At 45.6% G+C, this 144,179-nt stretch overlaps 2 protein-coding genes across 2 annotated transcripts; one reads left to right on the top strand and one right to left on the bottom strand.

The window, feature by feature from the left end:
- Window positions 1-44,983: 44,983 nt before the first annotated feature.
- Window positions 44,984-55,947, bottom strand: LOC138373241 (splicing factor 3A subunit 2-like). The gene is made up of 2 exons (XM_069339281.1): window positions 55,081-55,947; window positions 44,984-45,064 (listed from the first exon to the last, which is right to left on the bottom strand). The coding sequence occupies exons 1-2, from the start codon at window positions 55,945-55,947 to the stop codon at window positions 44,984-44,986; spliced, it is 948 nt and encodes a 315-aa protein (XP_069195382.1).
- Window positions 55,948-56,561: 614 nt separating this feature from the next.
- Window positions 56,562-118,777, top strand: LOC138373240 (mediator of DNA damage checkpoint protein 1-like). Its single transcript, XM_069339279.1, has 4 exons — window positions 56,562-56,668; window positions 92,127-92,924; window positions 96,894-97,929; window positions 118,736-118,777. Exons 1-4 carry the CDS (start codon window positions 56,562-56,564, stop codon window positions 118,775-118,777), a joined length of 1,983 nt encoding a protein of 660 aa, XP_069195380.1.
- Window positions 118,778-144,179: the final 25,402 nt, after the last annotated feature.

Genomic DNA, 144,179 nt, shown 5'->3' with positions numbered 1-144,179 from the left:
TGCCTTCTCCCAGCAGGTCCGTGCTCCTCCTCGACTTCTTGTAGGGTTGGAGTCGGTCTCCCGGCCGTCGACTTCTCCCAGCTACGGCTGCCCGCCTACGTCTCGGCTGCAGTCGTTCGGATTCCCAAATAGTTCTCTTTCTTCCTCTGCTACCCAGTGGCTCTGTTCAGCCACTACGCCCTCACGAATGGGTGAACTGCCTCAGACGTCGGCTACGTCACTGCACAGACTTCACTTCTTCTCGCACAGTACCTGTCCTGGAGCACTTGTTGCTCAATAACCGTCGATTCCCTCTCTGGTTCAACACATGAACGAAGGAAGACCTCACAGAGTACTGGCAGACTTCAGGTGACGCGTAAAATCCACGGGAGCGGGAAACAACTGTCAAACTGACAGGACCAATGTTTGCACGTCCAACCTCCTTGACGTGTCGTGTCTGACTGATGGCGCCAACGCGGCGTGCTGACCGGACCCCCCTTCCTTCTTGATGTCACATTCGCCACGGGAGGATTTCATTGGCTCCCTGTGCCACATTGCTGTCGGTGACCAATCCGGTGTCACTGACGTCACACAGTTTTGGCGGGGAAACAGGAGAGCCAGCGCCATCTTGGCTTCCTAAAGGGCCTAAACCACAGGCCAGAATACTATTGTTTTATAAATTTCTCGGCACTCCGAGAACACTCCACTCTCCCCCATATATCAAATTGATGCCTGCGACCTAGAGAACGCTTGGGTAAAGTGGACATGACTCTTACTGCAGGCGTGGGAGAAATATAAGGGGGGAACACCGTCACATACCCCTCCCCTTAAAATAAGAGTCATGTCTGGTTAGTGTATACGGGACAGGGCATCTGCTACTACGTTGTCCTTCCCCTTGATGTGCTTGATTTCCAGCCGGTACTCTTGCAGTAACAACGCCCACCTCGTCAGACGTTGGTTGGAGTTCTTCATTTTGTACAAAAAGGTGAGAGGGTTGTGATCTGTAAACACCAGAAAAGGTCTCGCCCCTCCTCCCACGTACACATCGAAATGTTTCAGGGCCATAACTAGCGCCAATGCCTCTTTCTCAACGGTACTATAGGCCCGCTGGTATTTCACAAACTTCTTCGAGTAGAACGCTACTGGCCTATGTACTCCACTCCTCTCTTGAGCCAACATGGCCCCTATCCCCACGTCGCTGGCGTCTACGTACAGGATGAATCCTGTCGAGAAATCTGGGGATATTAATACCGGGGCCTCCGTCAACAATTTCTTGGTCTTTTCAAAAGACTCTTGGCAGGCCTCTCCCCATCTCTATCGTACATTCTTGGAGAGTAGCTCGGTTAGGGGATGCGCTACCGTGGAGAAATTCCTGCAGAACCCACGATAGTACCCTATCATCCCTAGGTACCTTAGTAACTCTTTACGCGTTCTGGGCACGGGGTATTCCTGATATTCCAAAGTATCAGCCATACGGGGTATTAGTATGGCTGATACTTTGTGATCAACAGGGGTGACTTCACCTTGGCCGATGACGAAACCAAGGTACTCCAAGTGAGCCTTCCCAAACTCGCTCTTGGCCAAATTTACAGTCAAGTTAGCCTCCTCTAGCCTTCTAAACAATTCCTTAGGTCTCCCGAGATGCGTCTTCCAATCGTCGGCGTACACGACGATGTCATCGATGTACACTGTGCAGCCTGCGGCACCCCTTAATAACTCATTCATCATGCGCTGGAAACAGCTACCACTGTTTTTCATTCCAAAGGGTAACACCTTGTATTGGTCCAGCCCGTCAGGAGTTGCGAAAGCTGATATTTTCCTGGCCTCAGGAGTCAAAGAGATCTGGTAGTACCCCTTGAGCAGATCGACCTTGGATACGTACTTTGCACTGCCCACCTGGTCAATGCAATCGCTCACTCTTGGCATGGGGTGAGAATCTGCCACTGTGATGGAGTTCACCCTCCTGTAATCTGTACAAAAGCGGAAGGTGCCGTCGCTTTTCCTCACCAACAAGCATGGGGAACTCCACTCACTTTTACTGGGCTCCGCAAGGTCGTTCTCAAGGAGATACTCCACCTCCTTTCTCATCAGCTCTCGCTTCTCCGGGCTCACCCTATATGCACTCTGCTTGACGGGCCTGGCGTCCCTCACCTCTACTTCGCGCGTTACACTCTTGTGTCGTCGGGGCACGTCGGTAAAGAGGGAGACATTCTCCCTCAGTAGGTTCGTCAGGTCCGCGCTCTGTTGCCCTTCCAGATGTAGTAGTTTGTCCTCGATCTTCGCCAGACTCTCAGTGTTGGTGAGACGGGTGCCGTCCGCCCTGGACCACTTTCCTTCCTCCTCTGGGAGTTCTTGGTCCACCTGCACGCACAGAACCGTCTTCTGCTGGGGGTCTCGGGTCACTGTTCCGTCCTGCTTGGCGGCTCCTCCTTCCACAGGGAAGAAAGGTTTCAGGCGGTCTACGTGACACACCTGTTTCTTGCGGGGTCTATCCGGCTTCCCAATTTCATATGACACAGGACCCAACCGCCGCAGCACCTGGTATGGTCCCTCGAACCGTGACTCGGTCACCCAACCTTTACCCGGCAGCAAAACCATCACCTGGGACCCGACCTGGAACTCCCTCTGCGTAGCTCTCTTGTCGTACCACTCCGACATCTTACGCTGCGCCTCCTTCAGATGTTTCCCAGCTAGTTCCTTTGCTAGAGTGAGACGCTCTTTGAACTTTTGGACATATTCATTCACCGTTCCCACGGTCACTCCCGGTGTCCATTGTTCCTTCAGCATGGACAGAGGACTTCGCACCTCGTGTCCATACACCAGCTGGAAAGGTGAGAATCCTAACGATTCTACCACCGCGTTACGTATGGCAAACAACGCGGGGTATACAGCCTCATCCCACTCAGGCCCCCTGTTCTGTGCAGAACACTCTCAGAACGGTCTTCAAGGTGGAATGAAATCTTTCGATCGCCCCTTGCAACTGCGGTCGGTAGGGCGACGACCGAATCTGAGTCACTCCCCAACCTGTCACCGTCTGTCGGAACCACTTAGACTGGAATACACTTCCGCAGTCTGTTTGAATTTCTCTGGGCATCCCCACCCAAGAGAAAAATCGTTGTAGTTGCCCGGCTTCTCCTTTCGACGTCAAACGTCGCATCGGGACGGCTTCTGGAAATCTGGTGGATGCACACATTATCGTCATCAGGTAGGTATTCCCTCGCTTCGTCCTTGGCAACGAACCCACCCCGTCGACCAACAGACGCTCGAATGCAGGCCCAAACGCCGGAACAGGGATCAATGGGGCCTTCGGTATCGCGGATTGGCTCTTCCCTGCCCTCTGGCACGGTAAGCACGTCTTACAATAACGCCTCACCTCGGCGTCCATACCTGGCCAGTAAGAGTGTTCCCTGATTTTTCGCAGCGTCTTGGTCACCCCCAGGTGACCTGCAGAGTCCACGGAGTGCGATAGGTCCAACACAGCCGCTCTGCATTGGGCCGGCAACACTACCTGGTGCCTCGCACTTAGAGACTCTTCTCCGGCCTCCATCCTCACAGGCCTCCACTGTCTCATCAGCATGCCGTCCTGTATGTAAAAATGAGTAGCCTTCTCAGGACCAACACGTCCTCCTTTGGCCTCACAAATCAATTCGGGGAACTCCGTCTGCTGCAACTCTCCAAGACGAGTGCGGTCTACCCCTAGAGAACTGGTGAGGGTCACCTGCAACTCACCATTCAGGCTGCCTTCGCCCTCCGCTCGTTCTCCGGGTCCTATGAAGAGGTGATCGATTCCCAGGCTGTCGAACGTCTCCTCAGCCCCATCAGATCCACAACCTCCTTGTTCTTCGCGCTGTCTCGGCATCACAGCACAAACTGGGAACGCCACCGGGGCGATTCCCTTCTCGTCCCCACAGGCGTCTAACACTCCGCCCGTCTCCTTGTATTGCTCTAGGCACTCCTCGCCTTTCACGAGATTCGGGAGGACATATCCTCCACAAGCGTCATTTCCTAAGATGACCTGTGCCTCCATCTTGGGCATTGATGCACAGACCCCCCACCACAAGGGTCTGGCAGCCATAATCAGAATTCAAAGTCACCTGGTGTAGGGGCATCCTCACTGGGCCTCCCACAGTGGTCACACTTGCCACCCCCACACTGGCACTCTCGTAACCCTCGGGGAACAGGGTTCCACTCATCAGGGTACAATCGGCCCCAGTGTCTCTTAATATCTTCACCGGGATGGGGTCTGCGTCCCCCATCCTTACGGTTCCCTGACACACGAATGGGTGAACTCTCTTCTCCCCACTCAGTACGGGTTCATCCCGCACCCTCTCGGCCATCTGGTCCTCGAACCTCACTAAAGCAACGTTTCCCCGCTGCTTAGGGCGTCTGCATTCCCGCGCGACGTGTTATTCCGCAATTGTAACAGTGTATCTTCCTCGTCAGGGACCATCCGCCGCCGCTCGCCTTAGCACTGCCTCCAGAGGCCGTCGCTCCTTGTGTCTTTCTCGCACCGTTTGTCGACTCCTTTGTTGCAGCAACAGCTCCTGAGCTCTCAGCCTGGTACTTCTTTATCGGCTCCACAGCACCCTTCGCTCCTCTGTTGTCCCAACTTGAGAGGTGGGACTTGGGAGAACTCGCTCCTGTCCTCCATCTATCCGTCCTCCTATAAGTCCTACTGTTTCCGGAGTATATGGGTGGTCGGTGCTGTCCCTCTCGGCGTGGGCGCAAGGCTTCTTCTAGCATGTCGGCTCTGTCGGCTGCGGCCCTCAGGTCCTTTATGTCCGCCTCCTTCACTCTCACCCTGATCTCAGGAGAGAGCACGGACATAAACTTTTCCATGACCATTAGCCCCTTGACCTCTTCAACCGACCTCGCTCCTTCAGAGTCCAGCCACTTAAGGAACTTTCTCTCCATGTCCCTCGCCGTCTCCGCATAAGATTTTCCTGGCGAACGGGTACATTCCCTAAACCTCTTCCTGTAACATTCCGGCGTGAGCTTGAAAGAATGGAGCACAGCTCTCTTTACCGCATCGTAGTTGGTGCACTCATGGAAGTCGAGCATATTGTAGGCTTCACGAGCTTCACCGGTGAGCCTACCTTGAACTAGCTCCGCCCACTCCGCCCTCGGCCACCTCTTCAAAGCCGCAACCCTTTCGAAGTGGTCGAAGAAACCTTCGGCTTCGTCTGGTACAAAGACCGGCAGGTCTCGCTCCCTCACTCGACGGTCTTCTCGCTGTGGCGGAGCAGGGGGAGCTATCCCTAGTTCAGCTCGCCTCAGCTCCACATCCCTGTTAGCTTCTATCTCCTGCTGTCTCATTCTAGCTTCTAGCTCGTCTTTGCGCTGCTGTGCCTCTCGCTCTTCCCTGCGCAGCTGTGCTTCTCGCTCCTGACGCTTCAGCAGTGCTTCTGCTTCTCGCTCTTCACGCCTCAGCTGTGCTTCTCGCTCCTCACGCTTCAGCTGTGCTTCTGCTTCTCGCTCTTCACGCTTCAGCTGTGCTTCTGCTTCGCGCTCTTCTTTGCGCTGCTGTGCTTCCAGCTGCAGCTTCATTATCTCCAGCTTAATGCTGTGCCTGCTGCCACTGACTCCCCTGCTGCTCCCACCAATGCTCAGGTGTTCTCCCACACTGGCAGGTGTTTGTGGCCGTTCCTCCCCCGAAGCTTCGTCTCGTGCCCTGAGCTGTGCCATTATCTCCAGTCTTCTTTCTCCCACTCTGGCAGACCTCAGCTTTATCCCAAAATGGTCTGCTATTGCCTGTAACTGTGCCTTGGTGCACTCCTCCAGCACCTGTTCATCTCTAGTGTCAATGAACCTTGTTACTTTATCATCCTCCATCTTGTGCTATGAGTGATAACCTGATACCTGATACTTAATACCACTGCCAAGTACCACAACTGCATCCTTTATTTCGATCGTGATCCTGGCAAGGTCGCCAATGTTGGGGTTTTATTGTTATATTCTCGGTGAGCAACAGTTATACTCAAGGTCACTCACCGTAGCCCTGCGGGTCTTCACTCTATCCTCGCGGCGCCACTGTGCGCCAGGAGTGTATCCCAGTCAATCCCAACCGGCCTCTGATTGAGAAGGAGTGGGAACACAACTCGTTCACTTAACTGTTATGTGCCCGCCCAAACAATAGAGCTCTACTATTAACCACAAGGTCGCCAACTGGTGTTTTCGGTGTCCAGTAACACGTCAGTGGATTTGTTGAGTTGTGGTAACCGATGGCAAGGACACACTCAATAGATCAGGATATCAGGCAGGTATTTACTTCTATCACTCTCTGCTCTCAGGTATATATAGCCACAAGATAAATGGAGGGGATGATATAAACACAAGTGTATTTTGTATTTTACTTAAAACTCATTCAAAGGCATCACAAGGTCATATCAATAAACAATCAGCTGATCCAGGCGGGAGTCGTTCGTTCCCACGTATAATACACACTCACTAAGTCGGCAACACTCCCCCTCTCGTCACTGTCAGAATCAGCTGGGCGCCTTCCCCCGCGCGAATGTTTATTGCTTGTTTCTCTGGCGTCACGCGCGCTGTTTCTTTAAGTTCTCAAAGATCACTAGAAGTTCGAACACTCGATATTTGCGACAATAGCACGTATAACTTCGCTACACTGATCTTGGGCTCAAACAAATATTTATATTAAATGTGACAATAGTTCACTGCCATGGTATTACACACTGCCCTTCATTTAAATGATAACTTATGAAGTGTTTGACACTGTAGTTCTCAGTATTTCCTTTCGTGGGCTATAACACAATTAATCACTGCCCACATTAATTATCATTCAATGCACGAACATAGACATATATAATATATAGATAAATCAGACATCAATAAATGGTCATAAAATAGTTTCTGGGCATTTAGCCTAACTTCCAAATACTGGCATAATATTATATATTGTATCTCATTATATTTATCACACTAAAGTCTCCTGCAAGACATTCTCAACACGGAAATTTCATCAATTAATCCGGGTGCCTGTACACACCAATAATAATATATATATATGTATCTTGAGTACTCTTGATAGTACTACTTTGCACACTGGTGCCTCACTGTGACACAGGTGAGCCTTGCTCACGACATACAAAATCCTCAGGCTAAATAATATAGCTGAATAATATATATAGCTGACTAAAGGGGAATTGGGAGGGAAACTAGAACCACCTACTTCTACCTATCCTTCAATGAGAGTTGAGTTGTAGCTCCTGGTCCTGGCTCCTGCCTTGTGTCGGGAACACCCCCACACACACACTGTCGTGTCCTCCAGGAACTCAAACAATGTCCCACCGTAAGCGCGTCGTCTCCGTGCCTTCTCCCAGCAGGTCCGTGCTCCTCCTCGACTTCTTGTAGGGTTGGAGTCGGTCTCCCGGCCGTCGACTTCTCCCAGCTACGGCTGCCCGCCTACGTCTCGGCTGCAGTCGTTCGGATTCCCAAATAGTTCTCTTTCTTCCTCTGCTACCCAGTGGCTCTGTTCAGCCACTACGCCGTCACGAATGGGTGAACTGCCTCAGACGTCGGCTACGTCACTGCACAGACTTCACTTCTTCTCACACAGTACCTGTCCTGGAGCACTTGTTGCTCAATAACCGTCGATTCCCTCTCTGATTCAACACATGAACGAAGGAAGACCTCACAGAGTACTGGCAGACTTCAGGTGACGCGTAAAATCCACGGGAGCGGGAAACAACTGTCAAACTGACAGGACCAATGTTCGCACGTCCAACCTCCTTGACGTGTCGTGTCTGACTGATGGCGCCAACGCGGCGCGCTGACCGGACCCCCTTCCTTCGTGACGTCACATTCGCCACGGGAGGTTTTCATTGGCTCCCTGTGCCACATTGCTGTCGGTGACCAATCCGGTGTCACTGACGTCACACAGTTTTGGCGGGGAAACAGGAGAGCCAGCGCCATCTTGGCTTCCTAAAGGGCCTAAACCACAGGCCAGAATACTATTGTTTTATAAATTTCTCGGCACTCCGAGAACACTCCACTCTCCCCCATTTATCAAATTGATGCCTGCGACCTAGAGAACGCTTGGGTAAAGTGGACATGACTCTTACTGCAGGCGTGGGAGAAATATAAGGGGGGTCAACACCGTCACAATATATATATATATATATATATATATATATATATATATATATATATATATATATATATATATATATATATATATATATATATATATATATATATATACAGAAAATCCACAGAGAAATGTGAAAGGAAGATGAACGTTTCGGCCTGATTAAAGCTGGTGTCAACACCAGACTTACTAAAGGAAAGAGAGGGAGGATACAGGCCAACACCTGGAACATGGCCAACCTATCTCTAGGGAAAGAATTAACCAGAAACAGGTATAGCTTAGCTTAGAATAGCCAAAAAAAATTAAGCGGTCAGAGAATAGGGATGAAAGATTAAAGAAAAACCTCAAAAACACACAATATATGATTATAATATTGTAATGAGACATTGTAACCCTCCCTATCAGAGTTTTTTCTTAAACTTTTGTGCAATATTATAACTTAAAAACGGATCAGTTTGTACATACCAGTACTAATATTAAGAAGATGTGGACACTGACTGATTAGAGCAGATTCAACCAAATTCCGTTCCACGAAACCTCCACAATTGGTAATGCTTTTTGCCCCATTCCAGTTAATAGAGTGGTCACATAAACTCGTGTGCAGATACAATGCACTAGACGTTTGGGCAGTTCTAATACTATAAACATGTTGTGACAACCGCAATTGTAAGGACTTTCCAGTTTGTCCAAGGTGCACAGAATCACAATCATTGCAGGGAATCGAATACATGCTAAGCCCCGAAATCGTCTCAAGATAACCTCAAGATAGTTAATCAAGTAGTCCTATCGAGGAGTTTTAGGAAAAGGTGCTAAGGAGAAAAGGAGAAAAGGAAGTGGGAAGAGGTAGAACGGCTTACTGACAGAGCACGGGTGCATGGGGGTATTGTTTAAAATCCTGGTTTGTGTCTCAGTGAGGCTGCAGGAGCCAAGTAAGATCAGTAGAACTTCTGGTTGTAATTCTTTTAACCATGTCGTAGCTCAGTCGATTAAGGCAGCGTCTATGTTCCTCTCGGACATAGGTTCGAACCCTCGTCACGGTGCTTGTGGATATTGTTCATTTGATTCAGATTCAGATTCAGATTCAGATTCAGATGTTTATTCAGGTAAGGTATATACATACAAGTGATGTTACATTAATGGATTGATATATAGATAGAGCTAGTACATACAATGCCTAAAGCCACTATTACGCAATGCGTTTCGGGCAAAACGATTTATTGTGATTTCTGTGTGTAGTGTGCTAAGTGTAACCCATGATTCACAAATAGGCGGTCATCAGGGTATTACAAAAGCATATAATAAAATAAGCAAGTACTTTACCTGGCCTGGATTAAAGAAAGATGTCATCCAGTATTGTAATGAATGTCCAGTATGTATAAAAACTGGCAAACCAAACCAGATAATACCAAAAGCCCCTTTACAGTCAATTGTGGTGGCTGAGGAACCCTTTACCCATATTATTGTTGATGCAGTAGGCCCATTGCCTAGACCGTGCCATTGTATATCCCCACCATAATGTGTCAGACTACATGCTTTCCTGAGGCATTCAATGTGAGAAATGCTACAACGAAAGTGGTAGTAAGGCACAAAATGAAATTTTGCAAAAGTAATACAAACAGATATTGGGGCCTATTTCACTTTTAAAGGTTTTCAGCAATTATGTGGGGAGTTTGACATCCTCCATAAGATATCCACTACTTACCATCCTGAAAGCCAAGGTGCTTTGGAAAGGATGCATCAAACTCTTAAACAAATGCTGACAACCAGTTGAAACTGGCAGAGACTGGGATGATGGTCTTCCACTGAGGCTCATGGCACTGAGGAATACTTATCAGGAGTTCCCGGTGTATTCACCCAACTCATTAGATTTTAGGCATGATGTGAGAAGTCCACTATCCATCACCTGCCGTAATGCAGCACGCTGCATTACGGCAGGTGAGGCGACTGTGGTCCAAAATATGGCAAGCATAGCATCGAAACACAGACAAATTGTAGGGCTTGACCTGATACAGGGTCCTGTGTAGTACCACCCGGTCAGGGAGGGGCCCGTCGATCTTTACTAGAACCATGGATGTCGGCCCTGCTGCTCCGGGAATCCTGGTAACTTCCAATAATCCCGCTGATGCACCCCCTAACACCTGTAGAGCGGCCTGGATGTCATCCACTTCAACACTCATGTCAGTTGGGCCAATCTTCCCATACCGGGCCCGAGACTCCTCTTCCTGGGACAATACCTGTCGGCACCTGACAGGTCAGTCCCCCAACTTGATAATATCGGATAGCCAGACGTGCAACAGAGCCTCCTGCCTGATGTGTCACTTCAGTGCTGCACCTTTACCCAGGGTACGCATGGTCTCACGCAGGCAATATGACCACAATACCGAAGCCTCAATTGCTGCACTTAAGGTACTAGGATTCGCAAATACGCACTGACCTATTGTTGATTGGATTAGAACAACCACAAACGAGGAATGAGGTACCAAAGGAGGAAGGTCTTCTGAAGGCGAAGACATCCTCTTAGCATCTCGCTCTGGGGCAGCATTTGCCTCCTCATTCTCCAACAGACGTTTGCCTCTCTGGAACTTACTGTCATCGTCCATGGTGACCCCGCTCGGGGAGGCATCCATTAGGAAGGCTCCGGCCTCCCCCCGATGCCGTGAGTCCCTGGGTAGCTACAATGAGCACAAACTGGCCCAAAGAAGCCATCTGATTTCAAAGATGAGCTTCGGATGAGGTGAGGAAAGAAAGTCCAGAAAGGAGTGTTCAATCCGCGCGCCAAGATGGCCGACCCTCACGCAGGAACCCGAAATAAATCTGCAGCTGATAACTGGGAGGCTGCGAGTGACGATTATCACTTCGCAAGCAAAGTAGTGCCCTTCAGCTGCAGATTGTTTAGGAATAAAGTGTATTGGAATAGTTAAACTATGTGAGGGAAAAATGGATTCAATAAAAAAACCTGCATGGGGGAATGTGGAAAATGAAGTCAATAAAATGTTTGGTTGGTAATGTTGAAGAATAAAGTATTAAGGCACGATGACGCAAGAGCGGACGCCATCTTGACCTGGCACAGAGCACCAGCTATCTGACCATTGCTGTATTTTGAAGGATTTCTCCATCCATTCGAACAGATAAGTCTTTCTATAATCATAACAGGGTTGGATAAGCATTTGTATAATCGTAACAGTGTTGCATGAATGGTAGAGTACACTGACAGTCTTCTGAGCAGTATTTTTGAGAGTCCAGTACCACTATTACTCACAGGAATGGGTATGGTGACCACTATTACAGGAAATGATATGATGACCACTATTACTCACAGGATGGGTATAGTGACCACAATTACTCACAGGATGCGTATGGTATGGTGATACCTTCCTTTTCCCTTACCTTCCTCAACTCCCTTTCACCCTTATCTGCCCCTCCCTCTCTCCCATCTCCTACTTACCTCACCCATTCCCCATCTCATCCAAACCTCCCTCCCTTCCCAGAAATAAAAGTACAGCTATTATCCAATAATCTTACTGTATTTGTGTATTCTTTCTATGTTCTCTGTACAGCATTTATACTCATTATTCATGTTCTCTGCAAGTTCACATTCCCCGCATATTCACTGGGTTCATCTCATTCTCGTTCATGTTCTCTTTGTTCTTTGTCATGTTCCCCGAATGTTCACTGTTTTCACCGAATTTTCTTACATGTTCTTTAAAATCAAATGTACAATTGTTTTCTTCCATTCAGTACAAATTCTCCAAGACAAACTTTTAACTAAAATTACTTGTCAATTATAACAAAAATAGTCAAGTTCATAATTTTTAACAAAAAATTTTTATCAATCACCTAAAAATAGTCAGGATTAACCTCGTCCAACACTGTTCTTAACTAAAATAACCCTAATCTTAGCTAAAAATAGTCAAAGGAAACTTTCCAACACTGATCATAACTAACTTTACCTGTAATCATTCAACTAAAACGAGTCACATTCATCATTTCTTAACTAAAATAACACTTCTCTCAACTGAAAATAGACACATTCATTATATTTTCTCGTCATTTCTTAACTAAAATAACACTTCTCTCAACTAAAACCAGTTAAGTGTAGTTTTTTCAACACTTAACTGCTTTGTGGAGTAAGAAAAATAGTCAAAGATGCTTTTCGAGACATCAAGGACACACTTAGGGACATCAAACATATTCATCAAAATGTCAATAACACACTCAAAAGACATCAAAGACACACTCAAAGACATCAATAACACTAAATATCACTAAAAGACATCAATAACACACTCAAAGGCATTAATAACACACACTCAAAGACATCAAAGACGCACTCAAAGACATTAAAATACTACTCATAACCTCAAAGTTATTCTTAGAGTCATCAGAAGCTAGTCTCATTAAAGGAATTAAAGTCATTAAAGGAACTCTCCAAAACATTGTTATTCATCAAATGATACTGTGACAGGAAAAATAGATGGTATCGCAGTCTCTAGGCTGATGGAATGCCTGTCACATAAAACAAAAACAAAAGCAAAAAAAAAATAAAAAAAATTAGACTGCTGTGTAATCTTCACTGTGTGGCAGTTGTAGGATAAAGCATAAAAAATTTTTTAAAAATACTTTACTTTGATAGAAAAATGAAATTAAACAAATTACAAAACAAAATATCCAGGCTTGGCTCTAATACAAAGTGTGCAAAACAAACAAGATGATCAATCAAATTTATGTTACGTTAATGTGCAAATAAAATATTGTGCTAGAATACTGTGAGCCAAACTGAATAACTCTGTTACCACACCGGAGTATGTCAACAGGTCTACTCAACAGAGCACCCAGGAGTAATCTGAATCTTGGTGGGCTAGGTAGCCCAATATATGCACGATGACGGCCGTGCAGATGGCGCTGGTTTCTTCTTTAACTATTAACCAGCTCTCTTAAACTGCTTGTTTAAGATGTGAGCTCCCAGCAACCCAGGAGCGAGGTGGGGTGACGGGCAGTGGCGTAGGTAGACTGGTGGTATTGTCTAGATGTCTGGAAAGTAGTTGTTCTTGTGGCTGCAGTACTTGCATATAAAGACGTGATATGTGTAGAATAGGTGATGATGGAGCAGGCCGAATCTCTTCCTAGAGATTTTACCATGACAGCTTTCCCCGAAGCCTGCTCCTATTGCCTATTCGACTGCAGTTGAGTGTAGAATAGTAGAAGTGGATGAGTCCACCCCGTGGACTCGTGAAAGTGCGTCGGCGACGATGTTGTCCGATCCTTTGATGAAGTAGATAGTGATGTTGAAGTTCTACAGGTACAGGGTCCAGTGAAGCAGATGTTGGTTGGTCAACTGGGTCTACTGCAGAACCTGGAGTGGATGGTGCTTGAAGATGTTGAGGTAGCACTGCAGGACTCTGTGAAGTATGAATTTGCTGTAGAATCAAGCCTGCTGAATGAATCGACGAGAATGGTGATCCAAGTCGATGGTGAGATTGTTCCTCTGATGCAAGGCCCAGCATAGCAAGCGCTGATTGGAGAACAAGGAAGCAGTAGGAACTGAAGGAGATTGTGATACATGGTGTTCATATGGTGATGCAGGATTCAGCGAAGTTTGGAGAAATGATCCTGACGGAGGGACCGAAGAATGTTGAAGTTCAAGGTGAGGTTGAAATTGTAACCTAATAGATTGCATGGTACGTTGTGTTGCACGTCGAGCATGATGTTGAGTGCTTCTTCTCTGATGACTGTAGCTAGAATTCATAGTTCCATCTCGGGCCGTTTGATGGTGTTCCTATCGCCAGGCTGGAAGACTGAAGGTTTTCTAATACTTGGCACGGCGAGAATGGAGTTAGTACTAGACAAGGATCGTTCATCGTTCGATCGTGCCCACTTCATCATTTGGATTCTGTCTGAATGTGGAAAGACGAAACATGGTGAATGATAGCAAATATATGCAAGAGAATATATCCCCAATATATATATATATATATATACAACTTTAGAACACTTTCCCACCAGGAGACTCGAACCCTAGCCAGCACAGAAGCCTTCCAGCAACTGGCATAACAGGTACGCCTTAACCCGCTCCACCACCAGCTCAGACCCTTAAAAGAGATGGTAATTTCGGAGTATTTAAATACACCAAAGATCTCCACCTCCAAAGAGCACTAGAGCAAGTGAGGGGTCATTTAGACGTTAATTTCATCAAGTCCCTGTTAATATGGGAAGACACAGTGTCTATGCTTAAGGCACAACTCTCCTAAACACGAGAGTTAAGTATACAACTTTAGAACACTTTCCCACCAGGAGACTCGAACCCTAGCCAGCACAGAAGCCTTCCAGCAACTGGCATAACAGGTACGCCTTAACCCTCTCCACCACCAGCTCAGACCCTTAAATGAGATGGTAATTTCGGAGTATTTAAATACACCAAAGATCACCACCTCCCAAGAGCACTAGAGCAAGTGAGGGGTCATTTAGACGTTAATTTCATCAAGTCCCTGTTAATATGGGAAGACACAGTGTCTATGCTTAAGGCACAACTCTCCTAAACACGAGAGTTAAGTATACAACTTTAGAACACTTTCCCACCAGGAGACTCGAACCCTAGCCAGCACAGAAGCCTTCCAGCAACTGGCATAACAGGTACGCCTTAACCCGCTCCACCACCAGCTCAGACCCTTAAAAGAGATGGTAATTTCAGAGTATTTAAATACACCAAAGATCACCACCTCCCAAGAGCACTAGAGCAAGTGAGGGGTCATTTAGACGTTAATTTCATCAAGTCCCTGTTAATATGGGAAGACACAGTGTCTATGCTTAAGGCACAACTCTCCTAAACACGAGAGTTAAGTATGTAACTTTAGAACACTTTCCCACCAGGAGACTCGAACCCTAGCCAGCACAGAAGCCTTCCAGCAACTGGCATAACAGGTACGCCTTAACCCGCTCCACCACCAGCTCAGACCCTTAAAAGAGATGGTAATTTCGGAGTATTTAAATACACCAAAGATCTCCACCTCCAAAGAGCACTAGAGCAAGTGAGGGGTCATTTAGACGTTAATTTCATCAAGTCCCTGTTAATATGGGAAGACACAGTGTCTATGCTTAAGGCACAACTCTCCTAAACACGAGAGTTAAGTATACAACTTTAGAACACTTTCCCACCAGGAGACTCGAACCCTAGCCAGCACAGAAGCCTTCCAGCAACTGGCATAACAGGTACGCCTTAACCCTCTCCACCACCAGCTCAGACCCTTAAATGAGATGGTAATTTCGGAGTATTTAAATACACCAAAGATCACCACCTCCCAAGAGCACTAGAGCAAGTGAGGGGTCATTTAGACGTTAATTTCATCAAGTCCCTGTTAATATGGGAAGACACAGTGTCTATGCTTAAGGCACAACTCTCCTAAACACGAGAGTTAAGTATACAACTTTAGAACACTTTCCCACCAGGAGACTCGAACCCTAGCCAGCACAGAAGCCTTCCAGCAACTGGCATAACAGGTACGCCTTAACCCACTCCACCACCAGCTCAGACCCTTAAAAGAGATGGTAATTTCAGAGTATTTAAATACACCAAAGATCACCACCTCCCAAGAGCACTAGAGCAAGTGAGGGGTCATTTAGACGTTAATTTCATCAAGTCCCTGTTAATATGGGAAGACACAGTGTCTATGCTTAAGGCACAACTCTCCTAAACACGAGAGTTAAGTATGTAACTTTAGAACACTTTCCCACCAGGAGACTCGAACCCTAGCCAGCACAGAAGCCTTCCAGCAACTGGCATAACAGGTACGCCTTAACCCGCTCCACCACCAGCTCAGACCCTTAAAAGAGATGGTAATTTCGGAGTATTTAAATACACCAAAGATCACCACCTCCCAAGAGCACTAGAGCAAGTGAGGGGTCATTTAGACGTTAATTTCATCAAGTCCCTGTTAATATGGGAAGACACAGTGTCTATGCTTAAGGCACAACTCTCCTAAACACGAGAGTTAAGTATACAACTTTAGAACACTTTCCCACCAGGAGACTCGAACCCTAGCCAGCACAGAAGCCTTCCAGCAACTGGCATAACAGGTACGCCTTAACCCTCTCCACCACCAGCTCAGACCATTAAAAGAGATGGTAATTTCGGAGTATTTAAATACACCAAAGATCACCACCTCCCAAGAGCACTAGAGCAAGTGAGGGGTCATTTAGACGTTAATTTCATCAAGGTTAATTTATATATATATATATATATATATATATATATATATATATATATATATATATATATATATATATATATATATATATATATATATACATATTATATATATATATATATATATATATATATATATATATATATACATATTATATATATATATATATATATATATATATATATATATATATATATATATATATATATATATATATATATATATATATATATATATGTCGTACCTAGTAGCCAGAACTCACTTCTCAGCCTACTATTCAAGGCCCGATTTGCCTAATAAGCCAAGTTTTCATGAATTAATATATTTACTATAATTTTTTTCTTATGAAATGATAAAGCAACCCTTTTCTCTATGTATGAGGTCAATTTTTTTTTATTGGAGTTAAAATTAACGTAGATATATGACCGAACCTAACCAACCCTACCTAACCTAACCTAACCTATATTTATAGGTAAGGTTAGGTTAGGTAGCCAAAAAAAGCTACGTTAGGTTAGGTTAGGTAGGTTAGGTAGACGAAAAAACATTAATTCATGAAAACTTGGCTTATTAGGCAAATTGGGCCTTGAATAGTAGGCTGAGAAGTGCGTTCTGGCTATTAGGTACGACATATATATATATATATATATATATATATATATATATATATATATATGTCGTACCTAGTAGCCAGAACTCACTTCTCAGCCTACTATTCAAGGCCCGATTTGCCTAATAAGCCAAGTTTTCCTGAATTATTATATTTACTATAATTTTTTTCTAATGAAATGATAAAGCAACCCTTTTCTCTATGTATGAGGTCAATTTTTTTTTATTGGAGTTAAAATTAACGTAGATATATGACCGAACCTAACCAACCCTACCTAACCTAACCTAACCTATATTTATAGGTAAGGTTAGGTTAGGTAGCCAAAAAAAGCTAGGTTAGGTTAGGTTAGGTAGGTTAGGTAGACGAAAAAACATTAATTCATGAAAACTTGGCTTATTAGGCAAATCGGGCCTTGAATAGTAGGCTGAGAAGTGCGTTCTGGCTTTTAGGTACGACATATATATATATATATATATATATATATATATATATATATATATATATATATATATATATATATATGTCGTACCTAATAGCCAGAACGCACTTCTCAGCCTACTATTTAAGGCCTGATTTGCCTAATAAGCCAAGTTTTCATGAATTAATGTTTTTTCGTCTACCTAACCTACCTAACCTAACCTAACCTAGCTTTTTTTGGCTACCTAACCTAACCTTACCTATAAATATAGGTTAGGTTAGGTTAGGTAGGGTTGGTTAGGTTCGGTCATATATCTACGTTAATTTTAACTCCAATAAAAAAAAATTGACCTCATACATAGAGAAAAGGGTTGCTTTATCATTTCATAAGAAAAAAAATATAGTAAATATATTAATTCAGGAAAACTTGGCTTATTAGGCAAATCGGGCCTTGAATAGTAGGCTGAGAAGTGAGTTCTGGCTACTAGGTACGACATATATATATATATATATATATATATATATATATATATATATATATATATACATATTATATATTATATATATATATATATATACATATTATATATATATATATATATGTCGTACCTAGTAGCCAGAACTCACTTCTCAGCCTACTATGCAAGGCCCGATTTGCCTAATAAGCCAAGTTTCCCTGAATTAATATATTTTCTCTAATTTTTTTCTTATGAAATGATAAAGCTACCCATTTCATTATGTATGAGGTCAATTTTTTTTTATTGGAGTTAAAATTAACGTAGATATATGACCGAACCTAACCAACCCTACCTAACCTAACCTAACCTATCTCTATAGGTTAGGTTAGGTTAGGTAGCCGAAAAAGTTAGGTTAGGTTAGGTTAGGTAGGTTAGGTAGACGAAAAACAATTAATTCATGAAAACTTGGCTTATTAGGCAAATCGGGCCTTGCATAGTAGGCTGAGAAGTGCGTTCTGGCTATTAGGTACGACATATATATATATATATATATATATATATATATATGTCGTACCTAGTAGCCAGAACTCACTTCTCAGCCTACTATTCAAGGCCCGATTTGCCTAATAAGCCAAGTTTTCCTGAATTAATATATTTACTATAATTTTTTTCTTATGAAATGATAAAGCTACCCTTTTCACTATGTATGAGGTCAATTTTTTTTTATTGGAGTTAAAATTAACGTAGATATATGACCGAACCTAACCAACCCTACCTAACCTAACCTAACCTATATATATAGGTAAGGTTTGGTTAGGTAGCCAAAAAAAGCTAGGTTAGGTTAGGTTAGGTAGGTTAGGTAGACGAAAAAACATTAATTCATGAAAACTTGGCTTATTAGGCAAATCGGGCCTTGCATAGTAGGCATAGAAGTGCGTTCTGGCTACTAGGTACGACATATATATATATATATATATATATATATATATATATATATATATATGTCGTACCTAGTAGCCAGAACTCACTTCTCAGCCTACTATTCAAGGCCCGATTTGCCTAATAAGCCAAGTTTTCCTGAATTAATATATTTACTAGAATTTTTTTCTTATGAAATGATAAAGCTACCCTTTTCACTATGTATGAGGTCAATTTTTTTTTATTGGAGTTAAAATTAACGTAGATATATGACCGAACCTAACCAACCCTACCTAACCTAACCTAACCTATATATATAGGTAAGGTTAGGTTAGGTAGCCAAAAAAAGCTAGGTTAGGTTAGGTTAGGTAGGTTAGGTAGACGAAAAAACATTAATTCATGAAAACTTGGCTTATTAGGCAAATCGGGCCTTGCATAGTAGGCTGAGAAGTGAGTTCTGGCTATTAGGTACGACATATATATATATATATATATATATATATATATATATATATATATATATATATATATATATATATATATGTCGTACCTAGTAGCCAGAACTCACTTCTGTGCCTACTATGCAAGGCCCGATTTGCCTAATAAGCCAAGTTTTCATGAATTAATTGCTTTTCGACTACCTAACCTACCTAACCTAACCTAACCTAACTTTTTCGGCTACCTAACCTAACCTAACCTATAAAGATAGGTTAGGTTAGGTTAGGTAGGGTTGGTTAGGTTCGGTCATATATCTATGTTAATTTTAACTCCAATAATAAAAAATTGACCTCATACATAATGAAATGGGTAGCTTTATCATTTCATAAGAAAAAAATTAGAGAAAATATACTAATTCATGAAAACTTGGCTTTTAGGCAAATCGGGCCTTGCATTGTAGGCTGAAAAGTGAGTTCTGGCTACTAGGTACGACATATATATATATATATATATATATATATATATATATATATATATATATATATATATATATATATATATATATATATATATATATATATATACATATTATATATATATATACATATTATATATATATATATATATATATATATATATATATATATATATATATATATATATATATATATATATATAAATATATATATATATATATATATATATATATATATATATATATATATATATATATATATATATATATATATATATATATATATTTGGTACATCCCAGGTGGATGTACCAAAATATGAAATGTCAGAGCGACAGGATGACGTGGCAACGGTAAATTATCCTGTTTAAACTTAATAGTCAAGGTTACAATCAAGATAAAAAAAAATGAAACTGAGTGTTTGTTACGGACCCGAGCCCAGCGTCGTAGCACGGAGCAGTGACGACCACGCCATCAGTGGGTCAGCTCCCGAAACCCCCTCCAAATGGACGACGCCATCTAGTGAGGACGGGATATACCGGCCACAGGGGCTGGATTCCCGTCTTGATCAGCTCATAACATAGCCGCTACTGACCTCTGGTGAGGTGACGCTTAGACAGCAACGCCATCTATGGAGTAGATAGGTGGGCGTTTGTGTCTAAGCCTGTAAGTGAGGTGCCCTAGGGTGTCCCTAGTACTGATGACGTGTCTGATTACAGAGTCGACCTGGGACTGCTGGATTGGACGATGGGCAGTCTACCCAAGGCAGCCAAAGTCTCTCCACATGTTTGCTGCAGAAGCTGTGAGTTGCTCCCGGACGAACACTGCTGAGAGTGTTAGCCTGCCTGTGATGTGGCAGAGTTGAGGAATCGTCATACCTGGGGGTTGACTGGTGGAAGAGACAAGCCACTGTGGTGCTATAGAGAGGAGAGTGATCAGTGGAATCACACGAGGCTCCTGCCTAGGGCTCGCAACCCTAGTATCGGTCGTGGATTGGCCTACGCAGCGGAGCTTATTGGAACCTGCCAGCTACAGTCTGGATTTGTGGTTGAAGGCCTCCACGACGGTGCACCCAGTGGGACTGTGATTTGGCTGGCCTGTGGCCATGGTAGATTCGCCTAGAGAATCAAAGGATTCATCATGAGGCCACGAGAAGAGAACCAGGGCTACTCATCTTGAGCACCGTAGAGCATCCTGTGTCTTCTGAGGAAGACAAGATATTGTATATAGGTGTAGTTATAGCCCCAGCGAGTGACTGTGAGATATTTATTTATGGTGGTGGTTAATATATATATTTAATTTAGTGTATTAGTATCCCTTCCCCTTTAATTTACTTGCGTTACGAAACACATCCCTTGAAAGCCACTACTAACTTGGGGCCGGATACCCAAACTCTAATAAGTTCAGAGGAGAACCCAGTTGTGACCCAATAGGGTCGTAACAGTGTTTCAAGGACGTAAGGAATCTTGTACCCGGTACTCTATATGACGAGGATAAGGGCAAGAGGGATCCTACTTAATTGTGAGACAATTGTCTCGAAGGCTCTTGTAGGGACGAGAATAAGGTGGAAATTACAGGATATAGCAAAGATTATTGACGACCAATCACGAGTATAACTGTGGCCACAAGACACCACGTAATCCAAAGTCATCCAACAATTATATAATGCTACATCTGGAAAGCAAACAGTATGAAGCACCATTAAAATTAGTCAAAGAATAAGAGTTCTGAAAAATTAAATTTGTAATAAAGCCAAGTACAGTTACCACAACTTTAAGTGAAGAGTCTAGAAGCCTGTGCTCCTGCTGGGTGACTTCAATTGTCGTCATTCTCTTTGGGGTGACGTTCTGACGAATACCCGGGGTCGCCTCCTTGAGCCGTTTCTCCTCTCTTCTTCCCTGTCTCTTCTGAATTCTGGTGAGCCCACTCATTTGGACTCTCGGACTCGCACCCTTTCTTGTCTTTATCTTTCTCTCTGCTCTTCTTCTCTTTACTTAGATTTCACGTGGCAGGTTCTTGATGACCTCCATGGAAGTGATCATTTCCCCATCCTCGTTTCCTTTTTCTCTTTTCGCCCTTCCCTCTCTTTCCCTAGGTGGCAGTTTGCTAAGGCAGACTGGACCCTATTTACCCTCAGTGCTGCTCTCTCTGACATCTCCCTTCTGCCTCTCTCTCGCGCTCTCCTCCTTTTTCATGACACTGTCTTCAACGCTGCCCTCCGCTCTATCCCTCGCTCTTCCTCTCGGGGTCCACGGAAGTGCGTTCCCTTGTGGAATGCGGACTGTGCTCGGGCTGTCCGCTGTAAGCGTGCAGCCTGGAAGAGGCACCGCCGTAGGCAGACGACCGTTTCTTTTCTTTTCTTTCGGAAAGCGAGTGCGGTGGCCCGTAGGGCCATCCTTACGGCTAAACGTGAATGTTGGGCATCTTATGTCTCAACAATTACGTCCGAAACTCCTCTGGCCCAGATCTGAAAGCGTATCCGCATGATAGCGGGTAAATTCGTTCCCGATGTTTCACCGGTCCTTCACCTCCATGATACTCTTGTGGCGGACCCGTTGCAACTCGCTTCCGTACTGGGTTCCCACTTTTCTTCTGTTAGCTCTGGTCTTCATCTTCCCCAATCTTTTCTTCTTCGTGAACCTGTCCTTGAGTCTCGTCCTTTAGATTTCTGCACTCGTCTTCAACTTCCCTATAATGATCCCTTCTCTCTCTCTGAACTTCGTTCTGCTCTGGCCCTCTGCGGTTCTACGGCGGCGGGCTATTCATTATGAGATGCTTCGCCATCTCCCTCCGTGCACGTCTCAGTATTTACTGAGTCTGTATAATCGGATCTGGGAGTCGTCGTCAGTCCCTGAGGACTGGCTCGATGCCGTTGTCCTCCCTGTTCGCAAACCGGGGTCTCTGGGTACTTCCCCTAAGGACTTTCGCCCTATTGCTCTCACAAGTTGTGTCTGTAAACTCTTTGAATGTATGGTTAACGTTCGTCTGATGAGGTTCCTGGAACACCATCACCTCCTCTCCCCTTCTCAATTTGGTTTCCGCAAGTGCCGCAGCACGACAGATGTCCTGGTGAACTTGGAGGTCTATATTCGTACTGCTTTTGCTGCGAAGACCTCCGTTGTTGCTGTCCTTTTTGACCTGGAAAAGGTTTACGACACCACTTGGCGATATCATATTCTATCTCAACTTCATTCTTTTGGCCTTCGTGGTCATCTCCCTCTCTTTCTCCGCAGCTTCCTCTCCCGTCGTTCCTTTCGGGTGCGCCTTGGTACCGCGCTCTCTGCCTCTTTTCAGCAATACGAAGGTGTGCCCCAGGGTAGTGTTCTGAGCACTACTCTTTTTCTGGTTGCCCTCAATGGTCTTCTTTCCTCTCTTCCTTCTGGTGTCTTCTCCGCTCTCTATGTCGATGATCTTACCCTTTGCTGTCAGGGTGATGATTCGCCTCTCCTTCAACGCCGGCTTCAACTTGCAATTGATGCCGTGTCGTCTTGGGCCACCGATCATGGCTTCAAGTTCTCTACTTCTAAGACTTGTGCCATGACTTTTACGCGGAAACGGGTTGTTCTTCATCCCTCTTTGTCACTTTATGGTCATCCCGTTGAATACAAAGATTCCGCGAAGCTTTTGGGGTTATTCCTTGACACTCGTTTGTCTTGGTCTCCCCATATCTCTTACCTCCGTGTTGAGTGCTCTAAGGCCCTTACCCTCCTTCGGGTCTTGTCCCATACTTCTTGGGGGGCAGATAGGCGCACTCTCCTTGCTTCACATTCCTCTCTTATCCTGTCTAAGCTCGATTATGGTTGCCCTGCTTACTCGTCTGCTTCTCCTTCTACTCTTCGCCATCTTGATGCTTTGCACCATACTGGGTTGCGCCTCAGTTCTGGTGCCTTTCGTTCTACTCCCGTCCTTAGCTTGTATGTTGACACTGGCTTCCTGTCTCTCCAGGACCGCCGTGATCGCTACTGTCTTCGCTATCTTGCGCGGTCCTTACAACATCCTTCCTCTCGCCTCTGTCGTGCTTTAACTTTTACCCCTCCTGCGGTTCCTGTTCCTCTTCACCACCTCCCTCTTTCTGTCCGGTTATCTCGCCTCCAGGATTCTCTTTCCGTTCGTATTTCTAATGTTTCTCCTCGTGTTGTTCCTTCTATGCCCCCGTGGAGAATCCCTCTTCCGCGGTTTTGTACATCCTTGACCCGTATCACTAAAGCTTTTACCCCTCCTACGGTTCTAAAACGCCTTTTCCTTGAGCACTTTTCTTCTCACTCCCGCTCCGTTTCTGTCTTCACCGATGGGTCTAAGTCGGCGGACGGTGTTGGCTACTCTGTTGTTTTTCCTGATCGCACTTATATGTGTCGCATACCTCCGGAGACTAGCATCTTTACAGCGGAACTTTATGCTATTCTCTATGCTCTTTGTCTCCTGCTTTCTCGTTGTCATTCTTCCTTTGTAGTTATTGTTGACTCTCGTAGTGCCCTCATGGCTCTCGGGTCCTTTAATCCGGTTCATCCAGTAGTTGTCGAGATCCAGCATTGGCTGTTTCTTGTTCACAGTAAATTTAAGTCGGTTGAGTTTTGTTGGGTTCCCAGCCATATTGGTGTGTCTTTAAATGAGCGTGCGGATGCTGCCGCCAAGGAAGCTCTCCGCTCTTGTCCCATCTCTCGTAAAGGCATTCCGTATTCTGACTTTTACCCGGTTATCCATTCCTCAGTCCTTACCCGTTGGCAGGCTTCTTGGTTGTCTGTTACTGGTAACAAGCTACGTACTCTTAAATGTTGTGTTTCCTCGTGGCCGTCCTCCTTCCACCATAACCGTCGGTGGGAAACAGCTCTGGCTAGGTTCCGTATTGGCCATACTCGTTTAACCCATGGTCACTTGATGGAGCGCCGCCCTGCTCCTTCTTGTCCTAGTTGCATTGTCCCTCTTACGGTCGTGCATGTCCTTCTTGAATGTCCTGACTTCCAGGACGAGCGTGTGTCTTGCTTTCCGACTGCCCCTCGCGGTCACCTGTCCCTCAATAGAATTCTTGGTGACTCGGATACTTTTGATATCGTTCGCCTTATGCGTTTTTGTTCTCGTATTGGCATCTTTGGTGATATTTTGCGCCTTCTAATTATTTTGCTCATTTGATGGTGCTACATAGCCTTCCCGGTTTGGTGCCTTCTTTTGATAATTACTTTCTTACTTCTTCAATAATGTCACCCATATTTATTTAGACAAACCATCCAACATACTTATTGGTTCTAGCTTCAGTTATGTTAGGGACATGTGGGGGTTAGGTGAAGTCAGTAATTTATATGATAAATTTAAGCAAGTGTACTATATCCTATTAAAAATGCAACTAATTAGAACATAAATTCATCTAAATCTATCAAAAATTTAAGCTTATACCAGACAAATTTAACCAAATTCAACCTAACAAAAGCTAAACTAACTAAATATAAGCATCCCATATCCTCACATACAAGCCTATGTCACCTCTGTCCATACATTACATAAGTTAGCTACAGCTCGAACCCCCCAAATAAGTAAATTTACACTATTTTATGAACATGCTAGATCATTACCCCTAAGATATTATATACCTTGAGGTTACCTTGAGGTGCTTCCGGGGCTTAGCGTCCCCGCGGCCCGGTCGTCGACCAGGCCTCTTGGTTGCCGGACTGATCAACCAGGCTGTTGGATGCGGCTGCTCGCAGCCTGACGTATGAGTCACAGCCTGGTTGATCAGGTATCCTTTGGAGGTGCTTATCCAGTTCTCTCTTGAACACTGTGAGGGGTCGGCCAGTTATGCTCCTTATGTGTAGTGGAAGCGTGTTGAACAGTCTCGGGCCTCTGATGTTGATAGAGTTCTCTCTCAGAGTACCTGTTGCACCTCTGTTTTTCAACGGGGGTATTCTGCATATCCTGCCATGTCTTCTGGTCTCATGTGATATTATTTCTGTGTGCAGGTTTGGGACCAGCTCCTCTAATATTTTCCACGTGTAAATTATTATGTACCTCTCCCGCCTGCGCTCAAGGGAGTACAGTTTTAGGCTCTTTAGTTGGTCCCAATAGTTTAGATGTTTTACTGAGTGGATTCTAGCAGTAAAGGATCTCTGCACGCTCTTCAGGTCAGCAATTTCTCCAGCTTTGAAAGGTGCTGTCATTGTGCAGCAGTACTCTACTCTAGAGAGCACAAGCGTTTTGAAAAGATCCTACATATACAACCTCACCTAACATATCCAAAGCTAAATTTGATTAAAGTTGGCCAAATTTAAGCTATTCCCACCTAAATTCAACCTAATTCAATTCAATTTCTGACAAATATACCCAATGTTTTGTAACAGAGCACAGCCAATGCCCATTTATACACATATTTTCACCTATTCCAACCTAACCTACACAACCTTACCTAACCAGACCTAGTATATCCAAAGCTATATTTTATTAAAGTTGGCGGAATTTATGCTGTCCCACCTAAATTAAACCTAATTTAAGAAAATTCCCACCAAATATACCCAAATGTTTTGTATCATAGCGCAACCAATGTCCATTTTTACCCACATTTTTATCAATTCCATGTTACCCTACACTGCCTTACCCAACCTGACTTAGCATATCCAAAGCTAGATTTCATTAAAGTTTGCAAAATTTAAGTTATTTCCACCTAAATTCAGCCTAATCAATTTCTGCCAAATATACCCAATGTTTTGTAACATAGCACAACCAATGTCTATTTTTACCCACATTTTCACCTATTCCCACCTGCCCTACACAACCTTACCTAACCAGACCTAGTATATCCAAAGCTAGATTTGAATTAAAGTTGACAAAATTTATGCTGTCCCACCTAAATTAAATCTAATTTAAGAAAATTTCCAACAAATTTGCCCAAAATGTTTTGTATCATAGCACAGCCAAAGCCAATTTTATCCAAGTTTCACCTATTCCATCTAAACTTCCAATATCAAACATCCAGTATTGGCACAAAATCCCCCACTCCCAAGACCATTTCATAGAGCTAGTGCTGTTTCCGTCTGGCTATTTCTAATTTCAATATGTGTTTTCTATCATCAATTCTACCAAACCAGACCTAACCTAACCTATACTAACACAACATTGAGTAAATTTATTCAAATTATCCCAATTTGTAACAATTCTAGTAAATTTATCCTTTGATAAAATGGGCTTTGGCTGTGCTATGATATAAAACATTTTGGGTAAAGTTGATAGAAATTGACCTAAATTAGGTTTGAATTTAGGTGGGACAGTATAAATTTCACCTATTTTTATTAAAATCTAGCCTTGGATATGCTGGGTCAGGTTAGGTGAAGTTATATAGGGTAAGTTGGAATAGGTGAAAATGTGGGTAAAAATGTGCTTTTGCTGTTCTGTTACAAAACATTTGGGTATATTTGGTTGGAATTGCCTTAAAATAGGTTTAATTTAGGTGGGACAGCATAAATTTTACCAACTTTAATTCAAATCTAGCTTTGGATATACTAGGTCAGGTTAGGTAAGGTTGTGTAGGGCAGGTTGGAAAAGGTGAAAATGTGCGTAAAAATAGACATTGGCTGTGCTATGTTACAAAACATCGGGTACATTTGGTGGAAATTGAATTAAATTTCATTGAAATTAGGTGGGAAAAGCTCAAATTTTGCCAACTTTCATCAAATTTACCTTCGGATATGTTAGGTGAGGTTGTATAAGGTAGGATATTTAATATCTTAGGGATAATGAACTAGCATGTTCATAAAATAGTGTAATCTTACCTATTTGGGGTTTCAAGCTATAGTTGACTTATGTATGGTCAGAGGTGACATAGGCTTGAATGTGAGGATATGGGTTGCTCATGTTTAGTTATTTTAGCTTTTGTTGGGTTGAATTTGATTAAATTTGTGTAGCATATGTATAATTTTCAATAGATTTAGATGAATTTGGGTTCTAATTAGTTGAATTTTTTGATAGGATATAGTAAATTTGTTTAAATTATCATAGAAATTACTGACTTCACCAAACTTCCACCTGCCCTAACGTATTTTAGGCTATAACCATTAAGTCTGTTGGATGGTGTGCCTAAATAAATATGGGTGACATGAATGAGGAGAATCTAACAAGTATTAATAAGGCATTAAAAATAATGGACATATGTTAGATGAATAGTCCAGCACTAATAATGTTGAAACATTAATGGTAGATGTATGTGTTTTTATATTGAGCTCATAGGATGTCAGATGTATCGTTCATTCATGTGAAATTCTGACTTTTGGGGGAGTTGGTTAAACTCAGCATATTATTATTAATGTCCTAAACATACCTAGAAAAATATTATGCAAATTGTGTATTGTTTAGCCTAGTTGGCTGTGATTGTATTTGTACAAATAGCATAATAATTATAATTGTGCAGGTTGTGTATTAATTATGCAGGTATTTTGTATTTTGCATTATTTGTATGATAATTATACAAATACAAATACAAATATTTATTCAGGTAAAGTACATACATACAAGGTGAGATACAAAAAGTTGATGGATTTATAGATAGAACTAGTACATACAATGCCTAAAGCCACTATTAAGCAAAGCGTTTCAGGCAGGAGAAACACTACGACTAAAACTTAATACTAATTGAGATTAAAGTACAAATTGCGTTGAGAAAATAAAAATAATACAAAAAGGGGGGGGGGGAACATGGCAGAAAAAATTTAAAAAATACAATTGGTCAACAAACATCATTGTTTAAAATAGTAGACATGGGTTGACATTTTGGGGGTGAGGTAGATTACATGGAGTTAATTAGGAAGTACTTAGTTTGTATCTTAAACTGGTTGGGAGAGGTACAGTCTTTAACATAATTGGGAAGGTCATTCCACATTCTGGGTCCCTTTGATTTGTAAAGCATTTCTAGTTTGATTAAGTTGTACTCTTGGAATATCAAATAGGTATTAATTTCTGGTGTGGTGCTCATGGGATCTGTTACAACCTTCTAGGAAGCTTTTAAGGTTAGGACTGTGTAGGATAGTTCAGCGTTTCCTATATATGTAAAATACACATGAAAGGATGTGCAGTGACTTAATAATATCTAACATATTCAGAGATTTGAGTAAGGGTACCGAGTGATGTCTGGGGCCAGAGTTAGATATTGTCCTAATAGCAGCTTTGTGTTGGGTAATTAGAGGACGTAAATGATTTTGGGTAGTAGAACCCCAAGCACAAATACCATAGTTAAGATAAGTATAGATGAGAGAGTAATAGAGCGTCACCAGGGCAGGGCGAGGTACATAATATCTGATCTTAGAAAGAATGCCAACAGTTTTTGAAACTTTTTTTGATATATTTAGAATGTGTCCCTGGAAATTCAGCTTGAGGTCAATGAGAACGCCAAGGAATGTGCCATCTATTTTGTTACAAATTTGAGTATTGTTTATCCAGAGATTTATTTGATTTGAGGATTTATTGCCAAAAAAAATATAGAAAGTTTTGTCAATATTGAGGGTGAGTTTGTTAACAGTTAGTCAGTGATGAACTTTATTTAGCTCAGTATTCACTGTGACATTTAGAGCAAGAGGGTCAGGACTGGAGTAAATGAAGGTTGTGTCGTCAGCAAATAGAATTGGTTTGAGATGGTGGGAGGCATTTGGAAGGTCATTAATGTAGATGAGAAAGAGGAGAGGGCCAAGTATGCTGTCCTGGGGAACACCAATGTTGATGGATAGGGTGGGAGAAATTGAATTATTCACAGAAACATACTGGAGCCTGTCAGTAAGGTAAGATTTGAGGTATTGCAGGGAGTGTCCTCTGACTCCATAATGTTGTAATTTAAGAAGAAGGTTTTGGTGGTTGACAGTGTCAAAAGCCTTATGCAGGTCCACAAATAACCCAACAGGGAACTCGTTTTTATCAAGAGCTGCATGTATCATGTTAATATCATACTAATATTAACATGATACATGCTACACTTATTAGTATAATAAGTGCATCGTTAGTGTTTTTTTGGGGTCTGAAACCATATTGACAAGAGCTAAGTATATTGAGTTTGGCTAAATAAGAGTAAAGCTGCTTGTAGATTAGTTTTTCAAATATTTTTTGACAAGTTTGGCAGAACTGATATATGTCTGAAGTTGTTGACATCAGTGGGATCACCACATTTGTGGACAGGGGGTTACTCTCGCTTTTTTTTAGAATATCTGGAAAGGTTTGGAGTTCAAGTGACTTGTTGAAGAGCAATGCAATGGCAGGAGCTAAAGATCTGGAGGCTTTTTTGTAAATTAAAGTTGGTATCTCCTCAAGGACACTAGACTTGGTTTTAAGGGAAAGGATTATGTCAGTAAAATCAGTGGAATTAGTAGGCATTAGGTACAGAGACTGTGGATAGTTACCTGTAAGATAGTCCTGAATATTAGTACTGGAAGATGGAATATCATTTGCAAGGGATGACCCAATGGAAGAGAAGAACCTATTGAACTCAAAAGCAGTATCAGAGGCTGAAAGCAAACCATCGTTATTTGACAGTTTGACAGTATTGGTTTGTTATTTAAAATCTTCTTTGATCCCAATATTTGTGAAATTGTGCTCCATGTTTTTTTTAATGTTGCCCCTTTGAGTGTGTAAATTTATCTTCATAGTATTGAATTTTGGCTCTTCTAATTATTTTAGATACCCGTGATGAGTAATTCTTTGAAAATTCTTTGGAGATGATTCCTAACCTATACTTGTTCTCAAGGTCATGTTTTTTTATTAATGGAATTAAGTATCCCCTTTGTAAGCCAAGGATTGTTTAGCCTTTTAGTTGTGACTTGTTTCGTTAGCATAGGACAGTGGGTGTTATAAAGGCTGAGAGTTTTTTTGAAGAAATGATTGCACTGCTAGGTTGATGTCCCCTATGTTCCCTAATTCGGATTCCCAGTTGATATTAACAGCAGCAGCTATAAAATTGCCTATAGCAGTTTCATTATGCAGTCTAAAGCTTATCTCCCTTGTCTCTAGAGGTAGTTTGTTAATGTTGGTTAGGAGAAATGTGGGGTAATGATCTGTAGTGATATCAATAACTATCCCTGAAGTAAGCGGAGAGGTTATTCTGGTCCAGATGTGATCAAGAGCCGTGGCAGTACTATCAGTGATTCTAGTAGGTCTAGTGATTAAGAGTATGAGAAAGCAGGAATTCATACAGTTGACGAAACTAGCAGCAGGAGGGTTATCAAGCATGCAGAGGTCGACGTTAAAGTCCCCAGAAATAATTAAGTGGTTTTTGTTCAGTCTGTTCTCTAGTATAAGATTTTTATGGTTAGAGCTAAATTCAGTCACATCAGTGTTAGGAATTCTGTAGACTGCTTCCACAGTCAAGACTGCATTGTTACCCTTGACTCTGAAACAGGCAAATATATACTCTCCATAAGGGTCTTTAGATTTAATTACTTTTAAGCAAGTCAGTTCATGGTGGTAGTAAAGAGAAATACCACCACCACCTCTTTGTATAGGACGACAGTTGTGAATAGCTGAGTAGTTAGGTATGTTGTAGAGTTGAGTAGTGTCCTCTTTTAACCACGTTTCAGTAAACACAATAAAAGAGAATTTGTTGTCAACTGTTTGAATCAGGGCATTATCATCATCAGAGTGTTTGCTTAGACATCTTACACTCAAGTTAACTACAGAAACATTGTGATTACATGCTAAAACATTGTTTACATCATGTGCTGTATAATACTTGCAATTTTGATCACTAAAGTGATGACTGTCATAGATACTAGATAAGAGATTAAGGTCTGGGTCTATAATAGTTTACATATGAGGGCTGTTTTACAGAAAAACCAAAAAGACAATGATAAAAGAACTAGCTGTGAAAAAAAATATAAAACTATACACAAAAATGAGGTAGGTTGCTTAAAGGTACTTTCAGGTACACTGAAGGTAATAATTTGCACTAATGATCAAAATTGCACAGGCAAAGCCAAGAGCACAATGGAGCGATGGAGCAACCCAGGCTAGGCAACCTGGGTTACAAAGAAAAAGTAGAATAAAAATTCTAACATAATATAAACTTAATGGTAATTTAAGTAATAAAAACTTAATGGTAACTTAGGAATGTAAAAATGAACTAGAAATATTAATAACAATAGATGACCAATAAAAGTAAAAAAGCAATTATGAAATCTATAAAACGAAAAGCTTACTTGTCACTAAACCTAGGGCTTTGTATTACCCTGTTAATTAACCATTACTAAGCTAATTATCTTCAAGATCATTTTTTTTATGATTACTATTTTTCTTATTACTTTTTATTTTACATTTATATTGTCAGTCTCTACTGATTTTTTGTTTTTTATTTTATGTAACTTCTGTGTACTCCCTGGCTATCTATTGGATCTTTATTTTACTTCTAAATTGTTACTATTTTGTTGTATTTGCTTTTATTCTTGTGTTTTGCTTTATCGTGTATCTTGTATCGTGATCCCTCTGCATCTCTATGCACACTGATATTGATCCTGATCAAAATCTTCTGTCTCATATCTACACCAACCAGCACATTGATCATCATTATTGCAAGTATTTCACAGCACACCAGGCTAAAAACAAACTTCAAAATAGCACCTGTCTATCAGTTTATAACCAAAATGTTAGATCACTTGGTAATCATTTTGACGATTTAAATGCATTACTCACAGCAATAGGTACTAACCTATCGTTCATTATTTTAACAGAAACTTGGCTAAATAAAGACTATACCCAACTCTACAACTTAGCTGGTTATAAAGCCATTCATAACTGTAGGCCTAATAAAAAAGTTGGTGGCACAGCTATATATTACTGAGACACATTTATCTGCAACAGTGTTATTAGTGACAGAGATGACTACTGTGAATATACTTTTGCTCAGTTTACAATTAAATCCCTTAAATCCTCTTTGACTATTGGAGCCATCTATAGATTTCCCAATACTAACATAGCTTCTTTTTCAGACAACCTAAGGAATCTTATTATAAACAACAATCTCAACAAAAACCACATCATTCTGGGAAGAGATTTTAATATTGACCTGGGTCAACAAAATTGCTCTCAAGTTGACTATTTCCTTAACAGCATGAACTCCTGTATGCTAATCCCCACAATCACCAAACCTACCCGAGTCACTCAAACATCAGCCACTACCTTGGACCACATATGGACAAACATAACAACTCCCCTTGTATCTGGTATAATCTACGACAGAACAACTGACCACTATCCTACCTTTCTCATAGCGAACATGGACATAACACCACCAAAAAGCAAGAAACTTTCATTTAGGCTACACAGTGAATCAGCTTTAGACAATCTTATAGAGGCACTTTACAATATTAACTGGGATTCTGAATTCAATAATACCCATGATATAAATTCATTAGCTAACCTCTTCCTCTCCAAAACTCTAAGCCTCTACAACCTTCATTGTCCCCTTCTTACCAAGCAAGTAACTGACAAAAGATTAAACAATCCATGGCTCACAAGTGGCATTCTCAACTCAATCAACAAGAAACATGAATATGAAAAGAAAGTTAGGATTGGCCTAGTTTCGCAGGAAGTAGCTAAAAGGTACTCATCATTGCTTACCAGTATCATAAGAAAGGCAAAACTTGCATATTATGTGAATAGATTCAATGAAGCAAAAGGCAACATGAAAAGCACTTGGAAAACTATCTCTAGTATCCTAGGAACTAAACAACACTCACATAACCAAATAAAACTCTACAAGGATGGTGATATACCGTCAACTGATTTAGAAATGGCAAATGAATTTAATAGTTTCTTTTCATCGGTTGGTGCTAATCTTGCCAGTAAAATCCCACAGACTCAGACTCATATTAACACATATCTCTCAGGCAGCTATCCAAACTCTCTTCTCCTTTCACCAATCAGCCCGGCAGATGTTGTGTCCATCATACATTCTCTAAAAACCAAGGCAGGGAACACCAGTGAAATTCCGTCCATTGTGTACAAGAGAGCCTACCATGCCCTTGCCCCACCCATAGCACTACTGTTCAACAAATCTATAGAGTATCACACCTTCCCTGATATCCTCAAAAAAGCAAGAGTAACGCCAGTCCATAAAGGAGGCAATCCGGCGGACATAAACAATTATAGACCAATATCAAATCTACCCATTCTATCAAAAATATTTGAAAAAATTATTTACAAACAGCTCTATTCCTACCTCGTAAAATTCGATATACTCAGCCCCTGCCAGTTTGGCTTCCGGTCCCAAAAGAGCACCAACGATGCAATCATTAGTCTCCTTGACATTATCTACTCAGCCCTTGACAAAAATGAGTTTCCGATTGGACTCTTCATTGACCTAAGAAAAGCCTTTGATACTGTTAATCACAACTACCTCTTACTTAAACTCCAGCATTATGGAATCCAAGGCCTTGTCCTTGACTACATCCGATCCTATCTTAGTGACAGACACCAATATGTGACCATCAATGATACAACTTCTTCCACTCTACCAATTACCGTTGGAGTACCACAGGGCAGCATCTTAGGACCTCTTCTATTTCTTATATATATAAACGATCTGCCTAATGTCTCTAATATTCTCAAACCTATATTGTTTGCTGACGATACTACCCTTATCTACTCAAACCTCAACCCACATACACTAAATAATGTTGTGAATAATGAATTAAAAAAAGTCCTGTTACGAACCCGGATCCAGCGTCCGAGCCTGGAGCAGTGACAACCACGCCATCTGTGGGTCAGCTCCCGAAACCCCCGCCAAACGGACGACGACACCTGGTGAGGACAGCGTGTACTGGCCTCGAGGACCAGTTTCCAGTCTGGTTCAGCGCTCAACACCGCCGCCACTGACCTCTGGTGAGGTGGTGCTCCGACGACAGCGCCATCTATGGACTGGATACGTCAGGTGTTTGTGCCCGAGCCCGTAAGTGAGGTGTTTTAGTGTGTCCCAGTCATTGATGACATGTCTGTTTACAGAGTCGACCTGGGACCGCTGTGTTGAGGGTTGAGTCAGTCTACCCGAGGCAGCCAGTCTCCATACCTTGAACGTTGCTGCAGCTGTTGTGAAGTCGTCCCCCCGGAAGAACACTGTGGTGTGTTAGCCTGCCGTTGAAGTGGCAGTAAGAGGATTTACCCGGGACCGACTGTTGGAGACGATCATCCACTGGGGTACTGAAGACAGGAGAGTGACTTGTGTTGTCACACGAGGCTCCCGTCTAGGGCGTTCCCCTTTTATCGTTCGTGGAGTAGCCGTACCAGCCTTGTTGGCTCAGAACCTGCCAGCAGACCAGCTGGACGTGTGGTTGACGGCCTCCACGGCGGTGCCCCCAGTGGACCTGTGTTTTGGCTGACCTGTGGCCCGGGTAGGCTCGGCATTCTCAGAGGACACGTCGTGAGGCCACGAAGAAAGCACCGCGGACTCAGCACCTAGCTTCTTGATCCAGAGTCTTCAGCAGAAGACTATATTGTGCATAATCCCCTTGTATAGTGTTAATACCCCTCCCCCTGTGCACTTTTTGATTTTATATATTTAATTGGTGATGGTAATAAGTATAATATTAAGTTCTTAGCTTTCTTTCCCTACTCCCTTTAAGTTACTTGCGTCACGGATCTCATCCCTTGATAGCCACTACTGGCTTGGGAACGGATACATATATCTTCCTATAACAACATCAGAGTAAGGACCCCGTTGCGTCCCGAGAGGGCCGTAACAAGTCCACTTATGGATGTCAACGAACAAACTAACATTAAACATCGAAAAGACTTACTACATCTTATTTGGAAGCAAATCATCAAATGCAATTCAGCTACAGATAGACAACATTAACATCAGTAATAAAAATGATGGCAAGTTTCTTGGCCTATTCCTAGACAAGACTCAACTTCAGCACCCACATACAACACATAACTAAGAGTCTCTAAGACAGTTGGTATACTCTCCAAAATCAGATATTATGTTCCTAACTCTGCTCTCCTCTCACTATATTATGCACTAATCTACCCCTATCTTAATTATGGTATCTGTGCATGGGGGTCTACCACTGCAAACCACCTTAAGCCAATCATCACACAGCAAAAATCTGCTATCAGAATTATAACTAACTCTGCTTTCAGACAACACTCAGCTCCCTTGTTTAAATCCCTAAACTTGCTAAATATTAACTCCCTCCACACATTCTCTTGTGTCAACTACATTTACAAAACCCTGTTCTTAAATGCAAACCATGCTCTGAAACTCTCCCTGGACAGATGTAATAGGACCCATTATCACCACACCAGAAATAAATATCTCTTTGATATCCCCAGGGTCAAACTTAATCTGTGTAAACACTCTATGCAAATTAAGGGACCTAGTCTATGGAACTCACTCCCTAGTGAATTGAAAAACTGTAAAACTTTTGCCTTATTTAAAAGCAAAACCAAAAAGTACCTAACTTCATCTTCTTAGTTTCCTACACTGAGCTTTAAATTTGCTCTGTACCTAGTGTTACCCAATCTCCTAATTTTTATGTAATGTCAAACAACCTTATCATTGCGTTCATTGCTGTCTTTTATGTGCTAGCCATATGCTGTATTGTGACTACCAATTTTTGTCAACTACCATTTTAAGCTGTCATTGCAATCAATCTTAGCTACCTATGTGCTTTAATATACTGTACCTACAATTTTCTCTCATCTTTTTTTTTTCATTTCATGTAATCTGTTATCATTTTTTGTCTATAAATTTTGCAAGTATTTACCTCCTTAAAATTTTCTTAGATTAAGGACCTGCCCGAAACGCTGTGCGTGCTAGTGGCTTTACAAGACTGTAATTACCATATTTGTATCCTCACATTCCTTATGTACATTCTTGTATATGCATAAATAAATAAATAAACTTACTATAATATTATAAGTACACTATAGTTGAATACTAAAGTTACACTAAAACACTAAAACAAAATGAGGTACTGTAGAATAAATAGAGATACACTCAGGTAAACTGGATGATGAAGTTTATACTAGAGGACACAGGCAAAGCCAGTGTACTATGGAACATGGGAGTAAAAAAAAAAAAGACAATAATAGTGATAACAATTTTTTTTTTAAATAAAGTTAAAACCTTTTGAAAGGAAAGGCAGAGCTAAAGTACACATTCATAGTTAAATGAGATTATAATTTGAATTCTGTTTATACAGCAGCTATCCCACAGTCCCTCAGGAAAGAATTAAGGTGAGCTTCAGTGGTTATTGAATAGGTTTTTCCAGTGTCAGTCCTCCTAGCTATAATTTTACCATCTCGCAAAACAATGTTTAATTACAGGGGAATTTTTGCAGAAACCACGCAGTTTAAATAAGAGATTTTGTCTAAACCTGGGTTATCAGCAAAGCGCTTGAAACCGGAACAAATCAGCAATCAGCAGCAGCTCGTTTAAGTTGCTCCATACGGCTGCATAATTGTTGCATGATCCGTGACGATCTCGACGCACCAGCCAGCTGGGATGGTTTGTTATCGTTGACAAGGGGAGAGTCGGTACCCCTCCCGGCGGCCCCCGAGGGAGGGACAGCTGAACTAACCTCGTTGCTAGCTTGGCTAGTTGATTTATTCCTGATCGGTGTGCTATCTGCCTTTGTGGCCTTACTGGACTTGGATCTGTTATTCATGGTAGCAGGATAAATGTAGGCAGGCTCAATAGTGAAGACTCGTTGATGTGGCAGCAGAGAACGTTGGGTGCAGCCTCCTCCCGAGAACAACACTAGTGAGGTCGAAATGAGATTTTGAGGATTGGTATTGAAGAGTGTTTCAAACACATTTGGGTCACTGAGTTGAAAACAAACAGTTGCAAACGTTTAGGTCACTGGTTCACAATTGCAAATTATGTACTGTTTATATTCCTGCAAATTGTGTATTGTTTGTGCAAGTTGTGTATTAATCACATTTTTGTGTGTGTGTGTATTTGTGGAATTGTGTAGTTGTGTATTTAATGTATATGCGCTAGTTATGTATTGTTTATATATATGGGCCTATTGTGTATTGATTATATTTTTGTGTAAGTTCTGTATTAATTGTCTATGTGTTGTAATTGTATTTTTGTGGGAATTGTGTATTTGTGCTAGTTGTGTATTTACATATTTAGGTTGGTTATGTATTGCTCGTATTTGTGCTTTATATGTATTTGATTGTATTTGTGAGGGGATGGTTCACCAACTCACTTACAATGATGCTCCTATGCCTGTGGAGGCCACAGGCATAGGAGTTTGCCTGTGGCTTGTGTTTGGGCTCATGTGAGAGCCCCAGTCATCAGCATTCCAAAAATGTTACCCTAGCCGGGGTAGCACGTCTGTGGACCGAGTTATAGCCAATAGCATCTTTTCCTTGTAAGCTTGGAGGGAGACAAGTTTGTGCGGGAATCTTGAGAGGCCTGGGACAGCGTGGGCCTCCCGCCAGCTCCAGCATTGTCGTCATGGCAACAGCTGCCATCTTAGCAAACATCTGGTGAGTCGGCCATCTTGAGTTGCCCTAGGGCCATGCTACAGCTTGCTGATTGGTTGAGAGGGGTAGGCCGTTGTGTGCCTCCTTCTCATAGTCTCCTTCACGGAGGACGCTGGAAAATTCCCGGGTGTTCCTCCCTCAAGGCATCATTCTGCTCCATAGCCTGACGTCTCTGTCTTGCCCATTCGGCCAAATTGGGCAAGATGACGTCGTGTTGACTGTCTCCTCAGCTTCTCCACTGCTGCCTTCACCAAGACCGCCAGCTGCACAGTCAGAATCCAGCTGGAGTCATCGTCAAGGGGTAGATAGATAGGGAACGAGTGAGAGAAATCTGGGATCATGGGTAATTTGCATACAAGGAGCAACAGACTCGTGGGTCCCCATACCAGTGATTATGGACGTTCTAATTCCTGCAAGTGCATTTGTAGCAGTCGAGGGAACAGGGAAATTCGTGCCAAGTGTTCAAGGGCAGTTTTCTTATAGAAATTCGTGTAAATTTCGAGTCAGTGTTTTGGCACCAAAGTGTTGGGAGCGCTATACTTGCTCGGGAGGGAGGAGGCCGCTACTTAAGCCTACCACCCGCCACCTAGCGCGCCGCCACCAACACCACCTACCACCGCTGAGAGCCAGCCACCCGCCAGCAGGGTGCCTGATTGTATGGTAGGACAATTGTGTGAGTGTGTGTAAGCTGGCTGTATAAATGCATAAGTACCTATGTGTGTATTCTTATGATTCATTATTCTCTAAAGCTTGAATTCAAAGTCAGGTGTTCCGTCGCATTGTCACTAACAGCACCTGCAGAGGTGATAGTGAAGTGTGGGTGAGCGAGAGTATCACCCTTGTTGATATCTTATCAGTCCAGAGGGACTTACGTCTTGTGTAGACAGACGTACATGTACTCACCTAGTTGTGTTTGCGGGGGTTGAGCTCTGGCTCTTTGGTCCCGCCTCTCAACCGTCAATCAACAGGTGTACAGATTCCTGAGCCTACTGGGCTCTATCATATCTACACTTGAAACTGTGTATGGAGTCAGCCTCCACCACATTACCTCCTAATGCATTCCATTTGTCCACCACTCTGACACTAAAAAAGTTCTTTCTAATATCTCTGTGGCTCATTTGGGCACTCAGTTTCCACCTGTGTCCCCTTGTGCGTGTTCCCTTTGTGTTAAATAGACTGTCTTTATCTACCCTATCAATTCCCTTCAGAATCTTGAATGTGGTGATCATGTCCCCCCTAACTCTTCTGTCTTCCAGCGAAGTGAGGTTTAATTCCCGTAGTCTCTCCTCGTAGCTCATACCTCTCAGCTCGGGTACTAGTCTGGTGGCAAACCTTTGAACCTTTTCCAGTTTAGTCTTATCCTTGACTAGATATGGACTCCATGCTGGGGCTGCATACTCCAGGATTGACCTGACATATGTGGTATACAAAGTTCTGAATGATTCTTTACACAAATTTCTAAATGCCGTTCGTATGTTGGCCAGCCTGGCATATGCCGCTGATGTTATCCGCTTGATATGTGCTGCAGGAGACAGGTCTGGCGTGATATCAACCCCAAGTCTTTTTCCTTCTCTGACTCCTGAAGAATTTCCTCTCCCAGAAGATACCTTGTATCTGGCCTCCTGCTCCCTACACCTATCTTCATTACATTACATTTGGTTGGGTTAAACTGTAACAACCATTTGTTCGACCATTCCTTCAGCTTGTCTAGGTCTTCTTGAAGCCTCAAACAGTCCTCTTCTGTTTTAATCCTTCTCACAATTTTAGCATCGTCCGCAAACATTGAGAGAAATGAATCGATACCCTCCGGGAGATCATTTACATATATCAGAAACAAGATAGGACCGAGTACAGAGCCCTGTGGGACTCCACTGGTGACTTCACGCCAATCGGAGGTCTCACCCCTCACCGTTACTCTCTGCTTCCTATTGCTTAGATACTCCCTTATCCACTGGAGCACCTTACCAGCTACACCTGCCTGTCTCTCCAGCTTATGTACCAGCCTCTTATGCGGTACTGTGTCAAAGGCTTTCCGACAATCCAAGAAAATGCAGTCCGCCCAGCCCTCTCTTTCTTGCTTAATCTTTATCACCTGATCGTAGAATTCTATCAAGCCTGTAAGGCAAGATTTACCCTCCCTGAACCCATGTTGGCGATTTGTCACGAAGTCCCTTCTCTCCAGATGTGTTACCAGGTTTTTTCTCACAATCTTCTCCATCACCTTGCATGGTATACAAGTCAAGGACACTGCCCTGTAGTTCAGTGCCTCTTGCCTGTCGCCCTTTTTGTATATTGGGACCACATTCGCCGTCTTCCATATTTCTGGTAGGTCTCCCGTCTCCAGTGACTTACTATACACTATGGAGAGTGGCAAGCAAAGTGCCTCTGCACACTCTTTCAGTATTTATGGTGAGATCCCATCTGGACCAACAGCCTTTCTAACATCCAGATCGAGCAGGTGTCTCTTGACCTCCTCTCTCGTAATTTCGAACTCTTCCAAGGCCGCCTGGTTTACCTCCCTTTCTCCTAGCACAGTGACCTCACCTTGTTCTATTGTGAAGACCTCCTGGAACCTCTTGTTGAGTTCTTCACACTCCTCTCTGTCATTCTCTGTATACCTGTCCTCGCCTGTTCGAAGTTTCAATACCTGTTCTTTCACTGTTTTTTTCCTTCTGATGTGACTGTGGAGTAGCTTTGGTTCGGTCTTGGCTTTGTTTGCTATATCATTTTCAAAACTTTTCTCTGCTTCTCTTCTCACCCTGACGTACTAATTCCTGGTTCTCTGGTATCTCTCTCTGCTTTCTGGTGTTCTGTTATTCCGGAAGTTCCTCCACGCCCTTTTGTTCAGTTTCTTCGCTTCCATACATGCCCTATTATACCATTTATTCTTCTGTTGCTTCTCGGATTTTTCCCTTTGGGCCGGGATGAACCTGTTTACTGCCTCCTGACACTTTTGGGTAACATAGTCCATCATACCCTGTACAGACTTATCTCTGAGGTCTGTGTCCCAAGGTATTTCACTTAGGAAACTTCTCATCTGTTCATAATTCCCCTTTCGGTATGCCAGCCTTTTGATTCCTAGTTCTTTTTTTGGGGTAGATAAGTCCTAGCTCTACCAGGTACTCAAAGTTCAATACACTGTGGTCATTCATTCCCAAGGGCGCTTCCATCTTAACTTCCCTTATATCCCACTCATTTAGGGTAAATATCAAATCAAGCATTGCTGGTTCATCTTCTCCTCTCATTCTTGTTGGTTCTTTGATGTGCTGGCTTAGAATGTTTCTTGTTGCCACGTCCAGCAGCTTAGCTCTCCATGTTTCTGGTCCTCCATGCGGGACTCTGTTCTTCCAATCTATCTTCCCATGGTTGAAGTCTCCCATAGTTAGTAGTCCAGATCCATTCCTGCTAGCAACAGAAGCTGCTCTTTCTATTATGTTAATGGTGGCCATGTTGTTTCTATCATATTCCTGTCTAGGTATTCTGTCATTTGGTGGTGGATTATATATGATTACGACTATAATTTTTTTCCCTCCATTTGTTACGGTACCTGCTATGTAGTCACTGAAACCTTCACAGCCCTGAATATCCATCTCCTCAAAATCCCAGCCTTTTTTTACCAGCAGAGCTACACCACCCCCACCTCTTCCTTCCCTCTCTTTCCTCATAACATAATAGTCCTGTGGGAACACTGCGTTTGTTATCGTTTTCGTGATCTTTGTTTCTGTGAGTGCTATTATGTCTGGGTTTTCCTCTAGTACCCGTTCTCCAAGCTCATTTGCTTTATTTGTAATTCCATCTATGTTAGTGTACATCACTTTGAGGCTCACTTTCTTCTGTCCCTTCTCAAATCGCCTCCTTGGTGAGTGTTCTGCTGGTGGGGGAGGCTGTTCCATGGGTGTGAGGACCTGTGAGGTGTGTGTGTGTGTGTGTGGTACACACGGAAACACGTTTCCATTAGAATATTTATTATACCATTCTGGTAGAAATGTGATAATTCAATCATTGGTGTTGATTTTATTTCCATGTGATATAATCTTGCAGGTGTGGAATTCCAATACTGAGTGCTCAGATTAGTGTCAGTGTGTAACGTCAGGGATTCCTGGCAATTGATTATTGTGAAGTGATACCAGATTGATTATTGTGGAGGGAACCACATTAAAAGTGCCCGCCAAAGGAGACATTTCTAAGTGTAGGCAGGACTGTGCTCTGATTGGTGGATGGCGACCGCGCACAGCCTTCCCGCGCAGCAGCCCCGCACAGGTCGAGAGAGGGAGCACAGATATGAACTGCACGTGACCCAACATGGACGACGCCCATCCGGCAACACCTGCACTTAGAATAAGTGCTACTAGGGTTACTGAAGAGGCTTTGACTCCCTCTACCCTATCCTTCCTGAGAAGCCTAGACTTGCTTCACCTGCCTTCCCAGACCTACTTTCCCCGACGACTACAGCTCAAGGCGAACTATTTCGTATTACATCACCCCATTGTTATACCACGTGGCGACCACCTCCACATTGGCGCAGTGAGTAACCGTTCCCCACGCAGTGATCAAGAGGACCTCGCCATGATATCTGCATCATCGTTCTGCCGACTTCAGTCAAGACGTCTTAGTGTTCAACGCTTCCAGTTTCGATTTACTGTGCTTTGGTTGCGCCATAGATGTTCTCCGGCTCGTTGTTCAATAGCAGTGCACAAGATATTTCAGTTCCTGTTTTTTTGTGTATATGCTTTTATTCCACATCTCATGTAATTCCCCAAGATTCTCCAAAGGTTCCAGTTACCAGTGTTTTATACGGATTATTTCCCCGGAATTTTTGCATTTTATTGTCTTGTTCTCCAAGCACCGATTCCTGCGGTTTCCAAGTTTTTTTTAACCAAGGGGAGGCAAGTACCATTCACACGGCTTCCGCGTCACCGTTCCTGAGCGCATCCAGCACCTGTTATTGTTTACGAATCCATTCGTGGAGGATTTAAGGCTGTCGTTCTTGAGCGCATCCCTCTCCAGTGTGTTTACTACAGCGACGCTGGCTCCAGCTCTGCAGAGTGCTTGCTACAGGTCTGTTACTTTATCGTTTCTACTGTTAGCTAGACGTAGCCTGTTATAGCCTTTCTTCGGAGAAAGCCAGTGAGTTTGTTTTCCTACCAGATTTAAGGTGGATGGTGATCAGCCCTGCACTGTACCACGAAGTTCCCCCACGTTCACCTGAAAGAAATGTTTTTGAAAACCCTCAGAGCTTATGAAAATTAGGTACATTGCAAGTTAAATTTCCTCAAAGTGCCTGCTATGTCTTAAGATTTTCCAGTTCTGCAATTGCAGTAAGTGCCCGATTTTTTGTGTCTAAGCTTCATGTGGTTTAAGTCCCAATTAAGGGTGCAGTGTTTACTTTGCTTAAGATCCACCTGCTTCCATTATTTACATTACTGACTGTGCGGTGCTTATTTTTCTTTGTGGAACATTTATTCTTATTTCTGAATATTGGATTTTTGAACATTAATTTTAACCATTGGTGTCTTTTTTTTTTTTTTTTTTTTTTTTTTTTTTTTTTTTTTTTTTTTTTTTTTTTTTTTTTTTTTTTTTTTTTTTTTTTTGTGTATGGTGCAATACACATGTGAGGTGTCTGGCCCCAGATCTAAGGTTTATTACCAGGCCTGCCCCGTTATCTGACTTTGTGTACAGGTTTCCCTGGGCTGTAACCTACCTGGGGGCACACAGTCGGCCGATATATTTGAGCTTTAGTTTTCAACACCGGCACAATGACTCCTATCAAGATAAACTCTGCTTTGGCTGCTGAGCTGATGCTGCTACCTGGTGTAGGAGATACATTGGCCACTCGAATTATCAAGTTTCGGCGTAGCCACGAGATTACGGAGGACACCATTTACGATATCAACCGCCTTAGGACCACACCCGATTTGTTGGCTGCTAAATCGTTTGAGGTGGACCCATCCCTACAGGGTCCCGGGTCCTCAGGTCCGCGGGAAGGAAGCCGTTCATTATCTTCGTCCAGCGAAACGAGTGCCCGCCATCCCTCTGGGGATGCTGCCAGCGGCAGATGGCCTGGACGCCGGCGGCCCGCAAGGTGCTCGGCAGGGGAGTGCCCCCCACCATCGATCAGCTCGATCAAAAAGACGGCCAGCTTGACACTCGTCAAACAGCTCTCAGACTTCCGATTCGGATGCCTCCCTATCCCACACCAGGCGGGCAGGGTATCACCAACAGAAAGAGACCTTCTGCACACCACCTCGGGCGTTGGATTATGATGGGAAGTCAGATTGGGCCACCTTCTACCGCGGTTTCACATCTTATGCCTCGGAAAAGGACTGGAGCGGGCCTACGTTATTGACAGAGTTAGGGTGGTGCCTCAAGGGTAAGGCGAGTGATTTTTACAATCGCTTACTGGACAGAGAACCATCAATCGATTATAATCGAATGATGCATAAGGTGATCAAGCGATTTGGAGATAGGGAAGTTCTGGATGCATCCATGATGAAGTTTAACCAGGCTCAGCAGGAACCCGAGAAGGATATCGCTGATTGGGCAGATAGGGCCCACCACTTGGCTCATCGAGCCTACAAACATGTGTCACAGTGGGAAGTGGAACAAATCACAGTAATGAGATTTGGACAGGGATTACAGGACAAGAGTCTGGCGGAATACACTGCCAATTCAAGGAATTCGTCAATGGAGGAAACAATTGACCGGGCCCAAACTTTCTAGCACAATGCCATAGCGATCCATGGCTCCGCAGGTTCAAACAGATACGACTCCCATCGCCGCGTGTCCCAGAGGCCAGCAGTAAGAGTGAATGCAGCGGGTAGGTACTCCCGGTATGAGCAGCCACCCAGGAATAATGATGCTTCTCGGTGCTCGACACGCGCTCTTCGCAGCTCCTCGGGCACCTCACAGGCTACCAGCCCCTCAGGCCATGGAATCGGCACTCACCGACCGTCGAGTGCGGGCTCGTGTCCTTTATCTTCCATGGACATGGAGGCGAAATTGGACACCTTGGTAGCAGGTATCTGAGAAATCAACGGGAGATTGGACCAGGTGACTGAGGGTTTGAGGCCTCTCACGAAGGCCATCCTATCGCCCCATAGTCGTCGTACCCCATCCCCCAGGCGATGGATGCAGTGCTTCAGATGTAGGAAAGAGGCCCACGTGGTTCGGGATTGTCCGGAACCCGGAAGTGACGGGGAGGAAATCCGCCAGCACAGGGACCTCTTGGGCAATAAGCTGCGCATTTCATTTGAGGACCAGAAAGAGTCTTTAAACGCTGCCGGGTCGGCTCATTCGGCCTAACTCCGACCCAGTGTACAACAGACCTAGAGAGGGTGTTGAAGTGCGATGCAGAGCCAGGTCAGCACACATACGAGTCGGCACTGGTAACACTGTATTTGTACTTTGGCAACACTGTCTTCGACTCTCGGCAACACTGTCCGCGAATTCTGGCAACACCGTCCTGAAATCTGGGCAACACTGTATCCTGATTAACGTATCTTGGCAACACTTTAGCCTGATCAACACATCCTGGCAGCACTATAGCCTGATCAACACATTCTGGCAGCACTGTAGCCTGATCAACACATCCTGGCAGCACTATAGCCTGATCAACACATCCTGGCAGCACTGTAGCCTGATCAACACATCCTGGCAGCACTGTAGCCTGATCAACACATCCTGGCAGCACTGTAGCCTGATCAACACATCCTGGCAGCACTGTAGCCTGATCAACACATCCTGGCAGCACTGTAGCCTGATCAACACATCCTGGCAGCACTGTAGCCTGATCAACGCATCCTGGCAGCACTGTAGCCTGATCAACACATCCTGGCAACACTGTAGCCTGATCAACACATCCTGGCAGCACTGTAGCCTGATCAACACATCCTGGCAACACTGTAGCCTGATCAACACATCCTGGCAGCACTGTAGCCTGATCAACACATCCTGGCAGCACTGTAGCCTGATCAACGCATCCTGGCAGCACTGTAGCCTGATCAACACATCCTGGCAGCACTGTAGCCTGATCAACACATCCTGGCAGCACTGTAGCCTGATCAACACATCCTGGCAGCACTGTAGCCTGATCAACACATCCTGGCAGCACTGTAGCCTGATCAACGCATCCTGGCAGCACTGTAGCCTGATCAACGCATCCTGGCAGCACTGTAGCCTGATCAACGCATCCTGGCAGCACTGTAGCCTGATCAACACATCCTGGCAGCACTGTAGCCTGATCAACACATCCTGGCAGCACTGTAGCCTGATCAACGCATCCTGGCAGCACTGTAGCCTGATCAACGCATCCTGGCAGCACTGTAGCCTGATCAACACATCCTGGCAGCACTGTAGCCTGATCAACACATCCTGGCAGCACTGTAGCCTGATCAACACATCCTGGCAGCACTGTAGCCTGATCAACACATCCTGGCAAGGTCACCAATTTTGTCACGTGCTGCTCACCTTGGCCTTGTGTTATATGAGGTTACAGTTAAACAGCCGGGGATCGTGCTACTGATCCTATAACCTCACACCATGGGTCTTCACCCCCTCCACAAGGGTATCACATATCACCCCCAGGGAGCTCTCCTAGTCATGCCTCAAGACTGGCCACCACTATTTGACCTTGGACCCAAGGGGGAGAGGAGAAGGCCCAGCCCACACTGCTAAGCTCAATCCTGCAGTATGTGACTCCCCCATCGGGCCTGCCCACCTATGCTTGCAGAGAATTTGCCGAACTTCCAGCCGTAGCCTCACTTCCACCTCTTACCTTCTGGTCGCCAGTTGGGTAATTCTCTCTGCGTCCCAGAAACGCCATTAGTTCAAATATGAAATATTTACAGCAGCCCAAGGCTTTTCTGTATGCTGCCAGTACTAGAATTCAAATGTACAGTCGTGTTGCCAACTCAGGCTCACTCTCTATGGAATGCCAGTAACAGTACAGTATAATCATTTATCCACAAAGCTCAGTGAGATGGAGGTTACATCAGAAGCAGTAATAACATAAAAGTTTACTCGAAGTAAACGACAAACACACGAGGTACATACCTGGTTGATACCTGGTTGATGGGGTTCTGGGAGTTCTTCTACTCCCCAAGCCCGGCCCGGGGCCAGGCTCGACTTGTGAGAGTTTGGTCCACCAGGCTGTTGCTTGGAGCGGCCCGCAGGCCCACATACCCACCACAGCCCGGTTGGTCCGGCACTCCTTGGAGGAATAAATCTAGTTTCCTCTTGAAAATGTCCACGGTTGTTCCGGCAATATTTCTTATGCTTGCTGGGAGGACGTTGAACAACCGCGGACCTCTGATGTTTATACAGTGTTCTCTGATTGTGCCTATGGCACCTCTGCTCTTCACTGGTTCTATTCTACATTTTCTTCCATGTCGTTCACTCCAGTACGTTGTTATTTTACTGTGTAGATTTGGTACTTGGCCCTCCAGTATCTTCCAGGTGTATATTATTTGATATCTCTCTCGTCTTCTTTCTAGTGAGTACATTTGGAGGGCTTTGAGACGATCCCAATAATTTAGGTGCTTTATTGCGTCTATGCGTGCCGTATATGTTCTCTGTATTCCCTCTATTTCAGCAATCTCTCCTGCTCTGAAGGGGGAAGTGAGTACTGAGCAGTACTCAAGACGGGACAACACAAGTGACTTGAAGAGTACAACCATTGTGATGGGATCCCTGGATTTGAAAGTTCTCGAAATCCATCCTATCATTTTTCTGGCTGTCGCCATATTTGCTTGGTTATGCTCCTTAAACGTTAGGTCGTCAGACATTATTATTCCCAAATCCTTTACATGCTGTTTTCCTACTATGGGTACATTTGATTGTGTTTTGTACTCTGTATTATGTTTAAGGTCCTCATTTTTACCGTACCTGAGTACCTGGAATTTATCACTGTTAAACATCATGTTATTTTCTGATGCCCAGTCGAAAACTTTATTAATATCAGCTCGAAGTTTTTCAATGTCCTCAGCCGAGGTAATTTTCATACTGATTTTTGTGTCATCTGCAAAGGATGATACGAAGCTGTGACTTGTATTTTTGTCTATATCTGATATGAGAATAAGGAAAAGCAGCGGTGCAAGAACTGTACCCTGAGGTACAGAGCTTTTCACTGCACTTGGACTAGATTTTATATGGTTGACAGTTACTCGCTGAGTCCTGTTTGACAGAAAACTGAGTATCCAGCGTCCTACTTTACCGGTTATTCCCATTGACTTCATTTTGTGTGCTATCACGCCATGGTCACATTTATCGAAAGCCTTTGCGAAGTCCGTGTATATCACATCAGCATTCTGTTTCTCTTCTAATGCCTCAGTGACTTTGTCGTAGTGCTCAAGTAGCTGTGAGAGGCACGATCTTCCCGCTCGAAATATATGTTGGCCTGGGTTGTGAAGGTCATTGGTCTCCATGAAATTGGTGACCTGACTCCTAATCACTCTCTCAAATACTTTTATGATGTGCGATGTTAGTGCAACTGGTCTATAATTTTTTGTCAATGCTTTGCTCCCTCCCTTGTGTAGAGGGGCTATGTCTGCTACTTTAAGTGCATCTGGTATCTCCCCCGTGTCCAAGCTCTTCCTCCACACTATACTGAGTGCCTGTGCTACCGGCACTTTGCATTTCTTTATAAATATTGAATTCCATGAGTCTGGACCTGGGGCCGAGTACATGGACATGTTTTCAATTTCTTTTTCAAAATTTAGTGCGCTCGTGTTTATATCAGTTATATTTACAGGGGTTTGAATATCCCGCATAAAGAAATTGTCTGGATCTTCCACCTTCATGTTGTTTATTGGAGTGCTAAACATGTCCTCATACTGCTTTTTTAGGATTTCACTAATTTCTTTGTCATCCTCCGTGTATGAACCTTCACTTGTACGAATAGGCCCAATACTGGCAGTGGTTTTTGCTTTTGATTTCGCATATGAGAAGAAATATTTTGGATTTTTCTTTATTTCCTGAATTGCTTTCTGTTCTAACTGCCTTTCTTCAGTTTCATATGAGTGTTTCAATTTCCGCTCGATTTCTTCAATCTCCCTATTTAAATTATTCCTTCTTTGACGGGAAATTCGTGTCTGCATTAGCAGTTCCGTTATTTTTTTCCTGCGTTTATAGTGTCGTCTGCGTTCTCTTTCTACGTTAGATCTCTTTCTGGCTTTCCTCAAAGGAACATGTTTCAGACAGACTTGATACGCTTCTGAAGTCAGTTTTTCTATTCCTTCTGTAGGACTTGTATTACTTAGAACAGTTCCCCATGGAATGTTTGTAAGTTCCCTGTTTATTATCTCCCAGTCTATCCTTTTATTATTAAAATTGAATTTACTGAATAGCCCCTCTCGCTTTATCAACGTTTTAGGTCTATTCTGAGTATTGATGGTCGTTTGCACTTCAATGAGTTTGTGATCTGAGTATGTGGTATCTGATATCGTAATGTCTCTGATAATGTCTTCATTGTTCGTAAAGACCAGATCTAGAATATTTTCATTTCTCGTTGGCTCCGATATCTGCTGATTGAGTGAAAATTTGTCACAGAATCTAAGTAGTTCTCTAATCTGTGGTTGGTTAGGTCCTGATAGATTTCCTGGTATAATATTATTGTTTGCTATTTTCCACCTGAGACTAGGCAAGTTGAAGTCACCTAGGAAGATAATATCAGGTATCGGGTTCTCCAAATTATCAAGGCTATTCTCAATTTTGCTTATCCGTTCTGTGAATTCCTCAGCCGTTGCATCTGGCGGTTACATATATAGACTTATGGAAATAATAATAATAATGGTGACAGCAGCATTCCTCTGGTGGCCGCCGGCAACTCGCATCAGCTGGAGTTAAAGGGATCCCTGGCTCCCCCTTACTGGGGCGACTCCATCAGCAGAGGTCTTCAGTCCTCCACAGGCAGGCCACACGCTGTCTTCACCAATCAGTAGAATGATATATACGTGCTGTCCCATAGCCTAATCTACTCCTATGACTTGTATGCACTCTAATAAATGCCTAAGCATAACAATAGGCCTATCTTGACTAACAATCAAGGGAAATATGGGAGGGAAAAATGATCTCCCTTAACATATCCTGTCCTCAGACGCCTGGGCTCCACTCGCCGTTCACTGGGCACTCCGCTCCTCACATCGTTCCTCAGCATTCCAGAAGCGTCACCAGTCCGTAGGAGTCATGAAGATCCTCGTCATCTCCGTGCTCATTCACTAAGTGAAGTTCCTGGGCGTTGACTCGTCCACTCGTCACTGCACATGTCGTTCCCTCTAGCACTCCTTCACCGAGACTACTCACTCATGGATCAGGATGCATCTTCTCCCTTCCGAGTTCCTAGTGGGCATGATCCCATCACAACAGCTCTGAATATTTTGGAGTTCCACTGACGGCGAGTCACTCACTCCTCCAGCCATAGTAACTCTCAACTTCTCCAAGACTAATCAGCTCACGATCGACGGTGCCCTAACACCGCTGGAATAGGCTTCCTCGCACTTCCCTGAAGTACTGCAGCCTTTGGTAGTCACTATATACTGGTCAGGCTGTGTATATCCACTTAAGGAGGCTCCTAGACGTCGGAACTCGAGAGCTCAATCGGTGCACGTCTGCTCTCAACGAAGCGCCAAATATCTCTGAGCGCCTGGCGCTCTGCAGGCTGCGGGCTAGGTCTCCCGGTGACGTCACAGACCCAGCGGTGGGCTCTGATTGGTCAATAAAGTCATGTGACCTCAGCCGGCCAATCATCGACCGGCGGGCGCCGCACACAAAATGGTGGATTTGCAGGCCAGGGGGCGCCATTTTGTTGTACCCAGGGCGCGATTTTTCCACTTCCCTGCAAATTTACAAATGCACATTTCTCCCCAAATAAGCAACCATTATGGAAGCCTCATACCTCAAAAGATTCCCTGAACCTGCAGGGTTCAGGGAATCACACACACACACACACACACACACACACACACACACACACACACACACACACACACACACACACACACACACACACACACACACACACACACACACACTCACACTCACACACACACACACACACAAACACACACACACACACTCACACACACACACACCCACACACACAGCCTGGTGGGGGGCGTGGTAGCCTGGTGGATAGCGCGCAGGACTCGTAATTATTTGGCGCGGGTTCGATTCCCGCACCAGGCAGAAACAAATGGCCAAAGTTTCTTTCACCCTGAATGCCCCTGTTACCTAGAAGTAAATAGGTACCTGGGAGTTAGTCAGCTGTCATGGGCTGCTTCCTGGGGTGTGTGTGTGTGTGGTGTGGAAAAAAAAGTAGTTAGTAAACAGTTCATTGACAGTTGAGAGGCGGGCCGAAAGAGCAAAGCTCAACCCCCGCAACCACAACTAGGTGAATACACACACACACAGTCCTTGGACCTATACTGTTTCTAATATATATAAATGATCTCCCAGAGGGTATAGACTAGTTTCTCTCAATGTTTGCTGATGACGCAAAAATTATGAGGAGGATTGAAACAGAGGATGATAGTAGGAGGCTACAAGATGACCTAGACAAACTGAATGATTGGTCCAACAAATGGTTGCTAAACCCAAGTAAATCAACCCGAGTAAATGCAAAGTAATGAAACTAGGCAGTGGAAACAGCAGGCCAGACACAGGATACAGAATAGGAGATGAAGTACTTAATGAAACGGACAGAGAGAAAGATCTAGGAGTTGATGTCACACCAAACCTGTCTCCTGAAGCCCACATAAAAAGAATAACGTCTGCGGCATATGCAAGGCTGGCTAACATCAGAACAGCCTTCAGGAACCTGTGTAAGGAATCATTCAGAATCTTGTATACCACATATGTAAGACTAGTCCTGGAGTATGTGGCCCCAGCATGGAGCCCGTACCTAGTCAAGCACAAGGCAAAGCTGGAAAAAGTTCAGAGGTATGCCACTAGACTAGTCCCAGAACTGAGAGGCATGAGTTACGAGGAAAGGCTGCGGGAAATGCACCTAACGACACTTGAAGACAGAAGAGTAAGGGGAGACATGATCACTACCTACAAAATCCTCAGGGGAATTGACAGGGTAAACAATGATAAACTATTCAACACTGGTGGTATGCAAACAAGGGGACACAGGTGGAAACTGAGTACCCAAATGAGCCACAGGGACATTAGAAAGAACTTTTTCATTGTCAGAGTAGTTAACAGGTGGAATGCATTAGGCAGTGATGCGGTAGAGGCTGACTCATACACAGTTTTAAATGTATATATGATACAGCTGTTGTAATCCACAAGTTAGTAGGGATTATTAGCTAGAGGATCATTACTACAACACTTAACGAATGATGATTGGAAGTACATGTTAAGTAGACAGACTATGGATCACATATCTAAGAAAGGTCAAGGGATTAAGACCGCAGCTGCTTAGCCAAACTAATAATTCCTGGAAAGAGGACTCAGGCTTCTAGGAACAGGGTTACCGCTTCTAGGGATAAGGTTAATCGGATTATACCTTCCTTGAGAGGCATGGTGAAATGTTTGAGGCCATGGCTGACTGGAGACAGTCTTGTTGTGGGAGTGGAACTGGCAAGTCCTCCGAGGTCTCCGTTTGTGGCAGCAGCGAAGTGTAGCAGACAGCTATGTGAGAGCCTGATGTGATCTTAGTGACCAAGTTAAGTCTGCAGTATGTGAGTATTGAATGAAAGACTAACCGGGTGTGGAGCGTTGTAGTAATCATTCCGTATTAGGGACTTAGGCGGAAGTTACGAGTGCAAGTGGTGACCGCGGAGGTCAAGTGGTCTATGGTTATTGGAAGTGTATTTACCTAATAGAGTATGTTAATATGTTATTATTTGTCAGAGTCTATTCTTTGTAATTAAATGACAAAACCCGACGTCCTTTAAAGACCTTCCATCTGTCCCCCTCATAGTGTTCCTGGTTTGGTTGGTGAGGGAATGTTAGGGAATTGGTACACGACATATTTGGTGGCAGCGCAAACAGGTTTTGGAACACTTTGAGAGATGAAGGAAGTGTGTTACTGGTTTAGTTGGTGAGGGAATGTTCGGGAAATGGTAGACGTCGGGTTGTGTTGAGAACGGTGGTTACTAGACGGAGGAAAGAAGGGTCAGGTGAGACCAGGTCAGAGGAGTTAGTTAATTAAAGGGACTAGGCCATTGTGGGGCACATGTGGGGTTTATTTCTTTCTTTCCAGATTTGTGCAACGAGAGACGGCTAAGATGCAAGTCTGGACCACTGAAGCATCGGGAACCAAAACAAGTGCAGTGTTCGTAGTGCGGATTATTCAGAGTGGCGAGGGAAACTAGCGCGGGGGAATGTGGGCCAGCGTGGGCCATGTGCACGCCAAGTGGGGGCCGAGCGAGCCGCACTTTGGAGCTGTTATATATCGTTGGTATGTCGGAAATAGTGAGAAACCGTTGCTAAGGTGAAATTAAGCCTTGGAGGCAGCAGTTCGGACGCAGCAGGTTGGTGGCAGCAGGTCGGTGGCAGCAGGTTGGAGGCAGCAGGTTGGTGGCAGCAGGTTGGTGGCAGCAGGTTGGAGGCAGCAGTTCGGATGTAGCAGGTTGGAGGCAGCAGGTTGGTGGCAGCAGGATGGTGGCAGCAGGTTGGAGGCAGCAGTTCGGATGCAGCAGGGTGGAGGCAGCAGGTTGGAGGCAGCAGGTTGGTGGCAGCAAGTTGGTGGCAGCAGGTTGGAGGCAGCAGGTTGGTGGCAGCAAGTTGGTGGCAGCAGGTTGGAGGCAGCAGGTTGGTGGCAGCAGGTTGGTGGCAGCAGGTTGGTGGCAGCAGGTTGGAGGCAGCAGGTTGGTGGCAGCAGGTTGGAGGCAGCAGGTTGGTGGCAGCAGGTTGGTGGCAGCAGGTTGGTGGCAGCAGTTTGGTGGCAGCAGGTTGGTGGCAGCAGGTTGGTGGCAGCAGGTTGGAGGCAGCAGGTTGGTGGCAGCAGGTTGGTGGCAGCAGGTTGGTGGCAGCAGGTTGGTGGCAGCAGGCTGGTGACAGCAGGTTGGTGGCAGCAGGTTGGTGGCAGCAGGTTGGTGGCAGCAGGTTGGTAGCTGCAGGTTGGTGGCAGCAGGTTGGTGGCAGCAGGTTGGAGGCAGCAGGTTGGTGGCAGCAGGTTGGAGGCAGCAGGTCGGTGGCAGCAGGTTGGTGGCAGCAAGTTGGTGGCAGCAGGTTTGAGGCAGCAGGTTGGTGGCAGCAGGTTGGAGGCAGCAGGTTGGTGGCAGCAGGTTGATGGCAGCAGGTTGGAGGCAGCAGGTTGGAGGCAGCAGGTTGGTGGCAGCAGGTTGGTGGCAGCAGGTTGGAGGCAGCAGGTTGGTGGCAGCAGGTTGGTGGCAGCAGGTTGGAGGCAGCAGGTTGGTGGCAGCAGGTTGGTGGCAGCAGGTTGGTGGCAGCAGGTTGGAGGCAGCAGGTTGGTGGCAGCAGGTTGGAGGCAGCAGGTTGGTGGCAGCAGGTTGGTGGCAGCAGGTTGGAGGCAGCAGGTTGGAGGCAGCAGGTTGGTGGCAGCAGGTTGGTGGCAGCAGGTTGGAGGCAGCAGGTTTTTGGCAGCAGGTTGGTGGCAGCAGGTTGGAGGCAGCAGGTTGGTGGCAGTAGGTTGGTGGCAGCAGGTTGGTGGCAGCAGGTTGGAGGCAGCAGGTTGGTGGCAGCAGGTTGGAGGCAGCAGGTTGGTGGCAGCAGGTTGGTGGTAGCAGGTTGGAGGCAGCAGGTTGGAGGCAGCAGGTTGGTGGCAGCAGGTTGGTAGCAGCAGGCTGGAGGCAGCAGGTTGGTGGCAGCAGGTTGGTGGCAGCAGGTTGGAGGCAGCAGGTTGGTGGCAGCAGGTTGGTGGCAGCAGGTTGGAGGCAGCAGTTCGGTGCAGCAGGTTGGTGGCAGCAGGTTGGTGGCAGCAGGTTGGAGGCAGCAGGTTGGAGGCAGCAGGTTGGAGGCAGCAGGTTGGAGGCAGCAGGTTGGAGGCAGCAGGTCGGAGGCAGCAGGTCGGAGGCAGCAGGTTGGAGGCAACAGGTTGGTGGCAGCAGGTTGGAGGCAGCAGGTCGGAGACAACAGGTTGGAGGCAGCAGGTCGGAGGCAGCAGGTCGGAGGCAGCAGGTTGGAGGGAACAGGTTGATGGCAGCAGGTCGGAGGCAACAGGTTGGAGGCAGCAGGTCGGAGGCAGCAGGTCGGAGGCAGCAGGTTGGAGGCAACAGGTTGGAGGCAGCAGGTCGGATGCAGCAGGTTGGAGGCAGCAAGTCTGAGACAGCCGGTCGGAGGCAGCAGGTCGGAGGCAGCAGGTCGGAGGCAACAGGTTGGAGGCAGCAGGTTGGAGGACGTAGGTCGAAGGCAGCAGGTCGGAGGCAACAGGTTGGTGGCAGCAGGTCGGAGGCAACAGGTTGGTGGCAGCAGGTCGGAGGCAGCAGGTCGGAGGCAGCAGGTCGGAGGCAGCAGGTCGGAGGCAGCAGGTCGGAGGACGCAGGTCGAAGGCAGCAGGTCGGAGGTAGCAGGTTGTAGGCAGCAGGTCTGAGGCAGCAGGTCGGAAGCAGCAGGCTAGCTGGAGGCAGCAGGTCTGAGGCAGCAGGTCGGAAGCAGCAGGATGGAGGAACAAGGTCGGCGGCAGCAGGTCAGAGGTAGCAGGTTGGAGACAGCAGGCCGGAGGTAGCAAGTCTGAGGCAGCAGGTCGGATGCAGCAGGTCGGAGGCAGCAGGTCGGAGGTAGCAGGATGGAGGTAGCAGGTTGGAGGCAGCAGGTCGGAGGCAGCAGGTCGGAGGACGCAGGTCGAAGGCAGCAGGTCGGAGGTAGCAGGTTGTAGGCAGCAGGTCTGAGGCAGCAGTTCGGAAGCAGCAGGCTGGAGGCAGCAGGTCGGCGGCAGCAGGTCAGAGGTAGCTTGTTGGAGACAGCAGGCCGGAGGTAGCAAGTCTGAGGCAGCAGGTCGCATGCAGCAAGTCGGAGGCAGCAGGTCGGAGGTAGCAGGTTGGAGGAAGCAGGTTGGAGGCAGCAGGTCGGAGGTAGCAGGTTGGAGGTAGCAGGTTGGAGGCAGCAGGTCGGATGCAGCAGGTCGGAGGCAGCAGGTCAGAGGTAGGAGGTTGGAGGTAGCAGGTTGGAGGCAGCAGGTCGGAGGTAGCAGGTTGGAGGAAGCAGGTTGGAGGCAGCAGGTCGGAGGTAGCAGGTTGGAGGTAGCAGATTGGAGGCAGCAGGTCGGATGCAGCAGGTCGGAGGCAGCAGGTCGGAGGCAACAGGTCGGAGGTAGCAGGTTGGAGGCAGCAGGTCGGAGGCAGCAGGTCGGAGGCAGCAGGTCGTTGGCAGCAGGTTGGAGGCAGCAGTTCGGATGCAGCAGGTTGGTGGCAGCAGGTTGGTGGCAGCAGGTTGGAGGCAGCAGTTCGGACGCAGCAGGTTGGTGGCAGCAGGTCGGTGGCAGCAGGTTGGAGGCAGCAGGTTGGTGGCAGCAGGTTGGTGGCAGCAGGTTGGAGGCAGCAGTTCGGATGTAGCAGGTTGGAGGCAGCAGGTTGGTGGCAGCAGGATGGTGGCAGCAGGTTGGAGGCAGCATTTCGGATGCAGCAGGTTGGAGGCAGCAGGTTGGAGGCAGCAGGTTGGTGGCAGCAAGTTGGTGGCAGCAAGTTGGAGGCAGCAGGTTGGTGGCAGCAGGTTGGTGGCAGCAGGTTGGTGGCAGCAGGTTGGAGGCAGCAGGTTGGTAGCAGCAGGTTGGAGGCAGCAGGATGGTGGCAGCAGGTTGGTGGCAGCAGGTTGGTGGCAGCAGTTTGGTGGCAGCAGGTTGGTGGCAGCAGGTTGGTGGCAGCAGGTTGGAGGCAGCAGGTTGGTGGCAGCAGGTTGGTGGCAGCAGGTTGGTGGCAGCAGGTTGGTGGCAGCAGGCTGGTGACAGCAGGTTGGTGGCAGCAGGTTGGTGGCAGCAGGTTGGTGGCAGCAGGTTGGTAGCTGCAGGTTGGTGGCAGCAGGTTGGTGACAGCAGGTTGGAGGCAGCAGGTTGGTGGCAGCAGGTTGGAGGCAGCAGGTCGGTGGCAGCAGGTTGGTGGCAGCAAGTTGGTGGCAGCAGGTTTGAGGCAGCAGGTTGGTGGCAGCAGGTTGGAGGCAGCAGGTTGGTGGCAGCAGGTTGATGGCAGCAGGTTGGAGGCAGCAGGTTGGAGGCAGCAGGTTGGTGGCAGCAGGTTGGTGGCAGCAGGTTGGAGGCAGCAGGTTGGTGGCAGCAGGTTGGTGGCAGCAGGTTGGAGGCAGCAGGTTGGTGGCAGCAGGTTGGTGGCAGCAGGTTGGTGGCAGCAGGTTGGAGGCAGCAGGTTGGTGGCAGCAGGTTGGAGGCAGCAGGTTGGTGGCAGCAGGTTGGTGGCAGCAGGTTGGAGGCAGCAGGTTGGAGGCAGCAGGTTGGTGGCAGCAGGTTGGTGGCAGCAGGTTGGAGGCAGCAGGTTTTTGGCAGCAGGTTGGTGGCAGCAGGTTGGAGGCAGCAGGTTGGTGGCAGTAGGTTGGTGGCAGCAGGTTGGTGGCAGCAGGTTGGAGGCAGCAGGTTGGTGGCAGCAGGTTGGAGGCAGCAGGTTGGTGGCAGCAGGTTGGTGGTAGCAGGTTGGAGGCAGCAGGTTGGAGGCAGCAGGTTGGTGGCAGCAGGTTGGTAGCAGCAGGCTGGAGGCAGCAGGTTGGTGGCAGCAGGTTGGTGGCAGCAGGTTGGAGGCAGCAGGTTGGTGGCAGCAGGTTGGTGGCAGCAGGTTGGAGGCAGCAGTTCGGTGCAGCAGGTTGGTGGCAGCAGGTTGGTGGCAGCAGGTTGGAGGCAGCAGGTTGGAGGCAGCAGGTTGGAGGCAGCAGGTTGGAGGCAGCAGGTTGGAGGCAGCAGGTCGGAGGCAGCAGGTCGGAGGCAGCAGGTTGGAGGCAACAGGTTGGTGGCAGCAGGTTGGAGGCAGCAGGTCGGAGACAACAGGTTGGAGGCAGCAGGTCGGAGGCAGCAGGTCGGAGGCAGCAGGTTGGAGGGAACAGGTTGATGGCAGCAGGTCGGAGGCAACAGGTTGGAGGCAGCAGGTCGGAGGCAGCAGGTCGGAGGCAGCAGGTTGGAGGCAACAGGTTGGAGGCAGCAGGTCGGATGCAGCAGGTTGGAGGCAGCAAGTCTGAGACAGCCGGTCGGAGGCAGCAGGTCGGAGGCAGCAGGTCGGAGGCAACAGGTTGGAGGCAGCAGGTTGGAGGACGTAGGTCGAAGGCAGCAGGTCGGAGGCAACAGGTTGGTGGCAGCAGGTCGGAGGCAACAGGTTGGTGGCAGCAGGTCGGAGGCAGCAGGTCGGAGGCAGCAGGTCGGAGGCAGCAGGTCGGAGGCAGCAGGTCGGAGGACGCAGGTCGAAGGCAGCAGGTCGGAGGTAGCAGGTTGTAGGCAGCAGGTCTGAGGCAGCAGGTCGGAAGCAGCAGGCTAGCTGGAGGCAGCAGGTCTGAGGCAGCAGGTCGGAAGCAGCAGGATGGAGGAACAAGGTCGGCGGCAGCAGGTCAGAGGTAGCAGGTTGGAGACAGCAGGCCGGAGGTAGCAAGTCTGAGGCAGCAGGTCGGATGCAGCAGGTCGGAGGCAGCAGGTCGGAGGTAGCAGGATGGAGGTAGCAGGTTGGAGGCAGCAGGTCGGAGGCAGCAGGTCGGAGGACGCAGGTCGAAGGCAGCAGGTCGGAGGTAGCAGGTTGTAGGCAGCAGGTCTGAGGCAGCAGTTCGGAAGCAGCAGGCTGGAGGCAGCAGGTCGGCGGCAGCAGGTCAGAGGTAGCTTGTTGGAGACAGCAGGCCGGAGGTAGCAAGTCTGAGGCAGCAGGTCGCATGCAGCTGGTCGGAGGCAGCAGGTCGGAGGTAGCAGGTTGGAGGAAGAAGGTTGGAGGCAGCAGGTCGGAGGTAGCAGGTTGGAGGTAGCAGGTTGGAGGCAGCAGGTCGGATGCAGCAGGTCGGAGGCAGCAGGTCAGAGGTAGGAGGTTGGAGGTAGCAGGTTGGAGGCAGCAGGTCGGAGGTAGCAGGTTGGAGGAAGCAGGTTGGAGGCAGCAGGTCGGAGGTAGCAGGTTGGAGGTAGCAGGTTGGAGGCAGCAGGTCGGATGCAGCAGGTCGGAGGCAGCAGGTCGGAGGCAACAGGTCGGAGGTAGCAGGTTGGAGGCAGCAGGTCGGAGGCAGCAGGTCGGAGGCAGCAGGTCGGAGGCAGCAGGTCGGAGGCAGCAGGTTGGTGGCAGCAGGTTGGTGGCAGCAGGTTGGAGGCAGCAGTTCGAATGCAGCACGTTGGTGGCAGCAGGTCGGTGGCAGCAGGTTGGAGGCAGCAGTTCGGATGCAGCAGGTTGGTGGCAGCAGGTTGGTGGCAGCAGGTTGGAGGCAGCAGTTCGGACGCAGCAGGTTGGTGGCAGCAGGTCGGTGGCAGCAGGTTGGAGGCAGCAGGTTGGTGGCAGCAGGTTGGTGGCAGCAGGTTGGAGGCAGCAGTTCGGATGTAGCAGGTTGGAGGCAGCAGGTTGGTGGCAGCAGGATGGTGGCAGCAGGTTGGAGGCAGCATTTCGGATGCAGCAGGTTGGAGGCAGCAGGTTGGAGGCAGCAGGTTGGTGGCAGCAAGTTGGTGGCAGCAAGTTGGAGGCAGCAGGTTGGTGGCAGCAGGTTGGTGGCAGCAGGTTGGTGGCAGCAGGTTGGAGGCAGCAGGTTGGTGGCAGCAGGTTGGAGGCAGCAGGATGGTGGCAGCAGGTTGCTGGCAGCAGGTTGGTGGCAGCAGTTTGGTGGCAGCAGGTTGGTGGCAGCAGGTTGGTAGCAGCAGGTTGGAGGCAGCAGGTTGGTGGCAGCAGGTTGGTGGCAGCAGGTTGGAGGCAGCAGGTTGGTGGCAGCAGGTTGGTGGCAGCAGGTTGGAGGCAGCAGTTCGGTGCAGCAGGTTGGTGGCAGCAGGTTGGTGGCAGCAGGTTGGAGGCAGCAGGTTGGAGGCAGCAGGTTGGAGGCAGCAGGTTGGAGGCAGCAGGTTGGAGGCAGCAGGTCGGAGGCAGCAGGTCGGAGGCAGCAGGTTGGAGGGAACAGGTTGATGGCAGCAGGTCGGAGGCAACAGGTTGGAGGCAGCAGGTCGGAGGCAGCAGGTCGGAGGCAGCAGGTTGGAGGCAACAGGTTGGAGGCAGCAGGTTGGTGGCAGCAGGTTGGAGGCAGCAGGTTGGAGGCAGCAGGTCGGAGGCAGCAGGTCGGAGGCAGCAGGTTGGAGGGAACAGGTTGATGGCAGCAGGTCGGAGGCAACAGGTTGGAGGCAGCAGGTCGGAGGCAGCAGGTCGGAGGCAGCAGGTTGGAGGCAACAGGTTGGAGGCAGCAGGTCGGATGCAGCAGGTTGGAGGCAGCAAGTCTGAGACAGCCGGTCGGAGGCAGCAGGTCGGAGGCAGCAGGTCGGAGGCAACAGGTTGGAGGCAGCAGGTTGGAGGACGCAGGTCGAAGGTAGCAGGTCGGAGGCAACAGGTTGGTGGCAGCAGGTCGGAGGCAACAGGTTGGTGGCAGCAGGTCGGAGGCAGCAGGTCGGAGGCAGCAGGTCGGAGGCAGCAGGTCGGAGGCAGCAGGTCGGAGGACGCAGGTCGAAGGCAGCAGGTCTAAGGTAGCACGTTGTAGGCAGCAGGTCTGAGGCAGCAGGTCGGAAGCAGCAGGCTGGAGGCAGCAGGTCGGCGGCAGCAGGTCAGAGGTAGCAGGAGTAGTAGGGATGGCAACGCACAGGCCCCTTTTTTTTTCTGGGGAAAAAAGGGGCCTGTGCGTTGCCATGGTTTTCAGGTGAATTTGGGGGGGGGGAAAAGGGCCTGTGTGTTGCCATGGTTTTCAGGTGAATTTGGGGAGTCACAGATTTGGAATTAGGGAATTCGTATAATGAAAAATAATGTCATACAAGTTTGTTAAAGTTCTTATGAGAAAAATAATTTCCGAGACATAGAAGTTTGTTAAGGCCTTATGGGACAAATTCAAGTATCGTATGTAGCGCTTAGGGTTTCCAGGAGAACTCTACGGACATATTTTACATGTTTTCAACTTACAAAATCGTCTATGTAAGCCATAGTTATTCATATAAATTTAGAAAATCACCTGTGTAAGTCATGGTTTTCAAGTCTCGTACATCACACCCCCTTACCTCGCAATCTGTCGCGTCACCTTTATTTACTTTACGCCCGGCCAGCCAGACCTCTTATCTTATCTTATCTTCTTCATAATATCTCGACCATCCCTCCTCTCTCTCTCTCTCTCCTCCTCCTATTTCCTTACAACTATTTTCAGAGTTTCAAATAATCATAGAAGTTTATTTATATATTTATGACCGAATTTGTAAAAGGATCATTTTCAGAGAATATTGTCTTAGATGTTTTGTTAAGGAAAACAGACAACTTATCCATAACACTTAGTTTTATATCCATTTACGGCTATTTCATCTGTAAAGACCAAATTGAACAGAGCCCGGTTTTAAGCTCATATTTCATCAGAGTCCAGTTTATACCTAAAAATGAACAGAGTCCACTTTGAGAGCAAAATTCGTCAGAGTCTACTTTGTGAGCAAAATTAGTCAGAGACAGTATTTAGCTCATATTTCATCAGAGTCCAATTATCAACAGAAATTCGTCAGAGACTACTTTGTGAGCAAAATTAGTCAGAGACAGTATTCAGCTCATATTTCATCAGAGTCCAATTATCAACAGAAATTCGCCAGAGTCTACTTTGAGAGCAAATTTCATCAGTGTCCTGTAATCTGTGAAAATTTGACAGAGTCCATTTTATACCCAATTTTCGTCAGAGACCATTTTATACCTAAAAATGAACAGAGTCTACTTTAATAGCAAAATTCATCAGAGTCCAGTTTTCTAGCAAATTTCATCAGTGTCCTGTAATCTGTGAAAATTTGACAGAGTCCAGTTCTTGATCGAAATTCATCAGAGTCCAGTTTTCTAGCAAATTTCATCAGTGTCCTGTAATCTGTGAAAATTTGACAGAGTCCAGTTCTTGATCGAAATTCATCAGAGTCCAGTTTTCTAGCAAAATTCGCCAGAGTCTACTTTGTGCCAAAATATTCAGAGTCCAGTTCATGATCGAAATTAATCAGAGTCCAATTAAAGACCCAAATTTGACAGAGACCACATTTTCGCTACTAACAGTCCAATCCCCCTGAAATTTTAAACAGTCATATTTCAGACGTAGTAAATAAGATCAAGTCAGTTACAGAGCTCCAGCTCTTGTCCCCCTGTATTTGCATATTTTCTCTATATTCAGCTGTGTTCTTCACATTTTTTCCATGTTTTCTGTGTTCATTCCATGTTCTATAAATGTTCACAGCAAGCTCAGTTCAAATTTTTTCTGCCATTTTCCCCGTATGTTCACTATGTTCTTTGTCATATTTTCATGTGCATCATATGTTCTCTGTATAACTTTTTATACTCAATATTCATGTTCTCAATGTTCTTAGCTTGTTCTTCACACGTTCAGTGTTCATTCTTTGTATTCCCTATGTTCCTTATCATGTCTTCATATTCTCTATAAGTTCTTATTCCCTGCATGTTCACTCTATTCATCAACTTTTTCTTACGTGTTTTCTGTGTTCACCGTATGTTCACTGTGTTCATTCCCTTACTTAACCTCAATTTTTTTATGTTCTTTGTTTCTTCCATTCACTAACTAGTTCTTTGTCAAATATTAGCATCAGCAATACAGTTTCCTCAACAATTTTAGTCACCAAGTTTTTATTTGCAAAAACTATGTCAAAGTAATTCTCGTAGTCAACTTAATAGTTCTACCAGCCATGTTCTTAAACAAATCTACACTTTATTCAGTTCCAAATTTACAAAGACAAACCTTTCTTGTAACTTCTTAACTAAAAATCTTTCGCCAATCAACTGAAACATAGTCACTTTCCTCATTTCTCAACTAACTTATTATCCAATCAACCAAAAAAATTGTCAAAGGAATCTTTCCAACACTGTTCATAACTAAACTTATTCCCTAGTCATCAGAAAATAACCGTGTTCTTCATGTTTCATTGTCATTTCATAACTAAAAAATCTTTCGCCAATCAACTAAAAAACATAGTCACTTTCGTCATTTCTCAACTAAACTTATTATCCAGTCAACTAAAAATAGTCAGAAATAGCCTCGTTCAACACTGTTCTTAACTAAAACAACCTTTCTCTTAGCTAAAAATTGTCAAAGGAAACTTTTTTCAGCACTTTCTTAACAGGCGCTATGTTTCATCAAGAAAAAATTGTCAAAGGATACTTTCCAAAACTGTTCATAACTAGCTTTTATCCATCGTCAATCAACTAAAAATAATAACTTTCATCATTTCTTAACTAAACATATTCCCCATTCATCAGAAAATAACCGTGTTCATCATGTTTCATTGTCATTTCATAACTAAAATTATCTGCCAATCATCAGAAAAAGTCACTTTCATCATTTCTTAACTAAACTTATTCCCCAGTCATCAGAAAATAACCGTGTTCTTCATGTTTCATTGTCATTTCTTATCTAAAAATTATCCGCCAATCATCAGAAAAAGTCATGTTCATCATGTTTTGTCTTTTGCTCAACTAAAAGTATTCATCGGTCAACTAAAAATAGTCTCGTTCATCATTTCGTAACAACCATTATGTTTTCGTCAAATAAGAAAATATAGTCACAGATATCTATCATCGTCATTCTTAACTGACATTTTATACTTTGTTGAGCACTAAAATAGCCACTTTCGTCATGTCTTGTCTTTTTCCATAACTAAAAGTATTCATCGGTCAACTAAAAAATAGTTACTTCATCATGTTTCCTTGTCATTTCTTAACTGAAATATCACTTCTCTCATTTTAAAATAGTCAGAAATAGCCTCGTTCAACACTGTTCTTAACTAAAGTAACCTTTCACTTCGCTAGAATAGTCATATTCATCGTTGTTCCTAACTAAATTATATGTCGTTAAGTAAGAAATATAGTCAAAGACACTCTTCGAGACATCAAGGACTTACTCAAAGACATCAAAGTTGCACTCAAAGACATCCTTTTCATTCATCAGAGAAACTTTCTAAGACGTCTTTGTTCATTAAAGTTAATCTCTTGTCCACAAAGTTATTCTGAGCTATCAAACTTGTTCTCAAAGACATCAAATGTTATTCACAGAGTCATCAAAGTTATTTTGTAACTCACTTTGTCCACAAAGTTATTCTGAGCTATCAAACTTGTTCTCAAAGTCATCAAATGTTATTCACAGAGTCATCAAAGTTATTTTGTAACTCACTTTGTTCATAAAAGTTATTCTCAGTCATGTTATGTTATTCTCTAACTCACTTCCATTCATCAAAGACATTCTCTAACTCCTCAAAGTTAATCTCTAAGACAACAAAGTCTTTCTCAGAGCTAACAAACTTGTTCTCAAAGTCATCAAAGTTATTCTAAGACATCATCTTTCATCAAAGATATTCTCTCTAAGTCATCAAAGTTACTTTTCATTACATCAAAGACGCATTCAAATACTACCCATGTTCTCAGAAGTCATTCTCAAAGGCATCAAAGTTATTCAAAGAGCTAACAAAAGTTATTCTCAGAGTCACCTTCGTTCTTCAGAGAAACTTTCCAAAACATCTTTGTTCATCAAAGTTATTCTCTGAGTTAACAAAGGTAATCTCTAACTCACTCTCAGTCATCAAAGTTAATCCAAGAGACGTCAAAGTTAATCCAAGACATCATCTTTCATCAAAGATATTCTCTCTAAGCCATCAATGTTCTTCTCTAAGACATCAAAGTTATTCTCTATGTCATCAAAAAGTTATTCTCTGAGCTAACAAAATACTACTCATGTTCTCAAAGACATTCTCCAATTCATCAAACTTGTTTTCAAAGTCATCAAAGTTAATCTAAGACATCTTCTTTCATCAAAGTTATTTTCAGAGACATCTAAAGTTATTCTCAGAGTCATCAAAGTAATCTCTAATTCACCTTTGTTCTCCCAAAGTTGTTCTCTAAGACACCTTCGTTCACCAAAGAAACTCTCCTTCTTCCATCATGTTATTCTTTAAGACATCTTCTTTCATCAAAGTTATTTTCAGAGACATCTAAAGTTATTCTCAGAGCTATCAAACTTGTTCTCAGAGTCATCAAATGTTATTCTCGAAGTCATCAAAGATATTTTCAGAGACATCTAAAGTTAATTTCTATGTTATAAAAGTTATTCTCAGAGACATCTAAAGTTAATCTTGCTCATCAAAGTTGTTCTCTAAGACATAAAAGTTATTCTCAGAGTCATAAAAGTTAATCTCTAAGTCACCTTCGTTCATTAGAGAAACTTTCCAATCCATATTCATTGACCAAAGTTATTCTCAGAGTCATCAAAGCGATCTCTAATTCACCTTCGTTCTCCCAAAGTTGTTCTCTAAGACACCTTTGTTATTCAAAGAAACTCTCCTTCTTCCATCATGTTATTCTTTAAGACATCTTCAGTCATAAAATTTCTCTCCAAAATGTAACTAGTTCAGCTTTTCATATCAAACGTACACTTCTGTTAAAATATATTTTCTTAGACATTTTACCTTTTAAACTGTTCTCTGATCTACACTGTTCAAACCTACGTAACCTATCCTCTCCACACAATGTTACTTAGTTAACGTAACGTTCCTAAACCTAGCTTTACCTATCCTAACATAACTTACCTTACCTTACCTATCTTACCTAACTTTACCTATCTTACCTAACTTAACCTGCATAACCTAACTTTACCTTTACCTTACCTTACCTATCTTACTTAACCTAACCTAACTTTACCTATGTTACCTAACTTAACCTTCATAACCTAACTTTACCTATCCTAACATAACTTACCTTACCTTCCCTATCTTATCTAACTTTACCTATCCTAACATAACTTACCTTTCCTACCTTACCTAACTTAACCTGCTTAACCTTACCTTACCTTACCTTACCTATCTTACCTAACTTTACCTGCATAACCTAACTTTACCTATGTTACCTTACTTTACCTATCTTACCTAACTTAACCTGCATAACCTAACTTTACCTATGTTACCTTACCGTACCTTACCTATCTTACCTAACCTAACTTTACCTATGTTACCTTACCTTACCTTACCTTACCTAACTTATATAACTTGTCTTACTTATCCTATCCTAACCTAACTTGTCTTACCTAACTTAATCTTACATTCCCAAACTGATGTATCCTAACTTATCTAGTCCAACCAGACATGCTCTAACTTACATAAGTATTCCTTCTTGTCTTTTGTGTTTCGTCAATCATTGTCTCATATTCATTTACTCATTTCAAGGGATAATTTCTCAAATGGACGTTTTTGCATTTCAAGTGCTATTTGTTTAAGATTGGGTATTTAACCATTTCAAAGGTTTTTCTTATATATGGGCATTTACTCATTTCAAGGGATAATTTCTCAAATGGACGTTTTTGCATTTCAAGTGTGATTTGTTTAAGATTGGGTATTTAACCATTTCAAAGGTTTTTCTTATATATGGGAACTTACTCGTTTCAAGGGTCAATTTCTCAAATGGTCATTTTTGCAGATCAAGGGTTATTTGTTAAAGTTCATCAAGTTGCTCATAAGTTGTATTTATTATGTTTGTTATCATTTATTCTTATTCCCCAACCCCTTAACCTAACCTCTTGTAATCTTAGTGTATTTAGTGGGTTCTATCATATGTTCTTATTCCCCAACCCTTTAACCTAACCTTTCAGATGTAGTTTATTGTGTTTTTTGACGTATTTGTTGAATATATTATCCTTTTCCTAACCTTTTTACCCAAACCTTCTTTCCTTCTTTACTTTGTTTTCACATATAAGTTCATTCTTTATCATAGTAATAATAAAAATTACAATAGTAAAGAATCAGATCTACTAAGACTTGAAATTGAGAAACAAGAGCTCAAGGGAGTGAGAGCATGAAAGAAGAGCAAGGAGTAAGAGAGAGGGGGCGGAAGAGAATGGGACCAAAGAAGAGAGAATGAGAGAGAGTGTGGGCATGGGAGCACTAAGACTTGAATTGAGAAAAAGAAAAACTAAGTGAATGAGAGTGAGGGTGTGAGAGTGGGAGCAATAAGACTTGAATTTGAGAAACAAGAGAGCATTTGAGCAAATGAGGGAGAGAGAGGGGGAGGAAGAGAGAGAATAAGGGAGAGAGATAGAAAAGGAGGGTTAGAAGGAGTAGGAGAATCAAAGTAAAAGAAGGAAAGAAGGTTTGGGTAAAAATATACAAAAAGGAGAAACAAAGCTACATCTGAAAGGTTAGGAAAAGGATAATATATTCAACAAATACGTCAAAAAACACAATAAACTACATCTGAAAGGTTAGGTTAAAGGGTTGGGGAATAAGAACATATGATAGAACCCACTAAATACACTAAGATTACAAGAGGTTAGGTTAAGGGGTTGGGGAATAAGAATAAATGATAACAAACATAATAAATACAACTTATGAGCAACTTGATGAACTTTAACAAATAACCCTTGATCTGCAAAAATGACCATTTGAGAAATTGACCCTTGAAACGAGTAAGTTCCCATATATAAGAAAAACCTTTGAAATGGTTAAATACCCAATCTTAAACAAATAACACTTGAAATGCAAAAACGTCCATTTGTTTGAAATGGTTAAATACCCAATCTTAAACAAATAGCACTTGAAATGCAAAAACGTCCATTTGAGAAATTATCCCTTGAAATGAGTAAATGAATATGAGACAATGATTGACGAAACACAAAAGACAAGAAGGAATACTTATGTAAGTTAGAGCATGTCTGGTTGGACTAGATAAGTTAGGATACATCAGTTTGGGAATGTAAGATTAAGTTAGGTAAGACAAGTTAGGTTAGGATAGGATAAGTAAGACAAGTTATATAAGTTAGGTAAGGTAAGGTAAGGTAACATAGGTAAAGTTAGGTTAGGTAAGATAGGTAAGGTACGGTAAGGTAACATAGGTAAAGTTAGGTTATGCAGGTTAAGTTAGGTAAGATAGGTAAAGTAAGGTAACATAGGTAAAGTTAGGTTATGCAGGTAAAGTTAGGTAAGATAGGTAAGGTAAGGTAAGGTAAGGTTAAGCAGGTTAAGTTAGGTAAGGTAGGTAAGGTAAGTTATGTTAGGATAGGTAAAGTTAGATAAGATAGGGAAGGTAAGGTAAGTTATGTTAGGATAGGTAAAGTTAGGTTATGAAGGTTAAGTTAGGTAGCATAGGTAAAGTTAGGTTAGGTTAAGTAAGATAGGTAAGGTAAGGTAAAGGTAAAGTTAGGTTATGCAGGTTAAGTTAGGTAAGATAGGTAAAGTTAGGTAAGATAGGTAAGGTAAGGTAAGTTATGTTAGGATAGGTAAAGCTAGGTTTAGGAACGTTACGTTAACTAAGTAACATTGTGTGGAGAGGATAGGTTATGTAGGTTTGAACAGTGTAGATCAGAGAACAGTTTAAAAGGTAAAATGTCTAAGAAAATATATTTTAACAGAAGTGTACGTTTGATATGAAAAGCTGAACTAGTTACATTTTGGAGAGAAATTTTATGACTGAAGATGTCTTAAAGAATAACATGATGGAAGAAGGAGAGTTTCTTTGAATAACAAAGGTGTCTTAGAGAACAACTTTGGGAGAACGAAGGTGAATTAGAGATCGCTTTGATGACTCTGAGAATAACTTTGGTCAATGAATATGGATTGGAAAGTTTCTCTAATGAACGAAGGTGACTTAGAGATTAACTTTTATGACTCTGAGAATAACTTTTATGTCTTAGAGAACAACTTTGATGAGCAAGATTAACTTTAGATGTCTCTGAGAATAACTTTTATAACATATAAATTAACTTTAGATGTCTCTGAAAATATCTTTGATGACTTCGAGAATAACATTTGATGACTCTGAGAACAAGTTTGATAGCTCTGAGAATAACTTTAGATGTCTCTGAAAATAACTTTGATGAAAGAAGATGTCTTAAAGAATAACATGATGGAAGAAGGAGAGTTTCTTTGGTGAACGAAGGTGTCTTAGAGAACAACTTTGGGAGAACAAAGGTGAATTAGAGATTACTTTGATGACTCTGAGAATAACTTTAGATGTCTCTGAAAATAACTTTGATGAAAGAAGATGTCTTAGATTAACTTTGATGACTTTGAAAACAAGTTTGATGAATTGGAGAATGTCTTTGAGAACATGAGTAGTATTTTGTTAGCTCAGAGAATAACTTTTTGATGACATAGAGAATAACTTTGATGTCTTAGAGAAGAACATTGATGGCTTAGAGAGAATATCTTTGATGAAAGATGATGTCTTGGATTAACTTTGACGTCTCTTGGATTAACTTTGATGACTGAGAGTGAGTTAGAGATTACCTTTGTTAACTCAGAGAATAACTTTGATGAACAAAGATGTTTTGGAAAGTTTCTCTGAAGAACGAAGGTGACTCTGAGAATAACTTTTGTTAGCTCTTTGAATAACTTTGATGCCTTTGAGAATGACTTCTGAGAACATGGGTAGTATTTGAATGCGTCTTTGATGTAATGAAAAGTAACTTTGATGACTTAGAGAGAATATCTTTGATGAAAGATGATGTCTTAGAATAACTTTGATGACTTTGAGAACAAGTTTGTTAGCTCTGAGAAAGACTTTGTTGTCTTAGAGATTAACTTTGAGGAGTTAGAGAATGTCTTTGATGAATGGAAGTGAGTTAGAGAATAACATAACATGACTGAGAATAACTTTTATGAACAAAGTGAGTTACAAAATAACTTTGATGACTCTGTGAATAACATTTGATGACTTTGAGAACAAGTTTGATAGCTCAGAATAACTTTGTGGACAAAGTGAGTTACAAAATAACTTTGATGACTCTGTGAATAACATTTGATGTCTTTGAGAACAAGTTTGATAGCTCAGAATAACTTTGTGGACAAGAGATTAACTTTAATGAACAAAGACGTCTTAGAAAGTTTCTCTGATGAATGAAAAGGATGTCTTTGAGTGCAACTTTGATGTCTTTGAGTAAGTCCTTGATGTCTCGAAGAGTGTCTTTGACTATATTTCTTACTTAACGACATATAATTTAGTTAGGAACAACGATGAATATGACTATTCTAGCGAAGTGAAAGGTTACTTTAGTTAAGAACAGTGTTGAACGAGGCTATTTCTGACTATTTTAAAATGAGAGAAGTGATATTTCAGTTAAGAAATGACAAGGAAACATGATGAAGTAACTATTTTTTAGTTGACCGATGAATACTTTTAGTTATGGAAAAAGACAAGACATGACGAAAGTGGCTATTTTAGTGCTCAACAAAGTATAAAATGTCAGTTAAGAATGACGATGATAGATATCTGTGACTATATTTTCTTATTTGACGAAAACATAATGGTTGTTACGAAATGATGAACGAGACTATTTTTAGTTGACCGATGAATACTTTTAGTTGAGCAAAAGACAAAACATGATGAACATGACTTTTTCTGATGATTGGCGGATAATTTTTAGATAAGAAATGACAATGAAACATGAAGAACACGGTTATTTTCTGATGACTGGGGAATAAGTTTAGTTAAGAAATGATGAAAGTGACTTTTTCTGATGATTGGCAGATAATTTTAGTTATGAAATGACAATGAAACATGATGAACACGGTTATTTTCTGATGAATGGGGAATATATTTAGTTAAGAAATGATGAAAGTTATTATTTTTAGTTGATTGACGATGGATAAAAGCTAGTTATGAACAGTTTTGGAAAGTATCCTTTGACAATTTTTTCTTGATGAAACATAGCGCCTGTTAAGAAAGTGCTGAAAAAAGTTTCCTTTGACAATTTTTAGCTAAGAGAAAGGTTGTTTTAGTTAAGAACAGTGTTGAACGAGGCTATTTCTGACTATTTTTAGTTGACTGGATAATAAGTTTAGTTGAGAAATGACGAAAGTGACTATGTTTTTTAGTTGATTGGCGAAAGATTTTTTAGTTATGAAATGACAATGAAACATGAAGAACACGGTTATTTTCTGATGACTAGGGAATAAGTTTAGTTATGAACAGTGTTGGAAAGATTCCTTTGACAATTTTTTGGTTGATTGGATAATAAGTTAGTTGAGAAATGAGGAAAGTGACTATGTTTCAGTTGATTGGCGAAAGATTTTTAGTTAAGAAGTTACAAGAAAGGTTTGTCTTTGTAAATTTGGAACTGAATAAAGTGTAGATTTGTTTAAGAACATGGCTGGTAGAACTATTAAGTTGACTACGAGAATTACTTTGACATAGTTTTTGCAAATAAAAACTTGGTGACTAAAATTGTTGAGGAAACTGTATTGCTGATGCTAATATTTGACAAAGAACTAGTTAGTGAATGGAAGAAACAAAGAACATAAAAAAATTGAGGTTAAGTAAGGGAATGAACACAGTGAACATACGGTGAACACAGAAAACACGTAAGAAAAAGTTGATGAATAGAGTGAACATGCAGGGAATAAGAACTTATAGAGAATATGAAGACATGATAAGGAACATAGGGAATACAAAGAATGAACACTGAACGTGTGAAGAACAAGCTAAGAACATTGAGAACATGAATATTGAGTATAAAAAGTTATACAGAGAACATATGATGCACATGAAAATATGACAAAGAACATAGTGAACATACGGGGAAAATGGCAGAAAAAATTTGAACTGAGCTTGCTGTGAACATTTATAGAACATGGAATGAACACAGAAAACATGGAAAAAATGTGAAGAACACAGCTGAATATAGAGAAAATATGCAAATACAGGGGGACAAGAGCTGGAGCTCTGTAACTGACTTGATCTTATTTACTACGTCTGAAATATGACTGTTTAAAATTTCAGGGGGATTGGACTGTTAGTAGCGAAAATGTGGTCTCTGTCAAATTTGGGTCTTTAATTGGACTCTGATTAATTTCGATCATGAACTGGACTCTGAATATTTTGGCACAAAGTAGACTCTGGCGAATTTTGCTAGAAAACTGGACTCTGATGAATTTCGATCAAGAACTGGACTCTGTCAAATTTTCACAGATTACAGGACACTGATGAAATTTGCTAGAAAACTGGACTCTGATGAATTTCGATCAAGAACTGGACTCTGTCAAATTTTCACAGATTACAGGACACTGATGAAATTTGCTAGAAAACTGGACTCTGATGAATTTTGCTATTAAAGTAGACTCTGTTCATTTTTAGGTATAAAATGGTCTCTGACGAAAATTGGGTATAAAATGGACTCTGTCAAATTTTCACAGATTACAGGACACTGATGAAATTTGCTCTCAAAGTAGACTCTGGCGAATTTCTGTTGATAATTGGACTCTGATGAAATATGAGCTGAATACTGTCTCTGACTAATTTTGCTCACAAAGTAGTCTCTGACGAATTTCTGTTGATAATTGGACTCTGATGAAATATGAGCTAAATACTGTCTCTGACTAATTTTGCTCACAAAGTAGACTCTGACGAATTTTGCTCTCAAAGTGGACTCTGTTCATTTTTAGGTATAAACTGGACTCTGATGAAATATGAGCTTAAAACCGGGCTCTGTTCAATTTGGTCTTTACAGATGAAATAGCCGTAAATGGATATAAAACTAAGTGTTATGGATAAGTTGTCTGTTTTCCTTAACAAAACATCTAAGACAATATTCTCTGAAAATGATCCTTTTACAAATTCGGTCATAAATATATAAATAAACTTCTATGATTATTTGAAACTCTGAAAATAGTTGTAAGGAAATAGGAGGAGGAGAGAGAGAGAGAGAGGAGGGATGGTCGAGATATTATGAAGAAGATAAGATAAGATAAGAGGTCTGGCTGGCCGGGCGTAAAGTAAATAAAGGTGACGCGACAGATTGCGAGGTAAGGGGGGAGGGAGGGAGGGGGGTGTGATGTACGAGACTTGAAAACCATGACTTACACAGGTGATTTTCTAAATTTATATGAATAACTATGGCTTACATAGACGATTTTGTAAGTTGAAAACATGTAAAATATGTCCGTAGAGTTCTCCTGGAAACCCTAAGCGCTACATACGATACTTGAATTTGTCCCATAAGGCCTTAACAAACTTCTATGTCTCGGAAATTATTTTTCTCATAAGAACTTTAACAAACTTGTATGACATTATTTTTCATTATAAGAATTCCCTAATTCCAAATCTGTGACTCCCCAAATTCACCTGAAAACCATGGCAACGCACAGGCCCTTTCCCCCCCCCCCCCAAATTCACCTGAAAACCATGGCAACGCACAGGCCCCTTTTTTCCCCAGAAAAAAAAAGGGGCCTGTGCGTTGCCATCCCTACTACTAGCAGGTTGGAGACAGCAGGCCGGAGGTAGCAAGTCTGAGGCAGCAGGTCGGATGCAGCAGGTCGGAGGCAGCAGGTCGGAGGTAGCAGGTTGGAGGAAGCAGGTTGGAGGCAGCAGGTCGGAGGTAGCAGGTTGGAGGTAGCAGGTTGGAGGCAGCAGGTTGGATGCAGCAGGTCGGAGGCAGCAGGTCAGAGGTAGGAGGTTGGAGGTAGCAGGTTGGAGGCAGCAGGTCGGAGGTAGCAGGTTGGAGGAAGCAGGTTGGAGGCAGCAGGTCGGAGGTAGCAGGTTGGAGGTAGCAGGTTGGAGGCAGCAGGTCGGATGCAGCAGGTCGGAGGCAGCAGGTCGGAGGCAACAGGTCGGAGGCAGCAGGTCGGAGGTAGCAGGTTGGAGGCAGCAGGTCGGAGGCAGCAGGTCGGAGGCAGCAGGTTAGAGGCAGCAGGTCGGATGCAGCAGGTCGGAGGCAGCAGGTCGGAGGCAGCAGGTCGGAGGCAGCAGGTCGGATGCAGCAGGTCGAAGGCAGCAGGTCGGATGCAGCAGGTCGGAGGCAGCAGGTCGGATGCAGCAGGTCGGAGGCTGCATCTCCATAACCCCGGACAACATGGTTTCAGAACAGGGCGCTCTTGCCTGTCGCAGTTGCTGGACCACTATGATATGGCATTAGATGCTATGGAAGACAAACAAAACGCTGATGTAATTTACACAGATTTCGCAAAAGCTTTTGATAATTGTGAAGAGCTCAGTCCCCCAGGGTACTGTGCTTGCTCCAGTACTTTTTCTCATCCTCATATCGGACATAGACCAGAACACAACCTATAGCACTGTATCATCCTTTGCAGATGACACTAGGATTTTCATGAGAGTTGGCAACAGAGGACACGGCAAACCTCCAATCAGATGTAGATCAGGTCTTTCTATGGGCTACAGAAAATTATATGGTGTTTAACGAGGAAAAGTTCCAGCTCATGCGCTACGGAAAAATTGAAAATATAAAAGCAAAAACCACGTACAAAACTCAGGCAAATCATAACATAGAACGAAAAGGAAATGTAAAGGATCTGGGTGTACTCATGTCGGAAGATCTTACCTTTAAAGAACACAATAAAGTAGCCGTCACAACTGCAAGAAAAATGACGGGTTGGATAACAAGAACTTTTCACACTAGAGATGCTATACCGATGAATGATACTTTTCAAAACGCTTGTGCTCTCTAGAGTGGAGTACTGCTGCACAATGACAGCCCCTTTCAAAGTTGGAGAAATTGCTGACCTGGAGAGCGTGCAGAGATCCTTTACTGCTAGAATCCACTCAGTAAAACATCTAAATTACTGGGACCGACTAAAGAGCGTAAATCTGTACTCCCTTGAGCGCAGGCGGGAGAGATACATAATAATTTACACGTGGAAAATAATTGAGGGGCTGGTTCCAAACCTGCACACAGAAATAACATCACATGAGACCAGAAGACATGGCAGGATGTGCAGACTACCCCCGTTGAAAAGCAGAGGTGCAACAGGTACTCTGAGAGAGAACTCTATCAACATCAGAGGGCCGAGACTGTTCAACACGCTTCCACTACACATAAGGGGCATAACTGGCCTACCCCCCACAGTGTTCTAGAGAGAAATGGATAAGCACCTCCAAAGGATACCTGATCAACCAGGCTGTGACTCATACGTCAGGTTGCGAGCAGCCGCGTCTAACAACCTGGTTGATCAGTCCAGCAACCAGGAGGCCTGGTCGACGACCGGGCCGAGGGGACACTAAGCCCCGGAAGCACCTCAAGGTAACCTCAAGGTAAGGTAGGTGATGATGATAGAGGGAAGTGGTGGTGGTGATAATGGTGGAGAGTAGTGGTGGTAGTGATGATGGTGCAGGGTAGTGGTGATGATGATGAAGGGTTGTAGTGGTGGGTAGTGGTGATGATGATGGAGGGTAGTGGTGGTGGTGATGATGGAGAGTAGTGGTGGAGTGTAGTGGTGATGGTGGCGGAGGGTAGTGGTGATGGTGGTGGGTAGTGGTGTTGATGGTGGAGGGTAGAGGTGGTGGTGATAGGGGTGGGTAGTGATGGTGGTGGGTAGGGGTGGTGGTGGAGGGTTGTGGTGGTGATGATGGTGAAGGGTAGTGGTGGTGATGATGGTGGAGGGTAGTGGTGTTGATGGTGGTGGATAGTGGTGGTGAGGATGATGGAGCGTAGTGGTGGTGGTGATGGGGGAGGGCAGTGGTGGTGATATTGGAGGGTAGTGTTGATGATGGTGGAAGGTAGTGGTTGTGATGGTGGTGGTGGGTAGTGGTAGTGATAATGGTGGATAGTGGTGGTGGAGGATAGTGGTGGTGGAGGGTAGTGGTGGTGATGGTTATGTTGGTGGTAGGTAGTGGTGGTGATGGTGGTGAAGGGTAGTGATGGAGGTGGAGGGTAGTGGTGATGGTGGAGGGTAGTGGTGATGATGGTGGTGGAGGGTAGTTGGGGTGATGGGTGATGGTGGTGAAGGGTAGTGGTGGTGATGGTGGTGGAGGGTAGTGGTGGTGGGTAGTAGTGAAGGGTAGTGGTGGTGATGATGGTGGAGGGTAGTGGTGGTGATGGGTAGTGGTGGTGATAATAGTGGAGGGTAGTGGCGGTGATGATGGTGGAGGGTAGTGGTGGTGGTGGGTAGTAGTGGTGATGATTATGAAGGATAGTGGTTGTGATGGTGGTGGAGATGATGGTGGAGGGTAGTGGTGGTGAGGATGATGAAGGGTAGTTGTGGTGATCGTGGTGGGTAGTAGTGGTGATGATGGTGGAGGGTAGAGGTGGTGATGGTGGTGGAGGGTAGTGGTGCTGAGGATGATGGAGGGAAGTGGTGGTGATAATGGTGGTGGGTAGTGGTGGTGATGATTGTGGAGGGTTGTGATGGTGGTGGAGGGTAGTGGTGGTGGTGATGACGGAGCGTAGTGGTGGTGATGTTGGTGGAGGGTAGTGGTGGTGATGGGTAGTAGTGGTGAAGGGTATTGGTGGTGGAGGGTAGTGGTGATAATAGTGGAGGGTAGTGGTGATGATGAGGGTGGTGGGTTGTGGTGGTGATGATGGTGGAGGGCGGTGGTGGTGATGATAGTGGAGGGTAGTGGTGGTAATGATGGTGGAGGGTAGTTGTGGTGATAGTGGTGGAGGATAGTGGTGGTGAAGATGATGGAGGGTAGTTGTGGTGATGATAGTGGAGGGTAGTGGTGGTGGAGGGAAGTAGTGGTGAGGATGATGGAGGGTAGTGGTGGTGATGATAATGGAGGGTAGTGGTGGTGATAATGGTGGTGGGTAGTGGTGGTGGTAATGGTGGAGGGTAGTGGTGGTGAGCATGATGGAAGGTAGTGGTTGTGAGGATGGTGGAGGGTAGTGGTGGTTATGGTAGTGGTGAAAGGTAGTGGTGGTGATAATGGTTTGGGTAGTGGTGGTGATGATGGTGGAGGGTAGTGGTGGTGATAGTGGTGGTGATGATGGTGGAGGGTAGTGGTGGTGATGGTGGTGGTGAGTAGTGGTGGTGGGTAGTAGTGGTGATGATGATAAAGGGTAGTGGTGGAGATGATGGTGGAGGTTAGTGATGGTGGTGGAGGGTAGTGGTGGTGAGGATGATGGAGGGTAGTTGTAGTGATGGTAGTGGGTAGTAGTGGTGATGATGGTGGAGGGTAGTGGTGGTGATTATGGTGAAGGGTAGTGGTGCTGAGGATCATGGAGGGTAGTGGTGGTGATGGTGGTGGAGGGTAGTGGTGGTGATGATGGTGGAGGGTAGTGATAGTGGTGGTGAGAATGATGGAAGATAGTGGTGGAGGTTAGTGGTGATAATTGTGGAGGGTATTGGTGATGATATGGGTGGAGGGTGGTGGTGGTGGAGGGTAGTGGTGATGATGGTGGTGGTGATGATGGTGGAGGGTAGTGGTGGTGATGATGGTGGACGGTATTGGTGTTGATTGTGGTGGAGGGTAGTGATGGTGATGGTGGTGGAGGGTACTGGTCGTTATGATGGTGGTGGGTAGTGGTGGTGGTGAAAGGGTACTGGTGGTGGGGAGTGGTGATGATGGTGGAGGGTAGTTGTGATGATGTTGGAGGGGTAGTGGTGATGTTGGTGGAAGGTATTGATGATGATGGTGGAGGGTAGTGGTGGTGATGATGGTGGTGGAGGGTAGTGGTGGTGATGATGGTGGTGGAGAGAAGTGGTGGTTATGGTGGTGGTTAAGATGGTGGTGGGTAGTGGTGATGATGGTGGAGGGTAGTGGTGATGATGGTGGAGGGGTAGTGGTGGTGATGGTGGAGGGTAGTGGTGATGATGGTGGAGGGTAGTGGTGGTGATGATGGTGGTGGTGGGTAGTGGTGGTGATGATGGTGGTGGAGGGTAGTGGTGGTTATGGTGGTGGTGGGTAGTTGTGGTGATGGTGGTGAAGGGTATTGGTGGTGATGGTGGTGGAGGGTAATGGGGGTTATGGTCGTGGTGGGTAGTGGTGGTAATAGAGGTGAAGGGTAGTGTTGGTGATAATGGTGGTTGGTAGTGGTGGGGATGATGGTGGAGGGTAGTTGTGGTGAAGATGAAGGGTAGTGGTGGTGATAATGTTGGTGGGTAGTGGTGGTGAGGATGATGGAGGTAGTGGTGGTGAGGATGATGGAGGGTAGTGGTGGTGATGATAGTGGAGGTTAGTGGTGGTGATGGTGGATTGGGTAGTGGTGGTGATGTTGGACGGGAGTGGTGGTGATGATCGTGGTGGAGGGTAGTGGTGGTTATGGTGGTGGTGAAGAGTAGTGGTCGTTATGGTAGTGGTCGTTATGGTAGTGGTGGTAATAGTGAAGGGTAGTGGTGGTGATAATTGTGGTGGGTAGTAGTGGTGATGGTGGAGGGTATTGGTGGTGATGGTGAAGGGAAGTGGTGGTGATAATGGTGGTGAGTAGTGGTAGTGATGATGGTGGAGGGTAGTGGTGGTGGTGGTGGGTAGTGGTGGTGAGGATGATGGAGGGTGGTGATGGTGGGGGATAGTGGTGGTGGAGGATTGTGGTGGTGGTGATGGTGGAGGGCAGTAGTGGTGATGATAGAGGGTAGTGTTGATGATGGTGGAGGGTAGTGGCGATGGTGGTGGAGGGTAGCGGTGGTGGTGGGTAGTGGTGGTGATGATTTTGGAGGGTAGTGGTGGTGATGACGATGGAGGGTAGTGGTGGTGATGATGATGGAGGGTAGTGGTGATGATGATGACAGAGGGAAGTGGTGGTGGTGATAATGGTGGAGAGTAGTTTTTTTTTTTTTTTTTTTTTTTTATTATTTTCTACCACAGACGTGGCCACACATTTACAATGCTAACCAGCATATATACATTTTCTTCTGTCCTCCATGGACAGGGTTAGAGAAGTGTTAAACATACAGTTCAAGGGTTTATTGAACACTCAACCACAGAAGGTGATTCGGTGCTTTTAAAATGCTAAGCTAACCTACATACGTAAATACAAAGATACACAGATTTACGTACGCCCTACATAAAGTATTAGATGTGTCTTTTACATAGTGTCATTAATGTACATTCACAAAGGTGAAATGTAATTCTGATCAGCTTCCATATTTGCTTTATACCCATACATATACATACACACACACACATACACATACATATATACACACATAGGCAGCAGCAGCAGCGGCGGCGGCGGCGGCGGCGGCGGCGGCGGCAGCAGCAGCAGCAGCAGCAGCAGCAGCAGCAGCAGCGGCGGCGGCGGCGGCGGTGGCGGCAGCAGCAGCAGCAGCAGCGGCAGCGGCGACAGCGGAGGCGGTGGCAGCGACGTCGTCAGTCAACTCAGGGATGACAACAGTGATAGTGACACAGAAACATTAACTGAAACAGGAAGTCGACCTGCATCAGAATATTTTAAAATGATTCATGACCTTAAGGAACGCGCTCAAGCCAAGTACGAGAATGAAAAGGATAATATTCTGCGTGACAGTAATTATGCCATACGACTTACAGAGAGCATTCACTCGCGGACCATCCCGAGTTGCTCAGTGATCAAGAATCTAATGATGTCACCAGATGTTCCTGACGACACCAAACGCCAGGTTGGTGTGGCTCTTTACGTAGTACAGTCACTTATTGACGCATTGTGTAAGTGGGACAAGGACAACAATGGGACCACCAGTCCCAGGGAGGAACACCACCAAGACGATGGCTGCTGTTGACACGAGGACCATTAGGTTTCTCAGTTGGAACATTCGTAGCATCAACAAAAGACTGAATGACCTAATTGCATATGTTACCTGTAACAACATAGATATAATTGCTTTACAGGAGCCCTACACGTCCAATATGATAAACAAAACCCCACCAAAGATCAGAGGGTATGCATCCTATAATAACAGTAACGCCACAGGCCTATTAACTTACGTCAGAAGTGATTTACCGCACATTCTTGTGAGCACGTCACACAATGTACACACACACAGTACCATCACTTTCATGTACAAACTACAGCAGGCCACTTTTCATTCCTCAACGTATATGCCAGAAGCCAGAAACTCAATGTAACATTGTTCCCAGATCTAGACAATCATGGGACAATATACATGGGAGATTTTAATGCTAGACATATTACGCTGGGAGACAGTACTAACAACGATAATGGATGCAAATTTATCAAATATGTTTATGACAACAGATTAACCGTGTATACTACGGATACCCAAACTCATTTATTGGGAGGCAGACTTGATTATGTAATGGGTAGAAACCTTGTGCAAGATAGGATGGAATGTTCGTTGGTAAATCACTTAGTTAGTGATCACTATGCAGTTTCTGCTTCCTATGAGGTACAGTGTGATGTACCTAATAGACATCAGAGACGGAAAATGAATATTCCATATGGCTTGCATGACCACTTTATTAATTGTGTATCAAAATGGTATCAAGATTACACAATAACGAATGTACAAGCCTTCTCCAGAGATCTCGGTGATACGATTACTACCTACTACGACACATGGGTGTGTTGGGGAACAGGTCGTAAGCCTAGCAGAAGTGGGCAACACCTGCCACCACCCAAGTGGGTCCTTGACCCCGTATTTGTTAAAGAACATGAACGAGTAAAGCAACTTGGAGATACGTACAAACGAACCAAAGCACAAGGTGACCTGCATGCATTTCTAGTTGCAAATAGAGAGGTGAGAGACATGAGCAACGTCATACGTAATAAACATTGGGAAGAGTTCCTACAAAGTATAAATGAGCAAACAACACTTGTTGAAGTTTGGGAAAAGATACGAAAAATCTCTAGAAGCAGCCCAACCAAACCGCTGCATCACAGCCCACTAGAACAAGCAAACATCCTCCTTGATCAATGGGCACTAACATCGAGCTACGACTCACTCCCAATTAACATACAGCACAAACTTGATGACACACGCCCCAACAGACAACGAACCATCAATCTTGCCTGTACAGCTATCGACGTGTCGGACCTTAATGATGTAACTGAATGGGAATTAAATCATGCACTAAAGATGGGAAAATCAACTGCTCCTGGAGAGGATGGTATTACTTACAGTCTACTGAGATTAGTCTCACACGTACCAGGTAATCCACTATTAGTGTTGTACAGAATGAGTTTACGTGAAGGAGTATTACCTGATGCTTGGACAAAGAGTGTCATTGTTCCTATCCCCAAACCACACTCAGATAATTATAGACCCATATCTTTAACATCGTGTGTTTGTAAAGTGCTTGAACGTATTGTTCTTAACCGACTCATGTATCGTATACAGGGGCACCTGTCACCTCAACTGTTTGGATTTATGCCTGGGCTCAGTACACAACACTGTTTTGCTGAGTACTTCGCACATATTGAAGCTTCCCCCCAAACAGTCTTCATCGACCTAGCAGCAGCTTTTGATACAGCAAACAGAGGAATCATACTGGAACAGCTTGCCGAGCTGGGAATACAAGGAAAATTACTGAAATGGATAAAGGGCTATTTGTCTAATCGAACAGCATATGTTTTGTTTAATGGTGTTAAAAGCACAGAGAGCAAACACTTTGAACTGGGAACTCCACAAGGAGGGGTCCTCAGTCCCTTATTGTTCAACGTTCTGATGCATAAACTTATTAAAGATCTTCCAACTAATAATGAAGACACTGTCATTTGTTATGCTGATGATATATGTTTACAGGCTGCCACCGAGCCTAGAATGCAAGTTCTGCTCGACGCTTTTGCTACTAGAGCTGAGGAATGTGGCCTCCTTATCTCTGTACAGAAAACTCGTGCCCTCATTCCATGTGGTATTCCACCACCCAATTATCATATAGATGGGCGAGCACTTGAGAACTGCGAGTCCTACAGATACCTTGGTGTCCCCATTAACGACCCTGGGTACCTTTCTTCTCTCAAGAGGAGACTTTGGGAGAGATTAAAGCCCTTGCGGGTCCTTGTTGGTGTCAATCATGGGCTTAACGTGAGACTTGCTAGAATGTTTTATGTTTCATTTATACGCTCTGTGATTGACTACAATGCTCTACATCTCACACTGTATACTGACAAAGAGCTGAAATCTCTTGAAACCTTGCAAAATGAAGCTATGCGTCTCATCCTTGGGGCTCCAAAGTCCACGAGAATAGTTAACATGAGAGCAGAGTTAAAATTACCTACCATAAGTGAGAGAATCTTGTCTATTAGCACAGTTTTCGGCGCGAAGGCATTGAGTAGATCTAGACAACACATGAAGTTTCAAGCTAAACTTTCTAATATGCTACACTCACCTGAGGTCTATAGAAGAAGAACGAAATCTGATTATGTATATTGGTTCTACAAGGTAGCCAACTCCATCAAAATATTAAATATGTACCCAACTCGACTAATGATTAATCAGCCAATTACTCCATGGGATAACTGGGATCTATCAGTTGATTTTGTAAATGCGCCCAAGAAAGATAGTGTGCACACTACATTGTTAAAACAGTTAACACTGAAAAGCATCACTGAAAGTACTCAGAGTATGGGTAACGATGTTTATCAGTGCTATACCGACGGCTCTGTAGAAGAAGGTGGACGATGTACCGGATGTGCATGTAACATATTTGAACAATCTTCTCTCGTACATACAGCAATGAAGCGCGTCAATGACTGGGCAAGTACAACTCAAACCGAACTTGCAGGCATATACCTTGCCACTGAATTTTTAAAAGACAAAGGCAGTGGACTTATATACTGTGACTCGCAGAGTGCACTCCTGGCATTGAACGCACATAGTAGTGACACCCAGAAAATAGTCAGTGATATTCGAATGAATGTTTTAGCTGCCAAAGAAAACAGATTTGAGATTAAATTCCTATGGATACCATCACATGTTGGCATCTCAAGGCATGACACTGTTGATATGCTTGCTAAGTCAGCTTGCAGAAAACCAGTGGTAGAAATTGATATGGGTGTTTCATTAGCAGTGACAAAGAGAATACTTAAACAAATATCTAATGAAAATCTCACCGACCTAACAAATTCTCAAAGACCTGAAAGTTGTAGCATTAAATATTATGATAGATATCGTGAGGAGACATTCACATATGGGACTAATAGAACAAGAACCCGGCAATGTGATGTTATAGTGGCCAGAATACGCCTGGGATATAGACGTATCTGGCAGCTTTCTCAAAACCCAAATGTCGAGTACACAATGTGTCAACTTTGTGAAAGAGAAAACATGCACTCTCTTGAACATTATATTGTAGAATGTCCCATACTGACTGACTTTCGCCCTCCTGGGCTAAGGTATGCTGAACTCTGTAGTTACTATATGAGTACTGGAACACTTGATGATATATTGGACTTGTATCCAAAATTGACAATGTAATGTATCAATCATACAATGTATGTATGTGATGTAACTATATAACCTGAGCTTGTAAAAGCACCTTCATCACCTTCAGTGATTAAGTTCTTAATTGCACACTAGTTTCTTTATCAGCTACCTCACCCTGTCAGGGTAAATGAGACAAATGTATGTGAATGCATGTATGTGTGTATATATGTATGTGTATGTGTGTGTGTGTATGTATATGTATGGGTATAAAGCATATATGGAAGCTGATCAGAATTACATTTCACCTTTGTGAATGTACATTAATGACACTATGTAAAAGACACATCTAATACTTTATGTAGGGCGTACGTAAATCTGTGTATCTTTGTATTTACGTATGTAGGTTAGCTTAGCATTTTAAAAGCACCGAATCACCTTCTGTGGTTGAGTGTTCAATAAACCCTTGAACTGTATGTTTAACACTTCTCTAACCCTGTCCATGGAGGACAGAAGAAAATGTATATATGCTGGTTAGCATTGTAAATGTGTGGCCACGTCTGTGGTAGAAAATAATAAAAAAAAAAAAAAAAAAAAAAAAAAAAACTACTCTCCACCATTATCACCACCACCACTTCCCTCTGTCATCATCATCACCACTACCCTCCATCATCATCACCACCACTACCCTCCATCGTCATCACCACCACTACCCTCCAAAATCATCACCACCACTACCCACCACCATCATCACCACCGCTACCCTCCACCACCATCGCCACTACCCTCCACCATCATCAACACTACCCTCCATCATCACCACTACTGCCCTCCACCATCACCACCACCACAATCCTCCACCACCACTATCCCCCACCATCACCACCCTCCATCATCCTCACCACCACTACCCACCACCACCACCACTACCCTCCACCATCATCACTACCACTTCTCACCACCATTATCACCACCACTTCCCTTCACCATCACCACCAATACCCTCCACCATCACCACTACTACCCACCACAATTATCACCACCACTACCCTTCACTATTACCACCACTACCATAACGACCACTACCATAACGACCACTACTCTTCACCACCACCATAACCACCACTACCCTCCACCACGATCATCACCACCACTCCCGTCCAACATCACCACCACTACCCAATCCACCATCACCACCACTAACCTCCACTATCATCACCACCACTACCCTCCATCATCCTCACCACCACTACCTCCATCATCCTCACCACCACTACCCACCAACATTATCACCACCACTACCCTTCATCTTCACCACAACTACCCTCCACCATCATCCCCACCACTACCAACCACCATTATCACCAACACTACCCTTCACCTCTATTACCACCACTACCCACCACGACCATAACCCCCATTACCCTCCACCACCATCACCACCAATACCCTTCACCACCATCACCACAACTACCCACCACCACCATAACCACCACTACCCTCCACCACCATCATCACCACCACTACCCACCACCACCATCATCACCACCACTACCCTCCACCATCATCACCACTACCCTCCACCATCACCACCACTACCCCTCCACCATCATCACCACTACCCTCCACCATCATCACCACTACCCACCACCATCTTAACCACCACCATAACCACCACTTCTCTCCACCACCATCATCACCACCACTACCCTCCACCACCATCATCACCACCACTACCCTCCACCATCATCATCAATACCTTCCACCAACATCACCACTACCCCTCCAACATCATCACAACTACCCTCCACCATCATCACCACTCCCCACCACCAGTACCCTTTCACCACCACCACTACCCACCACCATCATAACGACCAGTACCCTCCACCACCATCACCACCACTACCCTCCACCACAATCAACACCAATACCGTCCACCATCATCACCACCACTACCCTCCACCATCATCACCACCACCATCATCACCACTACCCTCCACCCATATCATCACCAATACCCTCCACAATTATCACCACTAACCTCCACCACTATCTTCCATCATTCTCACCACCACTATCACTACCCTCCACCATCATCACCACCACTACCCTCCACCACCATCACCACCACTACCCTCCATGATCCTCAGCACCACTACCCTTCACCATAATCACCACCACTACCCTCCACCATCATCACCACTACTACCCACTACCATCACTACAACTACCCTCCATCATCCTCACCACCACTACCCTCCACCACCATCACTAACCTCCACCATCATCTCCACCACTACCCTTTATCATCATCACCACTACTACCCACCACCACTACTCACCACCACCATCACCACCACTACCCTCCACCATCATCACCACCACTATCACCACCACTACCCTCCACCATCATCACCACCACTACCCAAACCATTATCACCACCACTACCTTTCACCACTACCATAACCACCACTACCCTCCACCACCACCCTCCACCATCCTCACAACCACTACCTTCCATCATGCTCACCACCACTACCCTCCACCATTACCACCACCACTACCCACCACCATTATCACCACCACTACCCTCCATTATCATCACCACCACTACCCTCCATCATCCTCACCACTACTTCCCTCCACCACCACTACCCTCCACTATCATCACCACAACTACCCTCCATCATCTTCACCACCACTATCCTCCACCACTATCACCACAACTACCCTCCACCATCATTACCACCACTACCCTCCACTATCATCACCACCACCGCCCTCCACCATCATCACCACCACAACCCACCACCCTCATCATCACCACTACCCTCCACTATTATCACCACTACCCTCCACCACCAATACCCTTCACCACTACTACCCATCACCACCACTACCCTCCACCAACATCACCACCACTACGCTCCGTCATCACCACCACCACTACCCTCCACCACCATCACAACCCTCCACAATCATCACCACCACTACCCACCACCATTATCACCACCACTTCCCTCCATCATCCTCAGCACCACTACCCTCCACCACCATCACCACCTCTACCCTCCACCATCATCACCACTACTACCCACCACGATCACCACAACTACCCTTCATCATCCTCACCACCACTACCCTCCACCATCATCTCCACCACCATCACAACCACTATCCTTCATAATCATCACCACTACTACCCACCACCACCACTACCCTCCACCATCATCACCGCCACTACCTAACACTATTATCACCACCACTACCCATCACCACCACTACCCTCCACCATCATCACCACCACTACCCTTCACTACTACCCACCACCACTACCCTCCACCACCATCACCACCACTACCCTTCACCACCATCACCCATCACCCCAACTACCCTCCACCACCATCATCACCACTACCCTCCACCATCACCACTACCCTCCACCTCCATCACTACCCTTCACCACCATCACCACCACTACCTACCACCAACATAACCATCACCACCACTACCCTCCACCACCACTATCCTCCACCACCACTATCCACCATTATCACTACCACTACCCACCACCACCATCACAACCACTACCTTCCACCATCATCAACACTACCCTCCAATATCACCACCACTGCCCTCCCCCATCACCACCACCACTACGCTCCATCATCCTCACCACCACTATCCACCACCATCAACACCACTACCCTCCACCATCATCACCACCACTACCCTTCACCATCATCACCACCACAACCCTCCACCACCACCCCTACCCACCACCATCACTACCCACCCCTATCACCACCACCTCTACCCTCCACCATCAACACCACTACCCACCACCATCACCACTACCCTCCGCCACCATCACCACTACCCTCCACCACTACTCTCCATCATCACCACCACCACTACCCTCCATCATCATCACCACTACCCACCACTACAACCCTTCATCATCATCACCACTACCCTGCACCATCATCACTACCACCACTACTCTCCACCATTATCACCACCACCACTTCCCTCTATCATCATCACCTACCTTACCTTGAGGTTACCTTGAGGTGCTTCCGGGGCTTAGTGTCCCCTCGGCCCGGTCGTCGACCAGGCCTCCTGGTTGCTGGACTGATCAACCAGGTTGTTAGACGCGGCTGCTCGCAACCTGACGTATGAGTCACAGCCTGGTTGATCAGGTATCCTTTGGAGGTGCTTATCCATTTCTCTCTAGAACACTGTGGGGGGTAGGCCAGTTATGCCCCTTATGTGTAGTGGAAGCGTGTTGAACAGTCTCGGCCCTCTGATGTTGATAGAGTTCTCTCTCAGAGTACCTGTTGCACCTCTGCTTTTCAACGGGGGTAGTCTGCACATCCTGCCATGTCTTCTGGTCTCATGTGATGTTATTTCTGTGTGCAGGTTTGGAACCAGCCCCTCAATTATTTTCCACGTGTAAATTATTATGTATCTCTCCCGCCTGCGCTCAAGGGAGTACAGATTTACGCTCTTTAGTCGGTCCCAGTAATTTAGATGTTTTACTGAGTGGATTCTAGCAGTAAAGGATCTCTGCACGCTCTCCAGGTCAGCAATTTCTCCAACTTTGAAAGGGGCTGTCATTGTGCAGCAGTACTCCACTCTAGAGAGCACAAGCGTTTTGAAAAGTATCATTCATCGGTATAGCATCTCTAGTGTGAAAAGTTCTTGTTATCCAACCCGTCATTTTTCTTGCAGTTGTGACGGCTACTTTATTGTGTTCTTTAAAGGTAAGATCTTCCGACATGAGTACACCCAGATCCTTTACATTTCCTTTTCGTTCTATGTTATGATTTGCCTGAGTTTTGTACGTGGTTTTTGCTTTTATATTTTCAATTTTTCCGTAGCGCATGAGCTGAACTTTTCCTCGTTAAACACCATATAATTTTCTGTAGCCCATAGAAAGACCTGATCTACATCTGATTGGAGGTTTGCCGTGTCCTCTATGTTGCCAACTCTCATGAAAATCCTAGTGTCATCTGCAAAGGATGATACAGTGCTATAGGTTGTGTTCTGGTCTATGTCCGATATGAGGATGAGAAAAAGTACTGGAGCAAGCACAGTACCCTGGGGGACTGAGCTCTTCACAATTATCAAAAGCTTTTGCGAAATCTGTGTAAATTACATCAGCGTTTTGTTTGTCTTCCATAGCATCTAATGCCATATCATAGTGGTCCAGCAACTGCGACAGGCAAGAGCGCCCTGTTCTGAAACCATGTTGTCCGGGGTTATGGAGATGCAGCCTCCGACCTGCTGCATCCGACCTGCTGCCTCCGACCTGCTGCATCCGACCTGCTGCCTTCGACCTGCTGCATCCGACCTGCTGCCTCCGACCTGCTGCCTCCGACCTGCTGCCTCCGACCTGCTGCCTCTAACCTGCTGCCTCCGACCTGCTGCCTCCGACCTGCTGCCTCCGACCTGCTGCCTCCAACCTGCTACCTCCGACCTGCTGCCTCCGACCTGTTGCCTCCGACCTGCTGCATCCGACCTGCTGCCTCCAACCTGCTACCTCCAACCTGCTACCTCCGACCTGCTGCCTCCAACCTGCTTCCTCCAACCTGCTACCTCCGACCTGCTGCCTCCAACCTGATACCTCCAACCTCCTACCTCTGACCTGCTGCCTCCGACCTGCTGCATCCGACCTGCTGCCTCCAACCTGCTACCTCCAACCTGCTACCTCCGACCTGCTGCCTCCAACCTGCTTCCTCCAACCTGCTACCTCCGACCTGCTGCCTCCGACCTGCTGCATCCGACCTGCTGCCTCAGACTTGCTACCTCCGGCCTGCTGTCTCCAACCTGCTACCTCTGACCTGCTGCCGCCGACCTGCTGCCTCCTGCCTGCTGCTTCCGACCTGCTGCCTCAGACCTGCTGCCTCCAGCTAGCCTGCTGCTTCCGACCTGCTGCCTCAGACCTGCTGCCTACAACCTGCTACCTTAGACCTGCTGCCTTCGACCTGCGTCCTCCGACCTGCTGCCTCCGACCTGCTGCCTCCGACCTGCTGCCTCCGACCTGCTGCCTCCGACCTGCTGCCACCAACCTGTTGCCTCCGACCTGCTGCCACCAACCTGTTGCCTCCGACCTGCTACCTTCGACCTGCGTCCTCCAACCTGCTGCCTCCAACCTGTTGCCTCCGACCTGCTGCCTCCGACCTGCTGCCTCCGACCGGCTGTCTCAGACTTGCTGCCTCCAACCTGCTGCATCCGACCTGCTGCCTCCAACCTGTTGCCTCCAACCTGCTGCCTCCGACCTGCTGCCTCCGACCTGCTGCCTCCAACCAGTTGCCTCCGACCTGCTGCCATCAACCTGTTCCCTCCAACCTGCTGCCTCCGACCTGCTGCCTCCGACCTGCTGCCTCCAATCTGCTGCCTCCAACCTGCTGCCACCAACCTGCTGCCTCCAACCTGTTGCCTCCAACCTGCTGCCTTCGACCTGCTGCCTCCGACCTGCTGCCTCCAACCTGTTGCCTCCGACCTGCTGCCATCAACCTGTTCCCTCCAACCTGCTGCCTCCGACCTGCTGCCTCCGACCTGCTGCCTCCAACCTGCTGCCTCCAACCTGCTGCCTCCAACCTGCTGCCTCCAACCTGCTGCCACCAACCTGCTGCCACCAACCTGCTGCACCGAACTGCTGCCTCCAACCTGCTGCCACCAACCTGCTGCCACCAACCTGCTGCCTCCAACCTGCTGCCACCAACCTGCTGCCACCAACCTGCTGCCTCCAACCTGCTGCTACCAACCTGCTGCCACCAACCTGCTGCCTCCAACCTGCTGCCTCCAACCTGCTACCACCAACCTGCTGCCACCAAACCTACTGCCTCCAACCTGCTGCCACCAACCTGCTGCCTCCAACCTGCTGCCACCAACCTGCTGCCACCAATCTGCTGCCACCAACCTGCTGCCTCCAACCTGCTGCCACCAACCTGCTGCCACCAACCTGCTGCCTCCAACCTGCTGCCACCAACCTGCTGCCTCCAACCTGCTGCCTCCAACCTGCTGCCACCAACCTGCTGCCACCAACCTGCTGCCTCCAACCTCCTGCCACCAACCTGCTGCCTCCAACCTGCTGCCACCAACCTGCTGCCACCAACCTGCTGCCACCAACCTGCTGCCTCCAACCTGCTGCCACCAACCTGCTGCCACCAACCTGCTGCCTCCAACCTGCTGCCACCAACCTGCTGCCACCAACCTGCTGCCTCCAACCTGCTGCCTCCAACCTGCTGCCACCAACCTGCTGCCACCAACCTGCTGCCTCCAACCTGCTGCCACCAACCTGCTGCCTCAAACCTGCTGCCACCAACTTGCTGCCACCAACCTGCTGCCACCGACCTGCTGCCTCCAACCTGCTGCCACCAACCTGCTGCCTCCAACCTGCTGCCACCAACCTGCTGCCACCAACCTGCTGCCACCAACCTGCTGCCACCAACCTGCTGCCTCCAGCCTGCTGCCACCAACCTGCTGCCACCAACCTGTTGCCTCCAACCTGCTGCCACCAACCTGCTGCCACCAACCTGCTGCCACCAACCTGCAGCCACCAACCTGCTGCCACCAACCTGCTGCCACCAACCTGCTGTCACCAACCTGCTGCCACCAACCTGCTGCCACTAACCTGCTGCCACCAACCTGCTGCCACCAACCTGCTGCCACCAACCTGCTGCCTCCAACCTGCTGCCACCAACCTGCTGCCACCAACCTGCTGCCACCAAACTGCTGCCACCAACCTGCTGCCACCAACCTGCTGCCACCATCCTGCTGCCTCCAACCTGCTGCCACCAACCTGCTGCCTCCAACCTGCTGCCACCAACCTGCTGCCACCAACCTGCTGCCACCAACCTGCTGCCTCCAACTTGCTGCCACCAACTTGCTGCCACCAACCTGCTGCCACCAAACTGCTGCCACCAACCTGCTGCCACCAACCTGCTGCCACCATCCTGCTGCCTCCAACCTGCTGCCACCAACCTGCTGCCTCCAACCTGCTGCCACCAACCTGCTGCCACCAACCTGCTGTCACCAGCCTGCTGCCACCAACCTGCTGCCACCAACCTGCTGCCACCAACCTGCTGCCACCAACCTGCTGCCTCCAACCTGCTGCCACCAACCTGCTGCCACCAACCTGCTGCCACCAAACTGCTGCCACCAACCTGCTGCCACCAACCTGCTGCCACCATCCTGCTGCCTCCAACCTGCTGCCACCAACCTGCTGCCTCCAACCTGCTGCCACCAACCTGCTGCCACCAACCTGCTGCCACCAACCTGCTGCCTCCAACCTGCTGCCTCCAACCTGCTGCATCCGAAATGCTGCCTCCAACCTGCTGCCACCATCCTGCTGCCACCAACCTGCTGCCTCCAACCTGCTACATCCGAACTGCTGCCTCCAACCTGCTGCCACCAACCTGCTGCCACCAACCTGCTGCCTCCAACCTGCTGCCACCGACCTGCTGCCACCAACCTGCTGCGTCCGAACTGCTGCCTCCAACCTGCTGCCACCAACCTGCTGCCACCAACCTGCTGCATCCGAACTGCTGCCTCCAACCTGCTGCCACCGACCTGCTGCCACCAACGTGCTGCCTCCGACCTGCTGCCTCCGACCTGCTGCCTCCGACCTGCTGCCTCCAACCTGCTACCTCCGACCTGTTGCCTCCGACCTGCTGCCTCCGACCTGCTGCATCCGACCTGCTGCCTCCAACCTGCTACCTCCAACCTGCTACCTCCGACCTGCTGCCTCCAACCTGCTTCCTCCAACCTGCTACCTCCGACCTGCTGCCACCAACGTGCTGCATTCGAACTGCTGCCTCCAACCTGCTGCCACCAACCTGCTGCCACCAACCTGCTGCCTCCGACCTGCTGCCTCCGACCTGCTGCCTCCGACCTGCTGCCTCCGACCTGCTGCCTCCAACCTGCTACCTCCGACCTGTTGCCTCCGACCTGCTGCCTCCGACCTGCTGCATCCGACCTGCTGCCTCCAACCTGCTACCTCCAACCTGCTACCTCCGACCTGCTGCCTCCAACCTGCTTCCTCCAACCTGCTACCTCCGACCTGCAGCCTCCAACCTGCTACCTCCAACCTCCTACCTCTGACCTGCTGCCTCCGACCTGCTGCATCCGACCTGCTGCCTCCAACCTGCTACCTCCAACCTGCTACCTCCGACCTGCTGCCTCCAACCTGCTTCCTCCAACCTGCTACCTCCGACCTGCTGCCTCCGACCTGCTGCATGCAACCTGCTGCCTCAGACTTGCTACCTGCGGCCTGCTGTCTCCAACAAGCTACCTCTGACCTGCTGCCGCCGACCTGCTGCCTCCAGCCTGCTGCTTCCGAACTGCTGCCTCAGACCTGCTGCCTACAACCTGCTACCTCCGACCTGCTGCCTTCGACCTGCGTCCTCCGACCTGCTGCCTCCGACCTGCTGCCTCCAACCTGCTACCTCCATCCTGCTACCTCCGACCTGCTGCCTCCGACCTGCTGCATCCGACCTGCTGCCTCAGACTTGCTACCTCCGGCCTGCTGTCTCCAACCTGCTACCTCTGACCTGCTGCCGCCGACCTTGTTCCTCCATCCTGCTGCTTCCGACCTGCTGCCTCAGACCTGCTGCCTCCAGTTAGCCTGCTGCTTCCGACCTGCTGCCTCAGACCTGCTGCCTACAACCTGCTACCTCCGACCTGCTGCCTTCGACCTGCGTCCTCCGACCTGCTGCCTCCGACCTGCTGCCTCCGACCTGCTGCCTCCGACCTGCTGCCTCCGACCTGCTGCCACCAACCTGTTGCCTCCGACCTGCTGCCACCAACCTGTTGCCTCCGACCTGCTGCCTTCGACCTACGTCCTCCAACCTGCTGCCTCCAACCTGTTGCCTGCGACCTGCTGCCTCCGACCTGCTGCCTCCGACCGGCTGTCTCAGACTTGCTGCCTCCAACCTGCTGCATCCGACCTGCTGCCTCCAACCTGTTGCATCCAACCTGCTGCCTCCGACCTGCTGCCTCCGACCTGCTGCCTCCAACCTGTTGCCTCCGACCTGCTGCCATCAACCTGTTCCCTCCAACCTGCTGCCTCCGACCTGCTGCCTCCGACCTGCTGCCTCCAACCTGTTGTCTCCGACCTGCTGCCTCCAACCTGCTGCCACCAACCTGTTGCCTCCAACCTGCTGCCTCCGACCTGCTGCCTCCGACCTGCTGCCTCCAACCTGCTGCCTCCAACCTGCTGCCTCCAACCTGCTGCCTCCAACCTGCTGCCTCCAACCTGCTGCCACCAACCTGCTGCCACCAACCTGCTGCACCGAACTGCTGCCTCCAACCTGCTGCCACCAACCTGCTGCCACCAACCTGCTGCCTCCAACCTGCTGCCACCAACCTGCTGCCACCAACCTGCTGCCTCCAGCCTGCTGCTACCAACCTGCTGCCACCAACCTGCTGCCTCCAACCTGCTGCCTCCAACCTGCTACCACCAACCTGCTTCCTCCAACCTGCTACCTCCGACCTGCTGCCTCCGACCTGCTGCATCCGACCTGCTGCCTCAGACTTGCTACCTCCGGCCTGCTGTCTCCAACCTGCTACCTCTGACCTGCTGCCGCCGACCTGCTGCCTCCAGCCTGCTGCTTCCGACCTGCTGCCTCAGACCTGCTGCCTCCAGCTAGCCTGCTGCTTCCGACCTGCTGCCTCAGACCTGCTGCCTACAACCTGCTACCTTAGACCTGCTGCCTTCGACCTGCGTCCTCCGACCTGCTGCCTCCGACCTGCTGCCTCCGACCTGCTGCCTCCGACCTGCTGCCTCCGACCTGCTGCCACCAACCTGTTGCCTCCGACCTGCTGCCACCAACCTGTTGCCTCCGACCTGCTACCTTCGACCTGCGTCCTCCAACCTGCTGCCTCCAACCTGTTGCCTCCGACCTGCTGCCTCCGACCTGCTGCCTCCGACCGGCTGTCTCAGACTTGCTGCCTCCAACCTGCTGCATCCGACCTGCTGCCTCCAACCTGTTGCCTCCAACCTGCTGCCTCCGACCTGCTGCCTCCGACCTGCTGCCTCCAACCAGTTGCCTCCGACCTGCTGCCATCAACCTGTTCCCTCCAACCTGCTGCCTCCGACCTGCTGCCTCCGACCTGCTGCCTCCAATCTGCTGCCTCCAACCTGCTGCCACCAACCTGCTGCCTCCAACCTGTTGCCTCCAACCTGCCGCCTTCGACCTGCTGCCTCCGACCTGCTGCCTCCAACCTGTTGCCTCCGACCTGCTGCCATCAACCTGTTCCCTCCAACCTGCTGCCTCCGACCTGCTGCCTCCGACCTGCTGCCTCCAACCTGCTGCCTCCAACCTGCTGCCTCCAACCTGCTGCCTCCAACCTGCTGCCTCCAACCTGCTGCCACCAACCTGCTGCCACCAACCTGCTGCACCGAACTGCTGCCTCCAACCTGCTGCCACCAACCTGCTGCCACCAACCTGCTGCCTCCAACCTGCTGCCACCAACCTGCTGCCACCAACCTGCTGCCTCCAACCTGCTGCTACCAACCTGCTGCCACCAACCTGCTGCCTCCAACCTGCAGCCTCCAACCTGCTGCCACCAACCTGCTGCCACCAAACCTACTGCCTCCAACCTGCTGCCACCAACCTGCTGCCTCCAACCTGCTGCCACCAACCTGCTGCCACCAATCTGCTGCCACCAACCTGCTGCCTCCAACCTGCTGCCACCAACCTGCTGCCACCAACCTGCTGCCTCCAACCTGCTGCCACCAACCTGCTGCCACCAACCTGCTGCCTCCAACCTGCTGCCTCCAACCTGCTGCCACCAACCTGCTGCCACCAACCTGCTGCATCCAACCTCCTGCCACCAACCTGCTGCCTCCAACCTGCTGCCACCAACCTGCTGCCACCAACCTGCTGCCACCAACCTGCTGCCTCCAACCTGCTGCCACCAACCTGCTGCCACCAACCTGCTGCCTCCAACCTGCTGCCACCAACCTGCTGCCACCAACCTGCTGCCTCCAACCTGCTGCCTCCAACCTGCTGCCACCAACCTGCTGCCACCAACCTGCTGCCTCCAACCTGCTGCCACCAACCTGCTGCCTCAAACCTGCTGCCACCAACTTGCTGCCACCAACCTGCTGCCACCGACCTGCTGCCTCCAACCTGCTGCCACCAACCTGCTGCCTCCAACCTGCTGCCACCAACCTGCTGCCACCAACCTGCTGCCACCAACCTGCTGCCACCAACCTGCTGCCTCCAACCTGCTGCCACCAACCTGCTGCCACCAACCTGTTGCCTCCAACCTGCTGCCACCAACCTGCTGCCACCAACCTGCTGCCACCAACCTGCAGCCACCAACCTGCTGCCACCAACCTGCTGCCACCAACCTGCTGTCACCAACCTGCTGCCACCAACCTGCTGCCACCAACCTGCTGCCACCAACCTGCTGCCACCAACCTGCTGCCACCAACCTGCTGCCTCCAACCTGCTGCCACCAACCTGCTGCCACCAACCTGCTGCCACCAAACTGCTGCCACCAACCTGCTGCCACCAACCTGCTGCCACCATCCTGCTGCCTCCAACCTGCTGCCACCAACCTGCTGCCTCCAACCTGCTGCCACCAACCTGCTGCCACCAACCTGCTGCCACCAACCTGCTGCCTCCAACTTGCTGCCACCAACTTGCTGCCACCAACCTGCTGCCACCAAACTGCTGCCACCAACCTGCTGCCACCAACCTGCTGCCACCATCCTGCTGCCTCCAACCTGCTGCCACCAACCTGCTGCCTCCAACCTGCTGCCACCAACCTGCTGCCACCAACCTGCTGTCACCAGCCTGCTGCCACCAACCTGCTGCCACCAACCTGCTGCCACCAACCTGCTGCCACCAACCTGCTGCCTCCAACCTGCTGCCACCAACCTGCTGCCACCAACCTGCTGCCACCAAACTGCTGCCACCAACCTGCTGCCACCAACCTGCTGCCACCATCCTGCTGCCTCCAACCTGCTGCCACCAACCTGCTGCCTCCAACCTGCTGCCACCAACCTGCTGCCACCAACCTGCTGCCACCAACCTGCTGCCTCCAACCTGCTGCCTCCAACCTGCTGCATCCGAAATGCTGCCTCCAACCTGCTGCCACCATCCTGCTGCCACCAACCTGCTGCCTCCAACCTGCTACATCCGAACTGCTGCCTCCAACCTGCTGCCACCAACCTGCTGCCACCAACCTGCTGCCTCCAACCTGCTGCCACCGACCTGCTGCCACCAACCTGCTGCGTCCGAACTGCTGCCTCCAACCTGCTGCCACCAACCTGCTGCCACCAACCTGCTGCATCCGAACTGCTGCCTCCAACCTGCTGCCACCGACCTGCTGCCACCAACGTGCTGCCTCCGACCTGCTGCCTCCGACCTGCTGCCTCCGACCTGCTGCCTCCAACCTGCTACCTCCGACCTGTTGCCTCCGACCTGCTGCCTCCGACCTGCTGCATCCGACCTGCTGCCTCCAACCTGCTACCTCCAACCTGCTACCTCCGACCTGCTGCCTCCAACCTGCTTCCTCCAACCTGCTACCTCCGACCTGCTGCCACCAACGTGCTGCATTCGAACTGCTGCCTCCAACCTGCTGCCACCAACCTGCTGCCACCAACCTGCTGCCTCCGACCTGCTGCCTCCGACCTGCTGCCTCCGACCTGCTGCCTCCGACCTGCTGCCTCCAACCTGCTACCTCCGACCTGTTGCCTCCGACCTGCTGCCTCCGACCTGCTGCATCCGACCTGCTGCCTCCAACCTGCTACCTCCAACCTGCTACCTCCGACCTGCTGCCTCCAACCTGCTTCCTCCAACCTGCTACCTCCGACCTGCAGCCTCCAACCTGCTACCTCCAACCTCCTACCTCTGACCTGCTGCTTCCGACCTGCTGCATCCGACCTGCTGCCTTCAACCTGCTACCTCCAACCTGCTACCTCCGACCTGCTGCCTCCAACCTGCTTCCTCCAACCTGCTACCTCCGACCTGCTGCCTCCGACCTGCTGCATGCAACCTGCTGCCTCAGACTTGCTACCTGCGGCCTGCTGTCTCCAACAAGCTACCTCTGACCTGCTGCCGCCGACCTGCTGCCTCCAGCCTGCTGCTTCCGAACTGCTGCCTCAGACCTGCTGCCTACAACCTGCTACCTCCGACCTGCTGCCTTCGACCTGCGTCCTCCGACCTGCTGCCTCCGACCTGCTGCCTCCAACCTGCTACCTCCATCCTGCTACCTCCGACCTGCTGCCTCCGACCTGCTGCATCCGACCTGCTGCCTCAGACTTGCTACCTCCGGCCTGCTGTCTCCAACCTGCTACCTCTGACCTGCTGCCGCCGACCTTGTTCCTCCATCCTGCTGCTTCCGACCTGCTGCCTCAGACCTGCTGCCTCCAGTTAGCCTGCTGCTTCCGACCTGCTGCCTCAGACCTGCTGCCTACAACCTGCTACCTCCGACCTGCTGCCTTCGACCTGCGTCCTCCGACCTGCTGCCTCCGACCTGCTGCCTCCGACCTGCTGCCTCCGACCTGCTGCCTCCGACCTGCTGCCACCAACCTGTTGCCTCTGACCTGCTGCCACCAACCTGTTGCCTCCGACCTGCTGCCTTCGACCTACGTCCTCCAACCTGCTGCCTCCAACCTGTTGCCTCCGACCTGCTGCCTCCGACCTGCTGCCTCCGACCGGCTGTCTCAGACTTGCTGCCTCCAACCTGCTGCATCCGACCTGCTGCCTCCAACCTGTTGCATCCAACCTGCTGCCTCCGACCTGCTGCCTCCGACCTGCTGCCTCCAACCTGTTGCCTCCGACCTGCTGCCATCAACCTGTTCCCTCCAACCTGCTGCCTCCGACCTGCTGCCTCCGACCTGCTGCCTCCAACCTGTTGTCTCCGAACTGCTGCCTCCAACCTGCTGCCACCAACCTGTTGCCTCCAACCTGCTGCCTCCGACCTGCTGCCTCCGACCTGCTGCCTCCAACCTGCTGCCTCCAACCTGCTGCCTCCAACCTGCTGCCTCCAACCTGCTGCCTCCAACCTGCTGCCACCAACCTGCTGCCACCAACCTGCTGCACCGAACTGCTGCCTCCAACCTGCTGCCACCAACCTGCTGCCACCAACCTGCTGCCTCCAACCTGCTGCCACCAACCTGCTGCCACCAACCTGCTGCCTCCAGCCTGCTGCTACCAACCTGCTGCCACCAACCTGCTGCCTCCAACCTGCTGCCTCCAACCTGCTACCACCAACCTGCTGCCACCAACCTGCTGCCTCCAACCTGCTGCCACCAACCTGCTGCCTCCAACCTGCTGCCACCAACCTGCTGCCACTAACCTATTGCCACCAACCTGCTGCCTCCAACCTGCTGCCACCAACCTGCTGCCAAAAACCTGCTGCCTCCAACCTGCTGCCACCAACCTGCTGCCACCAACCTGCTGCCTCCAACCTGCTGCCTCCAACCTGCTGCCACCAACCTGCTGCCACCAACCTGCTGCCTCCAACCTGCTGCCACCAACCTGCTGCCTCCAACCTGCTGCCACCAACCTGCTGCCACCAACCTGCTGCCTCCAACCTGCTGCCACCAACCTGCTGCCTCCAACCTGCTGCCACCAACCTGCTGCCACCAACCTGCAGCTACCAACCTGCTGCCACCAACCTGCTGCCACCAACCTGCTGCCACCAACCTGCTGTCACCAGCCTGCTGCCACCAACCTGCTGCCACCAACCTGCTGCCACCAACCTGCTGCCACCAACCTGCTGCCTCCAACCTGCTGCCACCAACCTGCTGCCACCAACCTGCTGCCACCAAACTGCTGCCACCAACCTGCTGCCACCAACCTGCTGCCACCAACCTGCTGCCTCCAACCTGCTGCCACCAACCTGCTGCCTCCAACCTGCTGCCACCAACCTGCTGCCACCAACCTGCTGCCTCCAACCTGCTGCCACCAACTTGCTGCCACCAACCTGCTGCCTCCAACCTGCTGCCACCAACTTGCTGCCACCAACCTGCTGCCTCCAACCTGCTGCCTCCACCCTGCTGCATCCGAACTGCTGCCTCCAACCTGCTGCCACCATCCTGCTGCCACCAACCTGCTGCCTCCAACCTGCTACATCCGAACTGCTGCCTCCAACCTGCTGCCACCAACCTGCTGCCACCAACCTGCTGCCTCCAACCTGCTGCCACCGACCTGCTGCCACCAACCTGCTGCGTCCGAACTGCTGCCTCCAACTTGCTGCCACCAACTTGCTGCCACCAACCTGCTGCCTCCAACCTGCTGCCTCCAACCTGCTGCATCCGAAATGCTGCCTCCAACCTGCTGCCACCATCCTGCTGCCACCAACCTGCTGCCTCCAACCTGCTACATCCGAACTGCTGCCTCCAACCTGCTGCCACCAACCTGCTGCCACCAACCTGCTGCCTCCAACCTGCTGCCACCGACCTGCTGCCACCAACCTGCTGCGTCCGAACTGCTGCCTCCAACCTGCTGCCACCAACCTGCTGCATCCGAACTGCTGCCTCCAACCTGCTGCCACTGACCTGCTGCCACCAACGTGCTGCATTCGAACTGCTGCCTCCAACCTGCTGCCACCAACCTGCTGCCACCAACCTGCTGCCTCCGACCTGCTGCCTCCGACCTGCTGCCTCCGACCTGCTGCCTCCGACCTGCTGCCTCCAACCTGCTACCTCCGACCTGTTGCCTCCGACCTGCTGCCTCCGACCTGCTGCATCCGACCTGCTGCCTCCAACCTGCTACCTCCAACCTGCTACCTCCGACCTGCTGCCTCCAACCTGCTTCCTCCAACCTGCTACCTCCGACCTGCTGCCTCCAACCTGCTACCTCCAACCTCCTACCTCTGACCTGCTGCCTCCGACCTGCTGCATCCGACCTGCTGCCTCCAACCTGCTACCTCCAACCTGCTACCTCCGACCTGCTGCCTCCAACCTGCTTCCTCCAACCTGCTACCTCCGACCTGCTGCCTCCGACCTGCTGCATGCGACCTGCTGCCTCAGACTTGCTACCTCCGGCCTGCTGTCTCCAACAAGCTACCTCTGACCTGCTGCCGCCGACCTGCTGCCTCCAGCCTGCTGCTTCCGAACTGCTGCCTCAGACCTGCTGCCTACAACCTGCTACCTCCGACCTGCTGCCTTCGACCTGCTTCCTCCGACCTGCTGCCTCCGACCTGCTGCCTCCAACCTGCTACCTCCATCCTGCTACCTCCGACCTGCTGCCTCCGACCTGCTGCATCCGACCTGCTGCCTCAGACTTGCTACCTCCGGCCTGCTGTCTCCAACCTGCTACCTCTGACCTGCTGCCGCCGACCTTGTTCCTCCATCCTGCTGCTTCCGACCTGCTGCCTCAGACCTGCTGCCTCCAGCTAGCCTGCTGCTTCCGACCTGCTGCCTCAGACCTGCTGCCTACAACCTGCTGCCTCCGACCTGCTGCCTCCGACCTGCTGCCACCAACCTGTTGCCTCCGACCTGCTGCCACCAACCTGTTGCCTCCGACCTGCTGCCTTCGACCTACGTCCTGCAACCTGCTGCCTCCAACCTGTTGCCTCCGACCTGCTGCCTCCGACCTGCTGCCTCCGACCGGCTGTCTCAGACTTGCTGCCTCCAACCTGCTGCATCCGACCTGCTGCCTCCAACCTGTTGCCTCCAACCTGCTGCCTCCGACCTGCTGCCTCCGACCTGCTGCCTCCAACCTGTTGCCTCCGACCTGCTGCCATCAACCTGTTCCCTCCAACCTGCTGCCTCCGACCTGCTGCCTCCGACCTGCTGCCTCCAACCTGTTGTCTCCGACCTGCTGCCTCCAACCTGCTGCCACCAACCTGTTGCCTCCAACCTGCTGCCTCCGACCTGCTGCCTCCGACCTGCTGCCTCCAACCTGCTGCCTCCAACCTGCTGCCTCCAACCTGCTGCCTCCAACCTGCTGCCTCCAACCTGCTGCCACCAACCTGCTGCCACCAACCTGCTGCACCGAACTGCTGCCTCCAACCTGCTGCCACCAACCTGCTGCCACCAACCTGCTGCCTCCAACCTGCTGCCACCAACCTGCTGCCACCAACCTGCTGCCTCCAGCCTGCTGCTACCAACCTGCTGCCACCAACCTGCTGCCTCCAACCTGCTGCCTCCAACCTGCTACCACCAACCTGCTGCCACCAACCTGCTGCCTCCAACCTGCTGCCACCAACCTGCTGCCTCCAACCTGCTGCCACCAACCTGCTGCCACCAACCTACTGCCACCAACCTGCTGCCTCCAAACTGCTGCCACCAACCTGCTGCCAAAAACCTGCTGCCTCCAACCTGCTGCCACCAACCTGCTGCCACCAACCTGCTGCCTCCAACCTGCTGCCTCCAACCTGCTGCCACCAACCTGCTGCCACCAACCTGCTGCCTCCAACCTGCTGCCACCAACCTGCTGCCTCCAACCTGCTGCCACCAACCTGCGGCCACCAACCTGCTGCCACCAACCTGCTGCCTCCAACCTGCTGCCACCAACCTGCTGCCACCAACCTGCTGCCTCCAACCTGCTGCCACCAACCTGCTGCCACCAACCTGCTGCCTCCAACCTGCTGCCTCCAACCTGCTGCCATCAACCTGCTGCCACCAACCTGCTGCCTCCAACCTGCTGCCACCAACCTGCTGCCTCAAACCTGCTGCCACCAACTTGCTGCCACCAACCTGCTGCCACCGACCTGCTGCCTCCAACCTGCTGCCACCAACCTGCTGCCTCCAACCTGCTGCCACCAACCTGCTGCCACCAACCAGCAGCTACCAACCTGCTGCCACCAACCTGCTGCCACCAACCTGCTGCCACCAACCTGCTGTCACCAGCGTGCTGCCACCAACCTGCTGCCACCAACCTGCTGCCACCAACCTGCTGCCACCAACCTGCTGCCTCCAACCTGCTGCCACCAACCTGCTGCCACCAACCTGCTGCCACCAAACTGCTGCCACCAACCTGCTGCCACCAACCTGCTGCCACCATCCTGCTGCCTCCAACCTGCTGCCACCAACCTGCTGCCTCCAACCTGCTGCCACCAACCTGCTGCCACCAACCTGCTGTCACCAGCCTGCTGCCACCAACCTGCTGCCACCAACCTGCTGCCACCAACCTGCTGCCACCAACCTGCTGCCTCCAACCTGCTGCCACCAACCTGCTGCTACCAACCTGCTGCCACCAAACTGCTGCCACCAACCTGCTGCCACCATCCTGCTGCCTCCAACCTGCTGCCACCAACCTGCTGCCTCCAACCTGCTGCCACCAACCTGCTGCCACCAACCTGCTGCCACCAACCTGCTGCCTCCAACCTGCTGCCTCCAACCTGCTGCATCCGAAATGCTGCCTCCAACCTGCTGCCACCATCCTGCTGCCACCAACCTGCTGCCTCCAACCTGCTACATCCGAACTGCTGCCTCCAACCTGCTGCCACCAACCTGCTGCCACCAACCTGCTGCCTCCAACCTGCTGCCACCGACCTGCTGCCACCAACCTGCTGCGTCCGAACTGCTGCCTCCAACCTGCTGCCACCAACCTGCTGCCACCAACCTGCTGCATCCGAACTGCTGCCTCCAACCTGCTGCCACCGACCTGCTGCCACCAACGTGCTGCCTCCGACCTGCTGCCTCCGACCTGCTGCCTCCGACCTGCTGCCTCCAACCTGCTACCTCCGACCTGTTGCCTCCGACCTGCTGCCTCCGACCTGCTGCATCCGACCTGCTGCCTCCAACCTGCTACCTCCAACCTGCTACCTCCGACCTGCTGCCTCCAACCTGCTTCCTCCAACCTGCTACCTCCGACCTGCTGCCACCAACGTGCTGCATTCGAACTGCTGCCTCCAACCTGCTGTCACCAACCTGCTGCCACCAACCTGCTGCCTCCGACCTGCTGCCTCCGACCTGCTCCCTCCGACCTGCTGCCTCCGACCTGCTGCCTCCAACCTGCTACCTCCGACCTGTTGCCTCCGACCTGCTGCCTCCGACCTGCTGCATCCGACCTGCTGCCTCCAACCTGCTACCTCCAACCTGCTACCTCCGACCTGCTGCCTCCAACCTGCTTCCTCCAACCTGCTACCTCCGACCTGCTGCCTCCAACCTGCTACCTCCAACCTCCTACCTCTGACCTGCTGCCTCCGACCTGCTGCATCCGACCTGCTGCCTCCAACCTGCTACCTCCAACCTGCTACCTCCGACCTGCTGCCGCCAACCTGCTTTCTCCAATCTGCTACCTCCGACCTGCTGCCTCCGACCTGCTGCATGCAACCTGCTGCCTCAGACTTGCTACCTGCGGCCTGCTGTCTCCAACAAGCTACCTCTGACCTGCTGCCGCCGACCTGCTGCCTCCAGCCTGCTGCTTCCGAACTGCTGCCTCAGACCTGCTGCCTACAACCTGCTACCTCCGACCTGCTGCCTTCGACCTGCGTCCTCCGACCTGCTGCCTCCGACCTGCTGCCTCCAACCTGCTACCTCCATCCTGCTACCTCCGACCTGCTGCCTCCGACCTGCTGCATCCGACCTGCTGCCTCAGACTTGCTACCTCCGGCCTGCTGTCTCCAACCTGCTACCTCTGACCTGCTGCCGCCGACCTTGTTCCTCCATCCTGCTGCTTCCGACCTGCTGCCTCAGACCTGCTGCCTCCAGTTAGCCTGCTTCTTCCGACCTGCTGCCTCAGACCTGCTGCCTACAACCTGCTACCTCCGACCTGCTGCCTTCGACCTGCGTCCTCCGACCTGCTGCCTCCGACCTGCTGCCTCCGACCTGCTGCCTCCGACCTGCTGCCTCCGACCTGCTGCCACCAACCTGTTGCCTCCGACCTGCTGCCACCAACCTGTTGCCTCCGACCTGCTGCCTTCGACCTACGTCCTCCAACCTGCTGCCTCCAACCTGTTGCCTCCGACCTGCTGCCTCCGACCTGCTGCCTCCGACCGGCTGTCTCAGACTTGCTGCCTCCAACCTGCTGCATCAGACCTGCTGCCTCCATCCTGTTGCCTCCAACCTGCTGCCTCCGACCTGCTGCCTCCGACCTGCTGCCTCCAACCTGTTGCCTCCGACCTGCTGCCATCAACCTGTTCCCTCCAACCTGCTGCCTCCGACCTGCTGCCTCCGACCTGCTGCCTCCAACCTGTTGTCTCCGACCTGCTGCCTCCAACCTGCTGCCACCAACCTGTTTCCTCCAACCTGCTGCCTCCGACCTGCTGCCTCCGACCTGCTGCCTCCAACCTGCTGCCTCCAACCTGCTGCATCCAACCTGCTGCCTCCAACCTGCTGCCTCCAACCTGCTGCCACCAACCTGCTGCCACCAACCTGCTGCACCGAACTGCTGCCTCCAACCTGCTGCCACCAACCTGCTGCCACCAACCTGCTGCCTCCAACCTGCTGCCACCAACCTGCTGCCACCAACCTGCTGCCTCCAGCCTGCTGCTACCAACCTGCTGCCACCAACCTGCTGCCTCCAACCTGCTGCCTCCAACCTGCTACCACCAACCTGCTGCCACCAACCTGCTGCCTCCAACCTGCTGCCACCAACCTGCTGCCTCCAACCTGCTGCCACCAACCTGCTGCCACCAACCTACTGCCACCAACCTGCTGCCTCCAACCTGCTGCCACCAACCTGCTGCCAAAAACCTGCTGCCTCCAACCTGCTGCCACCAACCTGCTGCCACCAACCTGCTGCCTCCAACCTGCTGCCTCCAACCTGCTGCCACCAACCTGCTGCCACCAACCTGCTGCCTCCAACCTGCTGCCACCAACCTGCTGCCTCCAACCTGCTGCCACCAACCTGCTGCCACCAACCTGCTGCCTCCAACCTGCTGCCACCAACCTGCTGCCTCCAACCTGCTGCCACCAACCTGCTGCCACCAACCTGCAGCTACCAACCTGCTGCCACCAACCTGCTGCCACCAACCTGCTGCCACCAACCTGCTGTCACCAGCCTGCTGCCACCAACCTGCTGCCACCAACCTGCTGCCACCAACCTGCTGCCACCAACCTGCTGCCTCCAACCTGCTGCCACCAACCTGCTACCTCCGACCTGCTGCCTCCAACCTGCTTCCTCCAACCTGCTACCTCCGACCTGCTGCCTCCGACCTGCTGCATGCAACCTGCTGCCTCAGACTTGCTACCTGCGGCCTGCTGTCTCCAACAAGCTACCTCTGACCTGCTGCCGCCGACCTGCTGCCTCCAGCCTGCTGCTTCCGAACTGCTGCCTCAGACCTGCTGCCTACAACCTGCTACCTCCGACCTGCTGCCTTCGACCTGCGTCCTCCGACCTGCTGCCTCCGACCTGCTGCCTCCAACCTGCTACCTCCATCCTGCTACCTCCGACCTGCTGCCTCCGACCTGCTGCATCCGACCTGCTGCCTCAGACTTGCTACCTCCGGCCTGCTGTCTCCAACCTGCTACCTCTGACCTGCTGCCGCCGACCTTGTTCCTCCATCCTGCTGCTTCCGACCTGCTGCCTCAGACCTGCTGCCTCCAGTTAGCCTGCTGCTTCCGACCTGCTGCCTCAGACCTGCTGCCTACAACCTGCTACCTCCGACCTGCTGCCTTCGACCTGCGTCCTCCGACCTGCTGCCTCCGACCTGCTGCCTCCGACCTGCTGCCTCCGACCTGCTGCCTCCGACCTGCTGCCACCAACCTGTTGCCTCCGACCTGCTGCCACCAACCTGTTGCCTCCGACCTGCTGCCTTCGACCTACGTCCTCCAACCTGCTGCCTCCAACCTGTTGCCTCCGACCTGCTGCCTCCGACCTGCTGCCTCCGACCGGCTGTCTCAGTTTTGCTGCCTCCAACCTGCTGCATCCGACCTGCTGCCTCCAACCTGTTGCCTCCAACCTGCTGCCTCCGACCTGCTGCCTCCGACCTGCTGCCTCCAACCTGTTGCCTCCGACCTGCTGCCATCAACCTGTTCCCTCCAACCTGCTGCCTCCGACCTGCTGCCTCCGACCTGCTGCCTCCAACCTGTTGTCTCCGACCTGCTGCCTCCAACCTGCTGCCACCAACCTGTTGCCTCCAACCTGCTGCCTCCGACCTGCTGCCTCCGACCTGCTGCCTCCAACCTGCTGCCTCCAACCTGCTGCCTCCAACCTGCTGCCTCCAACCTGCTGCCTCCAACCTGCTGCCACCAACCTGCTGCCACCAACCTGCTGCACCGAACTGCTGCCTCCAACCTGCTGCCACCAACCTGCTGCCACCAACCTGCTGCCTCCAACCTGCTGCCACCAACCTGCTGCCACCAACCTGCTGCCTCCAGCCTGCTGCTACCAACCTGCTGCCACCAACCTGCTGCCTCCAACCTGCTGCCTCCAACCTGCTACCACCAACCTGCTGCCACCAACCTGCTGCCTCCAACCTGCTGCCACCAACCTGCTGCCTCCAACCTGCTGCCACCAACCTGCTGCCACCAACCTACTGCCACCAACCTGCTGCCTCCAACCTGCTGCCACCAACCTGCTGCCAAAAACCTGCTGCCTCCAACCTGCTGCCACCAACCTGCTGCCACCAACCTGCTGCCTCCAACCTGCTGCCTCCAACCTGCTGCCACCAACCTGCTGCCACCAACCTGCTGCCTCCAACCTGCTGCCACCAACCTGCTGCCTCCAACCTGCTGCCACCAACCTGCTGCCACCAACCTGCTGCCTCCAACCTGCTGCCACCAACCTGCTGCCTCCAACCTGCTGCCACCAACCTGCTGCCACCAACCTGCAGCTACCAACCTGCTGCCACCAACCTGCTGCCACCAACCTGCTGCCACCAACCTGCTGTCACCAGCCTGCTGCCACCAACCTGCTGCCACCAACCTGCTGCCACCAACCTGCTGCCACCAACCTGCTGCCTCCAACCTGCTGCCACCAACCTGCTGCCACCAACCTGCTGCCACCAAACTGCTGCCACCAACCTGCTGCCACCAACCTGCTGCCACCAACCTGCTGCCTCCAACCTGCTGCCACCAACCTGCTGCCTCCAACCTGCTGCCACCAACCTGCTGCCACCAACCTGCTGCCACCAACCTGCTGCCTCCAACCTGCTGCCACCAACTTGCTGCCACCAACCTGCTGCCTCCAACCTGCTGCCACCAACTTGCTGCCACCAACCTGCTGCCTCCAACCTGCTGCCTCCACCCTGCTGCATCCGAACTGCTGCCTCCAACCTGCTGCCACCATCCTGCTGCCACCAACCTGCTGCCTCCAACCTGCTACATCCGAACTGCTGCCTCCAACCTGCTGCCACCAACCTGCTGCCACCAACCTGCTGCCTCCAACCTGCTGCCACCGACCTGCTGCCACCAACCTGCTGCGTCCGAACTGCTGCCTCCAACCTGCTGCCACCAACCTGCTGCCACCAACCTGCTGCATCCGAACTGCTGCCTCCAACCTGCTGCCACCGACCTGCTGCCACCAACGTGCTGCATCCGAACTGCTACCTCCAACCTGCTGCCACCAACCTTCTGCCACCAACCTGCTGCCACCGACCTGCTGCCACCAACCTGCTGCATCCGAACTGCTGCCTCCAACCTGCTGCCACCAACCTGCTGCCACCAACCTGCTGCATCCGAACTGCTGCCTCCAACCTGCTGCCTCCAACCTGCTGCCACCAAACTGTTGCCACCAACCTGCTGCCTCCAACCTGCTGCATCCGAACTGCTGCCACCAACCTGCTGCCTCCAACCGGCTGCCTCCAAACTGTTGCCACCGACCTGCTGCCTCAGACTTGCTGCCTCTATCCTGCTGCATTAGACCTGCTGCCTCCAACCTGCTGCCTCCGACCTGCTGCCTCCGACCTACTGCCTCTGACCTGCTGCCTTCGACGTGCTGCCTCCGACCTGCTGCCTCCGACCTGCTGCTTCCTTCCTGCTGCCGCCGACCTGCTGCCTCCGACCTGCTGCCTCCGACCTGCTGCCTCCGACCTGCTGCCTCCGACCTACTGCCTTCGACCTGCTGCTTCCAACCTGCTGCCTCCGACCTGCTGCCTCACGCCTGGCACCCAGCCTCACTCCTGGTGCCCAGCCACACTCCTGGCACCCAGCCTCACTCTTGGCACCCAGCCTCACTCCTGGCACCCAGCCTCACTCCTGGCACTCAGGCTCACGCCTGGCACCCAGCCTCACTCCTGGCACTTAGCCTCACCCCTGGCACCCAGCCACACTCCTGGCACCCAGCCTCACTCTTGGCACCTAGCATCAATCCTGTTACCTAGCCTCACTCCTGGCACCCAGCCTCACTTCTGGCACCCAGCCTCACTCCTGGCACTCAGCCACATTCCTGGCACCCAGCCTCACTCCTGGCACCCAGCCTCACTCCTGGCACCCAGCCCCACTCCTGGCACCCAGCCTCACTCGTGGCACCTAGCCTCACTACTGACACCCAGCCCCACTCGTGGCACCTAGCCTCACGCCTGGCACCCAGCCTCACTCCTGGCACCCAGCCTCACTCCTGGCACCCAGCCTCACTTCTGGCACCCAGCCTCACTCCTGGCACTCAGCCACATTCCTGGCACCCAGCCTCACTCCTGGCACCCAGCCTCACTCCTGGCACCCAGCCTCACTCCTGGCACCCAGCCTCACTCCTGGCACCCAGCCTCACTCCTGGCACCCAGCCTCACTCGTGGCACCTAGCCTCACTATGAATGTCCAGAATGTGGAAAGAGATTCAGTCAGCGTGGACATATGAAGACTCACAGGATGGTGCATGTGGATGAGAGACCTTTTCAATGTGCCGAGTGTGGCAAAAAATTTAGATTACGTGGAAATATAATAGAGCACATGTTAGTGCATTCAGGAGACAAACCTCATGAATGTCCAGAGTGTGGAAAGAGATTCAGTCAGCGTGGAAGTATGAAGACTCACATGTTAGTGCATTTAGGAGATAAACCTCATGAATGTCCAGAGTGTGGGAAGAGATTCAGTTTTCTTGGAAATATGAAGACTCACATGTTAGTGCATTCAGGTGACAAACCTCACAAGTGTCCAGAGTGTGGAATGCGATTTAGTCGTCTTGGAGATATGAAGACTCACATGTTAGTGCATTCAGGTGACAAACTTCACAAGTGTCCAAAGTGTGGGAAGAGATTCAGTCGTCTTGGAGATATGAAAACTCACATGAAGGTGCATGTGGATGAGAGACCTTTTCAATGTGCCGAGTGTGCCAAAAAATTTAAATCACGTGGAACTATAATAAAGCATATGTTAGTGCATTCAGGTGACAAACTTCACGAGTGTCCAGAGTGTGGGAAGAGATTCAGTCAGCTTGGAAATATGAAGAGGCACAAGATGATACATGCAGATAATAGGCTAAACACTTTGAGTGTGGAAGATAATTAAGAGAATGTTGAAGGATAATGAGGCGCATAATGGTAAGTTATGTGCCACATAATGGCATATAACTTACCTCTAATCTAACAGTGTGCTGTCACAATGTCAGTTGGATGTTCTTCAGATGTAATTATATTTTGTTTGAGAAATACATTTCACCATGAAAGGTAAAGATCTGAAGATATTATATTATATCAAAACAAATCAAATGTTTATTCAGGTAAAGTACATAAATACAAGGTTAGATTCAAACATTGATGGATTTATAGATAGAGCTAGTACATACAATGCCTAAAGCCACTATTATGCAAAGCATTTCGGGCAAGAAAAACACTAAGACTAAAACTTAATACTAATTGAGATTAAAGTTTAAAATGTGTTGAGAAAATACAAAGAAGTTAAAAGGGGGGGGGGTGAACATGGCAGAAAAATAGCATATATACAATTTGGTAAACAAACAGCATTGTTTAAAAAAGTAGACATGGGTTGGGAGAGATACAGTATTTAACATGATTGGGAAGGTCATTCCACGTTCTGGGTCCCTTGATTTGTAGAACATTTCTAGCTTGATTAAGTCGTACTCTTGGAATATCAAATAGGTATTTGCTTCTGGTGTGGTGCTCATGGGTTCTGTTACAGCCTTCGAGGAAGCTTTTAAGGTCAAGATTGACATTACAGTTCGACGTTTTATATCTATAAAATACACATGAGAGGATGTGCAGTGACTTATTATCTAACATTCAGAGATTTGAGTAAGGGTACCGCGTGCTGTCTGGGGCCAGAGTTAGATATTGTCGTAATAGCAGTTTTGTGTTGAGTAATTAGAAGACATAAATGATTTTGGGTAGTAGAACCCTAAGCACAAATACCATAGTTGAGATAAGGATATATGAGAGAGTAATAGTGTCATCAGGGCAGGGCGAGGTACATAATATATGATCTAAGAAAGAATGCCAACAGTTTTTGAAGCTTTTTTTGATATATTTAGAATGTGTCCCTGGAAATTCAGCTTGTGGTCAATGAGAACGCCACGGAATTTGCCATCTACTTTGTTACAAATTTGGGTATTTGTTACGCTGAGATTTATTTGATTTGCGGATTTATTGCCAAACAAAATATTGAAAGTTTTGTCAATGTTGAGGGTGAGTTTGTTGGCAGTTAGCCAGAGATGGACTTTATTTAGCTCAGTATTCACTGTGACATTTAGAGCAAGGGGGTCAGGACTGGAGTAAATGAAGGTTGTGTCGTCAGCAATTAGAATTGGTTTGAGGTGTTGGGAGGCATTTGGAAGGTCATTAATGTAGATGAAAAAGAGAGGACCAACTATGCTGCCTTGAGGAACCCCAATGTTGATGGGTAGGGTGGGAGAAATTGAATTATTCACAAAAACATACTGGAGCCTGTCAGTAAGGTAAGCCTGAAGGTATTGCAGGGAGTGACCTCTGACTCAATAATGATGTAATTTAAGAAGAAGCTTTTGGTGGTTGACAGTGTCAAAGGCCTTATGCAGGTCCACAAATAACCAAACAGGGAACTCAAAAGTGCATCGTTAGTGATTTTTTTGGGTCTGAAGCCAATGTGGCTAGTGAAAGTTAGAGGACCAAGCAAGAACTAGAGAAGCTGTCACTATAGGAAAACTCAAAATTGCTTATCTAATCTTGAGGTTATCTCGAGATGATTTCGGGGCTTTAGTGTCCCAGCGGCCCGGTCCTCGACCCGGCTTCCACCCCCAGAAAGCAGCCCGTGACAGCTGACTAACACCCAGGTACCTATTTTTTTGCTAGGTAACAGGGGCATAGGGTGAAAGAAACTCTGCCCATTGTTTCTCGCCGGCACCTGGGATCGAACGCAGGACCACAGGATCACAAGTCCAGCGTGCTGTCTGCTCGGCCGACCGCTCCTTATAAGTACAGTATAGAAATATCTCTTTAGCAAAGATAAAACAAAGTTTTAAATGTTTTTCTTCATATTTATGTAAATAATGATGTGCTTTCTTTTTTTTGCTCTGTGGAAATTTATTGAAAATGTAATATACTCTAAATAAGTTATGAACATTTTTGTTGTAATATTATTTATTATTGGAGCTGGTGAAGAAGACAGTCTGAGACGTACTTATGATGAGACCATTTGATTGGTAGGGAAATGTATGTTAATCAAGGAGTTTTCACATCAGATTCATATGCAAACTGATGTACATTTTTTTAGTCCGATTTATGAGTTTTACTCTTGACTATAAATATTTCAATGAAGAGTTTATTTATTTATTTATTTATTTATTTATTTATTTATGCATATACAAGAATGTACATAAGGAATGTGAGGATACAAATATGGTAATTACAGTCTTGTAAAGCCACTAGCACGCGCAGCGTTTCGGGCAGGTCCTTAATCTAAGAAAATTTTAAGGAGGTAAATATTGCAAAATTTATAGACAAAAAAATGATAACAGATTACATGAAATGAAAAAAAAAAAAAAAGATGAGAGAAAAATTGTAGGTACAGTATATTAAAGCACATAGGTAGCTAAGATTGATTGCAATGACAGCTTAAAATTTTGAGAGATGAGATATATACAAGAGTTGTTACATTCTTGTAGAGCCACTAGTACGCGTAGCATTTCGGGCAAGTCCTTAATCCTATGGTCCCTGGAATACGATCCCCTGCCGCGAAGAATCGTTTTTTGGTAGTTGACAACAAATTGAAGAATGAACGAAGAATCGTTCAAATGGTAGTTGACAACAAATTGGTAGGCACAATACAGCAGAAACAATATAAGATTGATTGCAATGACAGCTTGAATGGTAGTTGACAAAAATTGGTAGTCACAATACAGCATATGGCTAGCACATTAAAGAAGACAGCAATGAACACAATGATAAGGTTGTTTGATATTACATAAAAATTAGGAGATTGGGTAACACTAGGTACAGAGCAAATTTAAAGCTCAGTGTAGGAAACTAAGAAGATGAAGTTAGGTACTTTTTGGTTTTGCTTTTAAATAAGGCAAAAGTTTTACAGTTTTTCAATTCACTAGGGAGTGAGTTCCATAGACTAGGTCCCTTAATTTGCATAGAGTGTTTACACAGATTAAGTTTGACCCTGGGGATATCAAAGAGATATTTATTTCTGGTGTGGTGATAATGGGTCCTATTACATCTGTCCAGGGAGAGTTTCAGAGCATGGTTTGCATTTAAGAACGGTTTTGTAAATGTAGTTGACACAAGAGAATGTGTGGAGGGAGTTAATATTTAGCAAGTTTAGGGATTTAAACAAGGGAGCTGAGTGTTGTCTGAAAGCAGAGTTAGTTATTATTCTGATAGCAGATTTTTGCTGTGTGATGATGGGCTTAAGGTGGTTTGCAGTGGTAGACCCCCATGCACAGATACCATAATTAAGATAGGGGTAGATTAGTGCATAATATAGTGAGAGGAGAACAGAGTTAGGAACATAATATCTGATTTTGGAGAGCATACCAACTGTCTTAGAGACTTTCTTAGTTATGTGTTGAATGTGGGTGCTGAAGTTGAGTCTCTTGTCTAGGAATAGGCCAAGAAACTTGCCATCATTTTTATTACTGATGTTAATGTTGTCTATCTGTAGCTGAATTGCATTTGATGATTTGCTTCCAAATAAGATGTAGTAAGTCTTTTCGATGTTTAATGTTAGTTTGTTCGTTGACATCCATAAGTGGACTTTTTTTAATTCATTATTCACAACATTATTTAGTGTATGTGGGTTGAGGTTTGAGTAGATAAGGGTAGTATCGTCAGCAAACAATATAGGTTTGAGAATATTAGAGACATTAGGCAGATCGTTTATATATATAAGAAATAGAAGAGGTCCTAAGATGCTGCCCTGTGGTACTCCAACGGTAATTGGTAGAGTGGAAGAAGTTGTATCATTGATGGTCACATATTGGTGTCTGTCACTAAGATAGGATCGGATGTAGTCAAGGGCAAGGCCTCGGATTCCATAATGCTGGAGTTTAAGTAAGAGGTAGTTGTGATTAACAGTATCAAAGGCTTTTCTTAGGTCAATGAAGAGTCCAATCGGAAACTCATTTTTGTCAAGGGCTGAGTAGATAATGTCAAGGAGACTAATGATTGCATCGTTGGTGCTCTTTTGGGACCGGAAGCCAAACTGGCAGGGGGTGAGTATGTCGAATTTTACGAGGTAGGAATAGAGCTGTTTGTAAATAATTTTTTCAAATATTTTTGATAGAATGGGTAGATTTGATATTGGTCTATAATTGTTTATGTCCGCCGGATTGCCTCCTTTATGGACTGGCGTTACTCTTGCTTTTTTGAGGATATCAGGGAAGGTGTGATACTCTATAGATTTGTTGAACAGTAGTGCTATGGGTGGGGCAAGGGCATGGGAGGCTCTCTTGTACACAATGGACGGAATTTCACTGGTGTTCCCTGCCTTGGTTTTTAGAGAATGTATGATGGACACAACATCTGCCGGGCTGATTGGTGAAAGGAGAAGAGAGTTTGGATAGCTGCCTGAGAGATATGTGTTAATATGAGTCTGAGTCTGTGGGATTTTACTGGCAAGATTAGCACCAACCGATGAAAAGAAACTATTAAATTCATTTGCCATTTCTAAATCAGTTGACGGTATATCACCATCCTTGTAGAGTTTTATTTGGTTATGTGAGTGTTGTTTAGTTCCTAGGATACTAGAGATAGTTTTCCAAGTGCTTTTCATGTTGCCTTTTGCTTCATTGAATCTATTCATATAAAATGCAAGTTTTGCCTTTCTTATGATACTGGTAAGCATTGATGAGTACCTTTTAGCTACTTCCTTTAAAACTAGGCCAATCCTAACTTTCTTTTCATATTCATGTTTCTTGTTGATTGAGTTGAGAATGCCACTTGTGAGCCATGGATTGTTTAATCTTTTGTCAGTTACTTGCTTGGTAAGAAGGGGACAATGAAGGTTGTAGAGGCTTAGAGTTTTGGAGAGGAAGAGGTTAGCTAATGAATTTATATCATGGGTATTATTGAATTCAGAATCCCAGTTAATATTGTAAAGTGCCTCTATAAGATTGTCTAAAGCTGATTCACTGTGTAGCCTAAATGAAAGTTTCTTGCTTTTTGGTGGTGTTATGTCCATGTTCGCTATGAGAAAGGTAGGATAGTGGTCAGTTGTTCTGTCGTAGATTATACCAGATACAAGGGGAGCTGTTATGTTTGTCCATATGTGGTCCAAGGTAGTGGCTGATGTTTGAGTGACTCGGGTAGGTTTGGTGATTGTGGGGATTAGCATACAGGAGTTCATGCTGTTAAGGAAATAGTCAACTTGAGAGCAATTTTGTTGACCCAGGTCAATATTAAAATCTCCTCCCAGAATGATGTGGTTTTTGTTGAGATTGTTGTTTATAATAAGATTCCTTAGATTGTCTGAAAAAGAAGCTATGTTAGTATTGGGAAATCTATAGATGGCTCCAATAGTCAAAGAGGATTTAAGGGATTTAATTGTAAACTGAGCAAAAGTATATTCACAGTAGTCATCTCTGTCACTAATAACACTGTTGCAGATAAATGTATCTCGGTAATATTTATAGCTGTGCCACCACCTTTTTTATTTGGCCTACAGTTATGAATGGCTTTATAACCAGCTAAGTTGTAGAGTTGGGTATAGTCTTTATTTAGCCAAGTTTCTGTTAAAATAATGAACGATAGGTTAGTACCTATTGCTGTGAGTAATGCATTTAAATCGTCAAAATGTTTACCAAGTGATCTAACATTTTGGTTATAAACTGATAGACAGGTGCTATTTTGAAGTTTGTTTTTAGCCTGGTGTGCTGTGAAATACTTGCAATAATGATGATCGATGTGCTGGTTGGTGTAGATATGAGACAGAAGATTTTGATCAGGATCAATATCAGTGTGCATAGAGATGCAGAGGGATCACGATACAAGATACACGATAAAGCAAAACACAAGAATAAAAGCAAATACAATAAAATAGTAACAATTTAGAAGTAAAATAAAGATCCAATAGATAGCCAGGGAGTACACAGAAGTTACATAAAATAAAAAACAAAAAATCAGTAGAGACTGACAATATAAATGTAAAATAAAAAGTAATAAGAAAAATAATAATCATAAAAAAAATTATCTTGAAGATAATTAGCTTAGTAATGGTTAATTAACAGGGTAATAAAAAGCCCTAGGTTTAGTGACAAGGGGATTAACTAAGAACAAATAATTAAGAGTATAAAACAGGCAAAAATGACAAACAAACAAAAATAAAATACAATAAAAATAAAAATAAACACCTTTGGAAAGGAAAGGCAGAGCTTAAGTACACTTTGGTTGTATGTGAGACTACAAATTATGTTCTGGTTATTCAGCTGATATCCCACAGTCATCCAGGAAAGAAGTGAGGTGTGCTTCAGTGGTTATGACATAAGAGTTTATTGAAGGCAGACTGGCATTTATAACTCTCAATCAAGTGAATATCAAAGTTATATTTACATTACTCTAGAAATTTATATCACTCTAAATTTATCAGAAGTTTATATTACTCTAGCCTAGCTTTATCATTTTTGCTGTAATTGTCTGGGAATGATATTTTTACCCGACTTACCTAAGAGCAACTAACTCAAGTGGCCTCGATGACAACAAGAAGCCGGCGGCTTATTGAAGGTCCAACCCCCCCCCCCCCCGACCATTTGCCTTGATGATCTTTTCCAGGTGTATTATGAAATTCAGCACAGTTTTGGCAGTTTTGGCTTCGGCGGGTAGGCAGTTCCACCGATTAATACTCCTCTGGGTGAAAAAGCCTGATATGAAGTTATATTAGCCTACTTGGCAATTATATTAGCCTGACTGGTATAATCCTCTGTTAATTATATTATCCAAACTGGCAATTATATTAAGATTGTGAATTACACGAGCCTGACTGGCAATTATATTAGCATGACTGTCAATTTATATCAAAGAGATATTTATTTATGTTGTGGTGCTCGTGGGTTCTGTTACATCTACCAATGAAGAGTTTCAGATCAGGATTAGCATTTAGGAACAAGGTTTTGTACATGTAAATAGCACAAGAAAATGTGTAGAGCGAGTGTATATATAGCGTGTTTAGGGATTTAAACAGAGAGGCTGGGTGTTGTTTGAAGACAGTTTTATAGTTCTGATAGCAGATTTTTATTGGGTGATGATGGGCTTGTGGTAATTTGCAGTGGATGATTGAACCCCATGCACAGATACCATATGTTTACATACCAACCCTAATTTACAAAAAAAACTTTTAGAGTTTTAGCTCCTTCCATTGCATTGCTCTACAACAAATTTGAACTCCAAACCTTTCCTGATATTCTAAAAAAAAGCAAGAGTAACCTTAGTCCATAAAAGTGGCACTCTCACTGAAGTCAACAATTATAGACCAATATCAGTTCTGCCGATTTTGTCTAAAATATTTTAAAGAGGAAATCTACAAGCAGCCTTACTCCTATTTAGTAAAACAAAATATACTTACTTGCCATAATGGCTTCAGGCCCAAAAAAAGAACTAGCTATGCATTGATTAGTATGATTAACTTGATATATGCAGCTCTTTAAAAAATGAGTACCCAGTTCATTTATTTGTTGACCAACAAATAACTTTTTGACACTGTCAACACATTAACCTTTTTATATTACAACATTACGGGGTAAGAGGTCATTCCCTCCAGTACCTAAAATCTTACCTCAGTGACAGGCTCCAGTATGTCTGTGAATGAATCCAATTTTCCCACTCTACCCATTAACACTGGTGTTCCACCGGGCAGTATTTTTCGCCCTCCTCTCCCCGTACCTTTCCAGCCCGTTTCCATTGTGATGGGGCTTGGTTGGCGGATGCTACAGGGTAATGCTCCTTGGGACTGTGTCCTCTGTTCATATGAAGCCTTATGCTCCTGCTGCCATCTTCACTAATTGTGTTGAATGCTTTTTTCCTGTTGTTTAATTTTTTCATCCCCATTCTCCTTTTTAATTGCTATTTCCTGTGTCCTATCCTCTAGTTGTGGCTCCATGGAGGTTATGGGGTCTTGTTTGTTGAAGAAATGTTTACCTGTCCATTTACATGCTGATATTTGGCCCTATTTTTAACTTCTCAGACATGGGGTGGGAGACCAGACCCCCAAGTCGGACTGTGATGGAAAGCCGGGCTCTGTAGCCCCCTGCTACTTTGGTCCCAGACCAAGCAGCTACTGATTCTCCTTACTTGATACTTGCTTGATGGGATTCTGGGAGTTCTTATACTCCCCAAGCCCGGCTTGAGGCCAGGTTTGAATTGTGAGAGCTTGGTCCACCAGGTCCCGACTACCCCACTCTACTCCCCTCCCACCTCTGTGAAAGGGTTGAGCCCCAAACCCCCAGTGATGACCACCTCATCACATGGAGTGGCTCCTTCTCTCATTGTAACAACTACGCCTTTTACCCCTTCCCTCTTACTGGGGGTGCTTCGTTGCTGTACCCTCTGTGGGAACCAACCTGTGAGATTTATATTTATTTAATTTATATGAATTTATATAGAATTTATATTTACGTTAATTTATATACTTCGATAGCAATTTGTATGATGATAAGTGGACTGTATTTCTGCAATAATCTCACAAATCGACCCTCTACACATTAGGGGGGGGTTTATATTGAATTTATATATATGCAGCCAATCAAACTACAGTATTAACTACATATTAGTGTACATTGAAGAGGTTCCTTATCTTATTGTACAGCAGGCCTTAGTCCACCAGGTATAACCAGGATGTAGACACCAAATTATCCTCTTTGAGGTAGCTTCCATCACCCAGTAACTGGTACACAAAGCATGCTTCCTCGTCTTGACCTGTCAAAAGGGCGCTAGCTATGAAGCCAGAATCCTAATATATGACAGCTATATCAGAGAAAACACTGTACATTGAACCATAAAGACCTAGGCTTAATTACCTTTTATTAAGAGGCAGTTCGTATTCTAACCGGCTCGCCCCTATCTAATGACATTAATGGCCATAAATGATAGATAAATGGGTTTCGGCAGAACACTTAACTTGTATTTGTTGACAGCGTGTTGATGATGGTACACCCTTGGTTTCCATAACACTTCGTCCAAGTCAAATTAACAGGAGCCGAATTGCTCCCGTGCCTCTGGTCTAAGTACAATAATGGCTGACCACTCCCTCACCCCTGACGCCTCTGGCCTACATTGTCCAGATATCAGAAAGTGATAGAAGGGTCACATTTACTCCACTTTAATACTGATAATTAAATTAATTTATATGAGATGTTTTTATGATGGTAAAGTCCAAAGACTAATGTATTTAAGAATAATTCCCACCATAATAGGTGGTGAATTTATAATAGTATGTGGTAATGATATCCCGTTTTCTAGAGACGGAAAATTCCACTACAAGTTACATTTTCTATGGGTTAACTTGTTTATACAACACAGCAATACTATCTGCCTGTGTGTTATTATTAAATGGTGTCGGATTTTCCGACACCCTCCACAGTCGCACGCGCACGATTCCTTCCTGTTCTAATATGTTCCAAGCTTTCCAAGCTTTGTTTGGTCCTACTACATGGACTAAGTATTTTGAAATTTGTCATTTTGATTCTGCTAGTCCTGATGATTTATTCATCTTTAAACTCTTTGTTGATTCGGTGAATACCTTTGTCACTATTAACCCCACCCGTACTGATACACGTGTTGTTGCAGCTCCTTCTCGGGAAGCAGCTGTCCGCTTAGCTTTGTTGTCCTGCATTTGGGAGACCCCTGTTCAGATCTCTAAAAGTGCCTGGTTAAATGGCAGGATTTGTACAGTTATTCTCCTACACCATGTAGCGAATGATGATAGGGAGCTGAAAGACATTAATGAGCTGAAAGGATATTAAACATATTCTTGATGCCCAAGGCCATTCTTTCCTCAAGATTGATATGTTACTCGGCCCCCCTCTCCCTCATGGTTATCATGGACAGTCTCTTTGTGTAATGAAGATCACTTTTGATAGTAGGTCCCTTCCGTCTTCCGAAATTCTTGCTGGTGCCAGATGCTCCGTTCCGGAGTACATCTGCTCTCCTTGCCTCTGCAATAAGTGCTGGAAATTTGGGAATGGTTCCCTCAAATGCTTAAGTGCCGTGTCTCTATGCCCCTTGAGTGGATACTCAAGTCATTCTAAGACAGTGCTTTTCTTCCCAAGCTCACTGCATCAATTGCAGTGATGCCCACCCTACCTTCTGCCGCACATGTGTGCACTACAAATTTGAGGAAGCCATCCTCTATTTGAAACATCAGAATCATTTATCTTTTACTGAGACAAAATGTCAAGTATGCTATTTTCCATCTTTCTCTGGCATGTTTTATGCTCGTGTGTTGCGTTCCACTTCTTGCCCCCTCTCACTTTCTCAGTTTTGCAACTGTTTCCACGCCTTGGACTCAGACACTACCACCACCACTTCTGCTCTTTTAAATTCTGGGCCAGAGGGTCTTCCTCCTGGTTTTCTGTCTGGTGTCTCCTTCCTTCCTTCCTTCCCAGTCTTCCTTATCTCTTGTGCCCTCTTTTTCCTTCTTGCTCCAATCCTCCTCAGCCGTCCCCCTCTGTCTTCTGGCCCTCCACACTGCCTCTCCATCCGGATCTTTGTCCATCCTCCCAGCAATCTTCATGTTGACTGCTCCTGTTCTCCTTCTCCTGTTGAGACTATAGAGGCTGTCGCCCAGTTCGTTGCTGCTGGCACACCTAGCTGTGTCAGAAATGTAAGCCTGGCTCTTCTTCTTCTTCTTCCTCCCTGGCGGGTAAGAAGGCATCAATCTCTTCCTCATCTTCCGACTCCGACTCTATCCCTACATCCCCTCCCATTTCGGTGATTAAGTCCACTGTCCCGGATATGGAGATTCTCTTGGCGCTCTCTCTCTCTCTCTCTCTCTCTCTCTCTCCTCTCTCTCTCTCTCTCTCTCTCTCTCTCTCTCTCTCTCTCTCTCTCTCTCTCTCTCTCTCTCTCTCTCTCTCTCTCTCTCTCTCTCTCTCTCTCTCTCTCTCTCTCTCTCTCTCTCTCTCTCTCTCTCTCTCTCTCTCTCTCTCTCTCTCTCTCTCTCTCTCTCTCTCTCTCTCTCTCTCTCTCTCTCTCTCTCTCTCTCTCTCCTCTCTCTCTCTCTCTCTCTCTCTCTCTCTCTCTCTCTCTCTCTCTCTCTCTCTCTCTCTCTCCTCTCTCTCTCTCTCTCTCTCTCTCTCTCTCTCTCTCTCTCTCTCTCTCTCTCTCTCTCTCTCTCTCTCTCTCTCTCTCTCTCTCTCTCTCTCTCTCTCTCTCTCTCTCTCTCTCTCTCTCTCTCTCTCTCTCTCTCTCTCTCTCTCTCTCTCTCTCTCTCTCTCTCTCTCTCTCTCTCTCTCTCTCTCTCTCTCTCTCTCTCTCTCTCTCTCTCTCTCTCCCCCTCCCTCCCTCCCTCCCTCCCTCTCTCTCTCTCTCTCTCTCTCTCTCTCCCTCTCTCTCTCTCTCTCTCTCTCTCTCTCTCTCTCTCTCTCTCTCTCTCTCTCTCTCTCTCTCTCTCTCTCTCTCTCTCTCTCTCTCTCTCTCTCTCTCTCTCTCCCCCTCCCTCCCTCCCTCCCTCCCTCTCTCTCTCTCTCTCTCTCTCTCTCTCTCTCTCTCTCTCTCTCTCCTCTCTCTCTCTCTCTCTCTCTCTCTCTCTCTCTCTCTCTCTCTCTCTCTCTCTCTCTCTCTCTCTCTCTCTCTCTCTCTCCCCCTCCCTCCCTCCCTCCCTCCCTCCCTCCCTCCCTCCCTCCCTCTCTCTCTCTCTCTCTCTCTCTCTCTCTCTCTCTCTCTCTCTCTCTCTCTCTCTCTCTCTCTCTCTCTCTCTCTCTCTCTCTCTCTCTCTCTCTCTCTCTCTCTCTCTCTCTCTCTCTCTCTCCCCCTCCCTCCCTCCCTCCCTCCCTCCCTCCCTCCCTCCCTCCCTCCCTCTCTCTCTCTCTCTCTCTCTCTCTCTCTCTCTCTCTCTCTCTCTCTCTCTCTCTCTCTCTCTCTCTCTCTCTCTCTCTCTCTCTCTCTCTCTCTCTCTCTCTCCCCCTCCCTCCCTCCCTCCCTCCCTCCCTCCCTCCCTCCCTCTCTCTCTCTCTCTCTCTCTCTCTCTCTCTCTCTCTCTCTCTCTCTCTCTCTCTCTCTCTCTCTCTCTCTCTCTCTCTCTCTCTCTCTCTCTCTCTCTCTCTCTCTCTCTCTCTCTCTCTCTCTCTCACTCTCTCTCTCTCTCTCTCTCTCTCTCCCTCCCTCCCTCCCTCCCTCCCTCCCTCCCTCCCTCCCTCCCTCCCTCCCTCTCTCTCTCTCTCTCTCTCTCTCTCTCTCTCTCTCTCTCTCTCTCTCTCTCTCTCTCTCTCTCTCTCTCTCTCTCTCTCTCTCACATATGTTTCTCTGTTGAACTCATGTGAGCCTGTGCTCCTGTTGGGTAATTTTAGCTGTCGGCATGCCCTCTGAGGCGATGTTCTGACAAACACCTGGGGCCGCTTTCACGAACCCTTTATCGTATGTTCTTTTCTGTCTCTTCTGAATTATGGTGAACCCACTTATGTTGGCACTCGCACCGTCTCCTGTCTTGATCTTTCCCTCCTGCTCGTCTTCTCTTTATTTAGATTTCACATGGCGGGTTCTTCGTGACCTCCATAACAGTGACCATTTCCTCATCCTTGTCACCTTTTTCTCTTTACCCTTCCCTCTCCTTCCCTAGGTCCCTAGGTGGCAGTTTGCCAAGTCTAACAGGAATCTCTTCACTCTACATGCTACTCTCTCTCTGACCTCTCCGATCTGCCTCTCCCTCGAGCCCTACTCCTTTTTCATGCCATCATATTAGATGCTGCCCTCCACTCTATTCCTTGCTTTACCTCCCGGGGCATGCAGAAGTGCGTTCCCAGGTGGAATGCAGGCTGTTTCGACTGTCCGCTTTAAGAGCACATCCTGGAAGAAAGACAGATGCCGACAGATGGCTGTTTTCTTTTGTTTCATAAGGGGACTGCGGTCCGTACGGCTAAATGTGAGAGTTGGAAATCTTTTGTCTCCATCATTACGTATGATACTCCTCTGCCCCAGATATTGAAGAAAATCTGTAAAATAGCGGGTAAGTTTGTTCCAGATGTCTCGCCACTCCTTCACTTCCATGGTTCTATTGTGGCGGATCCAGTGTCGGTTGCCACCAAACTGTTTCCCTTTTTTGACTGGTGGCTCCATTTCTAGTCTTCCTCCATCATTCCTTATTCGTAAGCACCTTCATGAATCTTGTCCCATAGATTTTCACACGCATCTCCAGCTTCTCTATGATGATCCTTTCTCTCTCTCTCCGAACTCCAGCCTGCCCTGACTCTCTGCAGTTCTATGGCAGCGGGCTCGGAGAGCGAAACATCTCATAATGAATGTCGTCTCTCTCAATGCATGTTTAAGTATATACTGAATCTGTTTAACCGTATCTGGGAGTCGTCATCTGTCCATGAGGAATGGTGGTTGTTTATCCTATTCGGAAACCAGAGTCTCTAGGGACAGCTCTTAAGGACACCTGTCCTGTTGCCCTTATGAGTTGTGTCTGCAAACTCTTTGAACGTATGTTCAATGTCCATCTTATGTTGTTCTTGGAATACTATCGCCACCGCTCCCCTTCTCAACTTGGCTCTTGCAAGTGTCAAAGCATGACTGATGTCTTGGTGAACATGGAGGTCTATATTCATACTGCTTTTATTGCAAAGACCTCTGTTGTTGCTAACCTATTTTGACCTGGAAAAGGCATACGACACCACCTGGAGATAGCATATTCTGTCCCAACTCTGTTTGTGGTACTCTCCTTCTCTTCTTACGAAGCTTCCTCTCTAATCGTTCCTTTAGAGTGATGGTTTGTACCATTCTGCCTCTTTTCGGCAATACAAAGGTGTACCCTACGGAAGTGTTCAGAGCACTTATTCATTTTCCTGGTTGCCCTCAATGGTCTTCTTTACTCCTTTCCCTCTGGCATCTCCTCAGCTCTCTATGTTGACAATCTTACCCTTTGTTGTCGAGGTGATGACTTGCCTTTCCTCCAACAGCAGCTTCAACTTGCGATTGATGCCGTGTCGTGATTGCCACCGTGTTGTGATTGTCACCACCATGACTGGTGGCCCTGGGCCACCAGTCATCGCATCATGTTCTCTACAACTAAAACTTGTGCTATGACTTTTACTCGGAAGTAAGTCGGGTAGGCTGCTCCATTATTGAGACTTAATGAAAAATACAAGACAAATGGAACACATTTGAAACAAAGAAAGATTGTCATAATGGAGCAGCCTACCCGACAAAAACTGAACGAACCTTTATTTCATGTGTCGGCTTTTCAAATTGTTTCTACTGTTTTTTATATATATATTTTTTTTTTATGTAAGAAACATGGAGTAGCCTACCTGCCGAACACCGAACGAACCTTTTTTCACATTTGTTCTGTTTTTCAATTTTTTTTTTTAATTTTCGGTTTTCTTATTTAAGAAACATGGAGCAGCCTATCTGCCGAACACCGAACAAACCTTTTGCTATAAGACAAATGAAAAAAAGAACAAATTTGAAGAAAGAAAAAGTCATAAAGGTTTGTTCAGCATATGTAAGGTAGGCTGCTCCATTATTTAAAAAATTGAATATCATATTAATGTTTTTCGGTTGTAGAACGGATTAATTTTGATTTCTATTATTGTCAATGGGGACATTCGTTTTGTATGACGTCCGTTTCACATGACGATCACGGCGCTGGAATGGATTAAACTCGTTATTCGAGGTTCCACTGTAATCCCCTCTTGTGCAAAGATTCTGCTAAATGTATGGGGTTAATCTTTGACACTTGTTTGTCTTGGTGTCCCCATATCTCTTACCTCGTGAGTTAAATGCTCTAAGGTCCTTAACTTACTTAAGGTAAGTTATACTTCCCGGGAAGCTGATACGAGCACGCTCCGCTTTCGTGCTGTCTGAACTCGATTATGGTTGTCGTGCTTACTCGTCTGCCTCTCCTTCTACTCATTGCTGTCTTGATGCTCTGCACCATACTGGGTTATGCTGCAGCTCTGATGCTTTGCGTTCGACTGCAACCCTAAACCGATATGTTGAAACAGGCATTCTGTTTCTACAGGATCTCCATGATCGCTACTGTCTTCTCAGCATTGCGCAGTCCCTTCAACACCCTCCTCACTCAAGCTTATGTCGTACTTTTCCTTACACACTTTTCTTCACACTCCCGCTCCATTTCTGTCGTCACAGATGGGTCAAAGTTTTCAGATAGTGTAGGCTACTCTGGTGTTTTCCTAACCACACCTATGTGTCGCTGTTACGGACCCGAATCCAGCGTCCGAGCCTGGAGCAGTGACGACCACGCCATCGGTGGGTCAGCTCCCGAAACCCCCTCCAAATGGACGACGACACCTGGTGAGGACGAGGTGTACTGGCCACAAGGGCTAGTTTCCAGTCCTGATTAGCTCGTAACACAGCCGCTGCTGACCTCTGGTGAGGTGGAGCTTAGACAGCAACGCCATCTATGGAATGGATACGTCGGGCGTTTGTGTCTAAGCCTGTAAGTGAGGTGCTTTATTGTGTCCCTGTTACTGATGACGTGTCTGATTACAGAGTCGACCTGGGACTGCTGTAATGGAAGTTGAGTCAGTCTACCCAAGGCAGTCGTCTCGTCTCCAAGTGTTTGCTGCAGCAGCTGTGAGTCGCCCCCGGATGAACACTGTGGTGTTGACCTGCCTGAGAAGTGGCAGTTGGGGGATTGTCATATCCGGGACTGACTGGAGGAGACGATTAACCACTGGGGAGTTGTGGCAAGGAGAGTGATCTGTGGTATCACACGAGGCTCCTGACTAAGGGTTCGCGACCTTAGTATCGATCGTGGAGTGGCCTAGCCAGCGTCGCTGATTTGGAACCTGCCAGCTATCTGCTGGACTTGTGGTTGACGGCCTCCACGACGGTGCCCCCAGTGGAACTGTGCTTTGACTGCCCTGTGGCCGGGGTAGACTCAAGATTCTCGAAGGATTGATCGTGAGGCCACAAGAGCACCAAGAACTTGGCATCGTGAACACCGCGAAGATCCAGAGTCTTCAGAAGAAGACAACAGTGTAGATAATAGTGTTTATACCCCCCCCCCGTGTAATCTTCTTATATATATTTATTGGTGACGGTAATTATATTATTAAGTTTTTGACTTTATTTCCGTTCCCCTTTAATTTACTTGCGTTACGGATCACATCCCTTGAAAGCCACTACTGGCTTGGGGCCGGATACCCTTCCTCTAACAACATCAGAGTAAGAACCCGGTTGCGACCCGAGAGGGCCGTAACAGTCGCCTGCCTCCAGAGACTAGCATCTTCACAGCAAAACTTTATGCTATTTTGTAAGCTTTTTGTCAACTGCTTTCTCACTGTCAGTTGTAGTTGACTATCACAGTGCCCTCAGGGCTCTGGAGTCCTTTAATCCCGTCCATCCTGTGGTCATCGAAATTCAACATTGGCTGTTTTTTATCTCCAGTGGATTTAAGACAGTGGAGTTTTGCTGGGTCCCCAGCCATATTGGTGTCTTTAAATGAGCGTGCAGACTCTGTCACTAAGGAGGCTATCTGCACTTGCCTCCATCTCCCGTAAAGGTGTTCTTCATTCTGACTTCTACCCAGTTATTCATTCCTCAATACTTGCCCGTTGGCAGGGTTGTTGATCTTCATTTACTTGTGACAAACTGCGTACTCTTAAAGGTAGCACGTCCCCGTGGTCTTCCTCCTACCACCATAACCGGCGATGAGAAATGACTCTGACGAGATTATGTATTAGCCATACACGTTTAATTCATAGGTACTTAATGGAGCATCGCCCTTCTCTTTATGGGCTAAACTGCATTGTCCCTCTTACATTCGTGCATATCCTTGTTTAATATCCTGACTTCCAGGATGTGCGTATGTCTTGTTTCCTGACTGTCCCTCGTGGTCACTTGTCCTTCGATAGAATCCTTGATGAATCATATACCTTTGATATTTTTTGCCTTATGCGCTTTTGTTCTCGAAATGGCATCCTTGGTGATATTTACCATTTTTTTTGATATCCCACACAGTTGATGGTGCTTCGTAGCCATCCCAGCTTGGTGGCCTTTTTTGATAATTACTTTCTCATTTACATTTATGGCATTCCGAATGCCTCTCAATACCTCAAGCCAGTGTTATTTACTTTTTACTCAACCCTCATTTTCTCCAATTCTAAGAATTGGCAATATCCAGATTGGTAATAAAATAGATGGTAAATTCCATGTTGTTCTCATTCATAACAAGCTGAATTTCCAGTGTCACATACAAAATATAGCCAATAAAATATTTTAAAATCACTTGGCATTCTTTTCTAAATCAGATATTATGTACCTTAGTTAAGCTTTATTGGCCTCTTGTCTATCCTTATCACAATTTTGGTATCATTGCCTGGGGTTCTACTACCCAAATTTATCTACGATCTCTAATTACTCAAGACAAATGAGCAATTAGAACAATTACAAACTGAAGCCCCAGACAGCATTGAGTCCCCCCCCCCTTTTCTTAAATCCAAATCTTTGAATATTTTAAATAATGCTAAACCAGTCCTTAAATACATGGTAGAGGGTTGTAACAGAACCTTTGGACTCTACACTAGAAACAAATATTTATTTGATATTCCAAGAGTGTGACTTAACCAAAGTGGAAATGTTCCACAAATCAAGAGTCCCAAAATGTAAAATGTTCTTCCCAATAACATCAAAGTCTGTCCCTCTCTCAACCAGTTTAAGAGAGAAACTAAGTACAACCTAATAAACTCCATTTAACCTACCTTACCTACTGGTTGTCAATCTATGTCTTGCTATTTTTAAACAATAATGATTATTTACTGAACTTGTAATACTGCTGATATCTGCCACGTAAAAAAATTGTATTATGTTTTTTAGTTAAAATTACCATCGGCAGTTCTGCTGCACTTTGCTGTTTCATTCAACATGTAATTATTGTCATTCATTTTATTTTATCTACTTCTGTTCAACTTTTGCTTTTGATCTCATTTACTTTTAACTCTCAGTTTTATTTTTTTTCCACATCATGCCTGAAACGCCGTGCATATTAGTGGCTTTAGACACAGTATATACTTCCTCTATCTAGAAATCCAACATTGTGTTTATAACCCATTTTGTATGTACTTTTCTCAAAAAAAGCATTAACATCATAAGCACTAGCATTATGTTAAACAGCGATTGCTTAGGGAATAGTATAGTGAAATGTGAGAAGTGAGAAATATAATACCTGATTTTTTAGAATACTGTATACCAACAGTTTAAATTAAGACTTCGCCTGTGTGCTGTACATTAGTGTTGAAGTTTAGTCTGTTGTTTGTGTATAGGCCAAGGATCATTTCATAATTTTTATTGCTAATGTTGACATTATCTATCTGAAGGTAAATTTCATTTGATGATTTACTTCCAAATACAATGTAATAGGTCTTCTCTGTGTTTAGTGTAAGTTTGTTGGTTGACATCCAACCACATCCAGTTTGCTTTAATTTGTTATTTACAATATTATTTTTTGTGTGATGCATTGGGGTTTGAATAGATGAAGGTAGTATCACCAGAAAATGATATTGGTTTAAGGATGTTAGAGACATTTGGTAAATCATTGATGTATATAAGCAATAGAAGAGGTCCTAGGATGTTGCCCTGTGGCACTCCTACAGTTAATGGTAGAGAGGGGGTGAAGTTATGTCATTAATGGCTACATATTGGTGTCTGTCATTAAGATATCATGGAATATAGTTATCAGGAAGGCCTCAGATTCCATAATGATTAAATTTAAGTAACTAGTAGGTATGGTTTACAGTATCAAAGCCTGACTGTCAATTATATTAACCTGATTCTGGCAATTGTATTATTCTGAGTCTGGTAATTATAAAACTCATATACAGTATATGAAAATAGCCTAAATATGGTAAATACATTATCTTGAATTGGGCAGTTCTATATTTATATGGATCTAGAAATTATATATATATATATATATATATATATATATATATATATATATATATATATATATATATATATATATATATATATATATATATATTATATATATATATATATATATATATATATATATATATATATATATATATATATATATATATATATATATATTATATATATATATATATATATATATATATATATATATATATATATATATATATATATATATTGATATATATATATATATTTCTCTTTCAGCGCCTCAGTGTCGCGATCCAGAGGGGAAATACCCGCTGCATCCTCGGTTCCTGCCCGGCGTCGGAGGAGTTCGAGGAAATCTACAGCCTCTAGGAAGCGAACTTTTTCTTGTGTCCTCTTAATGTTCATTTTTTGTATAAAATCAGATATGTAACTGTATAACCTAGCATAATAAAGTGTACATCATAATAAAAAATAAAAGGGGGTGGTAGGAGAAGTGAACACTCTTTCGTATTCAGAGTTAAATGTCAAGTTTTTCCCTGAGTGCTCTGTGTTCCCTTCTCTGAGGCTGTGGGTCCCTATAATTACACCAGTGGTGGTACCCCCCTATATATATAAATATATATATATATATATATATATATATATATATATATATATATATATATATGTCGTACCTAGTAGCCAGAATGCACTTCTCATCCTACTATGCAAGGCCCAATTTGCCTAATAAGCCAAGTTTTCATGAATTAATTGTTTTTCGACTACCTAACCTACCTAACCTAACTTTTTCGGCTACCTAACCTAACCTATAAAGATAGGTTTGGTTAGGTTAGGTAGGGTTGGTTAGGTTCGGTCATATATCTACGTTAATTTTAACTCCAATAAAAAAAATTGACCTCATACATAATCAAATGGGTAGCTTTATCATTTCATAATAAAAAAATTAGAGAAAATATATTAATTCAGGAAAACTTGGCTTATTAGGCAAATCGGGCCTTGCATAGTAGGCTGACAAGTGCGTTCTGGCAACTAGGTACGACATATATATATATATATATATATATATATATATATATATATATATATATATATATATATATATATATATATATATATATATATATATATATATATATATATATATATATATGCGGAAAATCCACAGAGAAATATGAAATGAGGTGAACGTTTCGGCTTTCTTCCATCATCCTTATCTTTCTTTATTTCTATCTTTCATCCTTATTCTCTGACCGCTTAATCCTCTTTGACCATTCTAAGCTAAGCTATACCTGTTTTTGGTTAATTCCTTCCCTAGGGATGGGTTGGGTCAGGTGTCGGCCTATATATCCTCCCCCTTCCCTTCTCCTTAGTCAGTCTGGTGTTGACAAAGGCTTTAACAAAGCCGAAACGTTCACCTCATTTCATATTTCTCTGTGGATTTTCCGCACAAAATGATCAGTGTTTTGTGATATATTTAAAATATATATTTATATATATATATATATATATATATATATATATATATATATATATATATATATATATATATATATATATATATATATATGTCGTACCTAGTAGCCAGAACTCACTTCTCAGCCTACTATTCAAGGCCCGATTTGCCTAATAAGCCAAGTTTTCCTGAATTAATATATTTACTATAATTTTTTTCTTATGAAATGATAAAGCAACCCTTTTCTCTATGTATGAGGTCATTTTTTTTTATTGGAGTTAAAATAAACGTAGATATATGACCGAACCTAACCAACCCTACCTAACCTAACCTAACCTATATTTATAGGTAAGGTTAGGTTAGGTAGCCAAAAAAAGCTAGGTTAGGTTAGGTTAGGTAGGTTAGGTAGACGAAAAAACATTAATTCATGAAAACTTGGCTTATTAGGCAAATCGGGCCTTGAATAGTAGGCTGAGAAGTGCGTTCTGGCTATTAGGTACGACATATATATATATATATATATATATATATATATATATATATATATATATATATATATATATATATATATATATATATATATATATGCGGAAAATCCACAGAGAAATATGAAATGAGGTGAACGTTTCGGCTTTCTTCCATCATCCTTATCTTTCTTTATTTCTATCTTTCATCCTTATTCTCTGACCGCTTAATCCTCTTTGACCATTCTAAGCTAAGCTATACCTGTTTTTGGTTAATTCCTTCCCTAGGGATGGGTTGGGTCAGGTGTCGGCCTATATATCCTCCCCCTTCCCTTCTCCTTAGTCAGTCTGGTGTTGACAAAGGCTTTAACAAAGCCGAAACGTTCACCTCATTTCATATTTCTCTGTGGATTTTCCGCACAAAATGATCAGTGTTTTGTGATATATTTAAAATATATATTTATATATATATATATATATATATATATATATATATATATATATATATATATATATATATATATATATATATATATATATATATATATATATATATATATATATATGTCGTACCTAGTAGCCAGAACTCACTTCTCAGCCTACTATTCAAGGCCCGATTTGCCTAATAAGCCAAGTTTTCCTGAATTAATATATTTACTATAATTTTTTTCTTATGAAATGATAAAGCAACCCTTTTCTCTATGTATGAGGTCATTTTTTTTATTGGAGTTAAAATAAACGTAGATATATGACCGAACCTAACCAACCCTACCTAACCTAACCTAACCTATATTTATAGGTAAGGTTAGGTTAGGTAGCCAAAAAAAGCTAGGTTAGGTTAGGTTAGGTAGGTTAGGTAGACGAAAAAACATTAATTCATGAAAACTTGGCTTATTAGGCAAATCGGGCCTTGAATAGAAGGCTGAGAAGTGCGTTCTGGCTATTAGGTACGACATATATATATATATATATATATATATATATATATATATATATATATATATATATATATATATATATATATATATATATATATATATATATATATATATATATATATATGTGTGTGTGTGTGTGTGTTCTTTTTGGCGAACATGAAATTGACTCGCGAGAAGGCGTCCAACAGGGTGACCCCCTTGCTCCTCTCCTTTTCTGCTTAGTCATCAAACAAGTCACAGAGGTCCTGTCCTGCGAGCTTAACATCTGGTTCTTGGATGATGGTACCCTAGCTGGTTCCCAAGACTCAATCCTGGAGGACATCAGAAAAATCCAGGAGCAAGGTGCAGTTTTAGGCCTCACCCTGAGCCCTTCTAAATGTGAAATAATATGTTCCAACCAGGGCATCGTAGAGAGAATAGAGGGTTTTCTGCCAAATATCCATAAAACTAAACCTGAAGACAGTGCACTCCTAGGAGCTCCCTTGGGGTTGAAAGCCATCGATGAGGTCCTTGATAAGAAAATCGCCGACCTTAAGAGGATGGATGGGAGGATTGAGGATATTGATGCTCATGATGCACTCTACCTCATCACCAGATGTCTGTCCCTCCCCAGGTTAACCTACTTTCTGAGGTGTTCACCATCTTACAGTAGCCAAAAACTAAGTGAGTATGACCGGTTACTGAAATCAATGCTAGAAAAAGCCCTTAACCTCTCTCTCGATGACCTACAGTGGAAACAAGCCTCTCTTCCCGTAAGACTTGGGGGCCTCGGAGTTCGAACAGCAACGCAAATCGCTGTTCCAGCCTTCCTGTCCTCCTTATCAGCATCCGACGACCGTGTGAAGGAAATTCTACCTGCCCACTTACATCAACTGGCAGGTGTACATGATCCCAATTTTACACGCTGTGCCACAGAGTGGACCTCTCGTGCAGGCCAATCACCTCAACCACCATCCCCAAAAGCCCACAAGCAATCCAGCTGGGATGGCCCCATTGTAGACCAAGTTGCTGCAGAGTGCCTGGGTGCCGCAACAACACAACACGACATTGCTCGCCTCACAGCAGTAGCAGCACCACATGCAGGGGATTTCCTGTTAGCAACCCCAATGTCGGCAACTGGCACGCGTCTCACACCACACGCCCTCCGAATTGCTGTGGCCCTCCGCCTTGCTGCCCTAATCCACACTAGATATAGGTGTATTTGCGGCTAGGTGGTGGCTGACAGGTACGGCCACCATGGCCTACTCTGCCAAAGCACAGGGGGATGGCACTTGAGGCACAGTGAAGTTAACGACATCATCAAGAGGAGCCTCACCACAGCTGGATGCCCAGCTGAAAGAGAGCCCCGTTACCTAACGCCCCGTAACTCTGATGCTCTTATTGGTCGCCCGGATGGTATCACAGTGAACCCCTGGAAGAATGGCAAGCAGTTGGTATGGGACTACACGTGCGTATCAACCCTAACTAACACCTACATTAACCTCAGTGTTGCACAACCAGGTGGCGCTGCCACCCACAGGGAAGCAGCCAAATCCCGTAAGTATAGAGAACTGGATCACCACTACAATTTTGTCCCCATTGCTTCTGAGACACTCGGCGCCTGGGGTGAAAGTGCTACCAGTTTTTTGAAGGAACTGGGTTCTAGGCTCATTGAAACAACAAGGGACCCAAGAGCTGCAAGCTTTCTTTTCCAGCGCCTCATTGTGGCGATACAGAGGGGAAATGCGCACTGCATCCAGGGTTCCTGCCCGTCATCTGAGGAGCTGGAGGAACTCGACAACCTATGATAACCATCTTTGTAACCCATATGTAACTCCTTTTTTGTAACAAAGTTCAAATAAAGTAAATATATATGTGTACATACAAAAGAATGGGGGCGGTAGGAGAAGATAATATAAGTGTTCAGTGAGAAACCACAAGGTCTCCTCTGAATACTTTTTATTTTCTTCTCCGAGGCTATGGGTCCCCACATTGGCACCAGAGGTGGTACCCTCACAAAAAATATATAAATATATATATATTATATATATATATATATATATATATATATATATATATATATATATATATATATATATATATGTCGTACCTAATAGCCAGAACGCACTTCTCAGCCTACTATTCAAGGCCTGATTTGCCTAATAAGCCAAGTTTTCATGAATTAATGTTTTTTCGTCTACCTAACCTAACCTAACCTAGCTTTTTTTGGCTACCTAACCTAACCTTACCTATAAATATAGGTTAGGTTAGGTTAGGTAGGGTTGGTTAGGTTCGGTCATATATCTACGTTAATTTTAACTCCAATAAAAAAAAATTGACCTCATACATAGAGAAAAGGGTTGCTTTATTATTTCATAAGAAAAAAATTATAGTAAATATATTAATTCAGGAAAACTTGGCTTATTAGGCAAATCGGGCCTTGAATAGTAGGCTGAGAAGTGAGTTCTAGCTACTAGGTACGACATATATATATATATATATATATATATATATATATATATATATATATATATATATATATATATATATATATATATATATATATATATATATATATATATATGTCGTACCTAGTAGCCAGAACTCACTTCTCAGCCTACTATGCAAGGCCCGATTTGCCTAATAAGCCTAGTTTTCATGAATTAATGTTTTTTCGACAACCTAACCTACCTAACCAAACCTAACCTAACGTTTTCGGCTACCTAACCTAACCTAACCTAGAAAGATAGGTTAGGTTAGGTTAGGTAGGGTTGGTTAGGTTCGGTCATATATCTACGTTAATTTTAACTCCAATAAAAAAAATTGACCTCATACATAATGAAATGGGTAGCTTTATCATTTCATAAGAAAAAAAATAGAGAAAATATATTAATTTAGTAAAACTTGGCTTATTAGGCAAATCGGGCCTCGCATAGTAGGCTGAGAAGTGAGTTCTGGCTACTAGGTACGACATATATATATATATATATATATATATATATATATATATATATATATATATATATATATATATATATATATATATATATATATATATATATATATGTGGTACCTAGTAGCCAGAATGCACTTTTCAGCCTACTATGCAAGGCCCGATTTGCCTAATAAGCCAAGTTTTCATGAATTAATTGTTTTTCGACTACCTAACCTACCTAACCTAACCTAACTTTTTCTGCTACCTAACCTAACCTAACCTATAAAGATAGGTTAGGTTAGGTTAGGTAGGGTTGGTTAGGTTCGGTCATATATCTACGTTAATTTTAACTCCAATAAAATAAAATTGACCTCATACATAATGAAATGGGTAGCTTTATCATTTCATAAGAAAAAAATTAGAGAAAATATATGAATTTAGGAAAACTTGGCTTATTAGGCAAATCGGGCCTTGCATATTAGGCTGAGAAGTGCGTTCTGGCTACTAGGTACGACATATATATATATATATATATATATATATATATATATATATATGTCGTACCTAGTAGCCAGAACGCACTTCTCAGCCTACTATGCAAGGCCCGATTTGCCTAATAAGCCAAGTTTTCATGAATTAATTGTTTTTCAACTACCTAACCTACCTAACCTAACCTAACCTAACTTTTTCGGCTTCCTAACCTAACCTAACCTATAAAGATAGGTTAGGTTAGGTTAGGTAGGGTTGATTAGGTTCGGTCATATATCTACGTTAATTTTAACTCCAATAATAAAAATTGACCTCATACATAATGAAATGAGTAGATTTATCATTTCGAAAGAAAAAAAATAGAGAAAATATATTAATTCAGGAAAACTTGGCTTAATAGGCAAATCGGGCCTTGCATAGTAGGCAAGAAAGTGCGTTCTGGCTACTAGGTACGACATATATATATATATATATATATATATATATATATATATATATATATATATATATATATATATATGTCGTACCTAATAGCCAGAACGCACTTCTCAGCCTACTATTCAAGGCCCGATTTGCCTAATAAGCCAAGTTTTCATGAATTAATGTTTTTTCGTCTACCTAACCTACCTAACCTAACCTAACCTAGCTTTTTTTGGCTACCTAACCTAACCTTACCTATATATATAGGTTAGGTTAGGTTAGGTAGGGTTGGTTAGGTTCGGTCATATATCTACGTTAATTTTAACTCCAATAAAAAAAGTTGACCTCATACATAGAGAAAAGGGTTGCTTTATCATTTCATAAGAAAAAAATTATAGTAAATATATTAATTCAGGAAAACTTGGCTTATTAGGCAAATCGGGCCTTGAATAGTAGGCTGAGAAGTGAGTTCTGGCTACTAGGTACGACATATATATATATATATATATATATATGTATATATATATATGTCGTACCTAATAGCCAGAACGCACTTCTCAGCCTACTATTCAAGGCCCGATTTGCCTAATAAGCCAAGTTTTCATGAATTAATGTTTTTTCGTCTACCTAACCTACCTAACCTAACCTAACCTAACTTTTTTTGGCTACCTAACCTAACCTTACCTATAAATATAGGTTAGGTTAGGTTAGGTAGGGTTGGTTAGGTTCGGTCATATATCTACGTTAATTTTAACTCCAATAAAAAAAAATTGACCTCATACATAGAGAAAAGGGTTGCTTTATCATTTCATAAGAAAAAAATTATAGTAAATATATTAATTCAGGAAAACTTGGCTTATTAGGCAAATCGGGCCTTGAATAGTAGGCTGAGAAGTGAGTTCTGGCTACTAGGTACGACATATATATATATATATATATATATATATATATATATATATATATATATATATATATATATATATATATATATATATATATATGTCGTACCTAGTAGCCAGAACGCACTTCTCAGCCTACTATGCAAGGCCCAATTTGCCTAATAAGCCAAGTTATCATGAATTAATTGTTTTTCGACTACCTAACCTACCTAACCTAACAAAGTCCACGATCGTCGTCGCCCCTAAATCAACACAACTACCTAACCTAACCTAACTTTTTCGGCTACCGAACCTAACCTAACCTATAAAGATAGGTTAGGTTAGGTTAGATAGGGTTGGTTAGGTTCGGTCATATATTTACGTTAATTTTAACTCCAATAAAAAAAAGTGACCTCATACATAATGAAATGCGTAGCTTTATCATTTCATAAGAAAAAAATTAGAGAAAATGTATTAATTCAGGAAAACTTGACTTATTAGGCAGATCGGGTCTTGAATAGTAGGCCGAGAAGTGCATTCTGGCTACTAGGTACGACATATATATATATATATGTTGTACCTAGTAGCCAGAACGTCGTACTCGGCCTACTAAGCAAGGCCCGATTTGCCTAATAAGCCAAGTTTTCCTGAATTAATATATTTTCTCTAATTTTTTTCTTATGAAATGATAAAGCTACCCATTTCATTATGTATGAGGTCAATTTTTTTTTTATTGGAGTTAAAATTAACGTAGATATATGACCGAACCTAACCAACCCTACCTAACCTAACCTATCATTATAGGTTAGATTAGGTTAGGTAGCCGAAAAAGTTAGGTTAGGTTAGGTTAGGTTAGGTAGTCGAAAATCAATTAATTCATGAAAACTTGGCTTATTAGGCAAATCGGGCCTTGCATAGTAGGCTGAGAAGTGCGTTCTGGCTACTAGGTACGACATATATATATATATATATATATATATATATATATATATATATATATGTCGTACCTAGTAGCCAGAACTCACTTGTCAGCCTACTATTCAAGGCCCGATTTGCCTAATAAGCCAAGTTTTCCTGAATTAATATATTTACTATAATTTTTTTCTTATGAAATGATAAAGCAACCCTCTTCTCTATGTATGAGGTCAATTTTTTTTTATTGGAGTTAAAATTAACGTAGATATATGACCGAACCTAACCAACCCTACCTAACCTAACCTAACCTATATTTATAGGTAAGGTTAGGTTAGGTATCCAAAAAAAGCTAGGTTAGGTTAGGTTAGGTAGGTTAGGTAGACGAAAAAACATTAATTCGTGAAAACTTGGCTTATTAGGCAAATCGGGCCTTGAATAGTAGGCTGAGAAGTGAGTTCTGGCTATTAGGTACGACATATATATATATATATATATATATATATATATATATATATATATATATGTCGTACCTAGTAGCCAGAACTCACTTCTGAGCCTACTATGCAAGGCCCGATTTGCCTAATAAGCCAAGTTTTCATGAATTAATTGCTTTTCGACTACCTAACCTACCTAACCTAACCTAACCTAACTTTTTCGGCTACCTAACCTAACCTAACCTATAGAGATAGGTTAGGTTAGGTTAGGTAGGGTTGGTTAGGTTCGGTCATATATCTACGTTAATTTTAACTCCAATAAAAAAAAATTGACCTCTTACATAATGAAATGGGTTGCTTTATCATTTCATAAGAAAAAAATTAGAGAAAATATATTAATTCATGAAAACTTGGCTTATTAGGCAAATCGGGCCTTGCATTGTAGGCTGAAAAGTGAGTTCTGGCTACTAGGTACGACATATATATATATATGTCGTACCTAGTAGCCAGAACGTCCTTCTCAGCCTACTATGCAAGGCCCAATTTGCCTAATAAGCCAAGTTTTCATGAATTAATTGTTTTTCGGCAACCTAACCTACCTAACCTAACCTAACCTAACTTTTTCGGCTACCTAACCTAACCTAACCTATAAAGATAGGTTAGGTTAGGTTAGGTAGGGTTGGTTAGGTTCGGTCATATATCTACGTTAATTTTAACTCCAATAAAAAAAATTGACCTCATACATAATGAAATGGGTAGGTTTATCATTTCATAAGAAAAAAATTAGAGAAAATATATTAATTCAGGAAAACTTGGCTTTTTAGGCAAATCGGGCCTTGCATAGTAGGCCGAAAAGTGTGTTCTGGCTACTAGGTACGACATATATATATATATATATATATATATATATATATATATATATATATATATATATATATATATATATATATATGTCGTACCTAGTAGCCATAACGCACTTCTCAGCCTACTATGCAAGGCCATATTTGCCTAATAAGCCAAGTTTTCATGAATTAATTGTTTTTCGACTACCTAACCTACCTAACCTAACCTAACCTAACTTTTTCGGCTACCTAACCTAACCTAACCTATAAAGATAGGTTAGGTTAGGTTAGGTAGGGTTGGTTAGGTTCGGTCATATATCTACTCTAATTTTATCTCCAATAAAAAAACAATTGACCTCATACATAATGAAATGGGTAGCTTTATCATTTCATCAGAAAAAAATTAGAGAAAATATATTAATTCAGGAAAACTTGGCTTAATAGGCAAATTGCGCCGCGCATAGTAGGCTGAGAAGTGAGCTCTGGCTACTAGGTACGACATATATATATATGTCGTACCTAGTAGCCAGAACGCACTTCTCAGCCTACTATGCAAGGCCAGATTTGCCTAATAAGCCAAGTTTTCCTGAATTAATATATTTTCTCAATTTTTTTTCTTATGAAATGATAAAGCTACCCATTTCATTATGTATGAGGTCAATTTTTTTTTATTGGAGTTAAAATTAACATAGATATATGACCGAGCTTAACCAACCCTACCTAACCTAACCTAACCTATCTTTATAGGTTAGGTTAGGTTAGGTAGCCGAAAAAGTTAGGTTAGGTTAGGTTAGGTAGGTTAGGTAGTCGAAAAACAATTAATTCATAAAAACTTGGCTTATTAGGCAAATTGGGCCTTGCATATTAGGCTGAGAAGTGCGTTCTGGCTACTAGGTACGACATATATATATATATATATATATATATATATATATATATATATGTCGTACCTAATAGCCAGAACGCACTTCTCAGCCTACTATTCAAGGCCCGATTTGCCTAATAAGCCAAGTTTTCATGAATTAATGTTTTTTCGTCTACCTAACCTACCTAACCTAACCTAACCTAGCTTTTTTTGGCTACCTAACCTAACCTTACCTATAAATATAGGTTAGGTTAGGTTAGGTAGGGTTGGTTAGGTTCGGTCATATATCTACGTTAATTTTAACTCCAATAAAATAAAATTGACCTCATACATAGAGAAAAGGGTTGCTTTATCATTTCATAAGAAAAAAATTATAGTAAATATATTAATTCAGGAAAACTTGGCTTACTAGGCAAATCTGGCCTTGAATAGTAGGCTGAGAAGTGAGTTCTGGCTACTAGGTACGACATATATATATATATATATATATATATATATATATATATATATATATATATGTCGTACCTAGTAGCCAGAACTCACTTCTCAGCCTACTATGCGAGGCCCGATTTGCCTAATAAGCCAAGTTTTACTGAATTAATATATTTTCTCTAATTTTTTTCTTATGAAATGATAAAGCTACCCATTTCATTATGTATGAGGTCAATTTTTTTTTATTGGAGTTAAAATTAACGTAGATATATGACCGAACCTAACCAACCCTACCTAACCTAACCTAACCTATCTTTATAGGTTAGGTTAGGTTAGGTAGCCGAAAACTTTAGGTTAGGTTAGGTTAGGTAGGTTAGGTTGTCGAAAAAAACATTAATTCATGAAAACTAGGCTTATTAGGCAAATCGGGCCATGCATAGTAGGCTGAGAAGTGAGTTCTGGCTACTAGGTACGACATATATATATATATATATATGTCGTACCTAGTAGCCAGAACTCACTTCTCAGCCTACTATTCAAGGCCCGATTTGCCTAATAAGCCAAGTTTTCCTGAATTAATATATTTACTATAATTTTTTTCTTATGAAATGATAAAGCAACGCTTTTCTCTATGTATGAGGTCAATTTTTTTTTATTGGAGTTAAAATTAACGTAGATATATGACCGAACCTAACCAACCCTACCAAACCTAACCTAACCTATATTTATAGGTAAGGTTAGGTTAGGTAGCCAAAAAAAGCTAGGTTAGGTTAGGTTAGGTAGGTTAGGTAGACGAAAAAACATTAATTCATGAAAACTTGGCTTATTAGGCAAATCGGGCCTTGAATAGTAGGCTGAGAAGTGCGTTCTGGCTATTAGGTACGACATATATATATATATATATATATGTCGTACCTAATAGCCAGAACGCACTTCTCAGCCTACTATGCAAGGCCCGATTTGCCTAATAAGCCAAGTTTTCATGAATTAATTGTTTTTCGACTACCTAACCTACCTAACCTAACCTAACCTAACTTTTTCGGCTACCTAACCAAACCTAACCTATAAAGATAGGGTAGGTTAGGTTAGGTAGGGTTGGTTAGGTTCGGTCATATATCTACGTTAATTTTAACTCCAATAAAAAAAAATGACCTCATACATAATGAAATGGGTAGCTTTATCATTTCATAAGAAAAAAATTAGAAAAAATATATTAATTCAGGAAAACTTGGCTTATTAGGCAAATCGGGCCTTGAATAGTAGGCCAAAAAGTGAGTTCTGGCTACTAGGTACGACATATATATATATATATATATATATATATATTTATATATATGTCGTACCTAGTAGCCAGAACGCACTACTCAGCCTACTATGCAAGGCCCGATTTGCCTAATAAGCCAAGTTTTCATGAATTAATATATTTTCTCAATTTTTTTTCTTATGAAATGATAAAGCTACCCATTTCATTATGTATAAGGCCATTTTTTTTATTGGAGTTAAAATTAACGTAGATATATGACCGAACCTAACCAACCCTACCTAACCTAACCTAACCTATCTTTAAAGGTTAGGTTAGGTTAGGTAGCCGAAAAAGTTAGGTTAGATTAGGTTAGGTAGGTTAGGTAGTCGAAAAACAATTAATTCATGAAAATTTGGCTTATTAGGCAAATTGGGCCTTGCGTAGTAGGCTCAGAAGTGCGTTCTGGCTACTAGGTACGACATATATATATATATATATATATATATATATATATATATATATATATATATATATATATATATATATATATATATATATATATATATATATATATATATATATATGTCGTAGCTAGTAGCCAGAACGCACTTCTCTGCCTACTATGCAAGGCCCGATTTGCCTAATAAGCCAAGTTTTTATGAATTAATTGTTTTTCGACTACCTAACCTACCTAACCTAACTTTTTCGGCTACCTAACCTAACCTAACCTATAAAGATAGGTTAGGTTAGGTAGGGTTGGTTAAGTTCGGTCATATGTCGTGACGCTGAACCCCGGTTCATTCCGAACACAGCGAATACACAACACATAACACCTTGCCTCAGCAACCGTTACTACCACCGTGTACTCCTACACACACCAGACCCTTGAGGCGTACCACTAGGTTTGTACTGGAACACAATGAATGAACATATGGAAGGTATTTAAAGGCCGTCGTGTTTTGTCATTTACTTACAAAGAATAGACTCTGACAAATAATAATATATTAACATACTCTATTAGGTCAATACACTTCCAATACCCATAGACCACTTGACCTCCGCGATCACCACACACACTCGTAACTTCCGCCTAAGTCCCTAATACGGAATGATTACTACAACGCTTCACACCCGGTTAGTCTTACATTCAATACTCATATACTGCAGACTTAACTTGGTCACTAAGATCACAACAGGCTCTCGCATAGCTGTCTGCTACACTTCGCTGCTGCCACAAACGGAGACCTCGGAGGACTTGCTAGTTCAACTTCCACAACCAGACTGGCTCCAGCCAACCATGGCCTCAATCATTTCACCACGCCTCTCGAGGAAGGTATAATCCGATTAACCTTATCCCTAGAGCGGTAACCTTGATCCTAGAAGCCTGACGAAGAATAATTCCTCTTTCCAGGAATTATTAATTTGGCTAAACAGCTTCGGTCTTAATCCATTGACCTTTCTTAGATATGTGATCCATAGTCTGTCTACTTACATGTACTTTCAATCATCATTCGTTAAGTGTTGTAGTAATGATCCTCTAGCTAATAATTCCTACTAACTTGTGGATTACAACACATATATCTACGTTAATTTTAACTCCAATAAAAAAAATGACCTCATACATAATGAAATGGGTAGCTTTATCATTTCATAAGAAAAAAAATAGAGAAAAAATATTAATTCAGGAAAACTTGGCTTATTAGGCAAAGCGGGCCCTGCATAGTAGGCCGAGAAGTGCGTTCTGGCTACTAGGTACGACATATGTGTGTATATATATATATATATATATATATATATATATATATATATATATATATATATATATATATATATATATATATATATATATATATATATATGACAATGTCAGACCACGGAGGAAAAATGAAACAGGAAATTTCCTTAAGTACTTTCGTATATTAAATACATCTTCAGAAGGTCCTTCTGAAGATGTATTTAATATACGAAAGTACTTAAGGAAATTTCCTGTTTCATTTTTCCTCCGTGGTCTGACATTGTCACATTCTTAATCACGTGTTTATTTTCGTGATATACACACATATATATATATATATATATATATATATATATATATATATATATATATATATATATATATGTCGTACCTAGTAGCCAGAACGCACTTGTCAGCTTACTATGCAAGGCCCGATTTGCCTAATAAGCCAAGTTTTCCTGAATTAATATATTTTCTCTAATTTTTTTCTTATGAAATGATAAAGCTACCCATTTGATTATGTATGAGGTCAATTTTTTTTATTGAAGTTAAAATTAACGTAGATATATGACCGAACCTAACCAACCCTACCTATCCTAACCTAACCTATCTTTATAGGTTTGGTTAGGTTAGGTAGCCGAAAAAGTTAGGTTAGGTTAGGTTAGGTAGGTTAGGTAGTCGAAAAACAATTAATTCATGAAAACTTGGCTTATTAGGCAAATCGGGCCTTGCATAGTAGGCTGGAAAGTGCGTTCTGGCTACTAGGTACGACATATATATATATATATATATATATATATATATATATATATATATATATATATATATATATATATATATATATATATATATATATATATATATATATATATATATATATATATATATATATATATATATATATATATATATATATATATATATATATATATATATATACCTATGTATATATACGTACCTAGTAGCCAGAACGCACTTCTCAGCCTACTATGCAAGAAAAAAAATAGAGAAAAAATATTAATTCAGGAAAACTTGGGTTATTAGGCAAATCGGGCCCTGCATAGTAGGCCGAGAAGTGCGTTCTGGCTACTAGGTACGACATATATATATATATATATATATATATATATATATATATATATATATATATATATATATATATATATATATATATATATATATATATATATGTCGTACCTAATAGCCAGAACGCACTTCTCAGCCTACTATTCAAGGCCCGATTTGCCTAATAAGCCAAGTTTTCATGAATTAATGTTTTTTCATCTACCTAACCTACCTAACCTAACCTAACCTAGCTTTTTTTGGCTACCTAACCTAACCTTACCTATAAATATAGGTTAGGTTAGGTTAGGTAGGGTTGGTTAAGTTCGGTCATATATCTACGTTAATTTTAACTCCACTAAAAAAAAATTGACCTCATACATAGAGAAAAGGGTTGCTTTATCATTTCATAAGAAAAAAATTATAGTAAATATATTAATTCAGGAAAACTTGGCTTATTAGGCAAATCGGGCCTTAAATAGTAGGCTGAGAAGTGAGTTCTGGCTACTAGGTACGACATATATATATATATATATATATATATATATATATATATATATATATATATATATATATATATATATATATATATATATATATATATATATATATATATATGTCGTACCTAGTAGCCAGAACGTACTTCTCAGCCTACTATGCATGGCCCGATTTGCCTAATAAGCCAAGTTTTCATGAATTAATGTTTTTTCAACTACCTAACCTACCTAACCTAACCTAACCTAACTTTTTCTGCTACCTAACCTAACCTAAC

This window comes from Procambarus clarkii, chromosome 41 (assembly GCF_040958095.1).
Source record: "Procambarus clarkii isolate CNS0578487 chromosome 41, FALCON_Pclarkii_2.0, whole genome shotgun sequence".
NCBI lineage: Eukaryota > Metazoa > Arthropoda > Malacostraca > Decapoda > Cambaridae > Procambarus > Procambarus clarkii.
The sequence above is the reverse complement of the archived record's forward strand: the minus strand, read 5'-3'. Positions and strand labels throughout refer to the sequence as shown.

Bases quoted from the DNA above. Each gene is read 5' to 3' on its own strand.
- LOC138373241 (XM_069339281.1), bottom strand. From the start codon at position 55,947: ATGCGACCTGCTGCCTCAGACTTGCTACCTCCGGCCTGCTGTCTCCAA. The intron at 45,065-55,080 runs GTTGTCTCCGAC...TTGATTTCTCAG, and splicing joins CGACCTGCTGCCTCCAACCT to ATACCTGCTACCAAGGTGTC.
- LOC138373240 (XM_069339279.1), top strand. From the start codon at position 56,562: ATGCAGCAGGTTGGAGGCAGCAGGTTGGAGGCAGCAGGTTGGTGGCAG. The intron at 56,669-92,126 runs GTTGGTGGCAGC...TCCGACCTGCAG, and splicing joins CAGCAGGTTGGTGGCAGCAG to CCTCCAACCTGCTACCTCCA. The intron at 92,925-96,893 runs GTTGCCTGCGAC...TCCGACCTGCAG, and splicing joins CAACCTGCTGCCTCCAACCT to CCTCCAACCTGCTACCTCCA.